General features: G+C 37.4%; 1 protein-coding gene across 2 annotated transcripts; it reads left to right on the top strand.

Annotated features, from left to right (window-relative positions):
• The first annotated feature begins 15,903 nt into the window (after window positions 1–15,903).
• Window positions 15,904–105,801, top strand: ANO5 (anoctamin 5). Of its 2 annotated transcripts, none has more exons than XM_047878391.1 (21): window positions 15,904–16,320; window positions 28,625–28,671; window positions 32,178–32,228; window positions 43,361–43,474; window positions 46,383–46,451; window positions 47,988–48,272; window positions 52,454–52,567; window positions 55,394–55,509; window positions 69,257–69,391; window positions 69,741–69,846; window positions 69,943–70,003; window positions 83,066–83,217; window positions 85,416–85,490; window positions 87,125–87,347; window positions 89,130–89,299; window positions 89,964–90,061; window positions 93,515–93,645; window positions 95,881–96,086; window positions 98,932–99,110; window positions 100,649–100,754; window positions 103,702–105,801. In XM_047878391.1, exons 1-21 carry the CDS (start codon window positions 16,281–16,283, stop codon window positions 103,921–103,923), a joined length of 2,700 nt encoding a protein of 899 aa, XP_047734347.1. In that variant the 5' UTR covers window positions 15,904–16,280; the 3' UTR covers window positions 103,924–105,801. The 2 variants fall into 2 exon arrangements, with proteins under 2 accessions (XP_047734347.1, XP_047734348.1); XM_047878392.1 differs by having other exon boundaries at window positions 32,181–32,228.
• The last annotated feature ends 24,789 nt before the right edge of the window (window positions 105,802–130,590 follow it).

The raw sequence follows: 130,590 nt of genomic DNA on the forward strand, positions 1-130,590 counted from the left end.
AATAAATTTCTGTTAAGCCACTCCATTAGTGGTATTTTGCTATGGCAACCCTAGCAAACAAATACAATATCATCTATATATCTTTGACATATCACACTTAATTTCCCTTCCTGTTCTCTTTTCTGACTCAGAACTCATTCCTCAAACATAATCATTCTCCTTTTCTGTTATTGTTCTTGGCTTCTTTCCTTAGCTGCAACTGGCACCTCTTCTATTAGGCCTGCTTTTAGCTTCTACACGTACACAATGGATCTAAATGGATGTTGGCACTTTTCCTGAGACCTTTTACACAGGGCTAATGGACCACCAAATCCCATCCTTTCCATTCTCAACCCAAATCCTGTGGTTGAAGTGAACCAAAGCCTGGAAGGAACACCTTATAAACTTCTCATCAACGAATATCCCACCAAGACTTGGAGGAGTGAACTTCTTCCCCTAGGTGGGTGTTTGAAATAGTAAAAAGTCACACAGAACCTGGAATACAAGTTCAAAGTCTCTGCTGGCTCCTCAGCAGAATAGGCTCAGCCACGGGAGAGAAGCTGTTTGCCTCTGACAACCTCAACTTGCTCTATACCAACAATCACCTCCTTTCCTTCTCTTTTTCCTTATGCAGTGAGGCTGTTACCCGGAGTGGAGCTGTGCATAGTTAGGCAATATTCCTCTCTTTTGCCAAGGGTTCTTTTTACTTGAGTTGTTATACATGGTGGGGCTTTTGCTTTGGCTAACGGAACAAAGTTTATTTCCTTTTTTTTTTTTTTAACTCTTTTTTTAGAAACAGGTGCCAAGACAAAGGAAGAGATGGAAAGAGCAGAGGCAATGAAATGAGGTTTGCTGCCTAACAAACCCCTTGGGTCATGTGAGAGCTTCTGGGCAAGACAGAAATTAGGACCTGAGTGTGATGGGTCCCTTTTGTGAGGGATCTGGTGAGAGTCTAGGAACTTCCAATGCTGTGATGGGACTCAGTCACCAGGAAATTGAAGGGAGGATCTGTCCCCTCCCTTTCCTACAAATACCCCACTTTGACCTCCCAGAGCATGAGGAGCTCAAGCTTGATTGGATCCGTGTATAATCACAGGCATGCTGAGGTTCCTCCAAGCAGCTGTGAAATCCTGGGTTTTGACAAGGGAAACCTGAGCAAGACACAGCAAATGCTCCACAGCAAACTTCTGGCTGGGGCTGAGCTGAGAGACTGAATTCTGAGCATGTTTTACATGCTCATTAAAGATCCCTGAAAAGGGGGAAGGAAGATGCTCTGCTGGGCAAAGGAGTGTGGGGGTACATTGCAAGTACTGACTGGGGCAATTTTAAGGTGGGCATTTACTTTCCTTTTACTCCATGTTTCCATGTAGAGAGAACTCTAAGTCCAGGATGACCTCATCCTGTAGTAATCAACTTAGTTACTTCTACAAAGACCCTATTTTCAAATAAGTTCACATTCACAGGTACCAAGGGTAAGGGCTTGAACATATCTTTGAGAAGAAACTATTCAACCCACCACACTGCCCTGCCGAATGAAGTGTTCCTTCCTCTGAAAATCACTGTATTTTCTGCTGATCTCAATCAGGTGAGAACATTTTGTCCAGCTTTATTTTCTATAGTTTGCATGACCAAAATGTTAGTGTTTTTCATTTTCCAGGAAAAAAAATCCTATTTACTCGAATTTCATTTTTTAACATACATTTTGTCTTTACTCACCTCCCATCTGTATGGAGTAAGAAGCCCCAAAATGCTTGCCAATTACACTGTGCTCCACTGATACCTACCAAGAAAGGCAGCCTCGGGCAATTCACGACACAGGCTGTGATTGATTGAACTATATTTTTCTTTATTCCTGGGCACCATCAAGGCTACATTTTCCACTTTGCTTTGCAGTTTGGTAATTCAATTCTGCCCAAAGGGACATGAGCAAAAGTGCTTCGTATCTCTTCCAGCTGGCCCATCCAACCTCTCATGAGATCACACATTCTTTCCCCAAATTCCCTCACCAACCCCCAGTCTGGATATCAGGGCAAACTTGAAAGCTATATGTTAATGATGGTGAATCTTTTATTAGTCTAGATTCATGAATGATTAAATAAACACTGATCAGGGACACTAGTTTGGAATTTAATGGAGTAAGAAATACACTTCTCCTCCATTCAGTATTAAGTTAGAGAGATTTTGAGGGTTATCTGTCACAGGAGTGAACACTTGATTAATACAAGCAACTAAGATGATGAGTAATATTCAATTAGATCTTTCCTAATCAGGAAGGTTGAAATTCAGAGAAATAGAATGGAGGGGTGAGGGAGGAAATTCCATCAAAAATGAAAGAATAAAATTTAACTATTTTGGTGACCCATTAGGTCCTAATGAAATAACCCTTACTACCCCTTCCTTACCCTTCTTCTAACACCCACATCTTACTTGCTGGGTTTCCTTCACCTTGATCTCTTTGGCTGGACTTGAGCATGTCACAGGGCCTTTGTGTATGCTACTTTTTCTACCTAGATTACTCTTCTTTAATTCTTTGTAAGATTAGCTTCTTTTCATGATTTGGGCCTCAGCTTAAGTATCGTCTTCCCAAAGAAGGTTTCCTAGATATTCCTGTATAAATTACAAACAAAGTAACCTCCCCCATGCACCCAATCCAATAATTCTTGATAACATTATTCTGTTGCTGTTCCTATAACCCTTTGAAATAATCATTTAAAATTGTTTACCTGTTTATTTCTTTCTCCCCAGACACAGAAGTTTCTTTAGAATAGGGACCTTATTTGTCTTGGCCACTTTTGTGTCACCAGAACCCAGAATAATGCCAATCGACAATGAAGATGCTCAGTGACATTTGTTGAAAGAATGAGGGAGGAGAGAAAAGAGGGAGAGAAAAAAAGGAGAGAAAGACATATGGTAGAAAACCTTGAAGATCACTTGCTACATACAGTAAACTTTTAATTAGTTAAGTCCTGAGTTTACTTCTTCCTGGTTCTGTTAAAGGACTTACTATGCACTTTACTATATACTTAAAGAATAATATTCTTTCAGATTAGTTACCTGTATTTTTCAATGTTCTCATGTAGTAAGTGGCATATTTCACAAAGAAGAGAATGTTTAATTTGGATCCACAATATCAGAAAACACTTGAGAGGTACAGTTTTTGCAGTTTGAGGACAATTGGCTGGTTTTGGCTGCCACCACACAAGGAGACTTGGCAAAAGACTGTCAGAGCTCAGAGATTCAACATATCTCAAGAGGGCTGGACTTAGGAAAGAGACAGAAATCAAAGCCATTTCAAAGGGCCCAGGAACAGGAGAGGCAATAACCATCTTATGGTAGAAATGGTCTAGGCAGGATACCCGGCCGTCCTCGATTTGCTGCTGCCACATCACATACCTGAGCATGGTCCCTCTGTGAGGTCGTACCTGCCACCATGGTTGGATGAGTTCAGATATTTTATTTTTGTGTCATTTGCACAAGAGCCAAAGAATCAAATAGGAGTGTCTGATTGGCAAAGTCTAGGTCATGTGACTGTTCCTTAGGCATAACGCCATCAGTATCTGCTAGGAGAGAGGGGAGTACCCAGAGATGAGAGACACATTCCAGGAAACTGTAGTTACCAAGGCACAGAGGCAAGAACCTGCATGGTGAGTACGTGGAAGACCTTGGAATGAGGTCGAGATGAGGAGAAGGAGAGAGTTTTGAGGTCACTAAGGAAGGCTATGGTCCAGTTGGGAAGACCCTTTTCTGCTGGGCTCAGAAATTTGGGCTGTATCCTGGACAAAATGTGCATATTATTTCTCTAACTGGATCCTAAGTTCCCTGAAGGTTTAGAAGGTAAAATATTTATCGCTCCACTCTACCGACACCGCCAACCACAAAAATACACAGCAGCAAGCACCATACTTTATACATCACAGCCAATCAATAAAGTCCTTTCAAGTTAAGTAGAGATGATAACAAGTTGACATAAACTTATAATAAAAGAATATAAATGAAAAGCCAAAACAGGGCAATCTTAGGAAATTAGAAAGAGGCTTATTCATCTCCAACCCCTTCCACTTCCCCTTTGTAGGACTCTAGATACACCTCTCCCCACTAGTCTCCCTTTCCCTAGAAGGTACACAGGGTAATGGAGGAAATGGCACATAAATACGCTGTCAGTCAGACATGACTTCCAGTCCATGCTCTGATGCTTACCAGCTATGTGACCATGGGTAAGACCTTAAACTCTCGGTCGTTTAGTTTGCTCATTCACAAACAGGGACTCATGGTAGTGAGCTCACAGTTGTGATAGTTTAACCTAACAGGGAAGTCCCTTTCTGTCCCCTCTGCCTTCCTGTTACTGAGTCACCAAATCCAGTCCTGACCTTTCTGCAGCTTTCCAATGCCCCAGGATTCATTTCTCTCCTTCTCTCCTCCTGTGCCCAGCCTTAGGTTCTCATCCATCTTAAAGGGCATAGCTTGTGATTCATATAAATGAAACTTTAATGGTGCATTTAGATGCAGTTAGAGAGTTATCTTTGTCAGCACATCACCCAGGGGCATCTCCATAACATTGATTGGTAATTGCTTTCACCTACAACACATCTGCTAGGTAGTAAGAGTTTTCAGCTGTAATGTACAAAATTAATAACCCATTAGGAGGCAGAATAGAGCAGAGACCGAGAGCGTGATTGCTGGAGTCTATTCACCTCCATGAGAATTCTGTTTCCGCCAGTTATGGGCTATGTGACTTTGCGCAAGTTATTAAAAACCCTCTGTGCCTCAGTTTCCTCGTCAGAAAAAGAGGGAGGATAGCCTCTGTTATACGAGGTTGCTAAAAAGATTAAATGACTTAATATATTTAAAGTCCTTAGAAAGTGCCAGAGATAGAATTGAAATCAGTGCATTAAAATGACTAAGAAGAATATCCCTAAATGTGAAGAAAATGATACATATTCTTGTACTATTAACTTTCTATTATTCAAAACAACTGAACTCATAGTGTGAGCAGACTTGCAAACTCTAACTCGAAGATAAACATTTCAAGCTCCTAACAAATGAAGGGAAGGCACCCGGAGATTTATGAAGTGTGACACATACTAATCGTTCATTCATGCATTGAGAAGGAAAAAATAGGTGACCTGAACCAGACACAGGCATCTGTAATCATTTTCTCCCTCCACCCTCTCTCTCTCTCTCTCTCTCTCTCTCTCTCACACACACACACACACACACCTTTTTTTTTTCATGTCTTTTAGACTTGTCTGAGGGATTATTAATTTTTATGCAATTTGACTTTAATGCCATTATGAAGACTATAACATAGTATAGTTCTGAGCATGAGCTCTGAGCCATACTTAATTTCCTTATCTTTTTCTGCTTGTTTTGTAGATAAACACATTGAGAAAAGGAGATGTTAAGATACTTGCACAAGAATATTGGGAAATGGAACTATTTTTACCGAGCATCTGTAACAGGCTAGAGATTTTAGAGTTCTCGGCTCATCTAATCTCTATAACTCTTCAAAAAAAGGCATTATGCCCATTTCATAACTGAGGAAACTGAGCTCCAACAAGAATTAGAAGTTTGTGCAAGATTATAAAGCTAGTAAGTAGCAGAATTATGATTTAAAGTTCATTTTGCCCACCCAAAATGTCATGATTTTTCGTGGTTTCTCAACTCTTATAACTCATTCTTCAGTAGTTAGAAGGAACTATAGGAAATGAATATGGAATTATGTCAAAATGGACACATTTGGGAATTTCATGTAATTCAATGTGTGCTTAAAGGTATGCTATGCAGAAATCATGACAACTCCCTGCTACCACTCTTGCTTCCCTATCTTTTACTTTCTCAGATTGACAGCTTGACAGCTTAATCCGTAGGTATTGACACCAATTTGAATGAAACACTATTGGGAAGGATTTTGGAGGGATCTAAGGTGTGGTCTCTGCTCTCAGATGACTACAACCTAGTTGGGGAGAGAAGACAATCACCAAAGAAACTAGCAGAGAGAAAAACAATGAAGAAGAAATTCATCTGGCTATCTATCCCTGAATATTCTTATATTAAGCCCTGTCCTATAGCCTCTGGTGGATGCAGTGATGAGTAAAACAGACATGGTACATGTTCTCATGGAGTAATGAAGGAACAAATAGTCAACAAATAATTAGGTCATCACAGACGTAAAATATGCTTGGGGTTCCCGTCAGTTCTTTTCTCTTTCAGCTAACACTCTCCTTACTTGTACAAGTTGTGGTTCTTTAGACTCTGTCCTGGGGTCCAACTGTAGGGACTTCTCTGACCTCAGTGGAGTGTATATTAATTTTTGAAGCAGACCTGTTTTTATTTTATGGGCTCCCATTTCTTTGTTTCTGAAGACTGACCTTTCTGGCAATTCAAATTAGAACCATCCCCTTAATGTAAAGCAACTATGTAATTAAGTCTGGTCGGCTCATTTTTTTTTTTTCCCTGTGACTTTGCAACTACAAATAAGTATCCAGCTTGGGAGAACTAAATAAAGAATGTGATTACAAACTTTCTCCTTAAACTTTCTCTTAAACATGAAATTACAAACCACAGCGGGTTCAGTTGCAAGTATGCCCATGATTTGGGGAGAGTCAAGTATATTCTTGATGCTTTTATGCTACTAGTGGAAACCATGTAGCCACTGGGTGGAGAACATGAAGGAGGATTTAATAAGGTAGATAAAACCCCAGATGTAACCACTGAGGCAGTGAAACTCTTTAATCACATTTTCTTTGTACTCATAGTTGAAATTGTAACCAAATTAGATACTTTGAAAATAGACTGTGTTTTCATGAACATATCTTATAAAAGGCCTGACCAATTTTAGCATACGTAATTGTACGCTTTGACTAACTTGAAGCTCCTGTATTTCAATCGAGTTTAGTTTTCTATTTAACCCCAGTTTTAAGGACTTCTTAAAATTTTGGTACTGGGTATAATATATTTTAGGGACTACAAATTGGCTAAAGGATATTTGAATCCAAGCATTAAGTCATCTTTTAATGGGAACCTACTATTTCTCAGAAGCTTTTATTTCATTGCCACAGCACAAAAGATCATCTGAATGCCACATAATGGAGCACTTTGATCAATATGTGAGTCCACTGGGTCTTAAGAGTTCCTTCCATTGCTTCCAGCAATATTTGTATTGACATTTTTATGCGTCATGCACTTGATTTCAAAGTCCAGAAATCTTTGGGCTTGCTTCATAGATTAGTAGAAGTATACAGACTAGTAAAACTAAATCCTTTTACACACACACACACACACACACACACACACACACACACACAAAAGGAATGAATAAACATTTAACAATAAAAGGCTCTAGCTTCTTCAGGACTCTACCACTTAAAATCAGCTCAACAACAATAATAGCAAATGTGATAAAATGGATATGGCATGCTATAGTTTAATATTTAAACAAATGAAAACATATGAATTATTATATTATTGCACCAAACAACCCTGTAAGTTAGGAATTACTTTCTCCATTTTATAGATAAGGGAACTGAGGCTTAGAAATGGAAAAAGCCTCACCAAATATCATAGTTAAGAACTGAGAGAATTAAGATTTGAATCAGTGCTATCAACCCCCAAAGCCAATACACTTATCTGTAAATAATATTGCGTGATGGCAAGGAAGAAAATCAGCTATCAGGCTGTCATAGGAATCTAAGAGGGAGGCTGTAAAGTGATAGCAGTAAGAAATTACCCATTGTGGTTTCCAACTAGATGAAAGCATTGTGAATAACTGATGAGTGAGGCATTTTAAAAGAAGAAATGACAGAACACTGGTAATTTAGATATACATCATAAACATATTGGGCAGAATCAAAGCTAATTTTAGTTTCTACCTTGAAAAGCAATATAGTGATTAAGCATGAAATGTGGAGTCAGGCTGTTCTGGATCCAAGCTTTTGCTCTGTGTTTTAACAGCCATGGAATTCTGGGCAGTTAATTTCTTCCTTTCTTCCTTTTTTCCTCCCTCCCTCCCCCCCCCCTTTCCTCAATTTCCTAAATGCTTTAAAAAATAGGGTTACAAAAAATGATTCTACCTTAGTGTGGGTTTCCCCTAGTAACCTGAGGTAAGACTTCTGCACAGAAAAATTATTTTGGGAAGTGATTTTAAGGAAGTGGAGTGGGAAGGAGGGAATACTGGGAAGTGTCAAACATGGAAAGGAAGGAGGAGCAGATCCAAGGGCAAATGGGGAATGGTCCTTCTGTTATACCCTTGAAGAGCTAGGTTAAATGCATCCCAGAATTGCCCCATCAAAGAATGGCAATAACCCTATTGTCAGAGCCATCTCCTGTTGTGCTAGCTTCCTCCTTAAAGGTTTGCACACGTGTCAGAGTAGCAGAATGGTCACATATACCAACCCCACTTCGTCATGGTAGAGAGACCCTAAGGCAGAAAGCAAGAGATCCTCAGGGGAGTTGAGGCAAGATCCTTTCAAATTATACACGTGGACAAGTAATTGTAACAGTACAAACTGGAATGGAAAGAAAGTAAGCCCCAATACTAGTGATAGAAAGAATATCAGTGATTGCCAGGGGTCAGGGGGTGGGGCAAGGGGACTGACTACAAATGCATGCAATAGTTTTGGGAAATGTTCTATGTGGTGAAAGTGGTATTTATATACATGTCACAAAATCTATCTAATTGCATACTTAAAATTGGTGAACTCAATTATTAGTATAATCATAATTATTATAAATTACACCCCAATAAAGTTGATTTTAAGAGAAAGGGTGAACCAAGAAGATGTGCAACACACACAAGAGATATCTGATAATAAGTACCTACCTATAATAATAATAGTACCTACCTAGCTATTATATAGTATAATATATAGTAACAATATATAGTAATAATATATAGTATAATACATAGTACTATATAATTAATATAGTATATAATGTATATAATATAGAGTAATAGTACCTACCTAGCTATTATAATCAGTAGCTTGAGGTAACCCTAATAACTTTGAAGTAAGTGGGAGAGCTGGAGTTGAACTAGTCTGAAGGAAGATTGATTTGTTCAAATTAAGGTAATGTTAGAACATACAAGTGACATAAGTTTCATGAGAAATTTAGAATTTTTCAATGAGAAGTAAGTGTGGAGCTGGATATTTGAGAAAGAGTCTTTTTTTAAAAAAATGTTTATTTAGTTTTGAGAGAGAGAGTGAGACAGAGCATGAGCAGGGGAGGGCCAGAGAGAGGGAGACACAGAATCCAAAGCAGGCTCCAGGCTCCCAGCTGTCAGCACAGAGCCTGATGCGGGGCTTGAACCCATGAACTGTGAGACCATGACCTGAGCCGAAGTTGGGCATTCAACTGACTGAGCCACCCAGGCGCCCCAAGAAAGAGTCTTAAAGAAGGATAGTTAGTGGAGAAAAACAGTAAATGGGAATAAAAGGGACATTTTGCTGAGAGAAATCTTTTTCCTGAAAGAATCAAGGAAATCATTGAGTGTACTAAAGGAAGATGAAAACTCACATTCATTTAATGCCTCCTGTGTGTCAAGGACTTCATAACCACACCATTTGGTAGATACAACTGTTTCCATGATATAGATGAAGGAATTAAGGTTTAACAAGGTAAAGCCACTAGCTCACGGTTGTGCAGCTACCAGGGGTCTGAGGGAGCATTCAAACCTGGGATGGGTCTGCCAGATCCAAAACAGTCTGACTAATGTGCACTTTTGGAGTGGGACAGTGAGAATTATGGAGACTCAGAATGGCATAGGTCCTGAGAACCAATGGAAGGATTTGGAAGGAAGCACTTGATATAATGACAGATACACAGCAGTAAAGATAATCTCTAAGGGTAGTGTGATGACCCTCCAGTGCTATAATAAGGCTCAAAAAAGGATGTGATGGTACAGAGAATATAGAGTTAGTGAACATAGACTCACTGATGGAAAACTTTATCTGTGAAAGATGAATGAGAACTATAGTAATATAGGTATATCCACTCAAGGCCCAAGATACAGATTCTTATTTGATGCAGCCAGTGTAGACTGTTTTTTTTTATTCCCTATTTATGTATATGCCAAAGACAAATAGCAATACTAAACACCTGCCTTTTAAACAAGAAAATGTGATTACTTTACGCTAAAGGACACTTGTTGGGGCACCTGGGTGGCTCAGTCTGTTGAGAGTCCAACTTCAGCTCAGGTCATGATCTCATGGTTTGTGAGTTGGAGCCCCACATGGAGCTCGCTGCTGTCAGCCTGTCAGTGCACAGCCCGCTTCAGATCCTCTGTCCCCTTCTCTCTGCCCCTCCCCCACCTGTGCTCTCCCCAACATAAATAAATATTTAAAAAAAAATCTAAAGGACACTGTTGATACAGGAAGACAGTAGCACTGAAGCACAGGTGGCTCTTGGCTTGCTTCTTCTTGCTATTTGCTGCCGTTGTTTGCCAAAGATCCAGCATCTGTGTTCCAAGAGAAGCCAAGAGATTGGTGCTCAGATGGTGAGATGAAGTCCTGATTTACTGTCTGTATCTCTGCTGATTCTACCAGCTTTTTTAGCTTTTTATTAAAACTGTTTATAGAAGTTTTATAGCTTTTTTTCAGAATTAGATTACTTTCCCAGCTTCTAGAAAGCATGGGGCATTGGGGGAGTTAGCTACTGCCTGGACTAAAAGATAGGAAATTTGGTGATAAACCTTGTTTATATCATTCATTCAAGAAATATTTCTTGAGAGTCTTTCTGTGTCAGGCACCATTCTAAGCACCACAGAAACCACAGTGAAGAACCAGGAAAACCTGAGCCTCTTTGTAGAGCTTATACACAAGTAAATGCGCACGAGCGAATAAATTTAGAGTCAGAAAGAGATAAATGCTATGAAGAAAAGTAACACAAGGTGAGTAGAGTGATGTGAGGTTATTGTCTTAGGGTGGTCAGCAAAATTCTTTCCGAGGAAGTGACATTTACATAGAAACTGAATGATGTAAGAGAGTTAGCCATTAAACATCTGTGTGAAGATCTTTATGGGGGGGCGGGGGGACTAGCATGGGCAAAGTGCTTGAGGGAAGTAATGGATAAGTGCTTTTTGTGTTTGAGGAACAGCAACAAGACAGCATAGCTGGAGCATAATGAGAGAGGTGGGAAATAATAGATTTACCCAGGCCCAAATCATGGAAATGTAGCATTGCAATCCTACTGACAAGAAAGACATTTCAATTTTCCCTTCTATGTGATAGAAGCCATTGGCAGATTGCAAGTGGTGGAGTGTCATTTCTAACTTAGGTGCCATCCTAAGCAGGCATAGGAGAGAGTAACACACCCTTGTTCCTTATTTATCCTTTGCTGAGACAGTGCCCCATGATCCATATAGTCTGGGAACCAATGCCATTTCCCTAGTAACAGGGCAGAGTTGACACGCTATCCTAGGCATTTATCTTGGTAATTATCAACATGTCCATGAGTGCCAAGTATTAAATCAGTGTTTGATGACCACAGTGGTTCCAGGTGCCAGCCTTTGAGTGAGGTTGTTTGTTTGTTTGTTTGTTTGTTTGTTTTTTAGAAGAGGGAAGAATATGAGATGGTAAGCCAGTAGACAGAACTAGAGCTTATTATAAAGGTCCAGCACCTTTAAAAAAAAAAAAAAAAGAAAGAAAAAAAAGTCAAGATGCAGAGAGAGAAATTTTGCAACTAAAGAGACACAGCCTGTCTTTTGAAACCAGGGAGTAGTGAATGAGGAATCTGTATGGAGTCAGAAAGTACCTGCAAATTCCAGACACATGGTTGAAGCTGCATTTTGTGGAGGAAAAACAACACCCACGACTAGTATTCCTACCTACTAGTAAATCTAGGACTTTACCTCTGCCAGTCAATAAAACTTTCTCCTGTTTGTTACTCTTTTATTGATTCCAAACTCCTTTCGTGCTTATGATTTGTTTGACTTTCACAACAACTTTGAGAGATGGGCAGAACAGGTAAGAGCCTTAATATTCACAGATGGGGAAATCTGTGGCTCAACAAAGCAAAGTCATCTGTTCAAGGTCATTGTGCTGTTCAGCTTATCAAGGGACAAAGACAAGGATGGAATGTATGTCTTTTGATTCCTGGTTCAAAGCTCCACACCTTAAAGCATGGTGTGGATTTTTTGAGGATTGTAGTGATATTAAAAATAGTTGATCCTTGAACCCCAAGGGTTTGATCTACTTTTGCACGGTAATCTTTTTATAAATACGGTAGAGTACTATAAATGCATTTTCTCTTCCTTATGATTTTAACAAACTTTTGTCTAGCTTACTTTAGTGTAATCATACAAAATATAATGTTTATGTCATCACCAGGCTTCTGGTCAACAGTAGGCTATCAGTAGTTAAGTTCTGGGGAGTCAAAAATTATATGCAGATTTTTGACTGTGCAGGGATCAGTGTCCCTAACTCCCACATCATTCCAGGGTCACCTGAAAATGGAGTGAATGAAATTTTTAGGGGTTAAAAAATAATAAATGCCTATTAGACCCCAAAGGAGGAAACTAATGCTAGGAGATAGAGCCTTGATATGAGGAGAAATCAAGAAAGCCAACTGATCTGGAATATTGACTGGAGGTCCCATGTCCTTTCTTTGAATACCAGGAGGATAGAGGGTGGAGGATTCATCAGATGACTTCTCAAGGCCCTTCTGGCCTCCAGAATCTAGCTCATGAACTTGTCCTCTTCAGAGTTAGATCCATCTACTCAATCAGGTTGCTAGAATAAAACATTACTCACATGCAGGTGTTGCTCAAGTGTATGCATTTAACTTCCATACAGCTCAGGCTTTCACACATTATATACTGACACTCCTTAAGTGTCTTCCCTTTTTTTTTTATTATTTCAGAGAGTGAGAGAGAGAGCACGAGCTGGGATGAGTGGCAGAGGGAGGAAAAAGAGAGGATCCCAAGCAGGCTCCAGACTCAGCACTGAGCCCAATTTGAGGCTCTGTCCTGGGGTCATGACCAGAGCCAAAATCCAGAGTTGGAATCTCACCCGACTGAGCCACCCAGGTGCCCCTAAAGTGTCTTTCCCATAGCACATTCATACTTTTACTTCTCAGTTGGCAATTATTTCAATCTGCCAGTTTACAGTTTGATTTTCAAAGTGTCACCATTTATATCATTATAGCTATGTTTCTATTATTATTTAAATACTTTTGCATACCACCCTTAGTCTAGGAAACATAAGGCAATGTTGAAAAATTTTTATTTTAATCATCATGACAAGTGCACTCCTTAATGCTCATCAACAAAGGGCATTTTTTTTTTTAAAAGGCACTACCAGATGATTGTAGTAACATTGAAGCAAAGGCCAAATAATCTTGAAACAAAGGGAGAACTCATTTGGAGGGCTAAAAAAGAGTGTTTTTTTTTTTAAGATAAATTTTTTATCTCAACTCAATACTTAACGGTATATTCAATTACATTAGAAGAACATGTATTCATTATTCAGAAAATAATTCTGGAAATGTATGGTCAATGATTCTGTTGAAAGATGCAGGATAGGGGCGCCTGGGTGGCGCAGTCGGTTAAGCGTCCGACTTCAGCCAGGTCACGATCTCTCGGTCCGGGAGTTCGAGCCCCGCGTCAGGCTCTGGGCTGATGGCTCAGAGCCTGGAGCCTGTTTCCGATTCTGTGTCTCCCTCTCTCTCTGCCCCTCCCCTGTTCATGCTCTGTCTCTCTCTGTCCCAAAAATAAATAAACGTTGAAAAAAAAAATTTAAAAAAAAAAATAAAAAAAAAAAAAAAGAAAGATGCAGGATATAGCAATGGAGGAAATAAACAGATCTTAAAACTGTAAATGGATAAGCAACATAAAATATTTCAGTGATAAGAATACAGAGAAAATTCCTTAAGAGCTCCAAGAGTTGTGGGTAAGATACAGACCTTTACAAAGCAACAAAAGAAGCCTTCAAATTTTTGGTAACAAAGTTTACAGAAAGTTGATAAAATATCAGCAAATATACCACCAAAAATTCCATTTACTTTTGTGCAAAATCATCAACATTAAATGTCTGCTCATATATGTCACTTCCAATATGGTACAGAACCAAGGAATATAAAACATGATTTTATAAAATTATAGAAAAATAATTTTATTGCATGTATTTTTGTTTAATCTATGTAAAACAAAGATTGTAGTCATCTGTTCAATGACATATCCACAGTACCTACCAGAGTTCTGGTATACAGGAAGAACATGAAACAAATCATGTTGTAAACAGCTTATTAGAATCAAACAATGATTAATATTCAATCGGAAAAACCGAACACTGTATCACAACTAGTGATTTATTTTAATCACATTTAAGACTATCGCTTGACTTACATACATTCACATTTCAAACACAGTTCCAAAGCATATCAAGTAAGGAATTGCCTACAGTCTCAAATTGCTTGACCAGCACTGATGTACTCCTAGAAGTTTAAATAGGGAACAGATAGCAAGGTATAGAGATCTCTAGGAAGGAAGGAAGGAAGGAAGGAAGGAAGGAAGGAAGGAAGGAAGGAAAGGAGGAAGAAAGAAAAGGAAAGAAAGGAAGGAAGGAAGGAAGGAAGGAAGAAAGAAAGAAAGGAAGAAAGAAAGAAAGAAAGAAAGAAAGAAAGAAAGAAAAAAGGGGAAAAAGAAGACAGTTTTTAGTTCCACAGTTAACCATGACCTTCACCAAAATATTTTCTAGGCCTGTTTACTCATCTGAAAAAGGTAATTCTCAGTTCCAAAATGTCAATAGAAAGGGGAAAAGAAAGAATAGCATAAAAATAAAGAAAGGTCAAGTCTTCCCTGGTCATCTCCTCCTTATTCTTAAATCACTGCATCCCTGCCCCAAACTCAGTCACTACCTCCTGAGCACCGTCAAGGCCTTCAGCTCAGACCACTGCTTCACCCTCAGTACACTGTCATTCATCTGTCCCCCCATCTTAGACAGTAATTGACCTCATCTCCCAACGTTGGGGAGCTGGCGGTTGGAAGGGTCTCAACAACACAGAACCAGTTCAGAGGAGCCTGTGAAGAGTGGGACCGTTCACTCTGCTCAAGGCACTAAGGGACACTTAGAGGCAGGGCTCAACGTAATATGGGTGAGTTCTGTGAGAGCAGCGAGATTTTAGTGCAGTATGGCATCACTCTATACTCACTACACCCCTGGGTGGTGGGTGCTGTGTTCTTATTTTTAAGACGAGGCACCTGAAGCTTATAGAAACTCGCCCAGTGCCATCCAACTTTTAAGAGGCATTGCTTGAATTCGAACTCAGGCCAAAAATGTATGAGTCGTCCCCAGATGTGTTAGAGAGAGATCCGGTTCGGCGCCCAGGAGGGAGGCCCGGTCTGGAGAAAAGCTGAGACCCCCGCGGCAGGTGGCAGAGGCAGGAGGGGGAGGCTGCAGGAACCTCGGAGACACGCCCACGCGCCGGCCTTAAAGCAGGGGTCGCCTTAAGGAAGGGGGGCTTTTTCTCACCCGACAAAAAATAACTCCACAACTGGGAGGGGGTTCCGTCCGAGTGCCACCCGCGGAAGGCGGAAGGCTAGGCTGATGGACGAGGACCAGGCCGCTCGGCGGAGATCAGAGGAGGAGGGTTTGGAGAGAGGGGAGGAGACAGCGGGGGAAGGCCAGCCGTCTCGGGCTTGGGACAACCGGGTGGAATGGGACCAGCAAGACCTGTTGATGGGGCTGAGCGGCCGGGAGAGCCGGGAGGCGGCGGGCCCCGAGGAGGCGGCGGAGCCGGAGCCGGAGCCGGGGGTACCGGGCGGCCGGAGGGGAGAGGGGCGGGCGGGCTGGGAGCCCGCCGGGCCAGGGGGCGGGGAAAGGGCGGACCCCGAGGGAGGGGTGGCGGCGGGTCTGGAGGGCGGGAGGGGCGGAGAGGGGCGGGGAGAGCAGGACCAGACCGACGGGGAGGGGCCGGCCGGGGAGAGCAGGAGTAGAAGCGAGGCTCGGCAGCAGGCGGGGAGCCAGGGCGCCCCGGGGTCCGGCACGCTCCGGAGAAGGTACTGGGAGGGCTCCCGGGAGCGCCACCGGGAGAGGAAGGTGAAGCGCAGGGCCAAGCGCACGAAGCAGGTCGAGAGTAAGTACCGGCTGGAGAAGAAGCCTAACCTCCCGCAGGAGCGGAGGCAGGCGGAGACCCAGAAGAACGTGGTCTTGAAGGGGGAGACGAGCGAAGCCTGTCCCCGCTGGTTGTCGGAGCAGCGACGACGGCCGCCCACCATCCAAATCAGCCTCTCCCCCAAACCTCGCCGCCAGTCGCAGTGGTCCTCGCTCTGCCACACCTCGGTCAGTGTCATTAACGAGCTAGCGCAGATGGGCGACCCAGACGTCCTGGAAATGGTGCAGGAGGAAGGTAGGAGCCGGCGGACTCGGTGGCGCGGGGGGAGGGCGGCCCCGGGCGCGGGGACCCCGGGGGACGTTGGCGGCCCTGCGGCCTGGATCCCAGGGACGTTCTCGGGGTGGCGTGCTCTGCGCGAGACAGGGGCTGCAAGATGAACAGCCCCTGCCCGGGCGGGTGGCTGGGTGACGGCGCGCTGTGTTTTCTCTGCTACTCGCGCGAGCCAGGGACCTGTGTCCTGTGACCCCTGCGGTTCTGAGGCCGCCCTCCTCGCTCCTGTGTGCGCCGCCGAGCGGTTGACTAATGCAGGGAGCGAGGCGAGCGCGCTGGCCGCGTGCGCTGAGGCGCTCCGGCCTCGGACTCCCACGGAGAGCCGCAGCTTGGGGTGCGTGACGGCGGTGCCATGGGTGGGGGAGCTGGCCCCTGAGTCCCTCTGCCTCTCTCCGTTTGCCGATTACTGGCCACGCTTTGAGATCCCTGTTAATTATGCGAGCGCCAGGCTCTAAGATCGATCAGCTTGGGATTCTGGTGCACCTGGGAACGCTGCTGTTTCACCAGCTTTCATGCAATCTTTAGTTCCGTGGAGAAATGTCTGTTCATTGTTTGCCAAGGCCGTTGCACAGACCTATGTTCTGTGGGTCTGTTTTGGTACACACATGTTCCTGAGAATGTACGTATGTTTCTGGGACTATCCCCAGGACTCTCAGCGATACTCAGTTCCCTCCGCGACACTCTGTTTTCATGTCTTGTGTGGTATTAGATTTAAACATGGCAACAGTGTTTTTAGGCGATAAAAGGTCAAAGTAGTCTTATGATCCAGTCTTGAGAGGCGCTAGGAAATGCAACGCGTTACTGCATCCTCCTCTCTTCTAAACAGCTTTATTGAGGTACACTTTAGATACCATGTCACCCGTTTAAAGTGTGCAATTCAGTGCCTTTTAGTGTATTTACAGAGTTTTGCAATCATCACCACGATGTAATTTTCATCACCATAAAATAGAAACCTTAGCAGTCACACCCCCATTGCCTACCCTTAGCTGTAGGCAGTTACTAATGTATTTACTCTGCAGATGTACCTATTCTGGAAACTTTCTGTAAACTGACTCCTACAATATGTGGTCTTTGGTAACTGTCTTCTTTCTCTTACCATAACGTTTTTGAAGTTCATCCGTGTTGTAATTCGCATGCTTCCTTTTGATTGCCACCTAATACTCCATTGTTAAAGATAAACCACATTTCATCCAGTCATCAATTGGTGGACATATGGGTTGTTGCCAGTTTTCACTGCCACGAATAATGCTGCTCTGAACATCCATGTACAGATTTTTGTATGAACGGCTTTTCGTTTTTCTTGGGTATATCCCTAGGAATGGAATTACATGATCATATGGCAGCTTTATATTAAACACTTTGGAGAAACTGCCAAACTGTTTTCCACGTGTCTGTGGCATTTTATATCGCAACCAACAATATGTAAATGTTGCAGTGTCTCTACATCCTCGCTAACATTTGTTATTGTCTATCTTTTTTATTTATAGCCATCTAGTGGTTGGAAGTGGTATCTGTGTGGTTTTGACTTGCATTTTCCCAGTGATTTCCCAATCAAGTATCTTTCCCACGGCTTATTGGCCATTCATATATCTTCTTTGGTGAAATACACATTTAAGTCCTTTGCTCATTTAGAAGTTAAATCATTTGTCTTATTATTGCGTTGTAAGAGTTCTTTACATATTCTGTATATATGATTTGCAAATATTTTCTCCCATTCTGTGAGTTGCCTTTCCCTGTTCTTGATGGTGTCACTTAAAGCAATTCCCTCCCCCTTTCTTAAAAAAACAATTGAAGGTAGAAGGAAATATGACTATTGAAAACTTTAAACTTTGCCTAATGGCTCTGCTAAATGATACAGTGAATTTATTTGTTAGTGAAAATGAGTGGTTCAGTGTACAAAGTGAAATGACTTTTAGGTGTCTAAAATTAAAAGCCCTTTTCTATACTTAATGGTTTCCTCTGTTGCCGAGAATTACTGTTCAGTTGTAATTTCAATAATCTGAAGGTCTTAATAGATTTTTTTCCACTTGAAACATTCAGTAATTCTTTATAATCAGGCCTTCTAAAGTAGAGTTATGAGAAGGTACAGAAATAGTATTTCTCATTGAGGGAAGAGAGGAAGGAAAAATGTGGAGTATGTAACTTTCTGTGCATAATGAAGAAAAAAAAATCTACCAGTGCGGCATTACAGACATTGACCATTATTCTTTTTCAGATATTAGAAGTGTGATCTAATTTAGCCACAGGATAATTCTGCTTACTAGAATGTATAGTTAAATTAGTATAACTTCAGCCGTGAGGTCAGATTGCAGCTTGAGTCCATCTAAGGAAGATTAAAAAAATGCTTTTTTAATGTTTATTTATTTTTGACAGAGAGAGAGAGAGAGAGAGAGAGCGAGCATGGGTGGGGGAGGGGCAGAGAGAGAGAGGGAGACACAGAATCTGAAGTAGGCCCCAGGCTCTGAGACGTCAGCACAGAGCCCGATGTAGGGCTTGAACCCACAGACTGTGAGATCATGACCTGGGCCGAAGTCGGACAGTCAACCGACTGAGCCACCCAGGTGCCCCTATCTCAGGAAGATTTTAGAACTTTTCCCAAGCTAATTTGTTTTCCCTTTACTTGGCAAAGACCTTTGTAACTTGTCTATATTCCCTCTTACTGTGATTGAAGCTTTGCCTCTGTTTTGGGCCTAGGTAGCGGAAAGGAGGTTGATATGGAACACCATGTATCTGATGGATGAGGGTGATGACCACATCCAGCCCAAGTTCCCGATCCCGATTTGTTCATAGATCCAGCATCCAAACAGGGGAGGAGAGGGGTACTGGTGAGAGTAAAGCCTGAGGCTACTCAGAGGACTCTTAGTTTTCTAAATGTTTTTTCAATATGTCAGGTGTTTTGCTGTGTTGGTTTTACTGCCCGTTACTGAGACCTGTGTTATTACTGTAGTTGTATGAAAAGTGCATTAAAATGACGGTGTATTTTTAAAATATAATGTATTGTCAAATTGGCTTACATACAACACCCAATGCTCATCCCAACAGGTGCCCTCCTCCATGCCCATCACCCATTTTCCCCTCTTCCCCTCCCCCATCCACCCTCAGTTTGTTCTCTGTATTTAAGAGTCTCTTGTGGTTTGTCTCCCTCCCTCTCTGTTCGTAACTAGTTTCCCTCCCCCCACCCCCCACGGTCTTCTGTTAAGCTTCTCAAGATCCACAATATGAGTGAAAACATGATATCTGTCCCCTGACTGACTTATTTCACTCAGCATAATACCTTCCAGTTCCATTCATGTTGCTACCAATGGCAGGATTTCATTCTTTCTCATTGCCAAGTAGTATTCCATTGTATATATATATACCACATCTTTATCCATTCGTCAGTTGATGGACATTTAGGCCCTTTCCATAATTTGGCTATTGTTGAAAGTGCTGCTGTAAACATTAGGGTACATGTGCCCCTATGAATCAGCACTCCTGTATCCCTTGGGTAAATGCCTAGTAGTGCTATTGCTGGGTCATAGGGTAGTTCTATTTTTAATTTTTTGAGGAACCTCCATACTGTTTTCCAGAGTGGGTGTACCAGTTTGCATTCCAACCACAGTGCAAGAGGGTTCCTGTTTCTCCACATCCTCTTCAGCATCTATAGTCTCCTGATTTGTTCATTTTAGCCACTCTGACTGGTGTGAGGTGGTATCTCATTGTGGTTTTGATTTGTATTTCCCTGATGATGAGTGACGTTGAGCATCTTTTCTTGTGTCTATTAGCCATCTGGATGTCTTCTTTGGAAAAGTGTCTATTCATGTCTTCTGGAGGAGGTATTTTTTAACATCAGCAATCCAAGGGGTTTTCAGAAGCCATTCTAAATATCCTAAATATATGTTTCTTCCTGGAGTTTAATGATACAGTTACAAAAACTGAAGGGTTGGTTGAAGGAGGCTGAAAATGACTGGGTTCCACAGCATCCATTTTTAGGAGCTACTTTCAATTTCATGTTTTAAAATATAAAAGGATTTCTTTGAGTAAATTTACTGATACAGGTAAGCCTGGATCTTGCTTATTAATGTATTTCCTAAATCGTCTTTGAAGAGTAAATAGGAGAAAGTTAAATGGCTGAGTTATATGTGATGAGATTTCTTTTCCCAGAGAGAGAATGCTAACATTTTACCTTTTAGACGTAATAGTTAACAAGGTATTCCTAGGATTTGTTAGGTTTTCTCAATTTATTTTCTTCAATATTGAACACATAAGCAATCTTCTCCAGTTAGCTCTTTTCCCACTATCTAGTGATTTTTAAAAGGAAATTGTAAAGGCAAAGTGTAGCAGAATATTTAAATAATTATGTAAACAAACACTGCTAGTAAAATATCAGTGCTGAAGTTGAACTATTGACTGGTTGACATTGTAAGGAAGTCTTGATTTGAAGTATTCATTCTTAGGCTGATTTATGACTCATTCAGCATGGGAAATGACACTTTAAGGGTTTAGCATTGGAAAAGGCACTTTTACAGTTGAAAGAAAAGTGTCTTGAATCTTTACAACTGCATTAAGCATTGTATTTAACTAAACCACCCTTCCTTTGGGAATGTGGATATTTATTTGATTGCATGTATTTTATTTTATGCTGCTGGAAGGGGTGTAAACTGAGAAGATCATCTGGTAAATGCAAGAGCTATTTTTGGGCTCAGGGTTTGTTGGAGTATATATTCTTAGCAACTTGCTTTCAGTTGAAAACTCAAAGCTCAGTCTTTGGGCTGGCTTTACTTTTAGCTCGCATTTTATGATCTCCATAGCAATCAGTATTAAACCCTTCCTATCTCTGGTTTCTAGTGCACAGAAAGAGTATAGTCATTTCCATGGGGCTTCGAGGATGCTGGAGGGATGACAAGAAGCCATTAAAGTTGTTGGCTTCAAATCTTGCCTCCTCAGATACGTTCCTGTTTTGACAGAGGTTTGGTGATTATGTGTAGCGATGCCAGCCTCATACTCTGTGACCGAGTGTGACAGTTTGTCTATATCTCTGACATGTGCAAGCATCTGATTGTGCACGTGTGTGTCAGAGAGATAGAGAGAGCTAGTGAGCACTATGTGTGAAGGGGAGCATAGTGTGTGAGGAAATACATCTATTTTTTCTAAATCTTTCTGCTTTTCAGAAAAGGATAGAATTTACAAAGTGTGTCCCACCCTGGTGCTCCGCAGTGGGGGTGGGGAGGGAGGGCCCTTGCCCTCTCCTGAAGGGTGATATTCTTGGGCTGGGGACCCAGAGAGGGCTCCATTATTCAGGATGGTATGAAAGCAGGACGCTAACGTAGGAGGCTGATGAGGAGGTTTCTGGTCAACATTGAAAGGAAGGTGTCAGAAGTGATACAGTGTGAAAAAGAAACAGTAGTTAGCCAAGGAAGAAAACAGTTGTTAGTTCTAGGGAAAGGAGGCAGCAAGTTGAAAGGGAAGAGGGTAAGAAAGAACTAGTAGGGATAGGAGATAATATGGAGGAACTATTTTTTCCCTTTCCACATTCTCAAATAAACACACTGCATCAAACTCCGATAGCAATTTGCAAATGTTCTTTCAATGCTACATGTTCTTTAAGCTACATGCAGGAAAAATAATTAGGGGAAGGAAGGGTTAGTGCTTACAGTTTTTCCAAAACCAGAATTATAAAATACTCTATAATCCTAGCTTGAGGCGTGCACATCTTCACCCTGTACTTGGAACAGTTCTTCAGCATAATGACTGTTTTTGTTCTCAAGAAAATAAAAGCCTCCCCTAAGTCAGCGTTCAAGTACCATACATTGAGAGATAAAGCGTGTATTCCTTAGAATCCTGTTCTTTATGTACTCATTATAAGACTTTGCAAGATTGGTTTGCTTCACATTCAACATTCCAATGAGATGGTTGCAACATTGTGCAGTTTTGAGTTGTAAATGTAGACAGTATTCATGGGTAAAACACTTTGATGATGGTACTGGACCGTGTTTTATATTTTTCAAGTAATTTTTACTTCTATTTATAGTCTTTTAGAGGAGAAAGCCTGCACTCAGAAAAGTTGAGTATTATAGCTATTAGCCATAGTTTTGCTTTGCTTAAGATGACTATTAACTTTCTTTTAACAATTCTTTTTTTTTAATTTTTTAACATTTATTTATCTTTGAGAGAGAGAGAAAGGGAAAGAGAGACATAGTGCAAGCAGGGGAGGGGCAGAGAGATGGAGACACAGACTCCAAAGCAGTTTCCAGGCTCTGAGCTGTCAGCATGGTCTGACGTGGGGCTCGAACTCATGAACTGCAAGATCATGACCTGAGCCAAAGTCAGACACTTAATGAACTGAGCCATCCAGGCTCAGTTTTTAATCCACTTTTTAATCCAGTTTTAATTCCAGTTTTTAATCGCAGATCCTGCAACAAAAAGATCTGAATACAAAATAAATTCTTTCATCTTTATTCTGACACTTTCAAATTTATCTCAAAGAATTTACGTTTAAAAAAATTCTAAAGTTTATTTATTTATTTTGAGAAAGAGAGAGAAAGAGAGAGAGAGAAAGAGAGAGAGAATGAGCAGGAGAAAGGCAGAGAGAGAATCCCAAGCAGGCTCTGCACTGTCAGTGTGGAGCCTGATGCAGGGCTCCAACTCCTGAACCATGAGATCATAAACCAAGCCGAAAACAAGAGCCTGATCCTTAACCAACTGAGCCCTCCCAGGTGCCCCTCAAAGAATTTAAGTTTTGAAAATTAACAATAGAATATATCCTAACAACAATAATATCATCAAAAATAACTAACATTGACTGACCTCAGTGCTGCATGAAGCATTTACATGAATTGTCTCATTGAAATGCTTGCACAAACCTGATGACATAGACATCAATGCCATTTATATGACACTTGAAAGCTTTCAATTTATGTCTTATTCTCCAGTTGCAAGGAAGGCTGGGAAATGTGTTTTTGTTTTTGTTTTGGTTTGGTTTTGTTTTGTGTTTGGTTTTTTGCTGGAGCACATCACTTCACCTAATTAGGGTTTTGTTAGTAAAGAGGAAGGAGGAGAAAGGTTACTTGAGGACAGCCAGTAGCAGCCTCTCCTGTATTTGCCCACCATTAGTAATCCTACCTATTTTTTTACATAGGATCTTCCCAAACTGCTCAAGCCTAGGAGAGTTCTCACTCAGTCTTTGTCCCTCAACTTGCACATATGAAATTTGACAGCAGTTTATTTCAAATGTTTACGCAGATCTCAGTAATCCATGGACATTCCTTCACACGCACTGCCCCCACTGCATTCCAGACAGCCAGATCTCCCTTGTGGTTCACTGCCACAGCCTCCTAATGTCTCTTTGCTCCATTCCCTCTTCCTTTCTTTCTTCTTTGGTTCCTATTTTTTTTTTCTAATGTTTATTTTTGAGAGAGAAAGAGAGAGAGAGACAGACAGACAGACAGAGCGAGCGCCAGGAAGGGCGAGAAAGAGGGAGACAGAGGATCCGAAGCAGGCTGTGTTCAGTGAGCTCAGAGCCTGACACTGGGCTTGAACCCATGAACTGTGAGATCCTTTGTTGCTGAAATCAAGAGTTGGACACTTAACCTGCTGAGCCAACCAGGCACCCCCCTCTCTGCCCTCCACCACTTCCCTTTTAGCTCATTCTTCACTGAGGGACCAGTGCTTTTCATAAAATGTAAATGTAAAACTGACTTAAAAGCTTTTTTGTGGCTTGCTGTTTCATTTAGGAAAGAAAAAACAAAAACAAAAACGGGTATACAAAGTCTTCCACAAACTATCCCCCGCTCCATCCCTCTCCAACATCATGTCATGTCACTCTGCCATTTACCTTCTCATCTCTAGCTTGGCTTTCATTTCTTTGAACACCTCAAAACTGTTCCTGTCTTATAGCCTTTGTGTATTCTCACATGGATTGAGTGCCCTCAACTTTCAGATCTCAGTATATGTATTAATTGCCTCAGAGAGATTTTCTGATTTCTTCATATCTAAACTTCCCCACCCCCAGCTCTGTTTATAGCATTTATCTCAAGTTTTGGTCTGCTTCCACTACAGTACTGCAAACTTCTTAATAATAGAGAATCAATAAATGTTAACCATTATCACATTATTATCATTGTTATATTAATGATCAATATCAAGAACTGCAAAAGGTCTGAGATTTTACTGTACTTGGTAGTTAACAGAATATCCTTTTACAGTTTCATGGATACTGGTAGAAGACATAAGATACATAGATCAAAGACAAAGGGCAGTGTATTACTCACAGCATTAACAGTAGCCAGCCAGAGTGGCAGTATTTGTGCCCTTTTCTTGAACCCAAGTTGCCACAACTCAATGCAAAGAGGGCCAGATAATACCTGTGTGTGTGGTGGGTTGCAATACAGGAGAGCAATCTGAACTTAAGGAACTTGAGTCTTTTATATTGGTCAGCAATTATGCCTTCCATTTGCTCTGGAGGAAGACATTACTCTGATATTCCTAGACTGTGTGCAAACCTGTCCTTTGCTACAGAAGGAGACTCGAGATCTTCCAAGGGTGTTCACACAACCAAGATCCTTGAAAAGACTTGCAGTCAGTGTCTCACTTGCAAGATGTACAGAAACGTGAGAGACCAAAGGAGAATTATCTCCAAACAGTAACTACCTTTAAGTATCGATTCCTAAGTAACATATTTTGGTTTTGCTTAATTAACTTTATGTAAGTGAAGTATTAAAGTTTCTTCTTGTTTTTGTTTTGTTTTTGGTAAATAATATTCTTTGGAGACTTATCCATATTTTTGCATGTAATTGAAATTCATTTAACTTTGTTGCTAAGTATAATATGTGGTATTATTATACTACATTGTATGTATCCATTTTACTGTTTGTGGGTATTTGAGATGATTTCGGTTTCCTGGTTATTCCCAGCAATACTTTTATGAACACTCTTGTACATCCCCAGAATGCATGTATTTCTATTGTTTATGTGTAAGGTGGTACTTCTCAAACTTTTTTTTTTTATCTCAGGACTTCTCTATACTTTAAACAATTATTAAGAACCTCAAATAACTTTTATTTATATGAGTTATGGCTATTGTTATTTACCAAGGATATCCACTTTTACCCCTTCTATTAAAAATAATACTGGGAGTTCTAGCCAAACTACTTGGGCAAGAAAAAGAAATAAAAGGCATCCCCATTGGAAAACAAGAATTAAATATCTTTATTAACAGATGATATGATCTTTTATGTAGGAAAACCTAAAAAGTCTAGTAAAAAAAACCTTTAGAATCTATAAATGCATTCATTAAAGTAGAATACGAAGTCAGTACACGAAAACCAGTTGCATTTTTGCACACTAACAATGAACACTCGGAAAGGAAATTGAGAAAACAATTCTATTTATAGAATAAGAGACATATCTAGAAAAAGGTTGCTATGGCTAATGTCAAGCAAGTTACTGCCTGTGTTCTCTTCTAGGATTTTTATGGTTTCATGTCTCACATTTAGGTCTTTAATCTAGGAGTGCGCTTATTGTGATGAGCGCTGGGTGATGTACAGAACTGTTGAATTACTATATTGTACACCTGAAACTAATATAACACCGTAGGTTAACTAACTGGAATTAAGATAAAACTTAAAAATAAAGAATAATATATTTAAAAATTAGCCAAGGATGTGAAAGACTTGTACAAATAAAACTACAAAACATGGCTGAAAAAAAATTAAAAAAACAACATTTAAATGAAAACATACCCCATGTTTATAGATTGGAAGACTTAATACTGTTAAGATCTTCATACTACCCAAAGTGATGTATAGATTCAATGCAGCCTCTATCAAAATTCCAATGATGTTTTTTGCAGAAATAGAAAAAAAACATCCTAAAATTCATATGAACTCTTGAGGGACTGCTGAATAGACGATCAATCTTAAAACAGAAGAACCAAGCTGAGGACTTACACTTCCTGATTTCAAAACTTATTACAAAGCTGCAGTAATTGAAACCGTGGAGTACTGGAATGGAGACAGACATATAAACCAATGGAATAGAAGAGAGAGTCCAGAAATAAACCTTCACATATATGGTCAAGTGACTTCTTTACAAGGGCACCAAGACCATTCAATGGGGGAAAGGACAGTCTTTTCAACAAATGGTGCTGGAAAATTTGGATACCCACATGCCAGAAGAATGAAATCGGACCCTTACCTACCACCATATACAAAAATTAACTCAAAATGGATCAAAGACCTAAGACATTTAGGTCTTTGATCCATTTTGAGTTAATTTTTGTATATGGTGGTAGGTAAGGGTCCGATTTCATTCTTCTTAGAAGAAAACTTTCAACTTCTTAGAAGAAAACACAGAGCAACAGGTTCATGATGTTAGATTTGGCAGTGGTTCCTTGGATATGACACCAAATACACATGTAAAACAATAAAAGTAGACAAAATGACCTCATGAATATTTAAAAATGTACATCAAAAGCAACATAAACAGAGTTAAAAGGAAAACCACAGAATGGGATAAAATGTTTCCAAATCATATATGTGATCCAGCATATTTAGAGAACTCCCAAAACTCAACAATAAAAAAAAATCTGATTAAAAAATGGGCAAGGGACTTGGATAGACATTTCTCTAAGAAGATATAAAAATGACCAATAAGAAGCTGAAAAGATGCTCAACAACATAATCATTGGGTAAATACAAGTCAAAACTAAAATGAGACACCACCTCAAACCCATTAAAATGGCTACCGTCAAAAACCCCAAACACCAAGAGTTGGTGAGGATGTGGAGTAATTGGAATCCTTGTGCACTGTTGGTGAGAGTGTATAATGGTATAGCTGCTGTGGAAAAAAATATGGCAGTGCCTCAGAAAATTAAAAATAGAATTACCAGATGGTCCAGCAATTCCACTTTTAGGTATATACCCCAAATAGTTGAAAGGAGGGTCTTGAAGAGATATTTTTATAGCCATATTGATAGCAGCATAATTCACAATAGCTAAAATGTGAAAGTAACCCAAGTGTTCATTAACATATGAATGGATAAATATAACGTGGTATACATGTACAATAGAATATTATGCAGCCTTAAAAAGTAGGACATATGGTACAATACTGATGAACCTTGAAGACATTATGCTATGTGAAGTAAGCCACTCACACAATGACAAACACTGTATGATTCCACTTATAGGAGGTACATACAGGAGTCAAAAATTATAGAGACACAAAGTAGAATGGTGGTTGCCTCAGACTGGAGGAGAGGAGAATGAGGAGTTAATGAGTATTGTGCTTCAGCTTTACGAGACGTAAGAGTTCTGGAGATAGATGGTGGTGATGTTTGCTCAATATTATGACTGTATTTAATACCTTTCAACTGTGCACTTAAAAATGGTTAGGATGGTCAAGCTTATGTTATGTGTATTTTACCACAATAAAAAAAGTGGGGAAAGAACAGCAAAAAAGAAAGGAAGGAAGGAATAAAGAAAGAAAGGAAAAAAGAAAGGAAAAGAAAAAGCTATATGAATGGCAGGTTTATATTTTCTATATTTTCAGCATATGTTCTAACATTTCCTAAAATTACAATTACTGTGGATGGTCCTTTATTTCACTCCCACTGTGATTTTCTCCAAAGAAATGTTTTTATATGGGAAGTTTTTGACTGGACAAGTATTTCTCAGTGTTTTTCCATGTCGGAGGCAATGGAGAATAAGAATCTTCTATGTTTAACTTTTTGTAGTGTCAGAAACTTATTTGAAGATGTATTTTAGTCCAAATGACTCAACAGATAGCTATCACGGAGATGCTTGTGTGTGAGGAAAGTAATTTGGCCTATTTAGAACTGGTAGTGCCTGTTTGTTAGTGCTTTCCTTGCAGACAGTTTGGTTCAGTTCCAAGAAAACATGCTGACAGAATATTAAATCTCACACAGTGAGAACTAAGATGCAACCATGGATATCCCTCTTGGATGTCTTCCTCTCTGCAGTTTCATGGCTATGGATTAATAACTGCATTTGTCAGGGTTAATTTTATTTCTTAGTGGGGGAGATTATATCCTACACATCAGTATTTGCTTTTCCCCTACATCATAGACAGTTTTTGGTGCTGACTTCCACTGGCAGCTATTTTGAACAACTTAGCTCCAGGAAGGGCATCTAAGATCTTCCCGTATTTTTTCTTTGAATTTTTGGTTTCATTTTAGAATTTCTATTTTCTCCTCATGCAGACTTTTAACCTGTTCTGATCAATTGGCCATTCTGACATGTTTTTTTTTTTTCTTTCTTATTTAATTTAGAGAGAATATCCAATAGAGAAGCAGAATATATTTTCGGAATGAATGAGGTAAGTCAAATGTATATGTATTAGTTTCCTATAAGTCAGCACAAAAAATTGAGACAAGGTTAGGAATGTACTTTGTATGAATACTTAGGTCTTTGTACTTCAGTTATTTACTCATACTCTATTAACTTTATTTTGTCTTCTGATGTATTCATGTTTTTGGTAAAGAAAACAAATTCCAAGTTTCCTGCAGATTTAATATTCTATCTTGCTAGGTATGATAAGGGAGCAAATAGAAGTATGAATTTGTTTTGAGGCTCCCTGTGAACAAACTCAGATATGCTGAGTCTTGCTGTGCAAGAGAAGAGTATTGGGCTCAAAACTTTGCTAGAGGATAATGCAGGGAGGATATGTGACAGTCTTTGATGTTACCATTACTAGTATGTGATGAGTACTTATTACTTCAAATGACTCAACACAATATATTAAATGAAATAATAAATAATAAAATTAAATACAACTTATAAAAATAAAAAAAATTCTCTTAACTTAAGGCCTTATTTAGTAAAAGTTACTAAAATTTTAGATTTCTTGTATACAGAGAGTAAGCATTCTAAAGATATTTTGGATCAAATAATCTTTCTGGTAGGGCTCCAGGTGACACAACACTAGTCACGGAGGTAGATTTCCTTGAATCAGGTTACAGGTGACCAGCCGGATAGAAAAAAATTCTTTAAAATTAGTTTTTTAGGAATGACTGAAATTCCCACCCTGGGAAACAACCCACCAGAATAGGTTGGCCCGTCCTAGTGGCTGGATAGACTGGCTGGGTAAGCTGGTTGCTTAAGATTCCCAGAAGTTCTTGGATTCCTTTAAAACCTGTGACCAAAATGCTGAGAGAAATAGACTCTGAGAACCCAGGGGGCAATGAAAATCATTTAGTCCAGTAATTTTTACAATGCAATTTGTAGACTGCTTGAATGACAATTATATTAAAAATTTCTTAAAAATGCAGACTCCTGGGCCCAACCTTACACACTTAATCGCATTGTTGGGGAATAAAGTTATGGAGTCATGATTTAAAAATAACACCCCAGGTGATTTTTATTGCTCCTAAAGTTTGAAAACCACTGTCATAAAGCAGAATCTCCACAACTAGAGTGATGTAATGTGGTACAGAGTATGTATTCATCAAATGAATAAGTGAATCAAGGTAACTGTGTAAAAAACAACGTGAAAAATTAAAGTTTGTGTGTCTTTGGAGTAGACGGAAGAAAGTTATTGTATGAGATTGACTGATTCAGTTTAAATGATAAAATGTTGTCATTTTCATTTTGTTCACATCGACATAATAGTAATATACTCCTCACAGATCTCTATATGTATTGCTCAAATTAACTTCAACTACGGTTCATATTCTTTGCTTCTCTATGTGTCTTTCATATTTATATATACTCTAAATTTCTATAAGAGAAAAACAATTTCATCAAGTCATATTTGTTCTATTCCCTAACCCTTTGCACATTTTTTTAAATGTTTATTTATTTTCGAGAGAGAGCGAGTGAGCAGGGGAGGGTCAGAGAGAGAGGGAGACACAGAATCCAAAGCAGGCTCCAGGCTCTGAGCTGTCAGCACAGAGCCCGACGCGGGGCTTGAACTCACGGACTGCGAGATCATGACCTGAGCCGAAGTTGGCCGCTTAACCGACCGAGCCACCTGGGTGTCCTTCCCTTTACACATTTAAAAAGCAATGATATTGCTTCCATGCCTTCAACCTTGGATAGGTCTTCATTTGAAACAATTTTGCTTAAATTTTTAAGGCTTTACGTTTGGCTTGACACACTGAGAAATGTATTCAATTAACTTTAAGTTATAGTATTTTAGAAATACCAAATGTTTTAATTTTTAGTTCTGATTCTATATAAACTTTACTTTTGTTGGAAAGCAACAAGTCAAAGGGGAATTGATTCAATTTTAGGAGAATTTACTTTTAAGAGAGAGAGAGAGAGACAGAGTGCAGGTGAGGGAGGGCAGAGAGACAGGGAGACACAGAATCTGAAGCAGGACCCAGGCTCTGAACTGTCGGCACAGAGCCTGATGCGGGGCTCAAGCTCACAAACTGCAAGATCATGACCTGAGCCTGAGTCGGAAGCTTAACTGACTGAGCCACCCAGGCGCCCAAAACTTTTTGAAGAAAAACATAGGAGAAAACCTTTGGAAAGTAGGTCTTAGTGAAGAGTTATTAGACATGACACAAAAGCATGATCCATAAAAGAAAAATTGATAAATTGGACTTTTTAAAATTTAAGAACTTTTGATCTATGAAAGATCCTGTTAAGAGGAGCAGACAAGCTATAGACCTGGAGAAAATATTTGCACATCCTATATCTTTGGCATTATAAAGAAACAGCAAGGGGAGCCTGGGTGGCTCAGTCAGCTGGACGTCCAACTTCAGCTCAGGTCGTGATCTCACAGCTTGTGAGTTTGCGCCCCACGTTGGGCTCTGTGCCGACAGCTCAGAGCCTGGGTCCTGCTTTGGATTCTGTGTCTCCCTCTCTCTCTGCCCACCTTCCCTCCCCTCCACCCCCATTCATGCTTTGTCTCTCTCCTTCAAAAATAAATGAACATTAAAAGAAATTAAAAAAATAAACAGCAAAACCCAGTTATTTTTCAACACTATGTCGATAGTACTTTATATCTCCTGTTTTCAGAACTGGTCTGCCCAACATCACCTGGGTATAAATGAGATGCTGTTTGTGATTTTCCAAGAGCCAGGTAAATGAATTATCAGTCTAGACATGAGTTTCAGGTCATTTTTGCTGGCTACTGCCTCTCCAGGCCACCCTGCTCTACCAATCACTAGAGACTGCTGAGAAGTGATGGGGAGCGGTCTCAGGAGCACGTGCTGTGGTGTGCAATCTGTCGAACATGAGGATTTAAAATCCACCATATGCCAAGGGAGGCATCGCTATTGCTTTAATTACAGGTGTTTTGTGTGTCTTTATATCCATGCATGGCTTTTCTCTTGGGTTGTAAGTACAGATCCTTAGAAATTCTGGTGTTGCGTTTCCTAAAGTATTCACTTTAATAATTCCAAACAAATGCTGAAAGGCCTAAAATAGCCAATTGATTCTACATTTCACTGTGGTCCTGTTCAGGGCTCCGTATCATTAAAACAGTGGTGTACCTTGTTATTTCTCTGTATGTAGTAGTTCTTAATCATTTCTTGCATCTCAGATTTTTTTTTTTATGATTTGATAAAACTACCTCCAAAAGTTTCATTCTCTCAGGCTGTCTCTCTCCATACACACACGCACACACACACACACACACACAGACACACACACATGCACACACACATGCAAGCACACATGAGCATGAACACACATGCACATGTATACACATATATACCCACAGTTTTGCATTCATTTTCAAATGTTTTATAAGTCCTCTGAATTGCAGGTTTAGTATTTGTATATTGAGAACCTAGGATTTTTGTTGTTGAAAGTTATATGCTCCCCACTTGCATTATTATTAATGGCATTATATCTTCCCCATGGTACTGTTAGCAGTCCCTGAGCAGCAGAGAGACCAGCTTTCTCATCAGTGAAGAACCAGCGGTAAGCATCAATCGGTACTATACTTTCTTGCATGGACACAAATGGGGTATTATTTTGTAGTCAAAGATGGAGATGCTCTGTTTCCCAGGTTACAGTTATTTTTCAGGTCCTCATATATGAAATTTGAGGGTCAATTACTTTGGAAAAAAAACAGTTTCTTATGGGGAAAAAAAGTAACATAAGACATATTAATGAGAATGACAAAGCATGGCCATTTGCTTGCATTTTAATTTCTCAGTCTTACAAATGAGGAAAAATGAAGGGTCTGAGAGGTTTAATGACTTGATTAAAATTATCCATATGTTTAGAGGCAGATCCTGGGCTAGAACTTGAGTTTCTGAATTCTAGTTCAGTATTCTCTCTTCATACCTCATTTCTTTTACCTGTAAGTACATGCCTAAGAATAATCATGAAGTATAGTTCATTTAAAAATCAAATTTGAATATCAACTAAGAGGTCAGTAAAGGGATTTAAAATTTTTCACTAATTTCTTAGTAAAAAAAAAAGATGCTGTTTGGGAACATGGGAAAATAGAGTTATATTCTTACGCTGACAATTTTAACATAGGTGATATTTTGCTCTTTGCTAGCATACTGATCTTTAATCTTTCAGAATGAAGGTTGTGGGCTGACCAATTGAAATAATTGAACCTTTGTTAGGTTTTCTTTTTTTTGATCATGTGAAACATATGATGTCAAAGTTTAAAACATTAAAAGGTGTCCTTTACTTTTCTGTGTGTGTGTGTGTGTGTGTGTGTGTGTGTGTGTGGTGTGTATAAAGATACATGTGTAAATTTATATTCCTCCTGCTTGTTTACACTAAAGCCATCATACTATATGTACTGGTCTGTTCCTTGGTTTTCAGGATTTAAAAACATAACCCAGAGTTCATGCGATATTGTACATAGATTTTATTCCCATTCATTTGTATGTTGCATAATATTATATTCTGGGTGTTTAGCATGGTGTATTCATTCAGTCCCTTTATTGATGTATATTTGAGTTGTTTTTAATCTTTTGTTATTACAAATATTGTTATCATATATACCTAGGGAATCAGTCTAACAATATTTTGGCCAGTGCTATCTTTATAGCTAGGATTTCGGTATTAAAGAATAAATACATATGTTATTTTGCCATAGATAGCCAAATTCCCCTCTGTTTTGCATTTCTAACAAGTGTAGGAGAATACCTATTTGCCTACAGCCTCATCAACAGCATGTTGTCTTGAGTTTAAATTTTTGCCCATCTGATAGTTAGATAGCTAGTGGCTGTTGGGAGCTCTTTCAGTTTGCCATGTATCTTAGTGTGGTTTAAATTTGTATTTCTCTCAATGAGTGAGATATTCACCTTTTCCTATGTTGGTGGTCATTTTAATTTATTTTTCTGGATAAATCTGTTTATTTATCGTATCTATTTTCTTGTCAAACTGTTAGTTTTTTTTTTGTTTTGTTTTTTTTTTAGAGATGTTTACATATTTATTGTTATCCTCTTGCCTGAGATATGAGTTGCAAATACTTTCCCAATTATGTCATATGCTAGTAATTAAAATTTGAGATTCCAAATGATTTTAAAGTGATTTATGATATTTCTTCTTTTATGATGACATTGTCTTTGGTTAAGCAATAAGTTGTTAAAATTAAACAGTAAGCTTCTTTCTTAAATAAACTTTTTATTTTAGCACTGCAAGGTGCTCTCAGCTCATTTTATACTTTCCCTGCATCAGTCCTGGAATCAACTATTTCTCCAGGGAAATTTTTCTTTTCATGTCACAGATATGTCACAAAAGAACAATTTGTTTCAATCAGGGTCCTATTGGCCATTTTCAGAGTAGGATAGTTTGGGAGAGCTTAATGAAAAACTTATAAATATGGGGTGCTGAAGAATCCTGCTACATATACATCTAGTAACCACGAGTCTGTTGTCATCTATAGAACTGAGGGAATAGAAAGAGAGCATCATGTACTGAAGACCTTGAGAGGCTCAATGACCTTCAGTGGAGGGATACAGCCTTCCTGAATCTGGCCTCCAGAAGGAAGTCACTCACTCTCTTCCTTCTCTCTAATCATATTTGGGAAACTAGAGGTCTGGGGAGCTCTTTCATATCTATACCAGCCATCCTCACAAGAAAAAGCCAGGTAGAGAGCTAAAGAGAGCATCTGCTGGGATGAACCAAAAATATCCAGCAGAGTACATGTTTTCTTTTATACTATTAATGATTCTATAAATATAGAAGAATTAACATAATTTTACATTTTACTTGAAATAAAGTGGTCAACAGTGGATTTGGTTGAGTGGCTAGCTGAGAGGCTAGCTGAATTGCCAGAAGATACTAGAAGGACCCTAAAGCCATTAAATAGGAAAATTCAGAAATTCAGAAAAATTGGAAAAGCCATACCTAATAAAACTTGTCCCAAAGCAAATACCATCTGTGCTTGGGGGTGTAATTTAATAAGTATTCAGAGTTTAATGAGGGATGGATGGAATTAGAAAGTCACACTAGGGGCATGCTTTAGAAATAGTATACATGCCATTCACAGGTTCTGAAGGGGTCTGGGTCTTTAACCTCAGGAATGATATTATAGATATTTAACAACTTATATGGCACAGAAGCTACCTTTGAATAAATGGACCAGAACCAGTCAGTATAAATATGGCATAATATTTATAATTAGTCAATGTATATATTTAGATATGGTTACTCCAGGGCTCAGACATTTAATTTGCTATCCTGGCTTTAAATACCATTGATACACTGTAAACTCTCAAATTTAAGTTTCTCAATAGACATCTCTCCTGAACTTAAGACTGAAATATCCAAGTGCTTTCCCGTCATATGCACTTGGATATCAAAAGATGTTTCAAGATTACTGTGTCTGAAATGTAATTTTTTTCTTTCTCATAAAAAAAATCTCCCTGGTGAAGTGTTTCATATTCCAGCTCCACACAGTCCAACCTTCTAGTTGTTCAAGCCAAACACTTTTTAAAAAATTATTATCTTTATTTTTATACATTACAGACAATGAAACGCACTATTTTAAGTGTATGGTGTGATGAGTTTTAACAAACCACAACAGTCAAGATACAGATTTCTGTTACCTGCTGTTTCACCTCTGTTCTGGGCAACCAACTGGGCAACAGTTTTTTATTTGTTTCTAAAGTAGTATGTGAATGGAATCAGACTCTATAGGCTATTTTGTGTCTGGCTTCTTTTGTTTAGCATAATGTTGCTGAGATGCATCCAGAGCTTAAATGATACTGATATATTGAATCTTGTTGAACATATCTATAGTTTTTTTCTTCGATTTATTTTTTTTTTTATTGCTAAATAGTATTCCAATGTATGGATATGCCAAAATTTGTTTATCGATTCACCTGTTGATGGATATTTATGTTGTTCTCTGATTGGGAACAATTATAAGTAAAGCTGTTATGAACATACATGTAAGACATAATATAGTTTGAATAGATGTATATTTTAATTAATCTTGGCTAATTTGCTAAGAGTAAAATTTCTGGATCATATGAAAGTGTATGTATAACCTTATATGAGACGGCTGAACTATTTTGGAGAGTGGTTCTACCATTTTTCTTTCCTACCAGTAATGTATGAGAGTTCTACTTCTCTCTACCCTCACTGGAACCCTCTCCACCCTCAAATTTAGTAATCTAATGGAAAGTAGTGGTATCTCGTGATTTCAATTCTCATTTCCCTGATAAATGATGACGTTACACATCCTTTCTTGGGCTTGTTGGCCATTCATATATCTTCTTCTGTAAACTATCTGTTCAAATCTTTGTGTATTTTTAAAAGTCAAGGTCTGAATGTGAGACCCTTGTCAGCTGTTTTCATTGCAAATATTTTCTCCCAGTCTGTGACTTTACTTTTCATTTACTTAAAAATATCTTAACATATTTTAAATTCTATTATGTTTGGTAAAAACTTCCAAAGTTTTTCTCAGAAAAACCCCCCAAAACTAAAAGCAAAACTAAAAACAAAGAAAATGACTAAATGAGAGTGAACAGTGACATTATTTATCCCATTACTGTAGAAGGGAGTGTCTACTCCTTGGTGAAACTGACTGAGAAATTCAGACATTGAAATTTTGATTTTTTCCTGGCCATGTAAGACTGTCATCTTTTGTCGTTTTTACTAGTGTTCTCATAAATTGTATTCTCTTTCTATGTGCAAATATCCATTTCCTTAAATTTTTTTCTGCATAACTAGTTGTTTCTCTGTGATTTCTATGTGCCTGGTCTTCAAGGAACAGTCTTAAAGCTTGGTGTTTCACTGTACATCCTTAAGGACCACTGCAAGTATTTACAAATATTTCTGTGTCTGATTAATCCATCTGCTACTTTAAACTAGAAAAATAGGAAAGTTTTACATGCCTGTTTTTGTTTATTTTGAAGCTATAGTTTAAACATAGGAATATGTAGACCACAGAGGCTGGGAATATGAAACGCACTCCAAGCAATCTTATCCAGATGTGGTTACGTATAACTGGGGATTTTCCAAATTAACTTCCATTTACTAAATTGAAACTTACATCTAGAATATTAAAATGCAATAGAAGCTCAACATTCGTTGAAGATTGAGACAAACATATTTTTCAAGAAGGAGTATTTTACCAGTGTCTTAAGAAATTGCTGGTAGTTGACTTTTATTGCTTTTATTATTTTATGGTTGCTGGCTTCAAGGTTACACAGCACTTACTAGCCAGCCTTTTGTGTACTTAGCCAGTTGTATGTCTTTAGTACCTTTTGCTGATAATTAACAGGATCTACCTGATAACATTAAAGATATGAGTACACAGTATTTGGCACAAAGAAATCAAGATATGCTAGCTACTGTTTAATTGCTGTGGTTTTGTTTAAATTTAGGACTTCTGTAGGGTCCACTCAGTAAGTAAGTTTTACAGTTTGTTGATTATCTACATCCTTAACATTGAGGGTTAATGTAGTTTTTAATGTGAAATCGAAGTCTCAAGAGCAATTGGACTTTTTCTTGCTTAGAAATTCACAGCATTGAATGGCTTGTGGTATTACAACTCCATGAATTATATTGATTTTCATTCTCTTACAATATATATTCTAGAAATGTCTATGATATTGGATTCCCCCCCCCACACACACACACACACCCCACCCTGCTGTCTCACCACTGATCTAGTAGCTGAGACGGGAGCTGGAGCCAGCAATCTCAGAAGTGCTGCCCTCTCTAGCACACTAAGTAGTGTGCATATTGGTCAGTGGCTGGTCTGTTGATGATATTCAAAAATGGCCAAGGAGGAGTACGAGAAGAAAGAAATACATAAAGAGGACTACAGATGTGTGATACAAATTATGTATAATGAGAGGAAGATGCTATTGACACCCCCTACTATGTGGCATAATAATATAGGTGAACAACTCTCTTCCTAGAGAAAGGACTCTAAAGTGTCTTCTTACAAATAATTAAAAAAAATTTTTAATGTTTATTTAGTTTTGACAGAGAGAGACAGAGTATGAGTGGGGGAGGGGCAGAGAGAGAGGGAGACACAGAATCTGAAGCAGGCTCCAGGCTCTGAGCTGTCAGCACAGAGCCTGACACGGGGCTCGAACTCACAGACCATGAGATCATGACCTGAGCCGAAGTCGGATGCTCAACTGACTGAACCACCCAGGTGCCCCAAAATTAGTTTACATTTAATGAATTGAAATTACATGGAGAAAACTGTTTTTACGAAAAGTTTATAATATATGAAAATTTATTTTAATATTGTAGTATTATGAAAAAGGAAAGAAAATGTATATTAAAATTAATGATTTACTATACTAAAAAATTCAGTCAGTGCTTAGAGAAAACCAGAAATAAATACACCAAATAGTTACTAAGATAACAAGGAAATAGCAATGATTATAAAAATACCTATTCATTACTTTCAGCGTTGCCCACATTTTATTTGTTTGTTTATTTATTTATTTATTTATTTATTTATTTATTTATTTATGTTATTTTTTTTAAATTTATTTTGAGAGAGAGAGAGAGAGAGAGAGAGAGAGAGAGCAAGAAGGGGCAAAGACAGTGAGAGAGAGAATCCCAAGCAGCCTCTGCACAATTAGTACCGAACCCAATGCGGGGCTTGAACTCATGAACTGTGAGACCATGACCTGAGCTAAAACTGAGTTGGCTGCTTAACTGACTGAGCCACCCAGGCACCCCAGGTGTTATCCATATTTTAATAAAAAGCAAACAATTTAGCACGTGATGGAAATATTTAATAAAGCTATTCTATAATTTTAGTCGGTAGAATGTTAATTTTATCTTTTTGTAATCAATCCTTTGGTGGCTTATTAATCTTTTAACATGTTTAAAATCAAGTTTAAAAAATATTAAATATTGAGTCAGTATGTTTCACGACCAGCTGCTGGTATTGATCCCATTGGTTTTTTTGTTTTTCAAATATTTTTTTAAAGTTTATTTATCGAGTAGGGGGAGGGACAGAGAAGAGAGAGAGAGGATCAGTTCTGCATATTGTCAATGCAGAGCCCAATGCGGGGCTCCGACTCACAAACTGGGAAATCATGACCTGAGCTGAAACCAAGAGTCAGACACTTAACCAACTGAGCCACCCAGGCACCCTGATCTCATTGGCTTTTATATCATGAAGATATCATATGATTTTGGAAAGCTGCAAACTAACTTGATATTAGATGTATTAATTACAGAAGGCTTTTTAGCACTCATCTAAGTAACTTTTTAACCGTGCACTCTTAATAGCTTTTGAATATATGGTATCTAGTTAATTCATGACCCTATGGCCAACTTATTCTTTAGGCACAGTAAGTACAGTGCCTTCTAGGACCCAGGATACTTTTTGAAGCCCATGGAAATGTTTTAATTTTAATTTCTTTTAAAATCAAAATTAAAGAAACAAAAAAAAACCACCCCATAAGTATAATAGTGTGTGTGTGTATGAATATATATATTCATTTATTTCTTTTTAAATTGATAAAAACAATTTAATGGAGAAAGGAGCACACAGAAAGCAAATAGGCCAGACAGAACCCATGAAAGTCATAATGTGGACCTTCTTGGCCCCTTAGTGTATAACTCTTTCCTTTCCCTTAATGATTCTGTAATGAACTGAGGAAAAACATCTGAGAATAACAGTAACTTGTGGACCTCATGAAAGATTCCAAGAAAATCAAAGTGCTAAGATGAAAAATTTCAGCCCAGGAGAAAAATACAGTTTAAAATACACTTTATGCAGTGACCAACATCCATCTTGTGTCTGTTTGCTCTAAGCAACAGCAGTATTAACTCATCTATGCAGAGTAGGTTCTCAGGTTATGGAGCAGGGATTTTTCATCCAGTAGTCACCACTGCTTAGGGCTCTAGCTTATTTTATGAAAACAACAGGTTCAGCAAAACTTTCCATGACAGGAACTAAAACCTTTAATTGATAATTTTATTAGGTTATTTATCATTTCATTATAGTATAAAATACACACAGTACTTGCCTTTTTGTGGCATTATTTGGTTTTCTTTGAAATATTATTGATTTTCCCAGATGTTTTTCGGTATTTGCCTTGCTGTCTTAAAAATAATGGTCACCGTAACTGAAGATTGAAGACAGCTTAGCATTTAACTGAATGAGCTCCCCTTTCCTTCCCCCAGTATTTTGGGAGGCTGTGCAATATTGTCTGCTATTAGGTGAACCTTCTATACCATACAGTATAATTGTAGTAATTTTAGTAGTAATTTTCTTCTCCTGATATATATGGGCATACTTAACTGATTACATATTTTACTTTACATTTCCCTTTTTCTCATGTTTTCCTTCATTATTTTTTTCTCTCTCCTTTCTTCCTTAATTCAGTTCCACTTAATGTTACAGTATAAAGAACTTAGGGAAATTTACTTTGAAGTCTCTTTTATTCCCCTTTCCTTTATTCTTCATTGTTTTCTTCCTATATTTGTTCTTCTTTCCTTCTTGCCAGCTTCTCCCACCCTGCAACTGTAAATATCACACACACACACACACACACACACACACACACCTGAGTAATCATACTGAAGATTTGTGTCTTTGTGTGTCTGTTTTTTGGAAATCTTTTCTTTACTCTGGCAGGATTTGCTAACTTTCTGTTGGTTGTTTCACAGTCTGCAAAGCGATACAATTTGTTCCTGAAGCGACGTCTTTTGGTAAAAAAGTGCTGAATGCTGCTGCTTACGCTTTGGATGGCTGCAGTAGTAGCCCCAGTCCTTTTTATTCCAGTGTATACTATTGATTTGTGGGGACTTTGTCACTGATTCCCAGTCTCCAGGCAATTGAGATTTTAGAATGGTGATTCTTAATTCTGTTTGGATCTGATTAAAGCTGTAGATGCTCTTTCTAAAAAAATGTATATGTGTGTCTATCTATATACATATAATATATATATTATCTATATTTGCTGTGTATACATATATATTACATATATGTAATGTATATATTTGATATATAATATATTTTTATATTTGCATATAAACACACATATATATTACATACATATACACACATATACAGACAATTTACCTACAGTTTTAGAACTTATGAACTCCTAGTGGGAATCCTGGACTATGAACCTCAGAATAACTACCTCATTCAAAGAAAATCCACCCAGATGTTCACCCATGATACACTGGAATTTCTAAGAGCAAATCAAATATAAACACAGACACATACACACATGGCAAAATGTTATCTTTATGTCATGCCTTGAGCAAAACAAAAGAATGATGTTTTTTAATAGCCTTCAGTTATATGTAACAGAGTTATCAAGTTTTTCTCCCCTCATTTGCTTCAATCAGTTTTTTGTTAACAGTACTAAGACAGGTACGTCTTGGTGATCTAGAAGGTTACCAGTGATTTCTCCATCTGTTTTAAAATGTTTATTTATTTTTGAGAGGGAGAGAGAGTGGGGTAGGGGTGGAGAGGGTGGGAGAAAGAATTTAGGAAGTGGGCTCTGAGCTGACAGCAGAGAGCCTGATGTGGGGCTCAAACTCATGAACCATGAGATCATGACCTGAGCTGAAGTTGGATATTTAACCGACTGATCCACCCAGGCAAGCCAATTTCTCCATATTTTTAAGCAATTTACTCTTTATATTAGGACACAGCATAATGAGAGAAGTTTGGGTTTTCCTAGGTAGCATCTGGCTTTCAGAAGTATATATACCCATTTTGACTGAACACTGAGAAAACTAATTGTTTTGGGGGTTACTTTGTTTACTAAGAGTCAAATACTCTGCGTGTGATTTTTTGTTGACTTCAATGTGCATGACTTCTGTCATCAGAACTTCTCTTTGTGGACTTAGATTTAGCTTGCCCAAACAATAAAAACACTTGTAAATGTATATTGTTTTAAAAATAATCTCTCCCAGGGGCACCTGGATGCCACAGTGGATGGAACATGCAACCCTTGATCTCTGGGCTGTGAGCCTACTTAAAAAACCATGCAAATTTTGGCTGTCACAGATTTTGCTTTGAGAGCAAAGGGATTATTAGGATTTTTACCTCTAATTTTTTGCTTTGATTATATTTAGTCTAATTAGTCTTTTATTTCCTGCCCCAAGTCCATGAGTTTTGGTGAATTTCATAAACTATGTTAATATTATGATGATTTATAAGAGCTCAAATGACTTTTTTTAAATTTTGTTTCCTTTTTCTTTTTGTAGTGAGTTGTAAATCAAGGGGCAACAAGAAAATAGTTTGAGTTTTCTCAGGTTCTTTTACTTTGTTTTAGGCAAAAGGAGATGATTATGCATCTTTTGGTTAGATGCAGAGAACTCAGACATAGTATTTGAATTACTATTTTCTATATTTACTCTCTAGACTCCCTGGATGTGTTTTGTTTTTTTGCTCATTTTCCCACTCATTTCTTTCTGTGCATTAGGAGCTGCTTCTTCCTGAAACATATCAGCTATGCCTTCACATAGATAAAATACAATTCTATTTTTCATAGAACACACTTCAAACGTGAGATTTTTGTCTTATTATACATGACTGTTGTACATCCATTCTTTTTTAGGGGAAGTCTCCCTGGCTTGAGTTGGGTGAAAAACAGCATAGAATACCATAACAGAAACTCATAAACTAACACGAGTAGCAGTTACAAAAACTAGAAACATCCCATTCTCCATTCACAGGTTAGCTGAAGCAATTGGAAAGTTGCCAGTGTTAAGTTATAACTGCGTCACAGGGTTAGAGAGATCACTAACATCCACTATATCATCTGTTTGCGTCAGTCTAAGTATTAGATATATCTGGGCTATTTGAAATATTACGTATTACACATTACATATAAACTCTGAGGAAGGCCACATCAGTCAAACGTGAAATCTCTTCCTCTAAAGCTCTCTAGTGTTTTTGTAGTTCTGAAAGGACAGGAATTAATGAAATATACAACATGTGAATGCTGAATTTGTTAGTTTGACTATTCCACTGAGAGAATTGATAACATCCGATTTTAACCAAAGATGGACTCGGGCTCACGTAGGGATCAGAATTGAAAGGAGATCTGCATGAGCATTTACGTGCAGTAAACCCAGCTGGCAAGCTATCTGCTTTCTGATTTTTAACTGCACTTTGATTTTACTTTAACCCTTCAGAAGTTGAATTAGAAAGTAGCAATTTTATGAAAACAGAGAAGCATTAGTCATAAGTTAATTTTCTTAGAATGAGATTCATTAATTGGTCGGTAATTAATTCCACCCCAAAGCAGTGTGTGGACATGAATTATTTGTCCGACTCATTGGCATGTTATTTAATGAAGCTAACAAGTCAGTCTCCGAATATGCATTTTGGGATCCATGTATCCATGTGTTCATTTTATATATTGGTATAATTGCACCATTTTTGTTGTGTGTGCATGTAGTTAATGCTTACCTTCATCTTGAGCCCTCCTGGTATATGTATATATTTTCCCTATGGAAGTTCACTTTCCAAAATGAGCATAATCTTCTGTTGGTGAAAACTCTGGCTATTTGTCTTTACCCATCAATTCAGGATTGAAACAAATTAGACCAAATGTCAGCTAATTCGTTTCATGTTTTTGCCATTTGAAAATAAAACTGGAAAGTTGTGTCATTTCTGTCTCCTACAGTTTAAAAAAGATGAACAAAGCAAAGATTCTATCTTCTTCCGAGATGGGATTAGGCAAATTGATTTTGTGCTCTCCTATGTTGATGATTTAAAGAAAGAAGCAGACCCCAAGGCGGTAAGTACTTAAGGGAAGAGAAACTGGGAATCCTTAAAAGAAACACTTCCTGTAGTTCATCAGGGTTGTTCCCATTGAATTAAGCTGTAGAGGTCAGAGGCCTCTGAAGTGTTATTGAAAGCTAAGACTGAGGGAGAAGATTAGAAAACAGGCCTAATAATGGATTGGATTGGATGTGTAAAGTCAGTTTGTTTTTTGGGGTTTTTTTTTTTTTGGACATCTTGAACACTACCTTCTTTTTCTTCTCCCAAGTGACTGGGAGTATGTATATTGTTTACATAGCTCCACAATATTAAACGTGACCTCCAAAATTTGAGGTGTGTGTCTGAATACTTTGAAAATGTATGGCTAATCCAGGCCATCTGAAATGTCCTCCATATTGTGCTCTATTCCTTATCCTGTTTTCTTTTCATTATAACCCATCACTTTCTGAACTTGTGTATATGTTGTTTAACTTGTTTGCTGTGTGTCCAACACCCTAAATTAAGTTCATGAGACCAAGGACTTTGTCCTGTTCACTGCTGTGTACCCAAATGCCTAAAACAGTGTGGTTGCAGCATAGTGGATGCTCAAGAAATAATTATATTTGAAATAATGAATTAATACATTAATCCATATGTGTAAGTGTGTACACACACATTTACTAACATACTTACCTAGGAAATAAATGTCATATAAAATAAAAATAAAAGAACAACAGATATTATCCCCATAAAACCCTGTCCCTTTCTTCCACACTTTCCCTGGAAACCCTTCCATCAAGCCCCTGAAATTCGCTCATTTGTCATCATTTTCTTTTTCTCTGAATGTCCGCCTGTAACTGGGCTCTTCATTGAGTTCCCTGCGTTCTCCAAGTGTCCTCTCAGGTGATGGTTGCCTTTTTCTGGAGATGGGCAAATGCCTGCTCCGCCCTCCTTCTATCTCATTGTTGATTACAGGCAGCTCTCCCTACCTCATCCCTAAAATTCCTGAGCTTTTATTCTTCTCACATTAATTATTGCCCTGCTTTACTGCTGTCATTAATGTGTCCCTGGGTCTTCCTTTCATTTCTCAACAGTTTGAGCCCTTGGTTCATTATCATTCTCTTCACCAATACTCCTTAAATTATTGATTATTGCAATTCATACATCAATGACTATTTTATTTACAAATTTTTTTTTTAAATCTGTGTTTATTTTTGAGAGAGAGAGAGAGAGAGAGAGAGAGAGAGAGAGAAACAGAGCACGAGAAGGGGAGGGGCAGAGAAAGAGGGAGATGCAGATTCTGAAGCAGTTTCCAGGTTCTGAGCTGTCAGCACAGAGCCAACGTGGGGCTTGAACTCACAAAAGCAAGTTCATGACCTGAGCCGAAGTCAGACGCTTAGCTGACTGAGCCACCCAGGCACCCCAGTGACTATTCTAGCATCCTGGCTCTCTTCCTTGAACTTTCCATTTATCTTAGTTTCTTGCTCAGCCATTCACTTCCCTAGAACTTGTCATTATTGATAACTGCAAAAATATTTTTGAATGAATTAGAGTTTTTCCTAGAATGATGTGGTTCAGGTTCAACTATACCCCTCTCTTGTTTTTTTATGGCTGTGTCAATTAAGCTTGTTCAGATAAATGAGTAGATTGGAATAGAAAGATTATCGTTTATGCAGTTTTAATCTTTTTTAGACACCTGAGTTATATCCCCAAATTACAGTGATGTGTCATAAAAGTAGTGTTTAATGACCCATCACCTAGTAATCCTATTAGCTCTTCAGTTTTGGCAGTCATGTTACTTGCAAAAGCATTTGTTACTATAATGAAAAGAGTGGTTCACTTTCTCAGTTCTGATAAGAGATAACAGTAATTTGAATGCCTAAGTCCTTTTTTTTTTTTTTTTTTTTTTTTGGTTTTCTGGAAGTTTGCAGTCTGCCTCCCTCTGGTAATGTGAAAGAAGGGCAATTATGAAAGGAAAATCTGTACCACTGTCATAGGCCTGTGCTCATATGTGGCAAACTTTGGAAGTAGGGGAAAAACACCTTAAATTATCTTTTACTCTTTCTTGTAAACTTTAAGATATATCAAGGTAGACCTATCCATTTGAAGATAGGCATTCTATAATACCATAATAAAGTCTTTTAAAATTTCATTTACTATAAAATTCTTCAGACTTAGGTAATAATGAAAGCCAAAAAAAAAAAAAATTTCAACAATCAATGCATTCTCTTAAAGCCCACAAGCAATGATTGTTTTAACTTAATCTAATTTATTTAAATTAATTAATTTATTTTTTTTTCTAAGTGAAGCTATTCTTTTCTTCAGCATTAGAAAGTTATAATGAGGGGCATGTGGGTGGCTTAGACGGTTGAGCGGCCTACTTAGACGGTTGATTTCGGCTCAGGTCATGATCTCAATAGTTGTGAGATCAAGCCCTGTGTCGGACTCCACGCTGAGCATGGGGTCTGCTTGGGATTTCCCCTGCTCACACACACACTCTCTCTCTCCTCTCTCTCTCTCAAAAGATAAAATCAAAATAAAAACTCACAATGATACTTTGGCTTAAATTTGAATTAAATATATCCTTTCTTTTTAAGAGTGTTGATGTGTTTCTAATACTGAGTCTTTCCGACCAAGGGCATGACAGGTCTCTCTATTTATCTAGTTTTTTAACCTGTTATTTAGTAAAGTTCTATACATACTTTCAGATAGCAGTCCTGCACATTTCCTGGAAATTATTCCTAGATATTTTGGATTTTTATGGTTATATTGTGAATTTTAGTACAGACGAAAAGCAGGACATGGTGCTGAGATGGGAGTAATGTATAAAGGACTTTTATATACAAGCATGGGAGGGGCAGAGCACCATCTGGAATAACGAGTCTGTTTATCACGGGGCAAATAAAATGTTCTGCATAATTCTACCAATTTTTTTTTCCCCATAGGAAAGGAGAAAAGAATTTGAACAAAATCTCAGAAAAACAGGTCTTGAGTTGGAAATTGAAGACAAAAGGGTAAGTGTAGCTGTTAATTTGTACCAGAGTCTTGGTGTTTTAAGCAATTGTTTTCTTCTGTTACGGACTTTGACCAAATAGACTTTGTGTTTGAGAGCAATACAATAGTTTTTTTGGCTACTGTTGTCTGGATGGTAGGGCATATGGTCTTCCTGGTAAAGACGTAGGTCAAGGATATGAATATAAGACAATGAGCAGACGCTGAAAAAAATAGACATAATTCCATTCAGGATACAAAGAAAGTGAAGATACGGTTCTTGTTTCCTATCTCTCATTTTTTTAAATATGAAATTTATTGTCAAATTGGTTTCCATACAACACCCAGTGCACATCCCAACAGGTGCCCTCCTCAATGCCCATCACCCACTTTCCCCTCCCTCCCACCCCCCCATCAACCCTCAGTTTATTCTCATTTTTTAAGAGTCTCTTATGGTTTGGCTCCCTCCCTCTCTAACTTTTTTTTTTCCTTCCCCTCTCCCATGGTCTGGAGAGTGTTATGCTAAGTGAAATAAGTCATGCAGAGAAAGACAGATACCATATGTTTTCACTCTTATGTGGATCCTGAGAATCATATCTCTCATTTTGAAGGCTGTCCATAATCTGGCACTCTAACTAGTTAACCTGGCCATCATCTGCATACCCACTACTTAAGCCAAGACAACTTTCTTTGCTCATGAATATGGCAAATTCTTTTATTTATTTATTTTTAATGTCTTGCCATCTATTGGTTTTCTAGAATTTCCTTCAAAATGTTTTTTTTAATTTTTTAAGCTTATTATTATTATTATTATTATTTTGAGAAAGAGCAGGAGGGAGAACAAGAGAGTGTGCACAAGCAGGGGAAGGGTAGAGAGAGAGAGGGAGAGAGAGAATCCAAAACAGGCTCCACACTGTCAGCACAGAGCCCAATGTGGGGCCTGAACTCACAAACTGTGAGATCATGACTGGAGCTGAAGTTGGACGCTTAACCAACTGAGCCATCCAGGCACCCCCTGAATTTTATTGTTTTTTTTTTATTATTTATTTTTTTTTTAATTTTTTTTTTCAACGTTTATTTATTTTTGGGACAGAGAGAGACAGAGCATGAACGGGGGAGGGGCAGAGAGAGAGGGAGACACAGAGTCGGAAACAGGCTCCAGGCTCTGAGCCATCAGCCCAGAGCCCGACGCGGGGCTCGAACTCACAGACCGCGAGATCGCGACCTGGCTGAAGTCGGACGCTTAACCGACTGTGCCACCCAGGCGCCCCATGAATTTTATTGTTAAAAATATTCTTTGTTTGTCTCTATTACACACATGCGCGCGCACACACACACCATGTATATATACACATACATACACATATGTAAGTGTAATAATACAGATACACGTTTTGAGCATTTGTTCCTCTGAAAATTTTGCTGAAAAGTTTCAATAAATTGAAAGTGCTGTGACATCTGTGATTTGTTCGAGTTGTCATAAAACTTTGTGTCTTTACTCAGTTCGGTAACAAGTAAATCGGTATGCTTCCTGTTATCTTTGCCTTCTTTTTCTACAGAACTCTGAAGATGGAAAGACATATTTTGTCAAGATCCATGCCCCTTGGGAGGTCCTAGTTACTTATGCTGAAGTGTTGGGAATCAAGATGCCTATTAAGGAGAGCGATATTCCTCTGCCTGAGAATATACCATTCAGCTGTATGCTTGAGCCTCTGAAGCTCCCAAAGAATGTGAAGCACCCTCATCCTGAATATTTCACTGCCCAATTCACCAGACATCGGCAGGAACTCTTCCTCATTGAAGACAAATCAAACTTCTTTCCGTCCTCATCAAGAAACAGAATTGTAGGTAGAGAAGACCTTTGAGCACATCCCTTCAAGTGAGGCTTGTGTATCTGCACGTGCTAGTATACATCAATGCTATGTCTGCACCGGGTTTGTGCATACATTTTGATAAGTACTGGGTGCTATTGAGCAGGTTCAAAGGTCCACCTGGACTGCTTAAACCTGTTCACCTACCGACTTCTCAAACTGTTGTTTACACGTGAAAGGGTGACAGTGTGGGCACAGTCAAGACGGATGCTTTGTGCAATATCGGGAAAAGTTCTTAACGAAGAGCCAGGGCTTCGGTTTTATTGGTTCTTTGCAAAATGGTTTTATAATCTTAGAGTGGTTTTATAAATTCAGTGCATAGCAGGAGGAATATTGGTCATTCCAAATGGAAATGGAATTTTAAAATTTCTTTGTATATTGATAGCATTTGAGAAACCTCAAAACTTTTTCCTTTCATTTAAAACCATTTTCAATCATGGATAATATTTCCTCCCCATTTGTAGTCAATAAGACCTTTAAGTTTCCTATGAAGAGCCTCTCTGTAAAGAATCATGCTTTCTGAGTCACTGCTTCTTCATGTTAAGATAGGAATAAAGTCTAGGTTTGCCTAGAAAATTAAATGAGTTAAGGTATGAAAGGCTTCGATACCTGGAATATACTGGGTGCTCAGTAAGTGTTAGGTGTTATTATTATTATTGACCTGACTTGAGCGGGGGAAAAAAGTAATGTTCCTTTTTGCTCTGACCCTCCTCCCTGTTGCCTACTAGTGTGATCACAGGGTCTTAATGATCACTTACTGCCTTTCCCAACTTGAGACTTATTTCTTTTAGGTTCAGCACTCTTCAGTGACTAAGGATTTTGAAATCATCATTTTTTCTAGTTTCTCATTTTTTTTTTTAAATTCACGGACAGGAATATTACATACAATACAATGCCTAGAATTTGCATATAAAAATATGAACCTACAAACTAAAAATGTTCTCCCTTTTCTTCCCAGCAATAAAAACCCACCACCACCACCACAACTACAATCTAAGGGGCAATCTCTAAAAAGGGAGTAAAGAGCCTATGACATGGAATCAGAAGACCTGGTTTCAAGTCATAACTCTGCTGCTCTCTAAATAAAACAACCTCTCTTAAAACAGAGATAATGATGGTCAACACTGGCATTTCTGTCAAAACCAAATGAAAGAATGTGTGTGAAGCACTCTGCAAATTGTAAAGTACTTTAGATAGACTTACTACGTTAAAAAGTAGCTACCAAAAGGCCGGCGAACCAGACCAAATTAGGAACTAGATTAAGTATAGAAACACTAGTATCCATTTATTTTTACTGCTTCTGTGTAAAGAGTGCCAATACCTTAGATTAATTCAACATTAAAACACAACAATTTTAGTAATTTAATAATTTAAAATTTTATATTACATGGGGCGCCTGGGTGGCTCAGTCAGTTAAGCATATGACTCTTGATTTCAGCTCAAGTCACAATCTCATGGTTTATGGGATCAAAGCCCTGCATTAGGCTCTGTGTTGACAGCAAGGAGCCTACTTGGGATTCTCTCCCTTCCTCTCTCTGCCCTTCCCCTGCTCGCTCACTCTCTCTCTCTCTCTCTCTCTCTCTCAAAATAAAAAAGATAAACATTAAAAAATATTTATGTTACACTATCACTCTTGGCAAAAAGATGTACTAATTTAGGGTCCTAGTAACAACAGATGGAGTGCTCAGTGCTCCATAGCATTCTTGACACTAGTATTTACAAAGCTTTCTTTTTCTTTCTTTTGTAATTGTAGCATAACATGAATAGAGATAGGCCCACAAGTCATAAATGTACAGCACACTGAAACAACACAAAACAAACACGGCCATGTAACCACCACCCATATCAAGGAGAAGACTTTGCTAGCCCCCCAGAGACCCTGCTGCCTCCTTCCAATCACTATTCCATCATCCTCAGTAGAGGTGGGCTTTAACTTCCAACAGCAAAGATTACACTGTTTTTACACTTCACAAAAACGGAATCATGCCGTATATATTCTTTTTTGAGTATGGCTTCTTTGGCTTAACATTTATTTGTGTGATTAATTTAGCTCTTATATGAGTTATTGTGCATTCATTTTCATTACTTGGTTTTGAAATTTATTTGTGTATGTGTCATGATGGTTGTTTTGTTTTGTTGAGAGAGAGCGAGCGAGCATGTGAGTGGGGGAGAGGAACAGAGGGAGAGAGAATCTTAAGCAGGCTCCATCCACACTCAGTGCAGAACCCAATGCTGTGCTCAATCTCATGTCCCTGAGATCATTACCTGAGCTGACATCAAAAGTCGACGCTCAACCGAGCTACCCAGGCGCCTCCGTCATTATGGTTTTAATTTGCCTTTCACTGATATAAATGGGATTGATTCTCCTTGTATATATTTATTGCTTATTTAGATATGCGCTTTTATGAAGTCCCTGCTAAAGTCTTTTGTCTGTTTTTCAATTAGGTCTTTTCTTTACTTGTTGATTGGTAGGAATTGTTTATATATTCCTTTTATGAGCCCTTTGTTCATTATATATGTTTACTGATCTTTTCCTACTTCTTGCTTCCTTTTTCTAATGGTTTCTTTTGCTCAACAGATGTTTTTAATTTTAATGTAGTCCAATTTCTCAAGCCTTTACTTTATGAATCATGCTCTTAATCTTTACCACCAAGACCATGAAGTTAATTTCCTCTATTATTTTTTTGAAGTTGTATTACTTTACTTTCCCCATTGAGGACTACTGTCCACCTGGAATTAACTTTTGTGCATGGTGCAGTTTTCCCACCATATATGTGGTCATCGGTTTGCAACAATTATTGAAAACATTCAACTTTTCACCATTTTTCAGTTTTACCTTTGTCATAACTCATGTATCTGTACATTCATAGGCCTACTTCTGGGCCGTGTTCTGCAGCTTTGATCTTTTTTGTCCACTCTTGCATCGATACTGGCAATGTTGAACTTTACTTGAGTTCTGTAGTCGTGGAAAACAGGGACAGTTACAGAAATCGCCCACTCTTCTCATTCTGGGAAACTGTAAAGGATCGCCCTTCACCACATGACTTAAAGAATACTCATAGATAACCACCACCCCCATCTCCCAATTTGACTTGAGAGCACCATTTGCCACATAGTTCATCCTAAATTCTCCTGGTCATTGGCGTGTCCATTTGTGTTAGTTGTCTTTATACCAAGAAAAAAAATTAAGCTTCTCATGTCTCTATGGCAAGCGAGTAGTTACAAGTTGGAGCCAGTTGCCCGGGCTACACTACCATAGAGACAGGGAGGTAGTGATGCTGTCTTTCTTGATGTTTACATTTAGAAGAGATGGGTCCTAGAAAACTTAAGAAACACACTCCTGCATTGTAAAACTGTCAAGAGGCTTATCTAGTAGATTTTTACAGATTTATATAAATCTCAAAGGGATGGAGAAAAAATTTATAAGTTCTCTAAAGAAATACTCTAAGAAGAGAGAGATGGAGGAAATCCCTTTCCCTTGTGGCTCCAGGGAAATTTAGATTCACACCTAGCCTTATTATTTCTCCCTTTTGTTATTAGTTTGTGGTAGTAAGAGTCAGACACAGGCCTTCCACATGCCCGCTCTTTGTTGGATAAATGGCTAGCTGAACTATTTATCTGCACTGACCCATCAAAGTATTTGTTAGCTAAACTGACCAAATTTTTATTAAACTTGGCTCCCACAGGACCCTAACCTTTGATGTACCTTTAATCCAAGCCGACACTGGCAGGTGTCACAGTCCTGCCTTAACACAAAGAAAGATGCTCTCTGAAACTGCCTTGCCTCTCCCGAATGAATGAATGAATGAATGAATGAATGAAAAGACCCTTTCTGCCTGACTTTTCAGATGTCTGCAGATATCGCTCTTGCAATAGTTTTCGTCCCCCTCTTGCTTTTTGTTTTTAATGTTTATTTATTTATTTTGAGACAGAGCGCACACATGCATGGTGGGGAAGGGGAGGGGCAGAGTTTGTGTGTGCAAACTACACCACCCCACCTTCTACATCTTCCTTCAGACAACAAAGGGAAGGTTCAGAGCCTGTGTCTACATTCAGACAAAGTTGGACATTGTTAAATTGTGATGGAAACAAAATGTGGAAAGCATAAAGTTCAGAAATGTGTTGTCTAATGCTTACTTCAAATTACGTCATAGGTTTATTATATTCTCTCACGGTGTCCTTTTGGTGTAGAAGATGGGAAGAAAAAGTTTGGGATTGAAAGACTGCTAACTTCTAATACCTATTCATCTGCCTATCCACTCCATGATGTAAGTATAAGCTTGGTTTTGAAATCCTGAATCCATTTTTTCCTCTCCCACATTCAGAGGTTGCCTTGTTGCGAGAGAGAATCTTCCCTTTGCTTCCTCTTTAAGACAGGTTGCTTAATTCTTTCTCATGTTGGGAAAATCCCTCAAACTCCCTAGTTCCAAGCTGAGAATTTTAACAGCTATGCTGAAGCACATAGTTTATACATCTTTACATTGAGGTTTTAATGGAAATTTATTTTAAAAAAATATTACATTTGTGTGTGAATTTTCTTTAGAACTCATATTGAAAATAGTGGTTTTATTAAAAGAACATTACAGAATATGTGGAAATTTCTATCTCCATCAGATCTTTTCTAATTTATAAAGTTTTGAATCCATAAAGGACTTGAATTATGTGCATTAATGTGTTCATTTATTAGATACATAATTGATTTTAATGACAGGCATTTTCTTGTGTGTGTGTGTGTGTGTGTGTGTGTGTGTGTTTACAAATTGAAGGTTTGTGGCAACCCTGTGTTGAAGAAGTCCATTGGTACCATTTTTCCAACAACATTTGTGTATTTCATGTTTCTTGTTTATTTAAAAAAATTTTTTTAATGATTATTTATTTTTGAGAGAGTGAGAGAGAGACTGAGTGCGAGTGAGGGAGGGGCAGAGAGAGAGGGAGACACAGAATCCAAAGCAGGCTCCAGGCTCTGAGCTGTCCGCACAGAGCTCGATGCAGGCCTTAAACCCACAGACCACGAGATCATGACCTGAGCCGAAGTCGGATGCTTAACCAACTGAGCCACCTAGGTGCCCCTCATGTCTTGTTTTTTGAGTTTTTTGGTTTCCCACTGCATATATAAAATTGTTTACACAATACTGTAGTCTGTTAAGTGTGCAATAGCATTATGTCTAAAAAAGAACAATGTACACCTTATTTAAAAAAATAATTTATTGCTAAAAATGCTAACCATCATCTGAGCCTTCAGCGAATTGTAATCTTGCTGGTGGAGGGTCTTGCTTCTGGACAGCTGGAAACTGCTGAAGATTGGGGTGGCTGTGGCAATTTGTTAAAATAAGACAGTGAAGTTTGCTACATCGATTTGATTCTTCCTTTCACAAATGATTTCTCTGTAAGGTGAGATGCCTTTTAATGAACTAGGTCTCTTCAACAACTGTCAAGCTGATTAAGCAGAATTTTCCTAAATGGGTCACAGGTTTTTATTATTATTATTATTATTATTATTATTATTTTAATGTTCATTTTTAAGAGAGAGAAAGAGAGACAAAGTGCAAGTGGGGAGGGGCAGAGAGAGAGGGAGACAGAATCCAAAGCAGGCTCCAGGTTCCAAGCTGTCAGCACAGAGCCTGACATGGGGCCCAAGCCCACAAACCATGAGATCATGACCTGAGCCGAAGTCAGCTGCTTCTCTGACTAAGCCATCCAGGTGCCCTAAATGGGTGGCAGTGTTTAACAGGAGTATCAATTCAGGTGAATTTAATTTAAGTGTTACAGAAATCATCCTCCTTCCCCAACTCTCCCTCTCCCTGTACACACATTTTTTTCCCCTTGGGCAAAAGAATTTCTAGGTGATTATAGATTCAAAATAATGCCATGGCCATTTAGTAGAGAGATATATAGTCGGTTAATAAAACATTTCACAATGCATTCTTTGTCAGTTTTCACAGAAAAAAAGTCCCTTTGAAGATTTTGAGAATTATTTCTTTTTAGGGCATTCATTCTCTTTTTACTATTACCAGGTCATTAAACCAAACTAATATCCTCAGTCAGCAGCAACTTTAATCCATAAATCAAACCTTCCAGCAAGCAGGGTGCTTTATGATCACTAGAAACCTTAGCTGTTAGAGATAGATGTAACTTACCATTAATTCTACTTTTTTTTCTTTGTTTTCTATCCTGAATGTAAGTTTAGGTGCTAGATTTTCCCTTATGTGCTTTAAAGAATGGTTTTTCAAGATACCCAAATAGGCTGCCTTTTTATTATTTTGTTTCTCAAGATTCAATAGGATTAGTGACAGAAGAAGAAAACAAGACGGAATCTATGTGATAGAAAATCTTCTATCTTATCACATAGAGATTTTCACATGTGCTTAATTTAGATTGGATATTCATTCATGCTGTCTCTAGCAGTTCATTTGTCTGGACGAGCAGTTGAAAGAAGGTGTTGAACTGCCATGTGTAGACAGCACTAGTACTCTGCTCTGTTGTGAAGGGGTATTAATAAAGCTATTCAGTAGGTAACAATGGGGAAAATCTTATGCATGAAACAATACTGAGGTTCTTTGGTGTAAAGTTTATGGTACATATTTCAAGTTTTCTGGGAAATGATGGCAGTGATTGCCAGTGAGGACCAGATGAGTTTTCTGGAGGAGATTCCTGTCATAGCAGGATGACTTTGGATCATTCACTGGACGTTGCTTGGGTCTAATTTTTCTATATGTGAAGTAAAAGTGTTAGCCTATTTCTAATGTCCCAGCCAGTTACGTAGTTATATCAATCCCTGAGCTGTGACTATTCTAGTATAATTTGAGTAAAGAAAGGGCTTTTGACGTGAAAGAGCAGCTTGAGGAAAGCCAAAGGTTCAGACTTTAACTTGTATTTTTAAATAACTGGGTGCGAGAATTTAATGAATCCCTTGTGTCATCGCTTATTGTAGTTTTGGGGAGATAATTGCACATCAATGGGCTATGAAAATCCAAATCTAAAAGTTAAAGAGAACATTTGCTTCATTCACTAAACTTCCTATAAAACAGTGTTTATTTGCTTCACCCTCATCTTTTGCTTTGTCATTCACATACTTTCACTTTGACTATCTGTAGGGTCAATATTGGAAGCCATCAGAACCTCCTAACCCGGTCAACGAGAGGTACACACTTTGCCAGAATTGGGCTCGGTTTTCCTATTTTTACAAGGAGCAGCCTTTAGATTTGATTAGGTAAGTTCCTTATTAAACACTATCAAACGGATTAAAACTTGATGATGTGATTTTTATTCACAGTGGTATCATATTCCATTCTTTTCACCACTGTTTTCACCCACCACATGTCACATGTCCCCAGTTTTGTACCCACACTATCACTTAGTCATTCATTTGTGAGCAGAATGCTGTCAGTGGAATGCGCTTCATCACCATACAGAAGTAGCTCAGTAGTTCAGAGGTTGGGCGTTGGTGTGTAGGGTGGGCTGGGTTCAGATCCAAGTTGGTCAAATTATTTAACTTCTGTGAGGCTCATCAGTAAAATGGGAATAACAGTGGTGCTTTCCTTATGGGGCTACTTAATAATAAAAGGAGATAATGTATATTTTTTAGCACATGGGTAGCACTTAGTGCTTAATACGTATTAGCTTTGTTTTGTTTTGTTTTGTTTTTCTCTGAGTTCAGGAATTTAGAAGATAGCAGAAAGGTTGTGTATGGACATCTGTGTGTGCCTTCCTCAGAGATCTGGGAAGGCGTTTGTCCTGTGACCTCAATTCTTTAGACAGTTTCATTGGCTAAGCAAGAAGACTGCAGTAGAAAGTTCCTGCTTTGCACCATAACAATACTACATACATACAGGATGTTAGGAGACTCCTGCTATGATTTCAGTAAAGGAACGATCAGTTTAGACCCCTGGTTGTTACAGACCCTGTTTTTTACTCAGTGATTTATATTTGTAGTACTGTGTTTGCACAACATCACAGTATCCTTTTTATGAGACTGATTTGGATGCATACATCCAAAAACAGGTGAACGATTATCTCAACAGGTTTGTTTAAGGCAAATAAGAAGGGAAATTTTTAAGAATAAATGAAAGGCAGATAGCATATATAAGCTGGTACTTTTGGTAAATCATTGTCTGAACTCTTTATTTGATGGATGTTTTGTTTTGAATAATGATCATTTCATTTTTTAAATGATGAAAGTAGCACACGTTTATCAAAAATTCAAATAATAAACAGATGTGCAAAGCTTTTTTTTTTAAGTTTAATTTTGAGAGACCGTGCATGCAGATGTGCGCGAGCATAAGCAGGGTAGTTTCAGAGAGAGAGGCAGAGAGAAAATCCCAAGCAGGCTCTGCACTGCCAGCACAGAGCTCCATGCAGGGCTCAAGCCCACGAACTGCGAGATCATGACCTGAAACAAAACCAAGAGTCGGATACTCAATTGACTGAGCCACCCAGGCACCCCAAGATGTGCAGAGTTTTAAGTGAAATTCTACCTCTATTGAACTTTGCAGAAGTGACTGCTGTTGATTTGGTATATCCATTCAGTTCTATTTTTATGTGCATAATAAAATGCATACACAATCATATTTTTTCCTTAGAAAAAACAATGACATCTTTATTTACCTTTCAGCTGCAATTTTCTGTTTGCACTAAATAATATATTATTGGGGGCGCCTGGGTGGCGCAGTCGGTTAAGCGTCCGACTTCAGCCAGGTCACGATCTCGCGGTCCGGGAGTTCGAGCCCCGCGTCAGGCTCTGGGCTGATGGCTCAGAGCCTGGAGCCTGTTTCCGATTCTGTGTCTCCCTCTCTCTCTGCCCCTCCCCCGTTCATGCTCTGTCTCTCTCTGTCCCAAAAATAAACATTGAAAAAAAATATATATATATATTATTGGTACTCCTGTGAATACATACAGTTCTATCTCATGCTTTTTAAGAGAACACAGAGTGCCATATTATAAATTTTGCATAATTCATTTATCTGGTTTTTAATTGAAAAACAGGTTGTCCCAGATTTTTCACTGTTACAAACGTGTTGCTAAGAACAGTTTGCAGACATTGTGCCCTTGGAGGATGTTTTCATAGCATATTTTCAAAGAAGCAAAGTCATCAGAATGAAGGTTTACATAGTTTTACATTGTTCAAAATATATTTAAAATATGTATTCATTTGACATTTTAAAACTATCAACAGGTGTTTCTGCTATGAGTATTCCCCAAAGGTTTGTATTTATAACCCTAGATACACACAAACACATTACATCTTGGGTCAGTGCCAGTGTAGCTGTAATACTTCGTTAGCCCTTGCTAATTTCCTTTTACAACAAAGTGGAAGCTCAAGTATTTAATCAGATGACAGTGTCTAGCTGAAATTTAAGAACTTTTAAGTTTTTCATTTTCTTATAATAACTTATAATTTATAGCAAGTTATACTGCCTTTTCTGATTCAATAGTGAAATAATATTTTTATTTATTTATTTAAAAAAATTTTATTGTTTATTTAATTTTGAGAGAGAGAGACACGCAGCAGGTTTGGGAAAGGGGCAGAGAGAGAGGGAGCTACAGAATCCGAAGCAGGCTCCACGCTCTGAGCTGTCAGCCCAGAGCCCAACACGGGGCTTGAACTCAGGAGCAGTGAAATCATGACCTGAGCCGAAGTTGGCCACATGCAAAACATGAATCTTGATCCTTTCCTATACAGAAATTTAAACTAACTTGAATGGATTAGGGAACTTAGTGTAAGGGCTAAAAATACAAAACTTCTAGAAGAATATTTAGGAGAAAAATTCATATGGCCTGAAATTAGGCATGAACTTTTCACAAAAGACATAAAAAGCCCAATTTAAAAATTCATAAATTGGATTTAGTTGACATTGAAAATGTCTGCTCTTTAAAAGACACCGTTCTAAAAATAAAAAGGCAAACCACAGACTGGAGAAAATACTTGCAACATACCTATCAGTAAAGGACATCTAGAATATTGAAGGAACTCTTAGAATTCAATAATGAGACAAAATCTTTAAAAATGGACAAAATATTATAACAGATACTGCACCAAAGGAATATATTTATGGATGGCCAATTAGTACATCAAAAGATGCATAACATCTGTATTCACTAGAGGAATAAGAGTTAAAATGTTTGCCATTGAGATACCACCACACCACCCACTATAATAGCTAAAATCTAAAAGATTGGCAACAATAAGAGCTGACAGGGGTGTGGAACAACTTGAAGACTCAAAGTGCTGCTAGAATGCCAAATGGAGTAGCAACTGTATAAAAAATTTGACACTTTCTCATCAAGTTAAATACCCACTTTGTGTATGACCAGGCAATTCCGATACTAAGTCTTTGCCCACAGTTTTCCTGACCCTTGCAGACCCGACCCTGTCTGACCTGCTCTGAGGTCCCAGCACGAGCCTGCCAGGACCTCCTTCTCAGAGACCTGGGTCCCAGCCCCACTGTCCCCCCCCACCCCGTGACTTTAGAGACACCAACAGCCGACTATGAACAGCTTCTTCTGAGATGACATTCAGCTCCGTGGAGCCCCAAAGTGTGCATCCAAAGTGTGATCCTGTTTCTCAACTCTATAGTTTATGTTTTCTTCCTTGCTTCTAATAAGTCCCTCATTTTTTATATGAATTTTGATTATCCAGCTACAAATCTTGTTTGATTTCTCCACTGTTTTCACTCTGCTTAGTAATAAACAATCTGTGGGAAGTTCGGCTACTCATTAAAATTTCTCCCTAGACACAGCATATAGAATGGTTCTCACCTGAACCAATATTCACTGTTTTGGTTGCAACGTGAGTTTCCAACTGTATTACTCCTTCCTTGTTTAATTGTTGTCACTCAGCATCCTTTTACCCAACTTCCATCAGGAGCCCTGGGAGCTGGATTCTATGTCTTTATAACATCGCTCCTTTTTCCTCGCCAGAACTCTACCCCACTCACTTCACACGTAAGATTTATTTCAGTTTGTTTTCAGTTTTAGTGAAAACCCAAGGAAGTGGCACTCTATCCCTGATCCCTTTCATCCCATTCCTTGCCCTCTTTTCTTATATATTATCCCTTATAACTGGCCAACTTCTCCATTTTCTGATTTATCTTTATGAAAAGAAGCAGATATATGTATTTTCTGAACTTTGTTTTTCATTTTTAAGTGGCATTCTATATAGACTCTTCAGCAATTTGCTATTTTCACTTAATACAGTCTGAAGATCAATCCATATGCATTCATTGAGACACCCTCATCCATTTTTCAGCTTTCTGGTACACCATTATGTGTACTTGGACATTGAGGTAGCCTCCCGGATTTCACGATTACAAAGTGTTTCCATGAGTAAAAATGTACCTGTGTATTTTTGTATTGTTGAGAGTGGGTTTTCAGGGTAAATCCGTATGTATGAGATTGTTGGGTTGCAGGGTAAGTGCTTATGTAGTTGTGTTACATATCGCCAAATTTCCCTTCACTGGGACTGGACCATTGGGAATTCCCACCAACAGTATATGGAAGTGCAGAGTGCACGATTAAGTTTTCTAATTCTTGCCAGCTGACTGGTGGGAAGCAGTGTTTTAGTGTAGCTTTAATCTGTACTTGCCTTATTATGTACACAATTGAACATCGTTTTGTATGTTAAGGGATATTTTTGTAGCTTTTTTTTTTTTAATTTTTTTTTCAACGTTTTTTATTTATTTTTGGGACAGAGAGAGACAGAGCATGAACGGGGGAGGGGCAGAGAGAGAGGGAGACACAGAATCGGAAACAGGCTCCAGGCTCCGAGCCATCAGCCCAGAGCCTGACACGGGGCTCGAACTCACGGACCACGAGATCGTGACCTGGCTGAAGTCAGACGCTTAACCGACTGCGCCACCCAGGCGCCCCTTTTGTAGCTTTTTAAATGAATAGTATATTCATATCTTTTGTCTCTTTTTTCTATAGGATTTTTGCCTTCTTTCTCAATGTTTTTAAGTTTTTAATATACTGAGGTTTTATTACCCTTTATCTGTAGTATGTATTCTTAGTATTTTCTTCAAGTTTTCCATTTGCATTTTGACTTTGCTTATGGTTTTTTTTTTTAACTTTATTTGGTTCTTGCTATGTAGAAGTATTTTCTCATTTTTTCATGAAGTCAGGTTTATCAAAATTTTTATTACATTTGGATTTTTAGAGACAGAATGCCTTTCTATACACTCAAGATATAGAGGATTTCACCTACATTTGTTTTACTTGAATAGTTTCAATTTTAATGTTTAGATTCCTGATCCATTTAAAATTTATTCTTACATATTTTGTGAGGAGTATATCTAATTTTATCTACTTTTCCCAACACCATTTATTAAGTTTATTGATGTTGCAGTAATTTGAGGTATGACCTATATCTTCAAGGTTTTTTTTAATAATGTTTGATTTATTTTTGAGAGCGAGTGTGAGAGGGGGAGGGGCACAGAGAGAGAGGAGGACAGAGGACACAAAGCAGGCTCTGTGCTGATGGCAGTGGGCTCAAACTCACAAATTGTGAGATCATGACCTGAGCGGAAGTCCGACGCTCAACCGAGTCACCAGGTGCCACGTATCTTCAAGTTTCTTTTAAAAAAAATTATTTATTTTGAGAGCGAGAGAGAGGGAAGGGCAGATAGAGGGAGAGAGAGATCCTAAGCAGGCTCTGGGTTGTCTGCGTGGAGCCTGACTTGGGGCTCGTACTCACAAACCATGAGATCATGACTTGAGCCAAAATCAAGCATCTGACTTTGGCTCAGGTCATGATCTCACAGCTTGTGAGTTTGAGCCCCGAGTCAGGCTCTGTACTGATAACTCAGAGTCTAGAGCCTGCTTCGAATTCTGTCTTCCTCTCTCTTTGCCCTTCCCTGACTAGTGCTCTGTCTCTCTTTCAAAAAATAAATAACATTAAAAAAAAAAGAGTTGGATGCTTAACCAACTGAACCACCCAGGCACCCTGGTACTCCCTTCATCTTATACTAGATTTCTATATGCAGTTGAGTTTATCTGAATGTCCTGTTTTATTCCTTTGATCTAGCTAACTACTCATGCATCAGTACCAGGCTGTTTTAATTATAGCACTTTGGCAGTAGTATGTTTTACTATGTACTGTCTTTGAGTATGTTTTAAAGTCTGTTTGGGCTAGTAAACCTCATCATGGCTTTTACTTTCAGTGTTTCTTTGTACATTCTGCATGTTTATTCCTCCATATAAACTTTATTATCAACTTGTCTAGTGCTTTACTAAAAAGAAAAAGATCACTGGTATTTATAAGGGATCACATGAGGTTTATAGTTTAACTTAGACTGGCCTGATAGCTTGGTGATAATTCAGTAATTCTAACCAAGGAAAAGCCATGTGAAGGAAAAGATAGGTCTTTGTCCAAACCTACTTTTGGCTTTTTCAAGAGTGTTACAGACTTTTCTTTGTATACATTAGGAAACTGTCCTGAATTTAATCTGAAGTATTCTATACTTTTGTTGCTTTATAAATTATGTATTCTCTTATAATATATCTTTTAACTTATTATTTATATATTGAATGCTATAATTTTTGCATCATAATTTTATATTCTGATGCCTTAATTTTTCATTGAACCAGTTTTATCATTGATTCTTTAAGGTTATCCAGGTATATTACCATGTCATTTTTTTTAGAGAGAGAGAGAGAGAGAGAGAGAGAGAGAGAGAGCATGTGTGAGAGTGAGTGGAGGAGGGGAGGAAGGAGAGGGAAAGAGAGAATCTTAAGTAGGCTCCACTCACATCCATCTCAGAGCTTGACTCTGGCTTGATCTCAGAACCTTGAGATCATGACCTGAGTCAAAATCAATACTTGGACACTTAACTGATTGAGCCACTCAGGCACCCTGCCATGTCATTTTTAAGTAGAAGGAGTTTACTTTTTCTTTACCAATTCTTAGGTCTCCAGTTATTTTCTTTTGTTCAGTTGCATTGGCTAGTAATTCCAGAACATCTTAAATAGTAATGGATAGTAGGTGTCCTTGCCTTGTGGAATGTTTCCAGTGTGTCCTCATAAGTAGAACATTATTTTGGCCTTGTCCATTGCTTTATCATTTTGCTAGGAAGCTTCGAGAGTTTCTTTTTTTTTTTTTTAATGTTTCTTTATTCTTGAGAGAGAGAGAGAGACAGAGACAGAGTGTGAGCAGGGGAGGGGCAGGGAGAGAGGGAGACACAGAATCCGACCATGCCCTGAGCTGTCAGCACAGAGCCCGAGGCGGGGCTTGAACTCACAAACCGTGAGATCATGACCTGAGCCGAAGTCGGACGCTCAACCAACTGAGCCACCCAGGCGCCCCTTTTGCTTGTTTGTTTTAAAGTTTGATTGTTTTAACACGTTATGTTTTGGAGTTGATTATTCTAAGTCAGTTTTTCCTGGTTCCTCCTGGATCCTTTAATGCGTACCTTCTATTTTTGTTCTTTTGTGTGTGTTTGTGTGTGTGTGTTTCTGGAAAATGTTCTTGGGTTATAGTTCTAAAACGTTAGTTCTTTTCAAGTATTTTAATTTTCTTTGGATTCCAATTCGTTGTATGTTTGGTCTTTTTTGCCTGTCTTCATACCAAGTAATTTCTCTGAGATTCTGTTGACTTCTGTGTGTTATTTTCATACTTTTGAAAGGTTTCCTGTTTTTCTTATCATCCTTTATTAGATTTTCACTGAACCCTCCCTTTCTTCTCTCTCGAATACCTCATAATTTCAGCATCAATTCTGATATTACAGTATATGATTTTACTTTTTCCTCTCTTTATGGAGTTTCCTCTATTTATTCCATTTCCTCCCACTGTTAATTTTCTATTTCTGGTATTTTCTTATATCTTCAAATATTTATTTGAGGACATTTGAATTCAGTTTGTAGTGCTTTATTACACTATTTCTTTTGTTCTTCTGGGAGAATATTCATTAGCTGAAATTATTTGTTTAACATTTTCAGTTTTTGTAACATAGATTTGTATGGCTATGGTCTGCTTTTGTCTGTCTATATTTAACGCACATAAAGAGTTTCTAGCATTAGAGGGCACTCTTCTCCTAGTTCTTTCCTATTCCATGCATTTCTTTTATGGGTGATGGTATGTGCTTACCATGTGCTATTTCTCTCATTTCTACAGGATCCTAACTACCTCTCTTATTTTCTTTCTCTTTACTGCAACACCTTTAAGAAGTACCACCCTTTATAGCTGATTATTACCCCCAAATATCGCTTCTCTGAGACGGACTCTTCCAACTGTTGCTTATTTTCAGATCCCCTCCTTTGCCCAGGACTATGAATTGCCGTGTCGCAGATAGGTTCAGTGTTGATTTAGTTTTTTCCCCCCAGCGAGTGATTTTGTGTGTATTTGTCTAATGTCTCCACCTTACTTTACATTTTTTTTTTTTTAAATTAGAATTTCCTAAGCATCATCTTCACTGCTCTTTGGTGCTTCAGATTTGTGGCAGCAAGTGGCAGGTGGTCTGTTGGATATGGGTTTATTTTTTTACCTATAGGTAATTTGATGATCATGGTGTTCTTTGTCATGATGCTGATGGCCTGTATCAGGTGTGGTTTTATTTCCTCTCCTTGTTGACTTTATGGTTTTTAGGAAAAGTTTTAGAGATTTGATGGCACTTGATAGCAAGAGGATAAAAATAAAAACATCCTTAAGAAGAGAAGGGAATTGTCCATAGATGCATGATTACAATGCACAAATTCCTTTAATTTTTTAAGTTACTATTTTTGAGAAAGAGAGAGCAGGAGAGGGGCAGAGAGAGGGAGAGCGAGAATCCCAGGCAGGCTCTGTACCGTCAACACGAGCTTGAACCCACAAACTGTGAGATCATGACCTGAACCGAAATCAAGAGTCATACACTTAATTGACTGAGCCACCCAGGTGCTCCACACAAATTCCCTTAGTGAGCATTTATTAAACACCACTGGATATCAAGCAAGAGAGTAGGGCTACAAAGATAATCAGAACATCGTTTCCTAATATGAATATATTCCCAGGAAGACACAGAAACGTATAATTATAACAGAATGATACTCATGGAAGAACAGCATAGAGGAAAAAGCACCCACTTTTATGGCAAGCTCAGGGAAAATTTCACAGCACTGATTCTTGAGCTGCCTCTTGAAAGGTAAGTAGCAAGTTGCTAAGTAAGCAAGTGGGGGTAAGAATGTCTCAGACAGAGAGAAGTACAGAGTGCTGGGCTAAGAAAGAACATTGCATATTTAGTTCTTCGTGTAGGAGTAGAAGCAGGTGAAACTGAATGTTTATCAGCAACGTCATGCAGGACACTGCTAAAAGAAGGGATAAAACCGTTGAAGGAAGAAGAGGGCAGGTTCAGTTTTTTGCTTTAAAACCATCACTATATTGGAAATAAGGAGACAGTTGAGAGGGATGCAAGACTGAAGTCAGGGAAGTAAGGAGGCTATTACAAATGTTCAGTGATAGGTACTGACAATCATATCCAAGGTATTGCTAGTAGAAAATAGGGGAGACTATGGATTAACAAAAGATTTTTGTGGCAAAATTTATTGCACTTTGTAGATGGCTGGATGTGGAAGATTAGAAAAAAAAAGGCATAATGACTTCAGATGGCTAGAAAGAGATTGTCTATTTATTTATTTGTTTATTTATTTATTTATTTATTTAAAAGTTTGAGAGAGTGCTTGCACATGCACTTAAGTGGGGGAGGGGAAGAGAAGGAAGGAGGGAGGGGGAGAGAGAGAGAGAGAGAGAGAGAGAGAGAGAGAGAGAATCCCAAGCAGGGTAGCAGGCTCCATGCTGTCTGTGAAGAGCCCAAAGCAAGGCTTGATCATGACCTGAGCTGAAATCAAGAGTCAGACGCTTAACCAACTGAGCCACCCAGGTGCCTCTAGGGAGAGATTTAGAATTTAGGAGTCCGATTTTCTGGATTTCACATATTCCGTGTTACCTCTACACGAAACTTAAGTTCCATACTGAAATATTTGTAAATAGTTTTGCTGTCTTTTGGGGACTTACCATTTTGTCATATTAGATTATATTTTCAAAGAAAAACATGGGAATACTAAGGTTGCTATCATTGGATTATCAGTCTTCAATTTTAATTTTTTGGTAACATTTATTTGTTATTGACAGACAGAGACAGAATATGAGCATGGGAGGGGCAGAGAGAGGGAGAGACACAGGATCCAAAGCAGGCTCCAGGCTCTGAGCTGTCAGCACAGAGCCTGATGTGGGGCTTGAACTCACAAACCATGAGATCATGACCTGAGCTGAGGTCGTATGCTTTACTGACTAGAGCCACCGAGGCACCCCCAGTCTTCATTTTTATATGCCCTCCAATCCTATTTTATCTTGCCAATTTAAGAGCTCTCTATATTTTTTCTTTCGATAACCCCTGTTTTGAGTGGCTTAATACTTGATATGTAGCTATATAGTAAATAGCTTAGAATGTAAGTATATTTACAGTAAATACAATGGTGCTATTAAAATGCTATTAAATGTAACAGCTAAGTGTCTCAGATGTTCATTAACTCACTATAAAAATGAATCACTGTATTTTTTTTTAATAAATCACTTTAGATCAAATGTTTGCATTTGTTTGTTCATTCCTCAAGCCTATATTCAGTTAAATTTTATCATCATTCTTTTGATTATTTGCTGTGTCTCAGTTTAAGTCTTGGGAATCCAATATTAGACCAATGCTTTGTCACAAAATCTCACAATGAATGTCTTCTACCTGTCATGTGCTATTTAGATGATATGGGGCCACAGATGTGTTCAAAGTCTAGTAAGTAAAACAGGTTAAGAAATGCCCTAAGTGTGAATATAAGGCACATTTTTCTAAAAATAAGTACTTAAAGAGTTCCCTTTATATTTGAGTCTTTATAGAGTGCCTCATGTTATTAGATTTCTCTCATTTAATTGTTATGAATAGTGAGATAATTTAACATCTTAAATGTTATTTCAAATTTTTTTTTTAATGTTTATTTATTTTTGAGAGAGAGAGACAGAGACAGAGTGTGAACAGGGGAGGGACGGAGAGAGAGGGAGACACAAATCGGAAACAGGCTCCAGGCTCCGAGCTGTCAGCGCGGAGCCCAATGCGGGGCTCAAGCTCACAGACTGAGGTCATGACCTGAGCTGAAGTCAGACACTTAACTGACTGAGCCACGCAGGTGCCCCTTAAATGTTATTTCAATACTGTGTACATTTTTACCATAATATACATCTAAGATATGTCTTTTGCTTTTTTACACTCTTAGGAGATGGTTTAGTTGTTAATCTGATTGTTAAGCTTCCCCAATCCATGGTTTAGTAAAATAATTTCTATGACTCCATATATAATAAATCCTCATCTGAAAATTTCTATAAATTTTAAAGAATTTTTTAATACAAATAAAGGTCTAGAGTTCTTGAAGCCTTTTTTTTTTTCATTCTCAAGGAATAAGATTCTTGATATTTGAAAGGAAGAAAAATGTAGTTCTTTAAAAATAGGTTGTTGTGGGGCGCCTGGGTGGCTCAGTCGGTTAAGCTCCGACTTCAGCTCAGGTCACGATCTCGAGGTCCGTGAGTTCAAGCCCCGCATCGGGCTCTGGGCTGATGGCTCAGAGTCTGGAGGCTGCTTCCGATTCTGTGTCTCCCTCTCTCTTTGCCCCTCCCCCGTTCATGCTCTGTCTCTCTCTGTCTCAAAAATAAATAAACTTTAAAAACAAAAAATTAAAAAAAAATAGGTTGTTGAACTATTCAGTTTCTTTATGAATTCCCAAACAATTTTAGGTTAAAACTATAGCAGTAATATTGATGTCTTAACTTCAAAAAATTATTGGTTTTGTAATTTTTAAAGCATCAATTGGAAATAGATATGGTAAATAGTAAATTCCACAAAATCAAATATTTTTATCCTTTATTAAAAGAGTTTGATGCTATGCAGTATTGCAGTAATTGCTATATTTTTCAGCAAACAAAAAGAAAAAAAAAACGAGTTCATGTATCCTAAGTGTAAGTGAAGCTAAGGAAGCTGTGAGTGGCAAATTAACAAGGAAAGAAGATGGGATTATAATTTAATTTCAAGTTTGTAGTGATTTGAGGAGCAGAACAAGAGAAAACAACAGTGCAAAATGTTTATAATCAGTGAAAATAATGAAAAATGGTATAAGCATAAAGATGCCTATTTAATTAGAAGAGATTAGGAATTTTGAAAACTGAAGAATATGAGGTTCAATAAAATTAGTATTGAATATGAGAAAATATTTAAATATTAGGAAATTAAGTTTGTACCTTTATGTTCCAAGTTGCCTTTTTTCTGAGCATGCATGGAAGTTGTAATTTAATATTAAGTGATGTAATAGATTTATATACAGCATGCTATTAGAAGCCAAAAGGATCATATCTATCTACCTTGGAAACTGTGGAAAGGCTTCACAGATTTAGTAACCTGAGCTCTATATGAATTACGAAGATTAATCTGTTTTTTTTTAACATTTATTCATTTTTGAGAGACAGAGGGAGAGGCATAGCATGAGCAGGGGAGGGGCAGAGAGAGAGGGAGACACAGAATCCGAAGCAGGCTCCAGGCTCTGAGCTGTCAGCACCGAGCCTGATGTAGGGCTTGAATTCACGGACTTTGAGATCCTGACCTGAACCAAAGTTGGACGCGTAACCAACTGAGCCACTCAGGCCCTCCAGTTTTGTTTTGTTTTGTTTTTAATGTGATTTTCTGAGACAGAGAAAACTATCTTCTTCGCTTCCTTAAGAGATTCCTGTAAGGGGGACTTTAAAATAAGTCAGTCAGAGAAAGATAAATATCATATGATTTCACTCATGTACTATTTAGGAAACACAACAGATGAACATAGGGGAAGAGAAGGGAAAGTAAGATAAAAACTGAGAGGGAGGCAAACCATCAGAGACTCTTGAATGTAGACAACAAACAGGGCTGCTGGAGGGGAGGTGGTTGAGGGATGGACTAAGTGGATGATGGATGTTAAGAAGGGCACTTGGTGGGATAGGGACTGAGTATCATCTGTAAGTGATTCATCACTGGATTCTACTCCTGAAACCAATATCCCACCATATCTTAACTAACTTGAATTTAAATAAAATCTTGGAAGGAAAAAATGCAAAGTTAAAATTAAAACAAACGAAACAAAACTTGGTTTTAAGACTTGAACATTTGTGACAAGTAATGCTATAATTTTTCAACTCTTTGTAAAGCAAGAGCTGAATTGCATATTTTATGGACCTTTTTTTAAATGTTTATTTATTTTTGAGAAAGAGAGAGAGGGAGACACAGAATCCGAAGTAGGCTCCAGGCTCTGAGCTCTCAGCACAGAGCCCGACCCAGGGCTTTACCTGATGAATTGAGAGATCATGACCTCAAAGTCGGATGCTTAACCGACTGAACCACCCAGGGTCCCCTTTATGGAATTTTTCTTAAGCATCCCTTTTTAATTCCTTAGTTTGCTACCTCTATCACAATTCTATAAACATCTATCAGAGATCCAAAATTGGAGGGAGATGCAACTTTATACATATAACCACTCTTGATGAATGTGGTGAGAGTACCTTCTTCTATATTAGAAAGAGAAATAAAGCGAAACTCCATGCAGATTAGGAATGTGATTTTGATTTGTTAATTGCTAGAAGTTACATCGCAGAATGTTCTACATTTTAGTACATTAAAGTCTCCTGAAACATTGCAAGCTTTTCAAATTTATACTTATTATTTCAAAATTAAAAGTTAACTTACATTCAGTTGGCTTCCTATTTATATGTGTTAACTCTTTTGGTCCTTGCACCACTTCTTTGGATAAGCATCGTCTTATATTCTAGGATGTGGAAACCAGAGTTCAGAAAGTTTAGTAACTCTACCAAAATGACAGGGCTAGAAAGCAGTGGAGCCAGGAATACATGTCTCTTCTGAATACAAAACCAAGGGTCTCTGGATTGTATCTTTCTCTTAAACTTTGATACTATTTTTTACCTTCTTTCATAGGGATTACTATGGAGAAAAGATTGGCATGTATTTTGTCTTTCTTGGATTTTACACGGAAATGCTGTCCTTTGCGGCTGTCGTTGGCTTAGCTTGTTTCATTTACGGCTTATTATCAATGGATAATAACTCAAGCAGGTACGTGCAACTGAATTGCCCAAACAGAGAAAACATCTTGATGTCATACTAACTGAAACAACTGCTCTTATTATTTCCCTGGCATTTGTTTCAGAGTGTCTCCTGGTGGCAGCAGATAATTGATATTTCTGATAAAAACCCAAATGTAATGGCTGCCCTCACCTAGTGCTTTACAGAAAATCTATAAATGATCAGCTCTAAAGATTCTGTTTCTCAAAGCATGACTTCACCTACTACAGAGATTGCTGCTTTATTGTCCCTTCTGCCATATTTGAGAAGCTGTGTAAACTGTTGTTCTGTCACCTAAAAGCACATCACTTTTAAAATCACTTTGCTGTCCCCTCTGCAGCACTGAAATCTGTGACCCTAAGATTGGAGGGCAGATTATCATGTGCCCGCTCTGTGATCTAGTGTGTGATTATTGGAGACTAAATACTACGTGTTTGGCTTCAAAGGTATGTATGTATTGTGGTATGGGAAAAGACTTGGGATTTCTCTTTTTGTATTGCGTTTGATACTAAATAGTCTTTGTGATGTTATTGTTTTTGCAGATCTCGCATTTGTTTGATAACGAGTCCACAGTGTTCTTTGCAATATTCATGGGAATTTGGGGTGAGTAAATGGCCACATAAAAAACAACTCTCTTGGGGCGCCTGGGTGGCGCAGTCGGTTAAGCGTCCGACTTCAGCCAGGTCACGATCTCGCGGTCCGTGAGTTCGAGCCCCGCGTCAGGCTCTGGGCTGATGGCTCGGAGCCTGGAGCCTGTTTCCGATTCTGTGTCTCCCTCTCTCTCTGCCCCTCCCCCGTTCATGCTCTGTCTCTCTCTCTCCCAAAAATAAAATGTTGAAAAAAAAAATTAAAAAAAAAAACAAACAACTCTCTCCATGTTATGTGTTATATGGTCATATAACATATACTGATGGCATATCTTATATACCAAAGGTGACATGGGATCTTTCTGTGTTTGCTAACTAACATCAGTACACTGATAGAGTCTACATCAGTGGTCTGTATTCCTTGGTCTTTGGTCCAAAAAAGGTCTTTATTCATCATCTGTTTATTTCTCTGAGAGATAATATAATTTTTAAAACTTTGTATATATTCAGCTCACACCGTCTCCCAGTGCTATGATAAAAAAAAAAACAGTTCAATAAGTATGTGATTCAGGAGAGTACACATAAATATTTGCTGGCTGGAAAATACTGAATCATAGATACAAAGTTGAACAAGAATCAACAACTGTTGAGGGCTGTTAAATCAATGTTTGAGTCCAAATTCCCTGTGTATAATTCTGGTTCCAGCTTCCAGTTATATTTGTTAGAAATCTTCCATATAAAGTAGAATTCCCCTTAATTTTGGAAATGTCCCAGTGTTTCATCTTTTTTCTTCTTTTTTTTCATCTTGTTCCTGCTGTCAGTGAGGAAAATATTTTACGTAAAGACTAACTCAGCAGGAGGAAACCTAAAGACTTCCAAAACATGTCCCAAATTTCAGGGGACTCTGGGAAGAAATAGATTTTTTCTTTCCAATTAAAAAAATTATTTAATAATCACAAATATGTGTATTTAAAAACTGGGCAAGGGAGCAAGGGTAGCTCAATCCAGGGAAAAAGACACCAAAATTTGTGGATGTGCGTGAAGATTTATGGGTTTCCACCACTTGTGCTTGGCTGTTCTGCTCTGAAGACAGTGGCCTCGATTCAAAGAACAGAGAATAGTCAAATATTACCAGCAGTTCTCTAATAACCCCGACGTTGTTAAGTACAAATATATCTTTATCACGTAGCTGCCAAAGTTTTCCTCGATCATTACTTGGAATCAGCAGTGAACGAGAGGTACACAAATTACAGGAAATATAGTGGTTTTCGGTTGTTTGCACATAGAGAGATGGTGTACCAACACCAACCTCATACTTCATCGCAAACAGAGACACAGCCATATGCAGAACACCCAGACACTTGAAGTATTTTGAGGAGGTGTTACCATCGGTTCTTTCAGAAAAGTTTACGTTAGTAATGAATTGGTTTACCTTTGGTTTTTGAGGCTCGTGGCCGAATTCTAGGAAAGCAGAACTTTAGAGATATTTATTTTAGTACACCCACTAATAAATCATTAAGCCGAATCAAAGGATGCGTTGGCAGAATAGATGTGAAGAAAAAAACATTCTTGGTTAAAGGCATAACACTAGTTCAAGAGGCTGAGACGTGAAAATAATGCTTCCTATGCTTTGTAGTGGCAGATAGGAAATGCTTTTTATTTTTTTAAACTTTTTGTTCATAATGAAAATACACACTCATCATAGGGAATTCAAGTAGTATATAAAAGCAGGGAGAATGGGGCGCCTGGGTGGCGCAGTCGGTTAAGCGTCCGACTTCAGCCAGGTCACGATCTCGCGGTCCGGGAGTTCGAGCCCCGCGTCGGGCTCTGGGCTGATGGCTCAGAGCCTGGAGCCTGTTTCCGATTCTGTGTCTCCCTCTCTCTCTGCCCCTCCCCCGTTCATGCTCTGTCTCTCTCTGTCCCAAAAAAAAAAAAAAAAAAAAAAAAAAAAAAAAGTTGAAAAAAAAAAAAAAGCAGGGAGAAAATAATGTTAAAGTTACTAGAAATGGAAACATTATCATGGCCATAGTTTTTCAGAATCTTTTCTTCCATGTGTGTGGGCATGTGTGTAAATATAATTTTACATAACTGATACATAGTTTTAAATCTATATTTTTATTTAAAACTGAGTGACGAGACTCCTTCCAGGGTAACAGATATGTGAATGTGTGTGTATATGTGTGTGTGTGTGTGTGTGTATTTATGACTGAATGGAATTGCCTTAAAAAAATTTTTTTAGGGGCGCCTGGGTGGCGCAGTCAGTTAAGCGTCCGACTTCAGCCAGGTCACGATCTCGCGGTCCGTGAGTTCGAGCCCTGCGTCAGGCTCTGGGCTGATGGCTCAGAGCCTGGAGCCTGTTTCCGATTCTGTGTCTCCCTCTCTCTCTGCCCCTCCCCCGTTCATGCTCTGTCTCTCTCTGTCCCAAAAATGAATAAACGTTGAAAAAAAAATTAAAAAAAAATAAAAATAAAAATAAAAAAAATAAAATTTTTTTAAATGTTTATTTATTATTGAGAGAGAGAGAGAGAGAGAGAGCAAGGGAGGGGCAGAGAGAGAGGGAGACACAGAATCCAAAGCAGGCTCCAGGCTCTGAGCTGTCAGCAGAGAGCCCCACATGGGGCTTGAACCCACAATCATGACCTGAGCAGAAGTCAGAGGCTTAACTGACCCAGGTGCCCCACTGTGTCCATTTTCTAATAGGATTAGTTTTGTTTTCGTTTTTGTTTTTTTGCTGTTGAGTTGTATGATTTCTTCAGGTATATAAAAAATGATACTAACCCCTTATCAAATACATAATTTGCAAATATTTTCTCGCATTCTGTAAGTTGCCTTTTTATTTTGTTAATGGTTTCCTTTCCTGTGCTTTCTAGTTTGTTGAAAGTCCTACTTGTTTATTTTTGCTTTTGTTGCCTTAGCCTTTATGTTAAATCCAACAAATCATTGCTTTGACCAATGTCAAGGAACTTACCACTATGTTTTCTTCTGGGAGTTTTATGGTTTCAGATCTTAGACTCAATCAGTCTGTAATCTATTTTGAGTTGATTTTGGTATATGGTCTAAGACAGGGATTTGGCTTTGTTCCTTGGCAAATGAATATCTAGTTTTCACGAAACCATTTATTGAAGAAACAATCCTTCCCACATTGAATATTCTTGGCTCCTCTGTGACATACTCGTTTATCATACATGCATGGATTTATATCTGAGCTCTTGATTATGATCTGTAGGTCTATGTGTCTGTTTTTATGCCACTATGATCTTGTTTTGATTACCATAGCTTTGTAATATAGTTTATAAAGTGTAATTACGATAGCTTTGAAATCAGGAAGTGTGCGGGGCGCCTGGGTGGTGCAGTCGGTTAAGCGTCTGGCTTCAGCCAGGTCACGATCTTGCGGTCGATCTTGCGGTCCGTGAGTTCGAGCCCCGCGTCAGGCTCTGGGCTGATGGCTCGGAGCCTGGAGCCTGTTTCCGATTCTGTGTCTCCCTCTCTCTCTGCCCCTCCCCCGTTCATGCTCTGTCTCTCTCTGTCCCAAAAATAAAAACAAACAAACAAACAAAAAAAAACACGTTGAAATCAGGAAGTGTGATGCCTACTGCTTTGTTCTTCTTTCTGAAGACTGCTCTGCCTATTCCAGGTCTTTTGTGGTTCCATACAAATTTTAGTATTGTTTGTTCTATTTCCCTGAAAAATGTCATTGGAATTTTGATAGGGATTGCATTAAATCTGAAGATTGCTTGGGTAGTATGGACATTTTTACGATATGATTCTTGTAGTCCATAAGCATGGAATATCTTTCCATTTATTTGTGCCATCTTGAGTTTATCAATATCTTGTAGTATTCAGTGTACATATCTTTCACTTCCTGAGTTCTATTTATTACTAGATATTTTATTCCTTTTGATTCCATTAGAAATGGGATTGTTTTCTTTATTTTTCTTTCTGATAGTATGTGGTTAGTGTATAGAAACAACTAATTTTTGTATATTAAGTTTTATCCTCAAACTTTACTGAATTCCTTTATTCTGTTTTTGGTGGAATCTTTAGGACTTTCTATACATAATTTAATACCATCTGCAAATAGAGACAGTTTTATTTTTTTCCTTTCCAAATTGTATGCCACTTATTTCTTTTTCTTGGCTGATTGCTCTGGCTAGGACTTTCAGTAATCTTTGAAAAAAAGTGGCAAGAACGGGCATCCTTGTCTTGTTACTAATCATACAGGAAAAGCTTTTAGCTTTTCACCACTGAGAATGGTATTAGCTGTGGGCTTGTCCCATATGACTCTTATTATATTGAGGTACATTCCCTCCATACTCATGTTGTTGAGAATTTTTATCAAGAATTCTGTCAAGTGCTTTTGCTGTATCAGGTGAGATGATCATAAGTTTTTTTTTTTTTATCATTTTTGTTATTAATGTAATATACTGCATTGATTGTGCATATAGACCATCCTTGTATCCCTGGAATGAATTTTACTTTGTCATGGTGTATGAACCTTTTAATGTATTGTTGAATTTTATTTGCTGCTATTTTATTCAGGTTTTTTGCATCTGTGTTCATCACGGACATTTGCCTGTAATTTCTTTTCTTGTAATTTTCTTGCCTGGCTTTGGTATCACAGAAATGCTGCTTTCTAAGATGAGTTTGAAAATCTTCCCTTCTCTTATAATTTTGGCAAGAGTTGAGAAAGGTTGGCATTAATTATTTAAATGTTTAGTAGAATGCATGAGTGAAGTCATCTCCTGGATTTTTCTTTGTGGGGAGGTGTTTGATTACTGATTCAAGATCTTTACTAGTCATTTGTTCAGAATTTCTGTTTCTTCATGATTCAGCCTCAGTATGTTGTGTGTTTATAGGAATTTATTTTTTCTTCTAGCTTTCCCAATTTGTTGGCGTATACTTGTTAATAGTAGTCTTTTATGATTATTTGTATTTCTGTGGTATCAGCTGTCATGTGTTCTCTTTCATTTCTAATTTTATTTATTTGTGTCCTCTCTCTTTTTTCTTGGCAATTCTAGCTAAAGGCTTATGTAATTTGTTTATCTTTTGAAGAAGAAAAACACCTCTTAGTTTCATTGACCTTTTGTATTGTCTTGTTAGTCTCTATTTTATTTATTTGCACACTGATCATTGTTACTTCCTTCTTTCTACTAGCTTTGTGCTTACTTTGTTCTTTTTTTTTCTCATTCCAGGTAGTCTAAAGTTCAGTTGTTTATTTAAGGTTTCTCTTATGTCTTAATATATGCATTTATTACTATGAACTTGCCTCCTAGAACTTCTGTTGCTGCAGCCCATAAGTTTTTATATGTCATATTTCTATTTTCATTTGTTTCCAGATATTTTTGTTTCTCTTTCGAATTCGTTTTGAGACATTGCTTGTTCAGAAGCATTGATCTAACATTTGATCTTTCCTAGGGAACATTCCATGCACACTTGAGAATAATGTGTATTCTGCCACTGTTGGGTGGAAAGTGCTGTAGGCCTCTGTTAAATCTATCTTGTCTAACATGTAATTTAAGTTGAATGATTCCTTATTGATTTTTCTGTCTGAATAATCTATCCATTGTTGAAAGTGGGGCTATTGAATTTCCCCGCTATTATTTTTTAATTTTTTTTCATGATTATTTATCTTTTAGAGATAGAGACAGAGATGGAGACAGAGCATGAGCCAGAGAGGGGCAGAGAGAGACAGAGACACAGAATTCAAAGCAGGCTCCAAGCTCTGAGCTGTCACCACAGAGCCTGATGCGGGGCTTGAACCCATGAACCATTGAGTCATGGCCTGAGCTGAAGTCAGACACTTAACTGACTGAGCCACCGAGGCACCCCTCCCTACTATTATTATATTGCTGTCTGTTTCTGTCTTCAAGTCTATTAATATTCATATTATTTCTTTATGTGTTCTGCTGTTGGATGCAGAAATATTTACAAGTATTATATCCTGTTGCTTGATTGACCTCTTTATCATTATGTAATGATTTTCTTTGCCCCTTATTACAGCCTTTGTCTAAAGTCTGTTTTTTTTCTGATGTAACTAACCTTGCTTTCTTTTGGTTTCCATATATTTTTTCATCCTTTCATTTTCAGTATGTGTGTCCTTAAAGCTGTAGTGAGGCTCCTGCAATTCACAGACGGTTGGGTCTTGTTTTTTATTCATTCAGCCACTCCAAGATTTTTGATTAGAGAACTTAGCTTATTTACATTAAAGTAATAATTGTTAGGTGTAGACTTCCTTTTGTCATTTTGTTAATTTTTTTCTGGCTGTTTTATAATTTCTTTGTTCCTTTCTTCCTGTCTTGTCCTCCTGATAATTTTTTCTAACATATGTTTATATTCCTTTCTTTTTATCGTCTGTGTATCTATTGTAAGTTTTGCTTTGTGAGTACAATGAGGCTTATATAAAACATCTTATAGTCTCTGGTAAGCTAAGGCGAATTAACTTCAGATACATACTAAGGTTCTGTATTTTTACTCTCCCCTCCATGCTTTATGCTTCTGATGTCACGATTTACATCTTTTTATCTTGTTTATCTATTAACCAGTTATTGTATAGTTATTTTTACTACTTTTTGTCTTTTAACCTTCATACTAATTTTGTAAATGATTTAGCCATTACCATTACAACATTAGAGTATTCTGAATTTAACTAGTGAAATTTATATTTTCACATGTTTGCATGTTGGTAACTAGCATCCTTTTATTTTATATCAAAGAAGTCTCTTTAATACTTCTTATAAGGCCAGACAGACCATCCTAATGGTGATGAACTCCTTTAACTTTTGTATTCTGGAAAACTCTATCTGTTCTTCAGTTCTGAAAGACAGCTTGTCAGATAGAATATTCGTGGTTGGCAGTTTTTGTCCTTCAGTACTTTGACTATACCATGCCAGTCCCCCTGGCCTGGAAAAGTTTCTGCTGTGAAAATCTGCTGATAGTCTTATGAGGCTGTCCCCTGTACGTAACAAGTTGTTTTTCTGTTGCTGCATGTAAGATTCTCTTTTTGTATATAACTTTTGAAAATTTAATTATAATGTGTCTTAGTGTGAGTCTTTTAGGACTCCTTTGGGACACTTTGGGCTTCTCAGATTTGATATATTTTTCTCCCCATGTTAGGGAAGTTTTCAACCACTATATCTTTGCGTAAGTTTTCTGCCCCTTTCTTACTGTTTTCTTCTTTGGCGAGCCTATTAATGTGAATGCTGGTCAGCTTCATATTGTCTCATAGTCCCTTAAGCTAACCTCACTCTTTCATCTTTTTGCTCCTCTAAATGAAGTACAGTACTGTGTCTTCAATTTTGCTTATCTTTCTTCACTTGATCTAATCTGCTGTGGAATAGCTCCATTGAAATTTTTGGTGCAGTATTGCATTCTTCAGTTCTCTGATTTGTGTTTATTACTTTTGTATGTTTTCTGTCTCCTAGTACATTCTCACTTTGGTCATGCAACATTCTTCTGCCCTTGGTAAATGTCTTTATGACTATTATTTTGAACTTAAAAATGTTTTTTAATGTTTTAATTTATTTTAGAGAGAGAGAGAAAATGAGAAAAAAAAATTTTAATGTTTATTTATTCTTGAGACAGAAACAGAGTGTGAACAGGGGAGGGGCAGAGAGAGAGGGAAACACAGAATCTGAAACAGGCTCCAGGCTCTGAGCTGTCAGCACAGAGCCCGATGCGGGGCTAGAACCCACAAACTGTGAGATCATGACCTGAGCCAAAGTCAGATGTTTAACCAACTGAGCCACCCAGGCACCCCTAAAAATTTTTTTTAATGTTTTATTTTTGAGAGAGAGAGAGAGAGAGAGAGCACAAGAGGGGTAGGGGCAGAGAGAGACAGGGAGACACAGAATCTGAAGCAGACTCCAGGCTCTGAGCTGTTGGCACAAAGCCCAATGCAGGGCTCGAACCCACGAGCTGTGAGATCATGACCTGAGCTGAAGTCAGACACTTAACTTACTGAACCACCCAGGTGCCCTGATTTTGAACTTTTTATGAGGTAAATCATTTATCTTATTTTCATTAAGGTCAGTTACTGAGGTTTATTTATGTATTTGTTTTTTGTTTTGTTGCTGTTGTTTGGAACATATTCCTGTGTTTCTTCATTTACTTTGTCTCTCTGTATTGATTTCTGCACATTAGATAAATTAGCTACCTCTCCCAGTAATGACTCTGTGATCTGGTATAGGAGATGAATCTTTTTGATGAATCCGTTGTGAACTGTTGGTTGTTTCTCAAACCTCTGTGATTGTCCCCACTGCCTTCTATGTTCTTGGTGGCTCCCAGTATTTGGGAGTATGCTAAGACCTGTCAGTGTCCCAAAGGGGAGGATCTGAGTTAGCACCTGGTTCAGTCTAATTGGAAGCCAGACCTTCAGGAAGCAGCTTTTAAGTATACAAGTAGATCCCCTTCAGGAAAGCATTGGAATATTAAAAGACTGCTTAATTATACTGTGCTCTTAAAACTTTTTTCTCCTAGTAGCAATGTATCTACCAAATACATGAGTAAAGAAATGAATAAATGAATAAAATTTTCTGCCTCATGAATTTCAGTTAATATTAAATTTAAAAATGAATAAATAAATGAGTGAAATATAACGTTTTTAAGAAGGTCACAATCTAATTGGGCCAGAATCTAAAACATACTGTCATTAAATTTTAAGTGCTGAAGAAGTACAGAGGAGGAAGGAATTACTTCTTGACTAGAGGAATTGAGATAACTTTTATAGAAGACCTGCAGTTTGATTTGGATTTTTTAAAATAGGATTTTGAAAGGGAAAACAGGTGGCAAAGGTATCCCAAGGATAGAACATTCTGGTGTGAGCATTAACTTACCCTCTGTGTTTTCATTGTAATGAACTATCACTGAGAGTTCCTTTAAGCTGAAGTTTTTGCCAACACCGTTTCCTATGGGACATCCCTCTTCCTCACAACTACTTTCTTCATTTGTGTCAGCAGATTTGCCTTTGCTAAGTTCCTCTGGTTGTATATGTACAGAGTCTCTCAAATGGCAACAATGTCAATATTCTCAGTCTTCTATTCTTCCATAACTCCATTTATGTTTTGTTTTCATTTTCCATTTGTTTGATGTACTTACATCTTTGTTCATCTTTTTTAATACCCATTTTTGTAAAATGCCACGTGGAAGGCAAGGAGAAAACACAAAGACATGCTTTGCTGTCTGCACATTAATTGACTAACAAATATGCAGTGTTCAAACACCAGCGGCATTTAAAGTGATGTGATTGGTCACTAATCATGATACACGTCTGCTATTTATATAGTGATATGTGGTTTGAGGAACTAACAGCAAAATTTGTACTTTATGCAACAGTTCACAGTTAATATACTGTGGTACCTGAAATTTGAGTCATGTTGGGGGACTGGTGTTATGTAACTAACCCATGGAAACTGAAATCAATGCAAAGCAAGCAATATTATACTTCTAAATAGTTGGAGGAATAAGATAAATTTTTTTAATGTTTATTTATTTTTGAGAGAGAGAGAGAGAGTGTGTGTGATTGGGGGAGGAGCAGAGAGAGAGGGAGACACAGAATCCGAAGCAGGCTCCAGGCTTTGAGCTGTCAGCACAGAGCCCAACATGGGGCTTGAACCCATAAACCATGAGATCATGACCTGAGCCAAAGTCAGATGCCTAACTGACTGAGCCACCAGGTGCCCCTGGAGGAATAATATATTAAGCCATCCCATACTAATGGACTGGAAGACTTAATATTATTACTTTTTCTATACTACCCAAAGTGACCTAAATATTCAATATGATCTCTATCAAAGTCCCAGTGGCATTTTTTTTTACCAGAAATAGGAAAAACAACTGAAAAAGTTCACATGAAATGACAAAAGTCTTTTTTTTAATTTTTTTAATCTGTATTTATTTTTGAGAGAGAGAGAGAGAGCAAGTGGGGGAGGAACAGAGATGGGGGAGACACAGAATCCAAAGCAGGGTCCAGGCTCTTAGCTGTCAGCACAGAGCCTGACGTGGGGCTTGAACTCATGAACCGCGAGATCATGACCTAAGCCAAAGTCAGACACTTATCCAACTGAGCCACCCAGGAGCCCCCCCTTTTTTAATTTTTAAAGATGTTTCTATTTATTTATTTTGAAGGAAAGAGGGGGAGAACAGAGGAGGGGCAGAGAGAGAGGGAGAGAGACAATCACAGTTGGGCTCTGTATTGTCAGCATGCAGCATAGGATGGCGCTGGATCCCATGGATCCCATGAACTGTGAGATCATGACCTGAGCAAAAATTAAGAGTCAGATGCCTGGCCGACCTGCTGAAATTAAGAGTCAGATGCTTGCCTGACTGAGCCACCCAGGTGCCCCTGGGATCACAAAAGTCTTGAAATAGCCAGGTAAATCTTGAGGAAGAACAAAGCTGGAGACATCAGACTTCTTGATTTCAAAATATATTGCAAAGCAACAATAATCAAATCAGTATGGCACTAGCATAAAGACAGATATACAGACCAGTGGAACAGAATAAAGTTCAGAAATCAACATATATCGTTAACTAATCTTCAACAAGAGTTCCAAGAATACACAATGGGGAAGGAATAATCTCTTCAACAAATGGTGCTGAGAAATCTGGACATCCACATGCAAAAGAGTGAAATTGAGTCTTTATCCGATACTCAATCACCTCAGCATTGTGTAAAATCTTAAATGTAGAACCTGAAACTATATAAAACTCCTAGAAGAAAATATAAGGGAAAACTTCATTACATTGGTCTTGGCATTGATTTCCTGGGCATAACATGAAAGCTCAGGGAACAAAAACCAAAAACAAGTTTGACTACATCAGCTAAAAAGTTTCTTGCAGCACAGAAAACAGCAGAGTGAAAAGACAACCCATGGAATGGCAGAAAATATTTGCAAATCATTTATCTGCTAAGTGGTTAATGTCCAAAATACACAAGGAACTCCTGCAACTCAATAGCAAAAAAAAAAACAAAAACAAAAAAACAAAACAAAAAGAAAACCCTAATAACCTTATTAAAAAATGGACAAAGGACTCAAATAGACATTCTCCAAAGAATATATATAAATGGCCAACAGGTATATGAAAAACATTCTTAGTGTAATTAGTTACCAGGGAAATGTAAATCAAAACCACAATGAGATATCATCTTACACCTGTCAGGATGGCTAATACCAAAACAACAAAAGACAAGAGCTGGTGAGGATGTGGAGAATTCTAATGAATTTTTGTACATTGTTAGTGGGAATGCTAAATGGTGCAGCTGGAAAACAGTATGGAAATTCCTCAAAAAAACTAAAAATAGAACTATATGATCCAGCAATATCACTTTATGAGTATTTATTCCACATCATTGAAATCAGGATCTTGAGATGTTGGCATTCCTATGTTTATTGCAGCACTAGCCATAATAAGCAAGATGTAGAAACTACCTAATTGTCCAGTGATGGATAGACAAAGAAACTGTGGTATATATGTCCACCATACACACACATACAGACACAGACACACACACACACACTGTTGATATATACATATGATATACAATTCACCCTTGAAAAGAAGGGAATTCTGCAATATGTGACAACATGGATGAACCTTGAAGACATTATGGTCAGTGTAACATGCCAGTCACAGACAGAGAAATCTTTAATGATCCCATTTACATGAAATATCTAAAATAGTCAAATTTATGGAATTAGAGAGTGGAATGGAGGTTGTTGGGAGTTAAGAGAGGTGAGGGAAAAGGGGAGTAACTAATCAATGGACATATAGTCTCTGTTAAGTAAGATAAAAAAGCCCTAGAAATCTGCTGCATGACATTGTGCCTATAGTCAACATAAAGGTATTGTAGACTTAAAATTTGTTAAGCAGGTTAAGTGTTCTTATGATAAAATAATTTTTTTTAAAAAATGAGGAAAAAATACATAAACGAATGTACACATGAGCAAATAAACAAATAAAACTCTTTAGTAGTCAGGGGATATATTTATATTGAAAAAAAGGGATATTGGAATCAGAGAGATCAGTTAGATGACTATAAGGATACTTAAGGGAGGATATAATTAAGACTGTAAAATGTACAGATAGAATTCATAATTCCTTATAATTATTTAAAAGGTAGAGAATGAGTCAGATAAAACATTAAAATTTGAATTTTTCACAGGTGATAAAATTATAAGTTAATATTGTGTTAGTATTCCATTCCATTCCATATGCCCACCAAAAGACACGTGCAAGAATATTCACAGCAATGCTATAATGGCAAAAAAGGCTGGCAGTAGCACAAATGTCCATGAACCCAATAATAAACAAAATTGTGATTTATCACATAATGCAATACTATGTAGCAATGAAAATAAGTGAACTTTTGCTGCACACAGCAATATAGGTTGAGTTTACAAGCAAAGTTGAACCAAAACAAAACCTAGCACAAAAACTACCTGTGTATGGTGTATGACACGATTTATGTAAAGTTCAAAGACAGGCCAGACTATCCTATAATATTAGAAGCCAGGATATTACACTTACGTCTTAGAAGAGTCATAAGGGAGTGGTGTTTCTGGGGTGCTGCTCATGTACTACCTTTTGATACAGTTGCTGATTCCACGAGAGTGTTTATTTTGTGAAAATTCTTTAAATTGTACAGTTGTGTTTTATGTACTTTTCTGTAAATATGTTATGCTTCAATTGAAAGTTTATTAAAATTATACATACATATGTACATTGAATGATTTCAGTAAAAAGCATGCAAACAAAATCTAGGTGTTAATAAAAGGTTAAGTTTAAACATTCTTTCAGATTATCTGAATGAAGAGAGAGTAATGTGCCTTAATTTTTTTCTTCCTTGCAGGGATTGCTAAGAAATTAACTTGAATTTTTATATAGGAGTTGTTTCAGTGTTTCTACATAGTATTAAGACAACATTTGTAATTCTATAATTTTGTCATTAGAGTAGTGACAGAGAGCCATCATTCAACCAAAATGGTTTTTTAAAGTAGAGAAAAGCACCAGGTTCTTTTTTATTCACTTGATTTCCCTATCTCTTGATTATATTTGTTCTTATACATTTCTTTGCCTACAGTCACATTGTTTTTGGAGTTTTGGAAACAGCGACAAGCCAGAATGGAATATGAGTGGGACCTGGTGGACTTTGAAGAGGAACAGCAGCAGCTTCAGCTGAGACCTGAATTTGAAGCTATGTGTAAACACAGGAAAATAAATGCAGTAACTAAGGTAGATTAGGAAACTGAAATGGGCAGCGTATCTCAGTGGACATACCTCCCAAATAATTATGCATATTTTAATTTGCCTTTAAAATATTCTCCAACATATAAATCTTATAAACTTCTTTAGTTGTTTCTAATATGTATTTCAAATATATACAAAAAAAAAGTAGATAGACAAGCATAATGAACCCCAGGATGGACCCATCACCCAGCTTCAATTCATATTAATTCGTGGACAATCTTGATTCATTTACACTTGTTCCTCCCTGCAACTAGATTATTTTGCAGCAAATACAAGGCATCGTGTCATGAAATAGCATGGGTTTGTAAATAAATGATGTAAAAGGAAAATGGAAAATAATGTGTCTGCTGTGTGGGCACATATATATATATATATATATATATACGTACATATACATGTATATATGTATATGTGTGTATATATATATATATGGTATATATATACACATGGATATGATACTAAGTTAATATGCAAAAATTTAAATAGTATTGTAATAAGATAGTGGACTTATGAGTGATTGTTTTATTAGACCACATTTTATTCATCTAGTCCTTTTCAATTTATCATAATGGGAAGATCATTGCAGTAGTGTTTGGGCAGTAAAGTCTAGATTTGGGAATCCTTAACTGGCAAATCACCTGTATGTTGCTGACTGAGTAATCTGACTTCTTGGTAATTCTTTTTTTCTTTTTTTTTTTTAATGGGAAAATAGAAGGTATTTTGCCTTCAAAGACCAGACTCCTGGCTGCATATTCTTAGCGTCCCTACCTTTCCATAATCTATAATCACTGCGTTGCTTGATGCTGTTAAAGGTGAATAGAATATATCTCTAACACAATCCCAAAACACAATATGTCTCTAACACAACCAGAAAAGTAGATTTTCCTACTTTGTTCAGGACACTATTCTTGTGGTATAATACTCAAAATTATTTTCACAGTTTAGGCATTCACAAAACACTTATTAACTTTTATTGAGACATTGCAAAAAATTTGGTAAATGAGCAAAGGGGAAAAACACCTCAGAAAATACATTAACAACTTGGATGGCTGTATGACATTAAGAAAATATATTAAAAGAGACATTGTCCTAATGACATGAAGTGTATCTGTTCCTATTTCATGGTGTAAAAAAACTAAAAGTAGGCCTAAAATTACTGACATAAAAACACTATGTACTAAATGTTTATTTACATTTGAAACCAGCTGAAAACAGTGTGGATTGATCCACTGTGAATCACCCACTTTAATGGTTTTGAAATCAAGGGATTTTTTACTCACTTGCAGTGCTTCAGTGGTTAAGTACAACCAGAACCCTCACATTTGAGTCTGTACTGGGAACACATATTTGTATGCACGGACACACACATGGGCACAAACAAATATGCATACACAGACGCAAACGTATCGGACACACATGCACACACATGTACATAGTCACCTACATGCACACATGCACATACATCCGGGGTTTCAGTAGAGCACTTGGAGGGCTATTTTGCCTGTTGAGTTCTGTTTGCATTCAGTCTTCCCTAAAAATCCTCAAGATGTAAAAATCCTCCCTAAAAATCCTATCCTTTAGATAGGATTACAAAATTTAGATTTCTGCTGACAGCTATTCTTTTACTTCATGGCAGTATTTTTTTTGGATAAGATCTAACTACCTCTTGATATAGGAGAGAATTTTCAGCTGATATAATTAATATCTTCCATTAATAACTTAAAAACATGAAGGTAGAAAAGACTGGGCCCGTGAACTGTGTGGAAAAACAGAATCCTGTTAAGTGTAAAGAAGGCACCCTGTTTAATATCATACATAGCAATTATGGAGCAATGCAGTTTGATTGAATTCAGTTAGAATAAAACTGTAATATCATTAAAGCATTTCAAATTAAACAGCAGCCCTCAGACTTGTCAGGCCTGAATATCACTCCATTTCAACACTGAGGAAATAGTGTGTATCCGTTGTGGCTCATATTATGTATAAAATCTGTCAACTAAGAGTAGTAGAAGGCTTCTACTTAAAGGGAAGGAACCAATGCTAGAATGTAGCTTCCCATGAGCTGTAGCGGATTCTCTGGGGGAGGTTTCTACTTTCACTGGGTTTTGTGGTTTTGACTGCTTTTTGGAGTCCCAACTTTGTGGGTAGATTTTGATATTGCTGTGGTTTCTTCTAAATTACAGGAGATGGAACCTTATATGCCTCTATATAGTCGCCTTCCATGGTACTTTTTATCAGGAGCTACGGTGACGTTATGGGTGAGCATTCTTTTACAACTGCTCTCATGTCATTGGCGTGCAGTCGTAGGAAGATTATCCTAGCAGTTTCATCTGCAGTGACTCTTGAGTCCCTCTCCTTCCTCCCCGTCCCCAGTCCTTTTATCTCGAATACAGCTTCTATATAAAATAAAGTGTGATCTATGTGGAGGTGCCATAATTGAACCTTGGGAAAAGAGCTGGGGGGAGACAGCGAGGCTTCATCTCAGAAACTGTCCTTCCCCCTCTCCCAGCACTTCATTAATTAGGTGATAGCTTGAAACCTCAACAGTATAACAGACTTATAGTCTGCAGACTCTTTGGTTAGTGTTTTGGTTTTAATCATTAATTTATCTTTATCTCCAGTTAAAATAGCTACACAAAAAGCAAACAAAAAGCGTATACTATTGAAATTTATTTTCTTGCTGAAATAAATAGAAGAAAGTATTACTTCTGTTTGAAAAATTTAATTAGCATATCCCATTGTGAGGGAGTCAGGTTTTCTCCATGCTTTTGAACTAATAGATTCATTCCTCCATCACCACAATTTATTTCCTGCCCTCCACTCTCCAAATCTGTGCCCTCTTACAGTTGGCCTTTAACTTTAGGAAAAGAAGCAATGTTACCCCCTGAGAGTTTAGCATCGTTGAAATATAAATAATTAGCAGCTGTAGACTATAGTTTAACCTTACCAGTGCGTATTATCCCATAATATTTTAACATTTCTAGTTAAAGGAATTGATTTTTCTGTTTTAAATGTATGTTTTCTTAGATGATATAACAGTCACTGAGGAGAAATGATAGAGTAAATGGAGGGGGCAATAATCAATTCAGGGCACTACTTAAGAAATAATATAGAATATGGTCTCAGAAAGATTGTTCTAACCTTTATTTCTAGTACTCATTCAACTTGATTCAGGCCCCCAATTTTCAGAATCAAATTTTCTGATCATTGAGATAAAGGCATCCCTACATCTTTCTGTTTTTCCAATATGGGAAGTGTTTAAAATTTATGCAGAATCTATACAAATATCTCAATGACCAGGCATATCAGACCACTGATGGCAATACTCTGAGGGGTAATGAAATAGAATCTGTAACTGTGTTCTTCTTGGGAAAGCACATGGTTTTCACACCACCTGTTTGGAGCAGAGGTTGGCAAATGTTTTTTGTCAAGGGGCCAGATGTATTTTAGGCTTTGTGAGCCTTGTACAAATAGTCCCTGGCATCTTTGTTTTTTCTTATAATCTTTAAAAAAAAAAAGCAAAAACAAAACAAGACATTTTTAACTCAAGAATCATTTAAGAATAAGTAAGGCCGTGGGCAGGATTTGGTCTTCCGGATAGTTTTCTAGTGCTTGGTAGAGGATGGGCCTAAAAGAGATGAGCAATGGCTACTTTTCTGTTTTAGGCTCCCCCAACTGCTGCTACTGTAGGTCCTGTCATATCTCCAGCCCTTTCTTCTTGGCAGTGTTCTTTTACTGCCACCTGTTGTGAGAGAGCCTGGCTTGGTCTGCTTTCCATGTCAGAGGCACTAACCTTAACATGACGAGATGAAAAGACTAGTTATGTTTCAGATGTGTACACATTGCAGAGATGCAGAGACCCAGTGACCGATTCCTTCTTTCCCATTTCCAGATGGCTCTTGTCATTGCCTGTATGGTAGCTGTGATTGTGTACCGCCTGTCAGTCTTTGCTACATTTGCTAGCTTTATGGAAAGCGAAGCGTCCTTTAAGCACGTCAAAAGTTTCCTCACTCCCCAGATAACTACATCACTCAGTGGATCCTGCTTAAACTTTATCGTCATCTTGATCTTGAATTTCTTTTATGAAAAGATATCTGCGTGGATTACAAAAATGGGTAAGCTGGCCAGATCATCTGTGTAACACTGAAAAAGTATTCCCGCCAGTGGTATATATCCACTGTGGATCATCCCCTGGGGTGTTCATATTTAAGGCAGTTCTTAAAGTTCTAAAGCAATTTTGTTCTACAGGTAGATGCATAGGCTGGTACTCAGAACCCCCAACAGTCATATTTAGGCCCATTGTAGTGAAAGCAAGAAAAAGAACTAGACAGAAGAATTAGGACTCTGTAGATCTTTTTTGAGTATTTTTGTCTTAATCCTCCCTTGAGGGGGCTAGTTGAATTTTAAGTAAAATCCTCACTTTCCTCAAGACACAGGTTATTTTTATTTCCTGTGTATGGTTTTTAGAAGGTATTTGATTTTGAAAACCATTGTAGGGAAAACAGAACAGTCGGCTTTTCCTGAGTAAATCTTACACGTAGTGCTTTTCTTTTCAGTTGCCGTGTCTTAGATCCTGGATTATTCTCCTTTTAAATGATTAAAAGTTCTCCCACAACCGTGAGGGATGGTAAAGGTGTCACAGGTGAAATGGAGATTTAGTCCAGAAGAGGAGTACAGAGCACAGTTGTTTCTGGTCTTGCCCCCCAGCAAGCTGGAAATGAGATTGGAGATGCCTCTCCAGACCTCAGCTTTTCCCCTGTGCACTCAGCTCCCTCCTCTAAGTCAGGACACCATCACTGTGCACAACAATAACCAGAAAGAGCACAGTATTCACCGAGCACCGGAGTATGCACTAGGAAGCAACTTTAATTAAATGCTATCCTCAAATTTGTAGTTCTTTCTCAATTGTACTGCTTTTTTTTCTGCTAATAACAAAACAAAATATCTAGCAGATAGCACTTAAAAACAAAGCATCTAAAAAATCAGATTTCAGTGAGAAAAATTACTTGTGTTCATATTAGAGAATTTTTAGCAATGCAGAGGAATTATCTGTGTCTTTAGAATAATATGTGTTACTATTTCAGTATTATTGAAGCTGTCACCAATTTGGCTGGAACAGCTCATCCTGTTGGGAGATAATCTGCTCAGAAAAACATGCTCCCTCTTTTACACCTACTGATGCTTCTCTGTGGTGTGAAGGGAATTTTATATATATATATATCTATATATATACACACACACACACACACACATATATATATATATATATATATATATATATATATATACATGTATATGTATATATATTTATTTATCTTTGGAATTCAGGATATATGATATATAAGGGGGCTTATGCTCGCCGTTCTGATAAGGGTTTAAATGCCATATTCTGACTGTGATTCCAGGCAAGTATTTTACCCATCTAAATAAAGTAATGACTGCTTCCTAGGCTTCTCCAGTGATTAGATTAATACAAAGTCTCTGATAGAAAGCTGAACACAAGGGGTGCCTGGGTGGCTCAGTCGGTTAAGTGTCCAACTTTGGCCCAGGTCATGATCTCACGGTTCATGAGTTCGAGCCCTGTGTTGGGCTCTGTGCTGACAGCTCAGAGCCTGGAGCCTGCTTCAGATTCTGTGTCTCCCTCTCTCTCTGACCCTCCCCCATTCATGCTCTGTCTCTCTCTGTCTCAAAAATAAATAAACATTAAAAAAAATTAAAAAAAAAAAAGAAAGCCGAGCACAAATCTTGATATTGGTCTGTTAGAATGAAGAGTGGGTCACATTTCAACAGGTTCTCTGAATAATGTGACTAATAATATGACTTGAACCAGGGAATACAGAATTTAAAGAGAAACAGGAAGGCACATAATTTAACCTTGGTGTTTTATTTCTTAACAGAAATTCCTCGAACTTACCAGGAATATGAGAGCAGTCTTACCTTGAAAATGTTCCTGTTTCAGTTTGTAAATTTTTACTCATCCTGCTTCTACGTAGCTTTCTTTAAAGGGAAGTTCGTGGGCTATCCCGGAAAATACACATATTTGTTTAATGTGTGGAGAAGTGAAGAGGTAGGAATTCTCTTGAGAGGTTTGTGGCTTTAGTAACTCAATAATTAACTACATACTTTTTGTGTGTCCAGCACTAACTCAGATTTTATCAGGATTTAAGAGAAGTCTAAGACACCAACTCTCTCCAGAGAGTATTGGTCTCACAATCCTGTCATCTGATAGACTTTCCAATTCCTTTTGGGCAAGAAGTAATATTGTACCTATTGTTTAGTAGTAAATATGAGCTATAAAATGGGATAAGTATGTTTTATATTCCTGAAGATTTCCTGCAAAGGATGAATGATAGTGTTCCACAAGTATAGCAGAAATGGCTCCACCATGGGTTACAGAGTTAGACCAGTAGGTGGTTTCCATATGTGGTTGTGTATGTAAATCATGGGGAGAAAATAACAACTTCCAGCCCCAATCCAAATATAAAGATTCAGATGTAAATATATAAAGAATCTTCTAAGAGTAAGACCAGAAATCTGAATCTAATGCAGCTATCTCATAACTGGTTAATGAACATGCTTGAAACTGCTGAGCTAAGTATCTCTTTATACCCCTTTAATATCCATTCCCATTAAAATCTTTAGATTGTAGTCTTTTGGTTTGAGATTTTTTTTTTTTTTTGCAAAAGTCTATCTTTCATCATTCACTCTTTTTTCTTCTTGCCTCTGACTAGTGTGATCCTGGAGGCTGTCTAATAGAATTGACGACCCAGTTGACCATCATAATGACTGGGAAACAGATCTTTGGAAACATTAAAGAAGCCATTTATCCGTATGTATGACTTACAAGTTTTTCCTAAATAACCATAAGAGCTTTCTTCTGGAAGAAGATGGAATTCTTTGATTATCATGGTATCTTTGTTAGCAAATGCTTAAGTCAACAACAGCAACAACAACAAAAACTCACTTTTAATCAATAGTAATGCGTTTAGGTAACACAGGCTTTTAAATATGGATTTTTATTGCTTGAGTGAAGTTGAGGGAAATGTATTATCTCTCTCTCCTGTGGAGATTCCATTGGGAAATCTAAATGTTGTATCCTCTGTATATTATTCTGTATGTCACATATTATTTCTCAAGATTACTAAATGTTGAACTCTGTTAAAAATATCCATGTGAGGGGCACCTGAGTGGCTCAGTCAGTTAAGTGTCCCACTCTTGATTTTTGCTCAGGTCATGATTTCATGGTTCATGAGTTCAAGCCTTATGTCGGGCTCTCTCTCTTTTCCCTCCCTCCCCCCCCAAAATAAATAAATAAACTTTGTGACATGGACACACTTAGGCACAAAAATTGGTCATGAATGAAGTTTTAGTATATGAAGGAATTGCTCCCTAGTCCAAAAGCATAGCAATAATGAATACATTATCAAAAGAGAAAACCAGAATGACAGTTGATCTCAAATATAAGTTGAAAATTTCCATGGATAAAAAGAGAAAGAATCATAAGCCTGTAATCTTGCAGGTCTCCCAGTTAGGAAATGACAGTGCCAAGGTTAACACCTATAGTGTCAAGTGGACTAAAGTGCCCCACTTAGGACTAGGGATTGGCCAGTGTAACTGTACTTGATGTTAGGGATTGGGTTTATTCTCACTTCTTTATGAAAAAGTTGAAAACACCCTCCCCTTCTGCTCCTACTTCTCCCTACAGTTCTGTAGCACTACTGGGGTTCTATTTCATGTGCTGACAAAGGGAGAACATAGACTTATCTTTTCAAACAGTATTTGATGCACTGCATCCCAATTGCCCCAGGGAAATAACTCTAAGCTGCTCTTTTAAGTCCTAGCTGTAAACTGAGATCTGGAGGGCAGAATGGGGATAACCCCTAAACCAAACACAAGAGGAGAATAAATACAGAGAGGAAAAGAGACAGACACACAAGGAAGTAAAAGAAAAAAGTAAAATTAAACCTACAGAAACCAAAATTCCATAACTTATGATAAAATTTAATGCTACAGAGACTGCTAACAAAATCAAGTTTTAGAAAGTGAACTTACTCTAGCTAGAAGCTTCTGGTAAAGCCTAAAAGCATAAAAGGAAGTGATACTGTCATTTAGAAGGATCAGGAAAGAATTTAAATAAAAACATATAAATGAAACAAGAATAAATTGACAGTAAAAAGAATCAGTTATACATAAATGAAAAAAATTGTACTTTAAATAAAGAGTACAATAGGTGACATCAATTGCAGACTGGACACAATTGAAGAGTGAATTAATGAATTGGAAAATAGTACTGAGACACTCCCACGTTATACAAATGGCAATAGAGTGGCAATGAAATTAAAAAAATAAAGTGACAGGAGACTATATTAGGAGGCTTCCACATCAACTTAGTAGCAGTTCCAGAAAAAAGAGAATGGGTAAATGGTGGGAGAGAAAAATTCTTTGACTAGGTAATTGCTGATAATTTTCCAAAACTGAAGGAAAACATGAGTTTCAGAAATGAAAACAAATTTGGAGTATGAAGTAAGATAAATAAAATTAAATTCACACCCAGATATGCTATGGTGAAACTCAAGAACATAAGAGGTAAACAATCTTAAAATCTTCCAGAAGAAAAAAGAGTATCATCTACACTGACAACAGATTTTTTACTCATAGCACTGGATACAGAGGACGGTAGAGTCGTTTCAAGATTTGGAGTAAAATTAATGCACACCTTAGATTTCTAGAAACAGTTTAACTGTTTTATCAAGTGCAAGTGAAATAAAGACACTTTTAGACATAAAAACAAGAATTTACATTTATAGACCCTCAATGGAAGAACTACTGAAAGGTGTAGTTGAGCAAGAAAAGAGCACAAAATCAAAGTATGGGAAGCAATAATCATCGATCAGTACAGAAAGAGTAAGCACCAAAATAAAATGAAACAACTGGTACAAATTTTTAAAATGTATGGGATTTATATGCCGAAAACTACAGATCCTGGTGGAAAAAAAATTATTTGGGGAGAAATGTGCTCACAGATTGGAAGACTCAAATTAGTAATGACGCCAGTTATCCCCAAATTGATATATAGATTTGTTATTCCAATCAAAATATCAGCAGAATTTCTATAGTTATAGACAAGCAGATTCTAAAATTGATATAGAGGGCAAAGGAACTAAAACAGGCCAAACAATTCTGATAAAAAATAAAGTTGGAAGAATTGCACCACTCAATTTTAAGGCTTATTATGAAACTATATTAATCAAGATGGTGAGATTGGTCAAGGAATGCATGTATGGATCAGTGGAACTGAGTAGAGATTGCAGAAATAAATCCATGCAAATGTAGCCATTTAATTTTTGACAAAGGTGCAAAAGCAGTTCATTGAAGAAGGCTGCTGGAACAATGTAGACCTCACACCTCATTTAAAAATAAAAAAGATATTGTCGTATCTTTATCCCTTTATCAGATAAGCCATATGCATATCCTCTCCTATTCAGTAGGTTGTCTTTTGGTTTGTTAGTTGTTTCCTTTGCTGTGACTTTCCCTTATTCAGGATGATGTTCACCCCAGGATTTTGGTAGATGCTTTTGATCCAATTGAAGTAATTTCCTTCTTTTCCTACTTTTCTGTCATATAGAGGTTTTAATAGGTGCTTGAAATGTATCAAATGAATTTTTCTGCATTTGTCAACGTGATTTTATCTTTTTCTACTTAAATCTGCTAATGTGACTTATTACATTGACTGATTTTCTAACAAAGAGCCGTTTTGTTCCTTAAAGTAATCTAACATCATAATATATTATTTTGTAAATAATAAGGAATTTAGTTAGGCAATATATTGTTTGGGATTATTGCATTTATTTTCACATATTAGATAAGCCTCTTTGTTTCCTTTGTCATATATTTTCTCTTGTAACCAACTTCTCATTTCCTTGAGCATTCTTCATGACAACATAAAGGTTAATAAATTAAATAGAAAAAAAAGAGGTGCTATGGTGACCCTCTTGTCCACATGCTCTTTAACAGAACTGTCTCTGAGTAAATATATTTTCATAGGGGAGAGTCAGGGTTGTCTTATTTTCTTCATCACCCCAATAAAGAACTTTGACCGCAGCATGTGTTATGAAAAGAACTCTAGATTTTTATTTCAACTTTAGCTATAGTCATCTCTCCTTGCTCTGTGATCTTAAGTTACCTACCCTGTCTTACTGCCAATTTCTAGATCTAACCCCCTTATTCTCTGACCCCTTACTTTTAAATTCTAATCATGTATTTACTTTTATCACTTCAACAGTATGGTTCTGAATTGGTGGAGACGTCGAAAAGCTCGGACCAATTCCGAAAAGCTATACAGTCGATGGGAGCAGGATCATGACCTTGAAACTTTTGGATCTCTTGGGCTGTTCTATGAGTACTTAGAAACAGGTAATTTTTAACCACTGTCTTGAAACATAGAGTCAGGTTGAGTAGAGTAAGTGTTTTTCCAGCTCTATATTTCTTCCTGCCTTGCACATTGGTAGGTGTCCAATAAATTATTGGATGGTAGGTTAAAAGACACATGGATGGATATGGAAAAGATTGGTTCGGTATTTATATCCTTACCAAATAGAATGCAGAATGAAGTTTAATTTCAAAACACCAATGGTAGAGATGTTTTTCCTATCAATTGAACATTAAGATTGTCGAACCACATAAAGTATGGATTACTTTTAAATTCCTATCTCAGATTAGCTTGCATGGCTGTCCTGTTTGCCACACTGACAGCCCAAAGAGAGAATAAGTTGAAAGATGTTTCCAGAGTCTGACATACATTTAGGTAAGTTCTTTATTTCAGGCTGAAAAGAAGCAGACTAAAAACAGTTGTGCAAGGGAAGCTCACAGTGAATACAAGAATGCATAAAAATGCTAAGGATTGAACGGAGAAGAGATTTTGAGGTGAAATTTTAGGAAGGATGATTGCTGAGGACTACTTATAAAGTCTACTTGAGTGTTTCCCCTCTTTTTTTTAAATATATGAAATTTATTGTCAAATTGGTTTCCATACAACACCCAGTGTTCATCCCAACAGGTGCCCTCCTCAATACCCCTCACCCACCCTCCCCTCCCTTCCACCTCCCATCAGCCCTCGGTTTGTTCTCAGTTTTTAAGAGTCTCTTATGCTTTGGCTCTCTCCCACTCTAACCTCTGAGTGTTTCCTCTCAAGTTACCCTCCCTGCTTCTCTGGTGGAATAATATTCTTCACTTACTCTCTAATCCCATAATGATAGAATGAAAAAATGACCTGAAATTGTTATTGATTCTCCACTGTGATACATACACATGATACCTGGATTGAAATAGGTAAATTTAAGACAAATTGAGAGAAGTATGTTTCATATAGATGACTGTAAAATTGGGCAGTCCTTGGTTTAGGGGTGATGAGGCTGTAATTTTTAATTAAATTTGTAAGTATCAAATGCATTTGTGCATAGATGCGTTAGGGATTATCACTGAAATTTTTAAAAAATGAAATCAAGTTGTCATAAGAAAATTAACTACCATTTATTGAGACACAGCTAAGAGTTAGTTTATTCTGGTTGTTTAATGAACATTATCCCTAATCTTGAAACGTTCTGCAGAGGAGTCATTATTCACTGCATTTTGTTTTAGAGGATACTGAAATTTGGATAGGTTAATTTGTGTTATGGGCTGAAAGATTTTAGGTAAAAACCTGGGATTTGAACCCAGAAAATTCAAGCTGTTTCTACATAACACTTCCTCTGAATTTTCTGTCTCTTAGTTCAGTAGAGGTGTTCAGTAGATTTAGTAAATGGCAAGACTGATTATTTTGAGAATTTTTTGTGAGAAAAGTTGAAATTCAGAAACACTTGGGATTCATCTAAAAATAGAGGACTCGTGGAAGAGTCTTTTTTTTTTCCCTTTAGTGGAAAGCCATTCCTGTTCTCTTACTACATTTTTCACTCACGGGAAGCCCAAACTGCCAGTTGAATGGATTCTTGTACCTTAATCGTTGTTGGAAGCAAACAAAAATAGGAAGAGAAGCTAACTTACATAGATGCTAAGTCTTAATGAGAAAAGAGAATAAAATTTATTTAGAAAGATGTCAAGATAGTATAGAGGATCAGGACCTTAACCAACCTTAAATAATGTATTCATTCATAAGGCTTATTATAGTTGAGTATGTTTATATACCCAACACATGCTGGCTCTTGGAAGCGTATAAATGAATCAGTCCTTATCCCTGATCTCACAGATTTAGCAAGATAGAAAAACTTGATTACCCCACTAATGTGCCAATACCAGTGTAAAGGCTGGGCCAGCATAGGCATAAACATAGCCCAAAATAAAAGGCTATGTTTAAAAAGAATAAAGAGAATCTCTTATCTGACAAGAGGAGATGCTTTCTTCAGAGAAGCAGATGTCAAAAGAAACAGCCAGGACAGAACTGAGTTGTACATGCTCAGTTTCTCCTTTCTCTTCTAGTAAGCAAACAAGTCACTAGGCTTCCAATGAGGGGGAAGGAGTGGGCAGATGGAAAGAGGCCTGGAGGGTTTTGCTGGTGTAGATCCTTCTAAAACGAGGGAGTTGGAGGCATTGGGCAGAATGTTCCCCTTTTTCTCTTTCATAATAATGACTTCACTATTTTTTTTTTCCCTACAGTTATCCAATTTGGATTTGTCACATTATTTGTGGCCTCTTTTCCTTTGGCTCCTCTTCTTGCTCTCTTGAATAATATTATAGAGATCCGAGTAGATGCCTGGAAACTTACAACTCAGTACAGGAGACCGGTAGCTGCTAAAGCTCATAGCATAGGTGTTTGGCAAGACATTCTTTATGGAATGGCTGTCCTTTCTGTTGCAACTAATGTAAGTGGACCCATTTTGGTTGGACGGCTTCGTATTTTATTTCGTTTTCTTGGGGTTGGGGAGATGTGAATGATGCTTAACTCAATATTTATTTATGTTGTTTTCATCATGGTGACAGTCCATAATGATAAACCATCCCTACACTTTTATGCACTGAACAACATAGAGAAATTTATGACATGCAAACTCTTAGAAATACAAAGAAAATTGTAAAACCACTGTCCTTAAAATACCATGATATAGTTTCATAGCATGTGACAGAGTAGACAGAAAATATGTAATGGTATAAAAGATTTGAATAACACAATTAAAGCTTAATTATACAAGGAGTTGTATACTACAAATAGAGAATATAAAACATTAATGTGTTTTGCTTATGGAGCACTTATTAAAAAATGATAATGAGGGGCTCCTGTGTGGCCCAGTCGGTTGTTTCCAACTTCAGCTCAGGTCATGATCTCACGGTTCGCAAGTTCAAGCCCTGCATGGGGCTCTGTGCTGACAGCTCAGAGCCTGGAGCCTAATTCATATTCTGTTTCCTTCTCTCTCTGCCCTTCCCCCGCTCGTACTCTGTCTCTCAAAAATAAATAAACATTAAAAACATTTTTTTAATGATAATGAAACTAAATTCTCCAAAGCAGAAATTTTATAACACTTATTTGTATATAATAATGTTATAAAAATTGAAGTCGATAATAAAGATAATTTTTAAAAAATCTAACTACCTAACGTTCACATTCCCAAGTAAGCTTTATTGTATAAAATGGAAGCCAAATTCAAATTATAGAGAGCTTAATTAAAATGAAACCCTATAGGAATTAGCTAAAACTATAGTTACAGAAAAATTCATAGCAATAAATGCTTTTGTTATTTTTTTAAGTTTATTTTGAGAGAGAGAGATTAAAAGAATATGGGTGTGAGCAGGGGAGGGGCAGAGAGAGATTGGAAGAAAGAGAGAATCCCAAGCAGACTCAGTGCTGTCAGTGTGCAGCCCAATGTCAGGCTCAATCTCTTGAACCATGAGACCATGACCTGAGCCAAAGTCAAGAGTCAGACACTTAACTGCCTGAGCCACCCAGGTACCCCTGAATGCTTTTATTATTAAAAAAGAAGACTTGATGGGGCGCCTGGGTGGCTCAGTCGGTTGGGCGTCCGACTTCGGCTCAGGTCACAATCTCGCGGTATGTGAGTTTGAGCCCCGCGTCGGACTCTGTGCTGACTGCTCAGAGCCTGGAGCTTGTTTCAGATTCTGTGTCTCCCTCTCTCTCTGACCCTCCCCCGTTCATGCTCTGTCTCTCTCTGTCGCAAAAATAAATAAATAAATAAATTAATTAATTAATTAATTTAAAAAAAAAAGAAGACTTGAAAGCATAAGCTGAGCACATAATTTCAGAAACTAAAGAAAAACATAAAACTAATCAACAAAAAATAATAGGAAAGAGTTTATAGAGATGCAATCAGAAATAATCAAAATAGAAAATAAATTTAAAAAGCAATATAATTCCTATGTGAATCAAGAGCTGCTTCATTGAAAAGACATAAAACTCTGACAATCTCAAACAAGAAAAAAGTTATAAGATACAGGTAAGAAAATTGTGAAATGGTTATATATGTGCCTTTATTCAAATAAATTATAAAATCTATTTGAAATTGTCACCTTTTTAGAAAATAAAAACTGCCAAAGTTTATTCAGTAAGTGGTAGAAAACCTGAATGCACCAGTAGCTATAGAAGTAATATTAAAAGTTTTTAGGGGCACCTGGGTGGCTCAGTTGACAGACTTGGGCTCAGGTCATGATCTCTTGGTTCATGAATTCGAGCCCCACATCAGGCTCTGTGCTGACAGCTCAGAGCCTGGAGCCTGCTTCAGATTCTGTGTCTCCTCTCTCTTTGCCCTCCACTTGTGCTTTGTCTCTCTCTCTCTCTCTGTCTCTCTCTCTCTCTCAAAAATAAATAAACATAAGTAACTAGCTAACTAACTAACTAACTAAAGTTTTTTTAAGCATCTACACTAACAATGTAGATGGCAGAGCCAGATGGTTTTAAATGGACTTACCTAACCTAAAAGAAACAGGAATTCCAGAGCTTAGGTAAGAATGGGAAAATACCATTCCTATAGAATTAAATACTAAGATTAATTACACTGAACTTTGGGCAATTTACCATCACATGGTCTTCTATCTCTCCTTTGCTTCCCACCAGCCACCAATAGTGCACACATGTGTGCAAACTCACACCGATGCAGGCACACACACTGTCCTAGCTTACAGAGTTGATTCAGCCAAATGAATTTGGTTAGGGACAGTAGAACTATGCTGTGAAATAAATGGAAGAAATAACAAGGCATTGTGGAAAGAGCATGGTTTTTGGAGCTAGATGCATTTAGGTTCACTTTTCACCTTAACCACTTTCTAGCTGTGAAATCTTGGAATACTAATCATATGCTTTAAAAGGCCTATTTCAGGGGCGCCTGGGTGGCGCAGTCAGTTAAGCGTCCGACTTCAGCCAGGTCACGATCTCACGGTCTGTGAGTTCGAGCCCCGCGTCAGGCTCTGGGCTGATGGCTTGGAGCCTGGAGCCTGTTTCCGATTCTGTGTCTCCCTCTCTCTCTGCCCCTCCCCCGTTCATGCTCTGTCTCTCTCTGTCCAAAAAATAAATAAACGTTGAAAAAAAAAAAAAAAAAAAAAAAGGCCTATTTCATGTTTTAGGCCAAAGACTCATTTATTAACATGATTTGTAATGGCATTTTAATCATTTGTATCCATATAGAACTGAGACATATGCAAATCAGATATTCTTAAAATGAAATTGTTAGCTCAAAATCTCCCTCTTACTTTGTTCTTTAGGCTTTTATTGTTGCATTTACCTCGGACATCATTCCCCGTTTAGTTTACTACTATGCCTACTCAAAGGATGCCACTGCACCCATGAAAGGATATGTCAATGACAGCCTGTCAACATTCCTGATAGCTGATTTTCCAAACCACACTGCACCTTGGGAGAAACGAGACTTCACCACTTGCAGGTTCCTTCTTACGTTCTTAGCTTTTAATTTTGCTTTTTAAATGTATTTTTTAAATTCTCCATTTTCTTCCTGTCTTACAATGTGAAGGATTTATTTGGGGCAATAAAAATCCTGGGTAAAGTGCGTCAATTTTGGAATTCACTCATCATATGAATCTGGTTTGGAAAAGTAGAATGTCCAAAAGTAAAAGAATATCATGGGTAAAGATATCAATTTTGAATTGTTTCTTATTTTTTAAATTTATTGGAAAGACTTCTGACCAACAAATACATCTTGGTCCCAAAATGTAGTATCTATAGATCATACAGCATGATCATATTATATATGCATTTAACCTACTTGAATTTAACTATGTGTCCTTAAAAAGAGAGTGAGAAAGGGAGAAATAATATAAGTTCACCATCCATCCCACTTTAAGGGTTTCTTCCGTGTAGGAAGCATGAAATTAGATTTGTGAATGTATTTCCACATTCAGTGTCTCATGTACTGTGAGGGTCTTTTTACCCTATGAATTAAAGATTATATATAATAAATATATATGACATAAATGTATGTATATATAAATATATACATATGTATACATATGTATATATACGTATATACATATGTATACATATATACATATATATGTATATATATAACGTATACATATATATGTATATAATATAATATATATATACATATATATATGTATAATATAATATATACATATATATATACATATAATACATACATATATACGTATACATACACACACGCACGCACACACACACACCCCACTTAACTAAAACCTTAAGCCAGCTACTTCATCTGGGATTCCAACAAAGAAACAGCAAAATGTTGATAGAACAGTAGACAAAACCATTGTTATATTTTAGATTTGCATATAGAGGAATCATAGTATACTGTTTAAGAGCATAGATGTGGGTCAGTTTTCTTGATTTCATCACTTCCTAGTTGGACTAAATCTTTGAAGAACATCAATCTCTAGCAACTTTGTAGAAAACAATGAGCCCCAAGGTTGAGCACTAAAAAAGTCCAGAAAAATAGTAAGAAAAACAAAAACAATGCAGTGTCAAATAAGCCAAAAGAAAATAGAGTTTCAAAAAATAGAAATGGTCAACAATGTCAAGTCCTACCGTCTAAAGATCAAAAAAGATGAGGATTAGCGTGTTTCTTCAGTTTAAGGATAGGAGACAATGCATTTCAGGGAAGTGGTGCATAGAACTGCATTAAAGAGCAGGAAGAGGGGGAACAGAGACAGCATCATTTTGGTAACTCTTTTGAGAAATTTGACTTTGAAAGTCAGGTGAGAAGCTTCACTTGTGTCTTCTGCTATACCAAACTAGATACAAGTAACATGTGGCCATGATTTTTATCTGTGCTAAAAAGAAACATTTCATAACAGGAGTTATCTTCCTATGACTCGACTTTTGTAGTCAATTAAAAATGTCTCTTAAGAGAAATAGTAAGAATTTATGCTAGGTCTCTATTGGAAATCATACCTAATTTTTTTGGCATTTACTTCTGTTTTTCAGGTACAGGGATTACAGATATCCACCTGATCATGACCAGAAATATTTTCATAATATGCAGTACTGGCACGTCCTTGCTGCCAAGATGACTTTCATCATTGTTATGGAAGTAAGCCTTTCTTAACTTGCATTCCAGCTAGTCTGTCTTCTGCCTTCAGGTTTCTAAAGGTGTCTGCTCAGCAAAAAATTATCTCAGGAAATTATTTTGAAGGAAGTATTTGTTGTCCTAAAAAGCAACTTAGGGATATTTTCAGTACAATGGGTTGCCCTATTATTCACCTACTATTGTTGAAGATATCAAGGTGACATAAAAGAAAAAAAGAAAAAATGTGGCCTCTTCTTTCAAGGTCGATAAAAGGACAGAGAACTCATTGATGTTACTGAGTATCTATTATATAGTGATTCCAGACACTATAATAATAACCCTGTAAGTTAGACTTTATTAGTGACTCTTGAGAAATAAATCTGAGACTCAGCAGAATTAGCAGTGGTTTTAAAGATAATCAGCTAATATTGGAGCTGAGTTTCATTGCCAGCTATATCACTGCCAAGCATCTGCTCTGTCCACTGTATTATGTTTCCCCCTTTGTGGATTATCCATTCTTGTTATGGATATAAGGCATGCATTCAAAGAGAACAAATACAGAGGGGGGATTTGGGTAAATTATATATTGAGTGTTCTACATCATAAGATATGAAGGCCAATAAGGGAGAGAAATAAAGGTGAGGCACTTTTTCACTCTGCTGTGAAATCTAATAATACACAAGTCTAATGCAAGCAGACACAGATTCTACATGACAAAAAAGAGAGCAGTCTTATGTGTATCCCTCCCCATGTTTTTCTTCTCTTTCTCTCAGTTCTTTATGACTTTATCACTGTTTAATTCCCATATTTTACATCATCAGTTTAGCTCACCATTCAGTCTGGTCATTTGCACCAGGATTTTTTTTCATTGAGTTTTGTTTATTTATTATTCTTATTAATGTTTTTAATCATCCAGCTCTGATGACCAGTTTTTAATCTGGTGAGCTCTGACTCACCATCATCCTGGGACTTCTTTTCACCTTCTCTTGTATTGAATGCTATATGCTACATTATCTGCAGTCTATGTTTCTCCCATTCTTGGTTTACTAGCTTATTTAGGTGAAGTACATTTTTCAGTAATTTTCTGAGGAAAATTATGAGTGGTCAATTTTTGAGACCTTGAATATTGAAAATTTCTTTTCTTTCCACACAGATGACTAAGTGGTATAGAATTCAAGACTGAAAGTTATTTCCCTGAAAAATTTTCAACCAACTTTATTTAGGTATTCCTGACACTTTTTAAAAAATTTATTTATTATTTGAGAAAGAGAAAGAGAGAGCACGCATGTATGGGAGGTGCAGAGAAAGAGGGAGAGAGAGAATCCCAAGCAGGCTGTGCTCTCACAACATGAAGCCTGACGTGGGGCTCTATCTCATGACCATGATTGTGACTGAGCCAAAACCAAGAGGTGGCTGCTTAACCAACTGAGCCACCCAGGCACCCCAGGTATTCTTGACATTTTTGGAGACATTGCACCATTTTCTGTCAGTTTCAATGTCAGCATTCCAATTCCCCAGTCTTTGTTTCTGATCTTTTATTAAATCAATAAGCTTTAAGGATTCTCCCACTAGTCCTCTTCTATGAAACATTACAAGACAGCTTCTTGTTATTGGACAGTATTCATTTTTTTGGACACTTTGCTGGACTCTATAAATCTGAAAACATACCCTTCAGGGTGAGAAAATTTGCTTGTATGTATTATTATTATTTTTTATTCTTTCTTTCTTTTCTCTTTTCTGTCTTTCTGGAACTTCTGTTACTCAGGTGTTATGCTTTCTGTTTTGAAATTCTTATTATTTCTCTCCTATAAGTAGTTGGTCTCCTATTTTTTGTCTTTTTGTTCTGTTCTTTTGTTCCTTCATTATTTCTGTTGCCTCTTAGTTCCCATTTGTCTGTTTCAAACTTTTTCTTTTACATTAGAGACTTTCTTACATAATGGGTGATTCTTGCCAACCTGCTCATACTTAAGAGTGAATAAATGAAAGCTGATTATAAAAGCTTTGTGTGCATACAAGAAGAATGTCACTTGGTGGGTTTCACTATATAGGGTGACGAGTTAGGGAGGGGGACCTTTTCATTTGAAGCCTACAAAATTTTGATATCTACCATTCTAATTTCACAGACTGGTTACCCTCCCCAAAGAAAAATCCTCTGAACTCTTTTCTGTTGAGCTATTTTATGGCTACCTGTATTCTGAGAGCTGAGCAAGACAGAAGACTAGGGATCTTAGGATTCACTGAATTTCACTTAGTTGCCCTGTTTTCAGAATGCTGCCACTTCTCCATTCTCTGGTGTCTCTGGTGCTCCTGAGTTCACAGCTTTCTGTTTTGATTTCTATAGAAAGCAAATTACTCAACTGCTGCCAGGGTGAGGTTGGAGAGAAGTAGTACCTGGGTGAAGGTGGGAGAGAGGTCCTGAAAATTCACCTGCTCCTCCTTATACCAAATTTTGGCTAATCCTCTTGTTTTCAACTCCACCCACATGCATGCTTTCCAAGTCCATAAGACCATCTTTCCTGATATTTATTGAAGATCTAAAATAAAGTTGGCTTTTGTCTTCTTGGTTTTTACCATCACCATATCACCAATTGCAAGTTTAAGCGCCAGCTTTCTTCCATCTCTGGAATCTGTTCCTACTGTTTCCTCCTTTTTTTTTTTTTTTTTTTTGTCTTTGTGAGTTACACCATTTTTCAAAATTCCTTTACAAATATGTATTGGGTTTTCAGGAGTGAGCATAGAAAAAAGTATATTCAATAACCATGATCAACTTAAATGTCTATAAATTACACATTTTAGTATATATTCATTTGCTTAAGGTTTGTCGTTCTGGGACAACGACCGTATCTTTTGCCTTTTCCTCATACTTCTGTGTTGAGCACAGTTTATTGAATGATTAAAGTGGTTTGTAAGAACTTCCTGCTGAACATTTGACAATTCTAATGTCCTTGATTTTCTTTTATTTTTCCTCCAGCACGTTGTGTTTTTAGTTAAATTTTTGTTGGCCTGGATGATTCCTGATGTTCCAAAAGATGTTCTGGAGAGAATCAAGAGAGAAAAGTTAATGACTATCAAGATTCTCCATGACTTTGAGCTTAACAAATTAAAAGAGAACTTGAGAGCTAATTCAAGTGAACTTGCCAAAGAAGTCCTGATTCAGGAAAACAAAACACAACTGGCTAAATCAACAGTCTAATCAACATAATGAACAAGCCACTGGTTGCCTGTTAGGCTTCACAATTTTCCGTGGGTTTTCAGGCCAGAGGCCAAAAGCCACATGTCAGTTTCACCCTGCCTCCTCCTCTTCCTTCTTCTTTTTTAACTGAGAGTTTTCTGTACCCTTTTACAGAGGCCAACTTTGTGAGGTTGGAAGAATACCACTTGTCTACTTCATTGACTGAGCCCTCTGCAGATATTGTTTTCTGGAGTTCTAGAAATGATTGTTAAGAGTGCATATCAAATCAGAATAGTGGAAAATCATGGGATGTTGCAGTTTAGAATTAAACACTGGACTTGGGCTATCCCATCATGTTCCAGTGCATCTGCACATTTTCATGGTCTCCTATTGGGTTGTTTTATAACTTCTTCCCATCAAGAAAAATGTTGGGACATGGAGAAAAGAAGTGAAGAGGCCTACCGAGCCATCTATATCCTGCCATCTTCGACCATGTGAATGAAACCCTCAAATTAAACGACTTAAGAAAACTCACTTATTAAATGCGTTGAGTAAATATCATGGCAGGGATTTGTTCTTGAAATCATCCTGAATAAGGTAAACTTCCATCAGAATCCCAGATAGCCCTTCCAGGTCAATGCAGAATTGATTTTTCAAGAGACTGGACATTTGGGTTTCAACAAAAGTCTAACATCTCAGTTCTTTAAAGATGACATTTTGGTAACAGCAATTTCAAGTGTGGATTGTTATCTGGAAAACAGCATTAAGTTGTTAGGTTGCTTCAGTTCTTCAAGTAAATGAAAGATATTGTAGAGAAGTAAATGTGTCTTCTTACCAGTTAACAAACACAAGACAATGAATATTGATTAATCTGTTGAGCTTAATCTATAAAAAATCGTTGAATTTTTAAAAATCATTTTTCTTCTACAATGTGTATTTTGCATCATGAAACCTGTTTGAGCATTAGCTCTTTGTATAAGTTAGGTACAAGTTGCTTATGCAATTTGATCTCTCTGTTTAAAGCGATCTCAAGTCTTTTAATGGGTTTACACTGTTTTCTATTGATGCATTCATTGCTCCATAGAGTGCTCAGTGCCTTGTCCCTATGCCTTTGACACACAAGAAGTGGTTGTGCTGTTCATCTGATGTGATGTAACGTCTCAAATGTTAGCTTCTTTTAGAGAAATTGTCAATTTAACATTATTCACGGAGTTTAACACCAAAAGATCAACCAAGGAAGAAGGGGGTGATGGATTTGATAGCTAAGTGAGAAAAAATTAATTGAATGATTTCTCTCATATGTAGGCCTATGGCACATGTACACCTGTTCTTCTTTCTCTTAAAAATACTTCATCCATATTTTTAACATTATAGAGTGAGAGATACAGTTCAGTTATATACTATTTGCGCCCGTAGCTTCAAATTACACTTCAGTTCCAAAAAAATGGTGTTTTTTTAAATTGTATACAAAAGGAGAAACTTTATCACAAGATTTTTTTAGGTAGTATTTCATTATTTGATCCTAATACATTTTTGTAGAATTGCCAATATTAAGTATATGGCAGGTGGTATTAACTGGTGTTCAGTACTAAGCATTTAGAAATGAGGATTATGAGTTTTATAAAACCATGAGACAGTTACCCCAATATTGACAGTAATGATTTGGCATCCACTGGGTATATTTTATAAAAAACATTTTTGTGTAATTTAAAATGATCTCATTATTGAAAAAAGGATTTCATATGAAGAGGAGACCTATTTTTTGCTTGAGAACACCAGTTAATGTTACTACGAAATAAGCCCCAGATGCAGTATCTTTGGCTTGTGAAATCAAACTCTTTGTTACTACAGTGTTGTCCCTTGTGCACAGCTCATACATATTGCTTTCTTCCAGGTGCTAATAAAAATAAGGAAGAGTGTGGAAATTGGCTTCTTGGATATAAGTTTTAGTTTGTATGGCTTAACAGTATTTATAGATCTAGAGTGTTAAATAAAGACAAATCAAACTCGTAAAATTATCTGTACACTGCAATCTTAAAACAAAATCAACTCAAGTGTCAGGTTTCTAGAATGTATGGAGAAACTAGCAAGAGAGGAAATCATTTGAAGACAAGTGAATAGTTCCAATGATTGGTAGAATCATTGTGTTTTTAATGGAGGGCTGAATTTAGAGACTACCAAGTGTAGGTTGAGATTTATCAGCATGGCTGATGTTTTTATCATCCAGTCAAACCCAAACTTTCTTTTTTTCCAGAAATGTTCCAGGAAACACTTGAGATTTTATTTGAAATAATTTTAAGTGCAAAAGCCAAAAAAATTACATAACTCTTTTCAAATGTCATCTCTAATCCTTGCCTTCATCAGTTTTTCTTTGCACACAAGAAGCAAAATCCACCTCAAAACATTTATTTTAGAGGAATCCATCAAGAAGGGAGTATCTTAATTAAATGGGCTGCTGTCTTATCTTTGTTGCATCTCATGATTTCTCTTGGCTTTAACATTCTTCTCTCAGCTAAGCCATTAAGCAGCTTATCAAGGAGAAGATGCAAAGAAGATGATAATGAAGAGGAAGGACAGAGGAAGAAGGAGATAAAATAGTGTTCTCTCCTTATGAAGCTGTGCATGCTTCCATGGGGAGAGGCGCAGTGAGGCAGCATGGTGCAGCTGTGGGTAGTGAGAGGAATGTCTCTCCTAAGCCATCTCAGTGAGGATGAGAGAAAAGCCAAAGAAGTTTCAAGCTGAAAACTACTAGGTGTCAAGAGTAAAACTTGGATTCCAAAGTGCCTGTGTAGCATCAGCTGCTATGGGTAGCCCTGGATCTCTGTTGATGGACTCCAGTTGAGGGTGAGGAGTTTGTATCACTCATTCAACAGGGGAGTCTGTTTTGAAAGAACCTCTCTATAATATTTGTTTTTAATTAGCAATAGTTATTATGTTATCAAAGAATGTTAATAGGGAACAGAGCATTGCCAGAGTACCATTGACTAGACTTTGAAGTCTGCCACCGTCATTGACTATAACTATTATGTTATTCATTTTTTGGACAGATTTTTACTCTTCTGCTTTATGTATGATAATTCAGGTATGTCAGCTATTCCAGCATTATGTAAAAATTCATGGGAATATTAAAAAGAATAGCAAAAATTCATAAGAATATTAAAAAGAATAGCATAGATCAAAGTATATGAGATTCCAGCTTCAACTCCCCCACCCCCATATTTGACTAGCATATCTTTCCTGTGAGTGATTCTGTGCCATGGTGTTAACCAAGCAAATGAGTACTCCTTTTTCTTTTCTTTTATCTGTTGTTTTCCCTCCCCCGAGGAGGTGGGAATGGAGGTATACAGGGAAAGTTGCTCTTAAGTAACCTGTACATCAATATCAAGAGATTCAAACTCATGCAGTGAATAAATACTTTGACATGAACTCAATTTATTCTTCCAGTAAAACATTGATATGATTCCTCTGACTTTGAGTACCCTAAGAGATTTTTAAGTCTTGTTTTTGTTTAGAAACCTTAAGATCCATTACATGTAAAGTGATTACTTCACAAAATTCCATGTTTGTCACTTAGAGATGCAAATTCCTTAAACTAAGAGGCTGTTATGGTCCAGAAAATTTGGAGAAGGTGGTACTTTTTTTGTTTTGTCTCTTTATTTTTTTTTTCTCCTTTGGGAGGTGATAAAGGTGAAATCTCCCAAGTAATGTTTTGGTGGGTATAAGAATTGAGAATTTCCTAAGAATGCCAAATTCCTAGCCTGAAACATTTTCATACTAACTCTCAAACTTATCATTTCAACCCATGAGGGAAGTATGTCAGGGCATGTGAACTCAGGATTTCCAAATGTGTAGAACTGTCCTAATTCTGCAGTGTGCAGAGTTAACTGAAATCTTATACCCTAAGAGCCCTAGACTTATAGTTTCTATTTAATTAAAAAAAGAGAGAGAGAGTGAGAGAGAGAGAGAGATATTTGCTTTTACTAACATATTCAAGAAAATAAAAGTGCATGCTGGCCAGAGATTGAGATGAATACATCACATTCTGTATGTGAAAGACACATTCGAGGTTGAAAGAATAAACAGATTTTCAGGGTTTAATCAGGACAGCACAACTATGAATATTGTAGAATAAAGGGTGTGTTATAGAAAATAGGCCTTTGAAATTGGAAGAAACTGGGAATTCGTGGTCTGGAAGGGCTGAAGGGTCAGAGAAAGGCACTATTCACCTCTCCTGAAACACTGCCATAGGTGGAAAACTGGAGCACATATGGCTATTCAAGGGCAGAAATGAGACTAGGCAGGAAGACTCATGAAGAAGTCTATAGAAGGCCATTGCTTCTGTATAGCTACTTCTGTGAGTTTGCAACCAAGTTTCACCGCTGGTCAGGAAGATCTGGAAATGAAGTGGAACAGAGTGAGGACAAGCCCAACTGGAGCCCCGTCTGTGTGTCCTTCATATATCTGGCTGCAAAGACCTCCACAGAGAATTAGCTGCTGCTTCACTTATGTTTGCCTCTTTTGCAAATAGAACCTGACACCCTATAAGGAAAAAAGAAAATTTCTGGGAAATACAGCTCCAGCTTAACCAAAACTACCATATAAACAAAATTTTACAAAATTAATGAAACTATTGATCATTTGAACAATGTGATTAAAGAATAGAGCCAATTTGCCTTCATAAAATGTTGTATTCAATAACTAAGAATAGGAGTCTTTTTTCAGGGACATTCTAAACTCTTACAAGATCTGACCAAATACAAGGACATTAAAATAAGAAATTTTCACATAACTATGGATCCAAAAATTTATCAAAGTTGATTTTAGAAGATAATTCTAATTACATGGAACCAAAAGTACTGTGCGGCTCACATTTTGTGAGTACACTAAATACTTCTTGTGGGTTCTTTTTTTTTTTTTTAAGTTTATTTATTTATTTTGAGAGAGAGTGAAAAAGCATGCACAAGCAGGGGAGGGGCAGGGAGAAGGAGAGAATCCCAAGCAGGCTTCCAGCCATCAGCACAGAGCCTGATGCAGGGCTTGAACTCATGAACTGTGAGATCATGACTTGAGTCAAGATCAAGAGTTGGACACTTAACCCACTGAGCCACCCAGGTGCCCCAATTCTTTTTTTTTTTTAAGTTTAGTTCTGAGAGGGAGAGAGAGCACCAGGGGAGTGGGGGAGGGGCAGAGAGGTGGAGAGAAAGAGAATCCGAAGCAGGCTCAGCACTGTCAGCACAGAACCCAAAGCAGGCCTCCAATCCAGGAATCATGAGCTTAATGGATTGAGCCACCCAGGCTCCCGTTTTGTCGGTTGCTTTTAGGGGAAATGTATAGTCTTCATTTGGCTATTCAAAAAGAACAAAGGAATATAAGCTAAGCATCCAAAGAAGTTAGAGAATGGCAATATAAACAAAAAAGAAAGGAAAAGGAATTTAAGTGGAGAAATTAATGAAAAACTTAACAGAAAACATTTATTAATGGGAACATGTTAGACTCACCCCTTTTATATTCAGCAACAAGAAATTAGACTTCCAGTAATAATAGCCTGGGTTTTTTTTCAAGTCATTGAAACTCTGAGATCAACCAGAAAAATTGGGTAAAATGTTTAAAAAATTGAAAATATCAGAAAATTGCAAAGCAGAGGGGGACTTGCAGCCTTCTAGAATCAGTATTTAGGAGACGTAAGCCTGCTTTTGTGGTGATTTTTCTCCTTGAGGAAATTTTAAAAATATCTGGAAATTAAACAACATAGTTCTCAATGCCATACGGATTAGGGGAAAAAAACTCAATGGATATTAGATAACATTTTTAAATGAAAATATTGACATTTCATGATTTGTGGGAGGCAGCTAAACCACTGCTTTAAGAAAAAATATATGGATTGTAATGCATACATTAGACAAAATTATAAAAATCAATTAAGCTTCTATCTCAAATATATAGGAAGAAAATAAGCAACATAAACCCAAAGAATGGAGGAAAGAGAAAATAACAAAAGTTAAATAGAAAGCAACCATACAATAGAGAAAACTAACAAAGACAAAAGTCTGTTCTTTGAAAAAGCTAACAAAATCGATAACTACCTTGCAAGAAATGATAAAGAAAAAAAGAAATCACAAATCACCAAATCAGGAGAGTATCTTCATGACTCGGGCTAGGCAAAACAATAACCATTAAAGAAATGATAGATACATTAACTTCTTCAAAATTAGGAAATTCTATTCAATAAAAGACAACATTAAGAGTGTGAAAACATATGCCACAGATAAAGAGAAAGTAGTTCCAAAATGACTCATACCCAGAATATATAAATAAGTTCTGTAAATGAAATTAAAACACAGCCCTATTTTAAAAGTGGGCAAAGCACTGTAAACAGATATTTTACAAAAGAAGTCCAAATTACCAATAAACTATAGAAAGGTGAACAGCATTGTTGGTCATAAGAGAAATTCCAGAAACGCTAGTATACCCATACCTGATGGCAAATATGAAATGACTGATAATACAAGTGTTAGAAAGGAGAGGAGCAAGTGGAATTCTCATCTATTGCTGATGGGACTGAAAATTATTACCAACACTTTGAAAATTGTTCAGCATGAGCGATTAAACCTTATAAGCATTACGCTATGACTTACCCTATGACTGAACAATTTTTAAACACTTCTGTCTATCAAAGGACATGTAAAGAATGCCAACAGCAGCCTTTTTCATTGTATTCCAAACTGGCTATAATCTGAAAATCTACAATGCAATGGAGAATTAAGCTATGCTATATTAATTAAATAGAATACTAACAACAATGAAATAATGCAGTATCATTGATTAGATTTCACAGAGCTTAAAAAAAGCTTAACCGAAAGGAGCACACTTGCATGTCTAATGGACATGTTTTTGATGTATATAAAGTTTAAAAATATGGTAAAATGAACCTGTGATAGAAAGTTCAGAATAATGGTCACTTTTGGGGGGAGGTGTCATTTGGGAAGATGCATGAAGAAACTTCCGGTGCTACTGAAAATGTGTTCTATTTTCATTCGAGTTGTGGTTACACAGGTACATACAGAGTACACCTGTGGTTGTAATTGTGGTTGCGGTTGTGGTTACACAGGTGTATACATAACTGTGAATTCATTAAGCTGTATGTACTTGTTCACTGTATTCTATGAATATTATACATCAATAAAAAAATTGAAATTGTAACCATGGAATGGGAAAAGATATTTACAACATACATTTCTGACAAAGACATATCCACAATATTTTGGGAAACTGCTACAAATTTATAAGAGAAAGACAGACAACCTGTTATTGAAAATGGTGAAGAGGCTTGAACACACAATATAAAAAGAATCTTCAAGTGGCCAATAAACACGTGGCAAAGTGCTCAACTTCATTATTATGCAGGAAAATTAGGATGCAAATTGTGTACACCACAACCAAGTGGGACTCGTCCCAGGAATGCCAGACTGGTTCAATCTTCACAAACAATTAGTTAATCCATCACTTCAGATCAACAGGCTAATGAAGAAAAATGACATAATCATATCAATAGATGCAGAAAAAGCATTTGATGAAATCCAATACCCATTCATAATAAAAAGTTTCAGAAAACCTTTTCATCTTAAAATGGATGATATGGCATGATAATGATATTATTTCTATAATTTTGAGAGTATATATTCTTTAGAGAAATATCCTAAATATTTGTGGGTGAAATGACATAATGATTTTATCCTTCAAAATAATCCTTGATGGGGGAGGGGAAGTTGAATGGGAGGAGGTATAAGTAAAACAAGATTGCCAGGTGTGAGAACATACATGTTTTGAGAGCTCTTCTTTCTGCTTTGGTATATAGCTGAAAATTTTTCACAATTAACAGTCAAAAACAACAAACTACAAACTGTCCAGCCAGCAACTTAACTCTAGAAATTTATGTACAGAAATAACAAAACAAAAAAATTGTAAACTGCAGAGAGAGAAATTTTTTCGAAAGTTGATAGTTCAAGTATATTCTTTTCACTGGGAAATATAATTTGATAATATAATTCACTGTTTATGAGAGGCAAAAATTAGAAATAACCTGAAAGTAGTTAGTAAAGATTAAATGAGTTAACATTATGGGATATAGCACAGTATTTATATTAAAACTAATATGGAGATTCTACAAAACAGTATTTTCATTTTATACAGTTGAGTTCACAATTTGAGTCACATTAGAAGCTGAGGTAAGCAACAAGAATATGGTTTTTGTCTGTAATTACTCTTAGCTTGATCGCCACCTGCTGGTAGCAAGGAGAAATATAATTTTTAACCAGTATCCGGTTTCCAACTTAGTTGGATCCAAAGAAGTAAACAGTACCTTTAGGTGAGTCTCAGTAATTCCTGGATAAAAATGCTCAGCCTCTCAGGGAGCCTGTCTTCCCTCTTATTTCTACAGCAAAGATGGTGTCCCAGTTTGTTCTTGGAAGGAAATGTGGCATGGGAGAAGTGTCTCTGGTCTCACACTGATTTTGGAGTGTGTGTGCTGCTCTCTACTGTCTTTTGGCAAATAAACCTCATAGGTCTGGCCCCTGGGAGCACTGGTGGCATCCTATGGCAAGTAAACCTGTGATATTGGCTTGTATAATACACCTCAGGAGGAGCAACTATCTTACACTTGCCAGCTCTGTTTGCTCTCAGGTTTTGCTGGCTAACTGCCTCTCATTTTCTGTCATAGTGCCCTCTAGATCCTGGCCCAGGGGCCCACTAACCTCTGCTGGATAGTGCCCTCAGTCTTCCAGGTGCACTACATGGCAGCTTCACAGATTCTCAGCTTAGAATCCACTATACATAACAAATGAGGGAGGCTTGAGGAGGACAGCTGTCTGATCACGCTTATCCACTCTTGGTTATTATGTTGGGCTGGTCCACATTAGGGCAGAGTCCACTATATAACTTCCTAGTTTCCTCCTGGAGACTCTAACTGGCTATCAGGGCAAGCACTTCCTGCTTTCAGTGTTCCCCTGCTTATTGCAGAGAATGCAATAAGGATTTGGGTGACGTACTGTCTTTAGGATGTGATTCGAGGGAGTGAGATGATAAGACTGGGGATAAAGCATATGTTTATCAGTGGGCTACCATTATGAGAAACCAGAGTTCAGACTCACTGAGAATCCTCAGAGAGACTGTTGAAAACAAAGCTCAGAACTGTTACACTGAGGGAGGGACGAGATGGGGTCTTTCTCTACCAACTCCCATCGCTCGTTGATTAAAGGTTACTTCTAGAAATAACTCTTACGAAGTTCTACCTGCCCCTGCAAGCCGAGAACACTCCTGCAGCTAGGAAAATCATTCTGAAAAAAGTAAAGAGATGCAGACATTGGGGGTGTGATGCCAACAATATGGAAATTGTCCACTGAAGCTGCAGGTAAACTGTAGGTGAGTGAGGAACAGTGGGTGGGGTACCAGCGGCATCTGCTTGCATCCCTTCACTTTATTAGGATACATTTTCCTCTCTGGACTGAAGCCTAGGAAGAGGAAATTGAAATTCATGTCTGATTTATATGCTTTCCTTCTTCTGATTTCGTCCTTTTGTCACGATCCTCCAAAGCAGTGAGATTTCCCACCTGTCATACCTTGCCTTTCCCCAGTTCTAAATCCATTCTTGTCGAAGATTTTTTAAAATAGCAAACAGAGACTTTTTTCTTTGCACTAGAAGAACTCTATGGGTGACACCTCTAAGCTTAGCTCTTGGTTTGCCGATGAAGACAAATGTGTTTATTTAAAAAAAAAAAACAGTTTTATTGAAACATAAATATACAGTATACAACTCGTTTAAGTGTACAGTTCGGTGCTTTTAGTACATTCACAGATATATGATGACTGAATAATTTGCTAAACGTTGAATTATTGCCACGGCAAACTGAAAGGTGGGCAGGTGAGGGAGAACAGTAATTATCACCACCACCATTCATGACTTTATGCTAGAAGACTCACACATGTGAGTATTAAATTCCAGTGTAATACTCACATATAATTAAGACCCTATGAGGTGCACTTCTGCTTCTGGCAGATCAGAGTAACGGGTCCTTGACTTGTCTGCAAACAGTAAACAACTAGACTTCACTGGCTTGGGCTTCTTGAGAGAAGGGGAAGGAATAGAGACAACCCTCCCATCACTTGGGCTGTCCACCCAGAGGCACTTACACAGCTGAATAATAGGAAAAGGAAGCCCAAGCAGGGCCTAGCTTATTGAGTGGAGGCAACAGATGGGGCCAGGGAGCTTGGGAGGCTGATATTTGTAGGATGTAATACTGGAAATGAAGGATTTATGTAGGAGAAAGAGTTTCAGAAATCTGTACCGGAACTCGCTTGATTCTGTTGCCAACTTCAAAATTTTGTGTGAGATCAGGCAAATAATTACCAGACAACTGCAAACTGAACAGTTCTCAAAGCTCATGTTGGCATGAGAGATAGCAGAGTTCTGTGTAGGGTGGAAAGAATTTGTGAACACCTGTGGCAATCAGTAGAGATCCTAGGATGCCTTAGAGCTGTCTCATGTGAGACAGATTTAAATTAGCCCTAGATTATAGGCTACTCTTAAGCCAACTTAACAATGCTTAAAAATAAGTCATGAAAGAATCACATGGATTTATAATAGCTTCATTTCAAAGACACTTTATAAAGGAAGAAAGAAGAATCTAGACATTCAACAGTGTAACATTTACAAAGCTCAGCATGTAATAAAAAATGATCAGACATGTAATGAAGTGGGAAACTATAATCCATAACAAAAGTCAACCTAGTCAACAGAAACAGATGCAGAAATGATGCAGATGATTAAATTATTGGTTATTGACTTTATAATGGCTAATATCTCTAGTATCTATCCATCCATCTCTCTATCTATATCTATCCATCTATCATTAATCTATCTATCTATCTATCCATCCATCCATCCGAGGACTTAAAGGAGAGTCTGCTTCCAACTCATTATGAGGCCAACGTTACTCTGATACCAAAATCAAAAGGCAATATTACAAGAAAGTAAAAGCACAAGCATATATTCTTCATGAAGCTAAACACAAAAATCTTTAAATTGATGTTAGACCAAATGGGGTTTATCCCAAAGAGGCAAAGCAAATTTGGTTTCATATTCGATACTTAATTAAAATAATGGGTCACATTTAAATAATAAAGGAGAAAAATCAGGCAATCATGTTATTTAAAATTTTGGAGGGGAAAAAAGTGACAATTCAATATGTATTCATGACAAAAACACTCGGCACACTGGTAACAAAAGAGAATTTTTACAACTTGATAAAGGGAATCAACAAAAAAACTACACTAACATCAAACTTGGGAAAAATTTTGGGAACAAAACCAGGGTTTTTGCTTTAATCTACTTCTATTCAGCGTTGTGCTGAAGATCCTAATCAGTGTATAAGGCAATCAAAAAGAAATAAAGAAAATAGAGATTGGAAAGTAAATAATAAAACTGTATTTATTTGTCAGAGGCATGCTTGTGTATGTAGAACAACTTAATGAATATGCAAAAAAGCCAACAAATTAATACTTGAATTTAGCAAAGGTCATAGAATTTAAAGTCAGAACATAAAAATACATTTTAATGAATGGTTGGAAAATGACTAAACAATCTTCAAGTTCTAAAATTACATTTCTCAGCAAAAAGAATTGTCATTGTTTCAGCTCCCTCTATTTAAGGAAATATAAATGACTTCAGCCATCAAACTGTCAGCCCCTAAAAAGTAGATTTAAAACCTGTGTGATTCATGACTCACTTTAAAAAAAAAGTGACATTTCCATCAGAGTTTTAAACCAGGCCAGTCTGATGGCAAAGCTGTACCACTAAATTGTCTCCACTGCTGTAAAGGCAAGGCAAAAATAATACTGCCTACTCTTCAATGGGCATATCCATTGAGAAAGGCCAATTTCTTCTTAGGGTAGTGACTACTCTTATTTAAAACTTTAAAGCTGCCTTTTTACGTTCACACAGCATTGTTGTTTTCCTAGACTATAGAGAAGCACATTAAAAGCTGCAAGGTCCTGATGGGTTTCTGTTCCTCCTTACTCTAAAGCATTGCTGTCTCCAGCCTCCCTTCACCTGATAAGGAATTAGGCTTTAGGCTTGCTTTACCCTGAGTTTTCACTGCCCTTCCAGAGGCCTTGCTCCACCTCCAAAAGACCACCCTAGGGCTAGAAAGAAATTGGATTCTCTGAACATTTTTTTTTAAATTCTGGTTCTAAATGGGATTGTGAAGGCTATAAGAGAGGAAATTATTTGAGGGCAGTGATGTTAGGCAGCCCTTCCCTTGGGCTTTCTAGCTCCTTTGGTTAGAGAAAATCTCTAATGAAGACAAGGTCACTGGAAACTATTGAATTGCCACACTATTCTGTGGCACAGATTGTATTCCTAGATTTGATGAATAACTTGGCTCATGGCTCATTCTTTCATTTAACTAAATGCCAGAAGCTGAAAAAACAAAATACTGATTAGCAATTTTTAAGCACCTAGCATATAAACTATGTGTTTTACATACAGCATCTCATTGAAACCTCACAACAACAATTACTTGAGGTGATTCATGTTGTTAAAGTCATTTCATGTGAGGAAACACTTGGGCAGATGGAAGAGCTTGGCCAAGAAGGAAGAGTGAAGGGGCCAGATCTTTATCCCAGGCAATCTGAGGCCCTATCAAACTAGACAGAGTTCTTGTCTCTGTGGAGCATATACCTCCAAGGGGAGCCAGCTATCAAATGTTAATTCCCTAAAGTGCATTCAACTATTGTTTGTAATAGTAAATCATTATAAGATGGTAATAAGGTCTGAGAAAAGGAGGGCTATTGAATTCCATTGAGGATGTTAGAGGTTGCCTCCCCATGGAAGTAAACCTTAAGCTGAGACACGAGTGTTTAGAAGTTAGGTAGAAAGTGGCAAGGTGGTTGAGCCTTCCAGGCAGAGACATGCCCTATAAAACTAAAAGAATAGATCAGTAAAATAAGAAGCAAACATTTATTGATTGATTAATGACAACCAGACTATATTAAGCCCTTTGTAAGGATTCTTTATTTTATTTCACACAGAAACTCTTTAATATAGATATTATTATTATCCTCATTTCACTTATATAGAAAATGAGACTTGGCATAGCTAAGTAATGTAACCAAAGCCACATATCCCATAAAGGACAGGGCCTGTGCCAATGCAGCGTGGTTCTAAAATTTGTTGTAAAAAAGAATGAGACTTGAACATACTTGTGATGGATTGAATAGTGTCTCCTCTGAATTCAAGTCTACCTGAACCTCAGACTGTGACCTTATTTGGGCCTTAAGATGAATCATTCTGACTTCAGGGTAGGCCCTAAATCCAATGACCAAAGTCCTCGTGAGAAGAGAAGACACAGAGACATAGAGAAGAAAGCACTGTGAAGACAGAGGCAGAGATTGGAGTGACCCATCTACACGCTAAGAAAGTACAAGGATTGCCACCAACGACTAGAAGCTAGGAGATAGACACGAGATGATTTCTCCCTCACAGAAGGATCCAATCCTGTTGACACCTTGAATTTGGACTTCTAGCTTCCTAAACTGTAAGAGAATAAATTTCTGGAATTTTAAGCCCCTCAGTATGTGGTACTTTGTTATGACAGCCCTAGGAAACTAATATAGTACCTTTGCCACAAGCAGAACCTAGTAATAAAGTTTAGGACTATATGTTTATTCAACCTTGTCTACTGTTTGCCTGTGTGGCAAGAGTTATGGAAAATGCATATAATGCAAATATGAGCTCCATTTTCAAAAGACTGCAGGGTTGAAAATGACATTTCATATAAGAGTTTTAGATAAATCATCATCATCAACAACATCATCATCACCATATTAATAAATACTTTCATGTGCCAGGTGCTGTGAGAGATGGCTTACATGAATTATTTAATTTCACTTACAAAAGGCAGGTATAGCTCATTCCATTTGAAAGATAACGAAACCGAGGCTTGATGAGTTTTTTTTTTATTTTTTTAGTATTTATTTATTTTTGAGAGAGAGAGACAGAGTGCAAGCGGGGGAGGGGCAGAGAGAGAGGAAGACACAAAATCTGAAGCAGGTTCCAGGCTCCTAGCTGTCAGCACAGAGCCCAATGTGGGGCTCAAACTCACAGACTGCAAGATCGCCCAATGTGGGGCTCGATCTCACAGAGTTAGAGATCATGACCTAAGCCAAAGTCAGATGCTTAACTGACTGAGTCACCCAGGCACCCCAAGGCTTGATGAGTTTTAATTGCCTTCTCCGAGGTTGTTCATTTCTTCCAATGACAGGGCTGGATCTCACTTTCCAGTTAGGGGAGAAAGGAAGAACTTCATTAAAAAGCATGCATTTGATCTGGGTGTGGAATGATGAACCATGCTGGGCAACTGGTGAATGAAGACAAGGGAAATGGCATTATGAGTGAGTGGGAGTGAGCATATAGCCAGAAGAGCAGGCAGTGGGGCTCTTGTGGGTAATAGCGGGCTTCAATTTGTTGGAGTGTGTAGAACACTAAAAAGGAAAAGTGGGAAATCAGTTTGGAAAGGCAGATTCAGACCAGCTATTGACTAATGAGCAAATTTCAGGAGGAACTATGAAATGATTTTTAAAAGAAATTAAAGTTCTGAAAGATTTTGCTAAAACAGGTGGAAAGCTCTGAGTGTTGCTTCAGGCAGGTAAGTCCCATAGGAGTGTGAAAAATGGAGTGGAGACCGAGAAAGAATAGTGACCAAGGATCCATTTAGGAGCCATGATAAGAGAGGGCAGAATCCATTCACATTCCTCAGAAAACAACTCTAAGTTCAAACACCATTTACTCACTTATTCAAAAATACTGGCTGAATCTTTCTGTGCTATCCAAACAGCACTCTGTCTATATGGCAATGTCCTGGGTTTCCGTCCCCACTTAAAGGGAAATGTTCACAATGTGTGGAGCCCAGATAGCTTATGAGTGAAGAAGGATGTCCTCAAATTTCTTGCAGCAGGAGCCCACTCCAGTGGCACCAATGTTGACTTCCAATAACCATACATCTATGGAAAGAAATTCATGACGTGATGTGATGGTATCTATATCATAAATCTGAAGAGGACCTGGAAACAGGTCTGCTTTTGACTTTGTTGCCATTGAAAATCCGGCTGATGTTGGTGTCACATCCTCCAGGAATACTGGCCAGGGGGATGGGCTGAAGTTTGCTGCTGCTACCGCAGCCACTCTACTGTTGGCTGCTTGGCTTCTGGAACCTCACAAACCAGATCTAGGCAGCCTCCCAGGAGATAAGTCGTCTTGACGGTTACTGATCCCAGGGATGACCACCACCTTCTCAAAGACATGTGTATGCCAACCTGTCTACATCACTCTATGCAACATAGACGACCCTCTGCACTATGTGGACATGCCATTCTGTGCAACAACAGAAGTTCTGATGTGGTGAATGCTGACCCAGGAAATTCCAAGTACAGGTAGTTCCCTGTGAGAACCCATGGGAGGTCATGCCTGATCCCTACTTCTACATGTATCCTGAAGAGATTGAAAAGGAAGATCAAGTTGTTGCTAAAAAGGCTATGCCCAAGGAGGAAGTTCAGGGTGAGTGTGCTTCTCCAGCTCCTGAGTTTACTGCTATTCAACCCAAGGTCTAAAGGCATCCAGGTGCCCTCTGTGCCTATCAAGCAGTTCCCTGGTGAGGACTGGAGTGTTCAGCCTGCCACTGGGGACTGGTCTGTAGGCCACTGAATGGATATGGACAGCACTGTGTGGTCTTAAGCTGTTCTTCCATAGGCTCTAATGCAGAAAAATAAAAATGTGGTTGACTGAATATAAATACTGTTGTTTTTTCCTTTCTCTTTATTTATTTATTTATTGTTTTAAATTTACATCCAAGTTAGTTAGCATATAGTGCAACAATGATTTCAGGAATAGATTCCTTAATGCCCCTTACCCATTTAGCCCATCTCCCCTCCCCAACCCCTCCAGTAACCCTCTGTTTGTTCTCCATATTTAAGAGTCTCTTATATTCTGTCCCCCCTCCCTGTTTTTGCATTATTTTTGTTTCCCTTCCCTTGTGTTCATCTGTTTTGTATCTTAAAGTCCTCAGATGAGTGAAGTCATATGATATTTGTCTTTCTCTGACTAATTTCATTTAGCATAATACCCTCTAGTTCCATCCACGTAGCTGCACATGGCAAGATTTCATTCTTTTTGATTGCCGAGTATTACTCCATTGTGTGTGTGTGTGTGTGTATACACATAATATATATATTATTATATTATGCACATTATATTATACACATATATTATACACATATATATACACATATACACATATATATTATATTATACACATATATATACACATAATACACAATGGAGTATTACTTATATATATATGTGTGTATTACTCATATATATACCACATCTTTATCCATTCCATCCATCGATGGACATGTGGGGTCTTTCCATACTTTGGCTATTGTTGACAGTGCTGCTATAAACATTGGTGTGCATGTGCCCTTTCGAAACAGCATTCCTGTATCCCTTGGATAAATGCCTGTAGTGCAATTGCTGGGTCGTAGGTTGGTTCTGTTTTCAGTTTTTTGAGGAACCTCCATACTGTTTTCCAGAGTGGCTGCACCAGCTTGAATTCCCACCAATAATGCAAAAGAGATCCTCTTTCTCCGCATCCTCGCCAACTAAACATGTTTTTTAAAAACAATGGATAACAAGAACAACAAAAAAACCTACTAAGGACCTTCTTTGTGGCAGGAGTATTTTGGTTGCCAAGAATAGAATTGAAAATAAAATAGGCACAGTTTCTGCCATTTAGGAGTTTTCTCTAGCTGGCTTAGAAAGGTACAACAAAACACAAAACAAAGAACCAGTGGATACTATGACAGGCCAATTGAAAGATGTTCTTGTCAAAATCCACAGAACTTGTTAATATGTTTTCTTTTTGAAGCTAGAGAAGACAAGGAATGCCTTCTCCCCTATAGTGTCCAGAAGAATGCCGCTCTCCTAACACCTTGAGTTTGGCTTAGTGAAACCTGTGTCAGACTTCCAGCTACAGATCTCTAAGATAATAAATGTGTGCTGTTGTAAGCCACTAAGCTTATGGTCACTTGTTACGGTGGTAATAGGGAACTAAAAAAAACACAGAGAGTAAGCAGAAAATTAAGTAAGATAGCTTTTGGTAGTGATATGATCAGGAATGAAGAGAATTTTAAAAAAAGATAATATGATAGTAAGCCAGTGAATAGTCCCTAAGACAAAAACGGACTTATGTAACTTGTGTTACACTATGTTCATGGTGCATATAGAACAAGAATGAGTTAGTTAAGATGAAGGTTGAGAGACAGGCTTCACTGGGGAGGATTCAGCTAATCTTGATCAGAATGGTATAAGTTGAAATATTAGAGTTTTTTCCATGATAAATATGTTTTTTCTATTCCTGAACAAGAGAAACATGAGACCTGCTTCAAGGTTTACACTATAGTCTCTTTAAAAAAAATTAAGACCTATTTTTTTAAGAGAAGTTTAAGGTTCAGAGCAAAACTGAGGAAAAATACAGAGATCTCGTGTATGCCCCCATTCCCCACAGCAGATATCAACAACCCCAACCAGAGGAGTGCATTTGTTATAACTGACCTACATGGACACCTCATAATCCCCCAAAGTCTGTAGTTGATGTTAGAGTTGACTCTTGCTCTCGCGCATTCTGTGCGTTTAGACAAATGTATAATGACATGTATCCATCAGTGTGGTATCATATTTCCACTGCCTGAAAAATCTTCCACGACCCACCTATTCATCCCTTCCCTCCCTGCCCTGCACCCCCCACAACCCCTGGCAACCACTGATCTTTTCACTCTCTTCATAATTTGGCCTTTTCCAGAATGTCATATAATTGGAATCATACAGCATGTGGTTTTTCCAGACTGGCTTCTTTCACTTAGTAATATGCACTTAAAGTGCCCCCATGTCTTTTCACGGCTTGATAGTTCATTTCTTTTGTAAGTTCTGAATAATACTCTGTTGTCTAATGTATCACAGTTTGGTGATCCATTCACCCACTATAGGCATCTCAGTTGCTTCCAAGTTTGGGCAATTATAAATTGCTCTGCAATAAACATCCATGTGTAGGTTTTGTGTGGACATAAGTTTCCAATTGAGTTTTTAAAAACTATAAAATAGACACTGATTTCCATTTAAGTCTAGATGCTTGAACATATAGCTTATGTCCACTTTTTCCTAGGATTTCTCTGAAATGATAGTAAAGCATTTTTTTAAAGGTGTCCAAGAAGGAGAAAGAAACATGAAATTCTGATAGGGGATATTAACAAGATTTTAGAAGATGGAAAGCTGATGGACAATTGGAAAGTGGTCCAGATAGTGGGGAAAGATGAAGTTTAAATGTCTTTCCCTGGGAAGCCAACAGGAGGCAAACCCTGGAAAAAACTTGGGAATTGGAGTGACCAGGTAACTCTGAAAGCAGGATTTTGGGCCTAGGGTTAAAAATAGATGGTTTGCTGCAATTCCATATAAAGAGGATATAGACCTACCGTAGCCTGTACAGATAGGCAAATATACCTCACCTGTCCAGAATATGGAAATTTATCTCTGCAGTATGAACTGTGCCTCAGTGAAGGCAGGCACAACTGAGATCTGAGGTGAAATGTCTTACAAAAATCAGGAGGAAGATGAAAGTTTGCATACTAAATAACAAGACTCTATATCTGTCTCCTTTGTCTACTCAGCTTCTAGAATACTGGTTGCCAGATGTGTAATCTTCTTTAGGAAAAATATTGGAGGACTCCTATATAGAGAAGTTCATGGAAGCAAGAAAAAAGGCATATTGTTGCTATCCAGAACCCACAACTGAAGGGGGAGTTTTTGTGTGAACTCAGTTGGTAAGCCCCATACCCACAATGCCTTACTTTTGGATACAAGTGGACCACTGGTGACCCTTAGCTGTTTAAGGAAAGAGTCTAAAAGAGTCTAAAACAGAGTGAAAAAGAGGAAATTAACAGAAAAACAAGGACAAAGAGGAAACTAAAAATAGTAAAAGCCTTCTGAAAGTATTAATATTGGCTGCTATTATTTTTAGTAACAGCTGGATCATGCTATGGGAAAAAAAAGACTAATTTTTAGAATATTTCACCAGATACACTATTGCAATATTGTTTTCTGAACTGAGAATGCTACCTGCATCTTCCCTCCACAGCTTACCACTCATTGCCTGATTAAACTTCTAAGAATGTTACCCTGGTTATTTATAAGAAAAAACCCACAAATTTTTAAATTAAAATCTGAGTTCTCTGAGAGCAAGATCTGTGTATTATTTTTCCACTTCTCTGGTATCCAGCAAAAGACCTAGCACATAATCATAACTTAGAAATATTGAATAAAAATGTAATGGAATTAACTTGAAACGCGAGACTTTTTTGTCTTATCCTATTCTGCCTTTCTAGTAACCACATGCGAAGTAACCGCTTGAGCTAAAGCCGACCCTCTTCTGCCTTTCTAATATGTTGTTCTATAATTAGTTTTATATGACCCCTTTCTCATTCCAGTGTTTTTAATTTATATTCTAGACCTCAAATCTATCTATTCATCCTTTTTTTTTCCTATTCATCTATTTATCTATCTATGAAGCACTTTTAAGGTGATAAATCTTAAACTGTATTCTCTCAGTTACAAGTAATGAAAACTCCAATTCAAACTGGCTTAAATATTAATTAAAAGGAACTCAGTGGCTCCAAATTTTGGAAAGTCGGTCTACATAGAGAGTAGGCTTCAGGTGTGGTTTGATCAGATCTCTGACTCTGTTTCTCCACAATGAATGAGCAAAGGGATCGGCACTCGATATCCAAAGTGTCAGCAAATGACCGTAGCCTCTTCTTTTTACACAATAAGATCTACCCACCACCGTCCTCACCACAGCATAATGGTGTCTTTACCATTACCGTATTTCCATAGGCTGACATAAAAATGTTGTTTAAGTTGTGACACACTTTTTCAGTGCTAGCTAATCGGTGCCATTTTACTCTTTGTACTAGGGAAAACCCCCACACAAATACTATTACTGTTATTTAAGACATGTTTACCGGCTGATTTTAAAATAATTTAAATCAGCATGCTTTAGGTTAGCCTTTTTAACTCAAAGAAATCTTTTTCTTTTTCACCACTAGAGGGCAGAGCTTAGAAAAATAGCCCCCACTGTATTCCTTTACATTGCTGTTGCTATTCTTATTGCTGTTGTTTTTACTTCTCCAAACTTGTGGTAGGGTATGCTTACAACAATGAAATATTCTGTATTTTAAATATTCTGTCCTATTAAAAACTATGTACTCATATCCTTATTTTGGAAAATGTCACTCTACATATTCTAGAAGTGAAATCCCCCTACCTTCTGCCTCTGCTAGCTTAAGTCACTTAGAAAATATGAATAATTTAAAAACAAAATATCTAGATGTTTGAAGCCACGTGGAAGATATCAATAATGTTAGATGCTTTCCTTGAAGGAAGATAATATTCCACAATCTAGAATGACAAACATATGGTATTCAAAGGGAGGGAATCAGTAACCTAGGCTGATGATCCCTATAGGATCCAAAGAGAGAGAAAGACATTTCAATTAGGTAAGATTTCATCAGACTCTAAGAATGTTACATATCACTCATCACTTAATCTCTTTATTTATCTGTAAAATATCTTGAGTCATGGTGATCTCTGCCTTGGTCTTCTTTATATTGAAGTGCTTATTTCCTTTATTCTCTTTACAAGTTGCATTTCTTTTCTGTCCTAATTTCTCCCAATATTCTTTTATACAATCACACTTTTACTTTAAGAAAATATTTTTGAGAGTTTAAAGAGAGTTAAAAGCCCTTCTATAATTTATCACATTACTCTAGATCTAGAGTATGGGATTCAAAATTAGAAATACTTTTGGGGCATTAGACTAACAGTACTTGGTCTCCAATTACTTTAAGCTTGGATTTCCCTAAGACATAATGATGCATAGTGAATAAGAATTGTTTTCTCTGAGTACAGAAAGAAAGGACTGGAAAAGATGTATAAATCTTTCTAATGGTAGTTGTACAGGGTAAAATGCCACAAAAAGAAGAACACATTGCATCAATGATTATACACATACATTTTTGGTAGTTAAAATCTATATTTAAGATTACAAGTTGTTTTATTTAAAACTTACAGCTTCTAGTTTTTTAATCAAACAGATCACAGGGAAATCAAAAGATGTTTTATACTAGGCCACTAAATATAGCAGTGCAACATATTGGGTTATGTACACAGATGTGGATAAGACAAACTAAATTATATCTTCTATCTCTGGCACTCAAGAAATTGTATAATCATAATTTCTTGGAAATATCTTTGAGGCTAACACTGCAAAGTAAAGTCAAATAAAGCTGAACAAAACACTGTCCACTTAAGAAGCCTTGATAAGAAACAAGTCACAGATGAATCCTAGAGCTTATTTGTATAGCCTCAACCTGAAAGATGTGTGTAATTATTAGAATGAATGTTGATTTAGGAATTCAAGTCAAATAATAAGTGATACTGTAAAAAAAAAAAACTTTTCAAAGCACCTTTTTTCTTCATATATACTCCCTATGTCTATTATAAAAACCATAATACTTACTTCGTTGGGTTACATATTGCAGAAAAGGGCCTAGCCCACCAGACATGCAAATTATCTGTTAAATGAGTATTTGTAAAAAAATAAATACAAAATGTTGTATTTAAAATAGCCTCAGAATTAGACACCTTGAAGAATTTTTTGAAATAAAATTGTCTTGAAAGTGCTCTAGCAAAATTTATGAATAGCATTAAATATGATGCCTCTAAAATATATTTTTTTGGTAATGGGGAAGGAAACTTATCAAACTTATATTACTATTCCAAAATATTTATAAGATTATCACAATTAATTCTAGGGATTAGAATTTTAACTCATTTACCCCCTGTGTGATTACCATACCATATATAAATCTTAATAGAGTTAAATTTCCTTATAATAACTCTTTGGTTAACTGATTCTTACATAATCAACTTATTTCTAAAGACATGTGTACTTGCTCAGGCAATTGCAAGTATATTGTGCACAAAAGTGACTTCATATTTTTAGTTGTAGATATTAATTTAACAAGTACTGAAAAGAGAGGGAGAGAGAGAGAATTGAGAGAAAGAGAGATTGAGAGAAAGAAAGGAAACAGTAGTTTAAATGACATAATTAAGGACAATGGCTTCTAAAATAATTGTATATCCTTCCACCAGAGGGCAACATTTGCAAGTCATTTAAAGGATCTCTCAAATGTATTTCCTCACAAGGATATAAACAAATGCAAACCTATCATATTGTTATTGGGTAATATCTTCTATAAATTTTAAAGAATACTATAAAGACAATTATTTAAACAATTGCATATAAAACTCAATAACCAGTCATAGTAAAACAAGCAATAAATTTATTCTTCTTTCAATATGTAAGAAGATACAACTTTCAGAAAGAAGTAGGGTTTTCTATAGTATTGGCATTTTTCTCTTTTCATTATTAACCATTTAGCTCAAATACAATAGAACAATCTTATGGTGAAATAAACAAGGGAATTGTGGCTTTACATCAATGAATAAATTAACAAAAAAAGTCATAAAATTTTACAAGTAGAAGGTAAAATAGAAACCACTTACTATAAACCTTCATTTACACAATTAAGGAACCGAAATTTATTGAATTAAATGATTGATTAAAAATTATAAGGATGAGGGGCACCTGGGTGGCTCAGTCAGTTAAGTGTTTGACTTCAGCTCAGGTCATGATCTCGTGGTTTGTGAGTTGGAGCCCCACGTCGGCCTCTGTGCTCAGAGCCTGGAGCCTGCTTTAGATTGTGTGTGTGTGTGTGTGTGTGTGTGTGTGTCTGCCCCTCCCCTGCTTGTGCATTCGCTTTCCCTCTCTCTCTCTCTCTCAAAAATAAACATTAAAAAAAAAAGTTACAGGGATGATAATCCACAGAATCAAGACCCAAACCCAGGTCAGCACATTTCACCTTTCATACTCTACACTGTCAATAGTCAAAGTGTGATTTATGAGCAAGTAGTCTTGAAAACTTGTTAAAACTGCTGAATCTTGGGCTCCACTTTAGACCTATTGAATCAGAATCTGTGTTTTCTTAAATTGCGAGAAACTACACTAACTCATGCTCCTTCTTCATCACTGTTTGCATGTCTTCAGGCAATTCATTAAATCTAATTTTTCTTCTCAATAAATGGGAATAAAATTAGTCTTAAGAATACAAGGAATAAATGAGATCATGTAAATCAAAGTCATTCATAATTTGTAATATGCTACACACATTAAATAAATTCAAAGAAATCTCTTATTTTTAATAATTTTTTATAGCTTATATATTTTGAGGGGGGGTAGGATCAGAAAGAAGGAGAGAGAGAGAGAATCCCAAGCAAGCTGTGCACTGTCAGCACAGAACACAATGTGGGGCTCAAACTCAGGAACTGTGAGATCATGACCAGAGCCAAAAACCAAGAGTTGGATGCTTAACCGACTGAGCCACCCAGGCACCCCGAAAGCTTTTATTTTTAAGAGTGTTTGAGTAGAGGGGACAAGTCTTCTATAAGAAGACTTGTCTAATAATTCCATTTAAAGCACTGTTAAAATTGGCTGGAAGAAGATGGAAGAGGTAAGGGAGGTAAGGGAGTAAGGAGGTAAGGGAGGTGTCCACAAATAGGAAGTCTTTTCCATATGACTAAATTAATACCATATGTGTAACTACTACTATTTTTGCATAAAGAGAAATCTGGTGATCTTAAGGTCACAAAAGTACATGTTCAGTGTTTGAATTTGGGGATCACACATGAAGAGAATCTATTAGATATGTAAATAGTGCCTGAATATTTGTCTCTTATATTGGGAGCTATTAATTCAAGAAAAGCCTACATGGCATTCTTTGGTCTCAGGTGGCCTAGTAACAATTCTTGTAATTTTCCACATACAATATTTTTCCCTTGTTTATGACTTTGCTCAAGATGTCCCCTCTGGCTGCGATGCTCTCCAAGTATCACCACCCCTCCTCACCCAATTCCACTAGGCAACCATCACCTTCTTGGAGCTAAGTTTCTCTTAAAGTATTAAGACAGACAAGGAAACATCATTTCCTGGTTTCTCTTCCATATACTTTCACTCCCAGGCTGGGTCATCTTCTTGTCCAATTTCATCCATAATTATTTGTAATTGTATTTATGTGTCTGTTTCCCATAGCTTGTGAGATCTTTCTGGGAATATTCTCAGAATCTAGTACAATTCTTGGCACTAAATGAGTATTTTTAGAATGAATAAATCAATATTAGCAATAATTCTGATTCAAGTACTTGCCCTGTTATCAAGAGAATGGAGGAGCCAGATGACATTAATTTCAATAAGGTCAATGTAATTATTTTACTCTAGAAACAATGTTTTCATGTTGGATTTATACTGCTTGGTGCCCCACAGATAATCTATAGTGCAGAGTTAGCAATTAAGTTTATTGGTGGTTTAGATCTCTAGTTATTTGAGGTGAAATGTAAGCAGGAGTGCTGAGGAGAATCAGTTTTATATCACCTTCCTAGCTTCACAGATATTTATTTAACTTCTATTTTTTGCATCACTTCCCAGAATTTCAAAATCATGGATATCCCAAAATGAATTTGGTCTATTGAACTTGTTCACTAAAGATTTGAAAAACATACATATTTTGAAAAGCACCCTAGATGAGTAAGGTCCTAATTAACTTGAATCTTTTATTTGGAAGGAGGTAGATTAGTGGGGTTTTTTCCCCTTCTTATACTTGATCATCTTTGGGGATAGATACTATCTTGAGGCATTCTGGAGTTTAAGAAAAATCTGGTCCACTGTTTTATAGGGATATATATTTTAATACATGTTTATAAAAATGAGAGAAAGATGCCTCTAATATTCTTTTCATCATTATAATTCATAATGAAATATAATATGACAACTATCAAATTTAATAATGACAGATGGTTTTAGCTACTTTTGATAATCTTTTTTTTTTTTTTTTGGCTATCCATTCAGTGTATACACATCCATAGTATAATTTGTCCTATTCAGGGAACATTCTTACATGATTCTCTATTTAGATCCATACTTTTGAGATTTGGTCCCAAAATCCCTAAGAAAAATCTACTCCCCCTGTTGGCCTAAATAAAATCCAAGGATTTTGACCTTGGTAATGTGACTCAAGGGCAATCAGTTTTGTAACCACTTGGCTGAATTGCATCTAAGAGGTTTGTGATTCATGTTAAATGCATTAATAATTAACATTAAGCTAGCATAGCTTTTTGGCTTTGCTTAATGAAATAGATTCATTGATGCTGTACCTATGTATGTGAAAACAAATGTCTTACATGAATGTCTCTCTATAATTCTGTTTTAGGGGAAGATGGTACAAGGAAAAAAATCACATTTTAAAGAAATGTAAGCAATTTCAAATAAATCATGAAAATATTAATGATAATTTGTTGACAAGCACAAGATACAGCCACAAATTTTGTCAGTATATTGATATTTCCATCGTGTGCGGCAAATTAGTTAAGCAAAGAATCAAAAAATTCCAAGGAATTTATATTAAACTGTCTATATTTTATTTAACCAAGGGCAATGAGGTTGCAGCTTGTCTTTTCTTTCTTTCTCTCCCCTCCTCCTTCCCTTTCTGCTTTCCTCCTCTCTTTTTCTTTCCTTTCTTTTCTGTCTGTTTTTCTTTCTCTTTTCCTTCCTTCCTTCCTTCCTTCCTTCCTTCCTATCAGGAATTAAAACAAAACACAACACGTGAACAATGTAATTATGCATTCTGTGTGCATATGTTTTATATCCAAGGGAGCCCAAATGCCCCAGAATTCCACAAACATAAATGAAACATGTACTCTTCCTTCCCTGCAACATTGTCAGAGCTGGCGGTAGTGTGCTGGGCAAAACGTAGGAAACTAGAAGTAACTTGTCAATTTTTAATTAAGTCTTCCTCCCTTGAAGAGTCAAATGCACCATTCTCCCTGCAAACTCTGGAGATGATGACATATTTCCACTTGGTTTCCATAGCATCCATTCCTGAAGATCCCCAGAATGGTCTTTGGTCAGGGCGACCACCCAGCTCCCCAAGAAAGTTGGCAACCTGGCCAGCCAAAAGCAGCTTTCCCTTTTCCGGAAACTTACTCTGTCCGTGGTGCTGAACAATTCTGCCGAGACGCGCCCTGAGGAGCGCTGTCAGCCGCGCTGAAAAAATCTTCCCTGACGCTGCCCAAATCAGAACTGTGTATCTGTTATTTACTCACGTCCTCAAAGAGCAGCAAGCTTTCTCCATCTTAATTCGACACTACCGCAGAGCAGAGTTGCGCCGGCGTGATAGGAGGAGATCATAGGCAAGGAGGAAAAACTAACATCAGCATTGCTCACCTGAGACCTCAGATGCTCCCATGAGTTTGGAAGTGCTCTGCTCCCTACAGCAAAGACACCATTAAAAAAAATACTATTCTTCTGACTTTGCTTTTACACAAAGGTTCTGTGGTATTTCCGCCTTTCGTTTAAAAGCCAGAAGATTTGGCAGCAATAAGGTTTTCAAAATCGGGAATTTGCATTGTTTTTCAGT

This window comes from Prionailurus viverrinus, chromosome D1 (assembly GCF_022837055.1).
Source record: "Prionailurus viverrinus isolate Anna chromosome D1, UM_Priviv_1.0, whole genome shotgun sequence".
Classification (NCBI taxonomy): Eukaryota; Metazoa; Chordata; class Mammalia; order Carnivora; family Felidae; genus Prionailurus; species Prionailurus viverrinus.

What these genes read in the sequence shown, in the direction of transcription:
- ANO5 (XM_047878391.1), top strand. Translation starts at nt 16,281, where the DNA reads ATGGGCGACCCAGACGTCCTGGAAATGGTGCAGGAGGAAG. An exon ending in AATATTCATGGGAATTTGGG is followed by an intron (nt 70,004 to 83,065) that starts GTGAGTAAATGG and finishes CTTTGCCTACAG; the next exon opens with TCACATTGTTTTTGGAGTTT. An exon ending in TCCTTTCTGTTGCAACTAAT is followed by an intron (nt 96,087 to 98,931) that starts GTAAGTGGACCC and finishes TTTGTTCTTTAG; the next exon opens with GCTTTTATTGTTGCATTTAC.